Source organism: Emydura macquarii, unplaced genomic scaffold, assembly GCF_026122565.2.
Source record: "Emydura macquarii macquarii isolate MOO-44397 ecotype Brisbane River unplaced genomic scaffold, CSIRO-AGI_Emac_v2 contig_2897, whole genome shotgun sequence".
Lineage (NCBI taxonomy): Eukaryota > Metazoa > Chordata > Testudines > Chelidae > Emydura > Emydura macquarii.
The window spans coordinates 29,469,561-29,591,456 of NW_027133034.1; the positions used below are offsets into that span (position 1 = coordinate 29,469,561).

General features: G+C 39.9%; 1 protein-coding gene across 7 annotated transcripts; it reads left to right on the plus strand.

Moving 5' to 3' along the window:
* The first annotated feature begins 36,986 nt into the window (after positions 1–36,986).
* Positions 36,987–121,575, plus strand: PJA2 (praja ring finger ubiquitin ligase 2). Of its 7 annotated transcripts, XM_067569274.1 has the most exons (10): positions 50,834–51,229; positions 55,413–55,615; positions 69,890–70,090; positions 73,800–74,871; positions 85,471–85,656; positions 95,651–95,836; positions 98,346–98,457; positions 117,835–117,949; positions 118,259–118,380; positions 120,914–121,575. In XM_067569274.1, the coding sequence occupies exons 2-10, from the start codon at positions 55,600–55,602 to the stop codon at positions 121,040–121,042; spliced, it is 2,139 nt and encodes a 712-aa protein (XP_067425375.1). In that variant the 5' UTR covers positions 50,834–51,229; positions 55,413–55,599; the 3' UTR covers positions 121,043–121,575. The 7 variants fall into 7 exon arrangements, with proteins under 7 accessions (XP_067425377.1, XP_067425378.1, XP_067425379.1 ...); XM_067569276.1 differs by lacking the exons at positions 50,834–51,229; positions 55,413–55,615 and adding an exon at positions 36,987–37,042; XM_067569277.1 differs by lacking the exons at positions 50,834–51,229; positions 55,413–55,615 and adding an exon at positions 37,027–37,062.
* Positions 121,576–121,896: the final 321 nt, after the last annotated feature.

Below are 121,896 nucleotides of genomic sequence, written 5' to 3' on the forward strand. Positions count from 1 at the left end.
CAGAACAAAATTCAGAGTATTCAAGCCCTGATCCTGCAAAGCCCTTTCAATTCAACAAAGCACTTGAGCACAGACTTAAATTTAAGCATATATTTAAATCCCATTTACTTCAATGAGACTTATGCATGTGCTCAAGTGCTTTGCTTTTCTGTACCTGGCAGAATCATGGTCTTAAATAGAATTATTGAAAAATTTTAAGAAACCAAAATATAGGATCCTGATAACAGTCAAGGTGCTTCATATATTCAAAAAAGGAATCATCATGAAATAAGATATTCTGTTGAAGCTAAACAATGAGCTTGAAAGGTCCCTAAGAAACTGTGAAAATTTCCTAACAGTTTCTTGTATTACCACTATAGAAGTCTACTGGTAGAAAAAAATAATTACTAGTCTTTTGAAGAGTATATCACCAGATGTCCTTTATCAGCTGTATAGCATTCATATGGCAGGATGCCTTGAGTGTAAATGTGTTTCTTCATGTACAAACAGCAAACACAATGGGTTTCATCGGCTGTTGAAACATGAAAGAAAAATGAATGTACTCTTTTAAATGTTTCCTTCCCTTTAAGTCTTGTGCCTCAAAATCAGCAAGGGCACTTTCAGATATGTACTCACAGACTGCCTCTGTAAACTTTAATTGTCAGAATTCTGGAGTCATTGTAAACAAAACCTAAAGGCCAGTATAACCTATTGAGTTGCAAAGGGGTAATTTATGATGTAGTGTATACCATATCTAAATAAAGACTTATTCCCTGATCAGCATAATTATGGAGAGTTTTCTAATGTCTTAGTTTCAATCGGCTCTGGATTTGATCAAAAGTATATAATACAATGGCTAAATTACATTAAATGAATGTATATAATTTATTAGGCATCCTAAACAGATGGAATATTTTGCCCTCAGCTAGATATGACTGAGTATAACAAAGTCCAGTATAACTATTTATGTTAATACATCCATGAACATCAGAAATAGGAGAGGATACTATATTAATACTAAGTTACTGTGCAGGTACATATCTCACTGATTATTTGACAGACAAGGTGCGTGAGGGAATATCTTTTATTGGGCCAACCTCTCTTGGTGAAAGAGACATGCTTTTGAGCTATACAGAGCTCTTCTTCATGTCAGGGAGTAGTACTCACAGTGTCACTGCTAAATACAAGATGGAACAGATTGTTTAGCATAAGTAGTTAACACATATTGTAAGAGACCATTCAAAGTGAAGTGGACAGTTAAACACAAAATGCAAATATTGTTGAACTCTTCTACACAGATGGCTGTCAATTTTATCTAAAACTTTTTAATGTATGTGACCTAGCCCAAGCTTTTGCCTGGTTGTGTGTAACGGTCCATATTCTGTCTTCAGATATTTGTGTGCAACTCTCTTTTTAGTCATCTTGAGTGGCGTGCAAATATCTGAGAACAGAACTTGATTTAATGATTTTTAATAAACAGTGTGATGTTAGTTCAGAAATGTATATAAAGCTAGCAATGTCATAGTGACATCTTTAAAATGCTGCATGACTGTTTGGGTGACTTATGGAAAATTCTTTGTGCCCAATTCATATAGTTAGGACAGTAATCACTCAGTATACTAATATGTTTTAAAACTGTATTTTCATCATAAATCAACAAATAGTACAAAATGGAGCAAACAAAGTGGCATCCATAAAGCAGAATCCATAGGTGATCATGCAGACCCAACTCTCACACCCATTTAATATGTCTGCTCTCCACAGTATTGGTACTATAGTACTATTTACATAGAGAACACAAATTTGATAGCCATTCTTCAGTAACTTACAGAGACTGAAGGCACCATGGACAGCACTGCACAAAAAGTTAAGCAAATGAGACAAGGACCAAAGGCCAACTTAGGTGAGGGTCCCAAAAGTATGTTTTCTGCTATAATATTTCTCACAGATGTTCAGGAAACAAAGATATTCCAGATATGATGAATGTCAGCTGAGCCAGTGACCACTGGCTTGGATCAGACATTTACAATGTGCAGCTGCACAGAGTATTAGTTACATTTATTTGAAGTTCACCCATGCAGCACCAAGCCCCATGTGGAAAATTTGTGCATATAACTCCAGATCATCTGTGCGCACCACTGGTCAGTCTCCAAACACTCCATTTTGGGAGGAGCATTAACAACTGTCTATATAAAGACAACCCCAACCTCCAATAATGCATAATGGCATCTCACACAGGAAAAGGACTACACAGATATTCTGTACTGAATGAGGTGGAGAGATTGGCGGCAATGTCAATAGAACAGTAGAGCCCAATAAGGGTGACAGCACAATTCAAAAATGAATGTGATCCTCTGGTAGAGGTTCCCAACTTTTCTGAGTGAAAGCCCCACTAGTTAACATTAGGTAAAACACGCACACCCCCCACTCCCTGCCCCACCTCCTCACCAGCCATACACACATATAACCCCTATAAACACGTATAATTATAATAATAATAACAACAACAAATTACATAATAATAATAATAAATTACTTTTATCTGAGTAAGAAGCTAAGCCTTCCCAGGCGCAGCTGCCACCACACACCCTGTGTGGCCCCGCTTCTTCCCATCCCTCAAGGACTGAGGGTAATGGAGGTGGGCTCTGGCAGGTTGGCCAGGGCTGCTCCAGGCCCCCACTAGTGCAGTGCTGCTCCTCTCTGGCTGGGCACCTGGCCGGTGTGGGGCTGAGGAGGGTTGCTCCTCCACTCCAGCTAGCATGGAACTCGAGACTGCTGCACCTAACATGGAGCTCGGGGGGCTAAATGATTTCAATATTACTGTAGCCTCATGGACCCCCTGGAATATTTAGTGCCCACCCACCAGGTTGGGAACCGTTGCAACAGATGATCTACAATAGAGATAAAATTGAAATGAAAGTATCGTATGTTAACAATATAGATTTAGTTATTTGGAAAGTGCTGTAATTATTCTGAATGGCAATTCATGTGTTGATGTTTCTAGGGTGTTTAAATTAATAATTGTTTAATATTGATTATCTGGAGACATATTGTAGATTTGTCATGAAATATTGTTGATGATAAAATTGGAGAGAGAGAAATCCAGAGAGGGCAAGCTAGAAAACTTTATTACAGTGTAGCAGTGTGCTGGTTGGAAATCAGACACCAGCACACTTTGATCAAGATATCTACACACTGATTTTGCAATTATTATTATAAAACTAATAATAATAAAAGATCAAGACATACATTTTGATCAAAGTGAATAGTTGTTTGTTTTCCCATCAACATACTACCAGCATAATGGCAAGCCACCCAGAAGGAATGAAAAGTAGCCAATGGATTTCATCACAGTCTGTACTCCTAATATTTATGTTAAATTATTATGTCTAGCCGTTAAATGCACTTAGTAAGAGAAAATTATTTTTTTAAATTTTGACTCTTCTAAGAATCTGTAGATAAGAAGACAGGGCAAGAGACTGACGCACAAAGAATAAACCATTGATGTACATTGTGGTGCAGAAAACTACTTCATGAATAGAAACTTATCTAAAACCTGTGTTGTATATTTGAGCAAAACTGATGTATTTTTAAAAATTAGATTACTTTCCACACAAACAATGAAATCATAAATAAAACTCTCTCTTAGTGCTATTCCTGCTGCAAGTAGATTCTGCAAGATGAGGAAATGAAAATCACAGCAGATGTTTAAATAAAATATTTTTAAGTTATAGTTTAATTAAGACATTAAAACAAAATACTTTTTAATCATTTATGTATATTAAAAAGTTCATTAGAACACAGTATGAGAATGAGTCATGAGAATTAAGACATTATAATAAATGTCTAATACATGTGCAATGTCTGCACTGAGAAACTAATTTTTCACAGATACTTGCACTGTAAATTATTGTACATAATTTTGGGGAAATATTTTCATTAGAAAGATAAGCTAATGTTTCTAAAGATTGAATTTTGTCAATATAATCTCTAAAAGAAACGGCTTCTGTTTACAGTCTAATGGAAACCAAGGACTTCTGATGTCATACCACCAGCATTCCTTGGAAAGAGCTTTTACTAGGATTTGTTTTTAAGGCCCTGATCCTGCAAACATTTATGTAGGTGCTCAAGTTGCTTACATTTAATCACAAGTTAAGCATGTACAATGGTATCTGCAGGACTGTGGTCTAAGATTGTGCCTGTATATCACCTGGGCAGTAGAACTGAAGTATGCCTGCTTTTGAGCTCACGGAAATTCTAATTTTGTGAATGGATTTTTCCCCCCTATTAAATGATGATTGGGGAAAATACAAATTATATATATATAAAAATATTTGTCACACAATTTTTGCAAATAAATTGAACTGGACTACTTTTATTGGTCACATAAGTCATGTGGTATTGGTTTTGGCTCTTTGATTGGTAAAACCTACTCTATATAGGCTGGAAAGTTAGCAGAAGCTATTCTGACTCATTTTCTAAGAGGTATTTGCTCTTTGAGCCAATCAGGATATAGATGGTTGGCATTGGAGAGAAATGTGTAGGGAAAGGGTTGTTTGTCACAGTCTGGTTATGTCAAGTGCTAGGATTTGAATGGTTATTTCATTCATCTTGTAGGCATCATGCACAAGTTATAGAAATCAGTAACTTTGGGTGCATTGTGTGTTCTCTCTGGGAAAGAAGCTAGCATAGGAGTTGACACATGACAATGACTAATATTCCTGCAGCCTCAGACTCACTTCCTTTGTTCCAACCGGCCAAAGCTCTACTTTAAAAGTATGTCTCCTTGTCATCATCAGACCTCTCTTGGGCCATCACATGAACTGAAGAAAACAGAAGGGAGGAGACGCTTTCAGTGGTAGAACAAAAGGAAGAACCCACTGCTGGTAAATCAGTAACTTTCTCAGGGTGGCAAGAACTGTGAGTCACCTTGTTACTGCCCCTGCCTCAGGGAGAAAAAGACTTGCTTGTGCTTAATTGGATATCAGGTCCCTGACTCCTCCAGTCTGTTAGTCACCCAAAAAATCTCCTCATGCCTCTGCCTGCACTTATTTTGCTTTGAAACTTAACAATAGGTGCACCAAAGCCCCAAGTCCCCTTCAAGAGCATTCCCCTTTCCCTGTCCAGCCCTCAACCACAGGACACTCACAGAAATTACTAGATAAACTGTCCCCAAAGGAACACCAGCTTGCTTAGTTTAGCTGAGGATCAGCTCCAATACAACATCAAAGCAGAGATACATTTATAGTGAAAAGAATCTTAAGTATATTATTAAAAGCTAAGATTTAACAGATAGTAAATAAGGATAATGGAAACAGAAATGATTACATATAAAACGCAAACCTGAGTCTGCACTTATCAATGGTTACCTTTGCTATTTAATAAAGTAGATTTTTCCCCAAAGATTCAAACTTTTATACAGATGCTGGTTTTCAGTCAAAACAAGGATCCAAGCATTCATGAATACCCCTACTCTTTCCTCAGTGAATGGATAACAACATACCTTTTGCTTCTTTATATTTCCCAAAACCCACTGTTCTTGTCCCCAGAATCAGGATGACCTCTGTGATTCCCTTTCTGATGTGCTGGCTCCAAGTTGCCTTCACATCCTCGTGTTGACTCTCTATGCAATTTGGGGCTTCCGTTGTGTTGGCTTGCAATGCTTAATCTACATACGAACCAAGGCAGACAGGTGAATCTACATCCTTTTGTTAGGCAAAATCTGTTTGTCCACAGATTTTAAAAATCTTTTCTGTACATATACACAGCTCTTTAAATATTATCTGTACATACATCTCACAGAGGCTGTTCATGGTCCTTTAGTATGGAAGCCTCCATGAAAAGCTACTGCTTCACCTTTGAGCCCCATCACGCAGGGTTTTGTTGGCCTAGTCTACTTTCTACTAGTCTACTTTCTCTGTGTTGGAGAGAATTTCAGGACTAGAAAAACTAATAGGTCAGTTGGGAAAGCATGAGGGAAAAATAAAGAAAATCACTTCTCTCCAGGCTCAAACAAATGTTAATTAGAGATAATACACAACAAAGAAGAAAGATGGAGCATTTGTTGAAGTGCAGATGTTAATAATTTACAGTTAATGAATTTCCCAAGAGTTTTAGGGAGCAACTTTACAGAGGCTTTCAAGCTGTTTACATAATATTTATTAGATCTCTTTGAAATCTCTGAAAATGGCTGTTTGGAAACCTTCATGATTTAATGCATTTGATAATGAAGGTGGGACAATTGCAAGTGATTTTTCTCCAGCTAAGGTTACAAAAGGTTGCAATTGTCCCATCTTCATTATCGAATGCATTAAATCACAAAGGTTAAGCATTTGTCTACAGTAAATGACAATTTGATAAAAGACAAAAGGGAATTAAGAGCTGGATGTATCCTATTTGTGACATTTCTGTTTCAAACCCATTGGGACTAGATTAAGTGCCTTGCTAGTCTTTGAAAAATTATACTTTTTAATAGATAGAATTTAGTTTTCTGAACTTTACAACAGCACCTTGTAAAAGAAAATTGAAAACTTATGTGAATAAATAAGGCTAACCTGCAAAGTTGAAACTACTGATTCATGAAAAGCAGAAATGGCTAGTGTTGTCTATAAACCAGATTTTGATGGAAGTTACAATAAATCAGTGTCTGGGTAAGATAAGAGACAGAAGCCATGTTACTACACAGGCACTAAAGGCATTAAAAATCCTTTCCCACTGTTTGCAATTTTATGACAACATCATGCACATATATAAATAAAACAATAAGGACAAACAGAATGTGCTTTTGCGACAGTTAGTTTGAGGACCTGCAGAAATATGGAGAAACAGATTAAATCAACATTTTCAGTAGATGTTCAGGTGCTTTTCTAAATTTACCTTTATATATAAACACAAATCAGTGTTTAAATGCCAGATGGTTAATGAGGGCCAGCCAGGCAACTTCTATAATTCACAATAATGAGTATGGTAATGAGCCTGCATTATAAACTGAAGTGCCGAATGATACATAGTACCTACTTCAAGCAACAAATCATTTGTAGTGTTTGGTATAAAAAAGAGAAACACTGCATCACCATAAAGAAATATTGGAAGTAAAATTAATAGATTCAGTTAAAAACTAATTTTAATGCTCAAAGTTTGTTATAAATAAATGTTTTCAACTTTATATCTTTATAAATGTAGTCAACATAGCAAATCAGACTAGAATCAAACCAAAAGGTTTAAAACACAAAGGAAGTGCAGTTAATATGTTTCAAACAAAGAATTTTTCTATATCAGCATTTTCTGTTACCATTTGCTTACAAAAAGACAACATAACAGGGACTGTTGTTAGTTACATTGATTTATTTTCATAAAAATTAGATGTGCAAATACCAGAGTTGGGCTAGTACTTCTGCGTGCTGATAACATGGGTCTAATAAGTCGTTTGGGTGTGCAGTTTTGGTATATATACATGCAAATTAGGCATACCGTTTTTAAAAAAAATCAGTCCCCCTGTGTCTCATTCACAGTCATGCTTTCCAAAGAGAATAGAGCAAAATTCCTGTTCGATGAAGCAAGCAGGGGTCAGGTTGGCAACCTCACGGTGCCTCAGCAAACCACCACACAGCATGGTGGTGTACAGGAGGGATAGGAATGGGAAGAGACTACCCAGAGGCATTACACCCAAGAATTATGACAAAAACATTTCCTGCATATCCATCTGATAGTTGGTAGCTCATCAAGGTGGTGGCCACCTGTCCAAAGCCATGAATGGCTTCAGGCATCCTGGACTGCAAGCACCATGTTCTCCTGCTGAGCATGAGAAAGCCTGAGCAAGGAATCCCATCTCCACCCACTGTCTGATCAGCTACCTTCACCTTTGTACCCTCATGAAGTGCTTCACTTTTCTTGATTTTCTCCTAGATGTCTTCTTTGACCTCCCACAGCATTCATGTTATCCAGCATACCTGTTCAATCTGTCCTCCCCATCATTGTTGCTTCCAAAAAGGAAAACCTCAAAGAGAACCTTCCTCTTCTTGATAGTTTCTGATAGGCTGGCCAGTTGAGATCCACCTGTAGGAGCAAATGAAGTCACAATAGAAGCAGCTGACACCCCATCAGCTTAATGTCACCTAATAATTTTTACTTATTTTTTTATTAATGGCTCATTACAATATGCTAATGACCCTGGATCCAGACAGCTGTTCTGGACAGCTACCCACTCTCTCCCCACTTCCCTGGATCGTATCTGTTTATTGGCTTTATTGGTTTATTTATGCACTGCTGTAAAGAAGCGTGCAATTTGGAAAAAAAGATCTCTTTGAAAATAAAACTTCCCATTGACTTTAATGCAAGACTGAGCCCCGTATGTGGGCCATAAAGTGGCATTGCTGCACAAAACTCCCACTGATTTTGGTTTAGAGTTTCCTTCATCTGCACACACATTCCAGCACAGTTTGAGGTTCTTAATTTCCCCCAAAAAATTCTTGGTCCTTCATCTGCTAGATTTCAGCCAAAGCTTTCTAAGCTAATCACTTTATCATTTTGATGCAACTGCCTTGTAAATTCTAAGGGCTTGATTGGTCACCACCGTATGCTTTATGCAGTCACCTTAATCCTGGGCAACCTGCTGATTTTTCTGTGGTCCTGGCTGATGGAAATGTGCCAGCTTAGCACTGGCTGACTGGAGGAAAGTTGGTTTGTTTTTTTTAAAGGAAACTGCTAGCACTTTGCTTCCCACTGTAGGTGATTCTCTTTGCATGTTCCCCTCTCACGGTTTTATTATTTCTCCTGATGATCAGAAAATGTACCAGTGTAACTGACATTACTAAGACTTCACTATACAGATGGAGGGATGCTATGTGTCCAGCAGAAAGCAGTTAAGAGGTGCATGCATATTAATTCACACACGTGCAAAGAGGGTGTATAATGCAACCAAATCAGAATGATAGTGTTTGATGTTCCCTTTTCATCTCTTTGCAGAAGTGTAGATTACTATAGTCTCCTAGTATAGTTTCCTCCTCATGGTCATCTAGTCTGACATCCTGCACATTGCAAGTCACAGAACCTCGCCCACCCACTCCAGTAATAGACCTGTAACCTGTGGCTGAGTTACTGAAGTTCTGAAATCATGATTTAAAGACTTCAAGTTACAGAGAATCCACCATTTACACTATTTTAAACCTGCAATTGACCTGTACCCATGCTGCAGAGGAAGGAAAAAATAAAAACTCCAGGGTCTCTGCCAGTCTGACCCTGGGGAAAATTTCTTCGTAACCCCAAGTATGGTGGTCAGTTGGACCCTGAGCATGTGGGCATGACCCACCAGCCAGACCCCTGGGAAAGAATTCTCTGTAGTAACTCAGAGCTCTCCCCATCTAGTGTCTCATCACCAGCTTTTGGAGCTATTTTCTGCTAGAAGTTGCAGATCAACTACATGCCATAGTAGTCTCATCATATCATCCCCTCCATAAACTTATCTAGCTCAGTCTTGAAGCCAGTTAGGTATTCCTCCCCCCCTCCCCCCACTGCTCCCCTTGGAAAGCTGTTCACTCCTCTGATAGTGAGAAACCTTCATCTAATTTCAAGTCTAAACTTGTTGATGGCCAGTTTATATCTATTTGGTCTTGTGTTCACATTAGCGCATAACATAAATAACTCCTCTTCCTCCCTGGTATTTATACCTCTGATGTACAGTCATCTCTCCCCTCAGCCTTTTTTTGATTGGGCTAAAGAAGCCAAGTTCTTTAAGTCTCATCTCATCAGGAAAGTTTTCTATTCCTGTGATCATCCTAGAAGCTCTTCTCTGCACCTGTTCCAGTTTGAATTCATTTTTCTTAAACATGGGAAACTAGAACTGCACACAGCATTCCAGATGAGGTTTCACCAATGCCCCGTATAACAGTACTAACACTTCCCTGTCTCTACTGGAAATACCTTTCCTGATGCATCCTAGGACTGCATTAGCCTTTTTCATGGCTGCATCACGTTGGCAGCTCATAGTTATCCTGTGATAAACCAATACACCCGGGTCTTTCTCCTCATCGGTCACTTCCAACTGGTAAATCCGTAGCTTATAGCAAAAATTACTGTTATTAGTCCCTAAGTGCATGACTTTGCACAAGTAAGATGCATGACAGTTTCCTTTCTTAGCTTTAGTCCATCAGGTCTCCCTTAGGCAAAATTTCCATTATCTTCAGTGAGAGTTTTGCCCAAGTAAAGATGATAAGTTTAGGGGATTGCTGTAACATTTTTGTTTTGGCCTTACTATGCTTTCATTTTCTTCTCCCCTTTTATTATCCTTAATAAGCACTTCAGGATCCCATTCTAACTGCCTCGTTAATGCCTTTCTTTTGTTCCATTCCCTAACTCAGTCATTTTTTATACATAATCCTGTGCTGTTTGTATTTGCTTGTCCTGCACAGCATGCCTTCCATTATCCACTTTGTTTATCTTTTTGTGTCAAGCCATGTGGATTCCCTCCCTTCCTTTCTGGCTATTAGTTGCTTTGTTTCTCAGCACTTTGATATGACTCACTTCATTCCTGCTTTTGATTTGTTGCTCTGATTTGGTACATATTTTAGACATGCACTATATGTGAAATGTTCAGAATTTTATTCTAAAAAGAATCACTGGCCTTTATAGGTGTTAATTATTTAAAACACTTCAATTTGCCAGATCAATTTGGAACATTAGCAACATAAAGTCTGATGGATGATTTTTGATTCTGCCATCGCATTACCAGACTTCGGAATTGTTTTCAATGTCCCCCAAATGTGAACAATTTAAATAGGATGAAGCAAGCTTGATGAAGATAAGACTTTTATGAATTTTTTATGAAAAAATAATACTAATTTTCTATGGGAGGAAAAAACAACTAGGTACCAGTCACTTACCCACACAGACAATCCAAAAAGGTCTACAAAAAACTAGATGTAACAATCTGTAAGATTTCAATAGATCTCTGAGAAAGGTCATACAGGAAGGAAAATGCACTATAACTCACTCAGAAACAATTATCCTAACTATTGATTTTGGCATCACTCTGTACCTTTACCACAGTCACACATGCTGCTTTTTTCTCCCTGTCATTATCAACTTCTCTTTTACTTTAAATTTTCTTCTGTTCTCTTCTCCTGTTTTTACATCCTTCTTCCTTCCTTCCTCTGTATTCACTATTCTTATTTTATCCACAATTACTTATTTTATTTCCTTTTTTAGCACAAGAAAAAATTGAAAATAAATAAATCTTACCAGGATGGACTGATGATTTCCATTTAAATCATCTGAGATAGCAACACGACTCATGTTCTAGGAATATGAGCACCAAGGCTAAACCGGGATAGGGATTTAGGTACCTATCCAAAATGTAGATCCTCAAAACCCCTGCTCATGTGCCACCTAACTCTCTAAGTGCTTAAGTTCACATGGCACCTAAATTTCTACTGGTGAAATCCCTATGGTACCTAAATTTCTGCTGGTAGGCATGTGCATAGCTGCCTAAATTCCAATACCGCTGAGCTACTCAGTGTTCATATCCCAGCAAACTAAGCACTTACTTGACTATCTTGCCTGCAGGACCTGATCCAACGGGTATGCTCAGAGGTTGCCTACCAAATTGGGCTCTGCATAAAATACAGGAGATGGTGGTGCTACCTCTTAATTTATAACCCATAGCCCAGTGGTTAAAGCATTTATCCACAATGTGGGAGGACCCATGTACAAATCCCCACTCTGCCTTATGTAGAGCAGGGACTTAAACCAAGGTCTCCCATCTCCTGATGAATGTATTCATCACTGGGCTATAGGATATTCTGGGGTGGATTTATCTAATCTCTCCTGTTGCAGCTGTTCCACTTTGTATGAAATACTTAAATAGTCATTGGGCCAGAGAGAGTGACTGAGAATGACTCTACAGCCCAGTAATTAGGGCACTCACCTAGGGGACCCAGGTTCCAAGTCCAGCTTCAAGGACTATTTAAGTATTTCATATACAGTGAAACAGCATCAACAAGAGATACTTAGAGAGCTAGAGGTTAGCTACTCTCTGGGAAGGTAGCAGACCTATGCTCAAGTCCCTGCTCCACATCAGGCAGAGTGGAGATCTGTATCTACATCTCCCACATCCTAGATAAGGGGGCTAGCTCCTTTGTGATAAAGTACTGCCCTGGCTTAGGTACCTAACTCCAAGTGAGGCTTCACAGTTTTGAACCCTAAGTGGAGACAGGTGTCTTCCTCTGCTGTGGACTTAGGTACCTAACTCCCTTGAGGGGGACCCCACCCCTTCACCCTTCTCCTCAGTATTTCCACTGGCTAATTTAGGCAGCTTCCTGCTCAGTACGCTGACATTTGTGAATCCCATTCTTAGGCATCTAGCTCTTCTCATTGCACTGTACAGGGAGCCTGGGTACCTAACTCCGGGCTGTGGATTTCAAGAGGTGGCAGGACATCCAGAATCTGCCTTTGAATGCTGAGCATAAGTCCTCTTTGTGACTCTAGCCCCCAAATTCTAAGTACTCTGAATGATTCTCAGCCTCCTAATTCCTGTCAATAATATTTCTAAACCTTCAGAATATCTGAAAAATTTGCTAGCACGCCAGTTGGCTATGCAAAATCTGAGATTTCTCCAAACAAATGAAAAAAATTATTAATTATTATTGGTTCATTTGTGAAACAGTAGTGCCTATAAGTCAGGACCCCTTTGTACTAGGTACTGCACACTCATATAGCAAAGAGCCAGTTCCTGCTTTGAAAAGTTTACTGTATAAGTAATGTAATGCATAAATCATATTGGGGCACACAGTTACCCATGATCCACATGCAAATGAGTTTTTGTAAATATGGGAGGCTAAGTTTTAGAATCTTACCAGAAATTTAAGCTAGGATTTTCAAAGGGAATTAGGCAGTCAGGTCCATTGAAATTCAATGGGATTTGGGACCCTAACTCTTAGACTCCTTTGAGAATCTTAGTGTTGGCCCGTTGTTCTGTATAATCATATCATATTTTATTTTTAAAGACATCTAAATGTTGAGCCTATAGTTGTCAGTATCCCTTTAAATGCTATCTGTGTATGGCTCTCCCCTTCAGAGAGAAATGGAGGATCAGCTGCCTATGTGGCAGTGTTTTCCTGGCCCCTTTGGAGGCCTCTGTTCCAGTCAACAGGAGATAGAGGATAGGCCAGAGCTAGGGGTATACACACAATCCCTTCATTACCCCTGCAGAGATTCCCAAGAAACATAATACAGCCTGAAGCTGTCTTAAATTTCCTTAATCCCTCCTCACAGAAGAGAACCTGTTTAAGGTTAGTCCTGGGTGTACCCACAGACTGTGGAAGACCTGGTAGAGCAACTACCTCTGCAACACAGCAAGTGAGAAGAACCCTGTAAAGAGATTTCATTACATGTGGCACCCACCTGGGGTTTTCTCATAGAAAGGGACAGTTGGGCCCAGAGTTATCTGAAACTAAGGTTCTTATGCCCTTTATAATGTGTAAGGCATATTACAGTATAGATCACATGCCATGCAATACTCAATTTTTATAGAAGGATTTTTTGTAAATGTTTTTTAAAAATCTATTCTTTATACTAACTGCAACAAAATGATAGGCTCCAAGACCCTATGGGAAATGCTGGAAACTTCTGTTTAATTACCCTATGTTCAGGTGCTGAAATCCTGCTTTAAGGTTCAGGATAATTACTACATTTTAGCAACCAGCCAGCATATAAAGGGAGTGGGCTTTGAGCAAAGAGTGAGGCTTAGGCGCATCTGAATTTGGGGAGACATGATCAGTTGAGTTTATGTTGGGAGTGTTGTTTCTGTTGAATCCCAGAATCTGAGTGAGTTTGGCCCTTAAAAGGGCTGATCAAAATGCACTGATGTCCAAAGTAATTTCTCTATTGCCTTCAGTGGACTTTGGCACAGACCCTAACACTAAGAGAATAGGATAAGGACTCAATCCATTTATATAATCTAAAAAGCATTGTTTATTTCCAGTAGCAGCATTTATTTAATGCTTGGAAGAGTATTAAAACCACTTCGTAAGCTAAAAACAATTATTCAGTATAAGCGAGTATCATGTTTTCTATGCATTATATGGATTGTGAGGCTCTTGTTACTTTAAATGTTCCATCAGCAAGTTAAAGAAGTATGGGTTGGATGAATGAACTATAAAATGGATAGAGAACTGGCTAGAGCATAGGGCTCAATGAGTAGTGATCAATGGCTCCATGTCTAGCTGGCAGCCGGTCACAAGCGGAGTGCCCCAGGGGTCGGTCCTGGGGCCGGTTTTGTTCAATGTCTTCATTAATGATCTGGAAGATGGGGTAGATTGCACCCTCAGCAAGTTTGCGGATGACACTAAGCTGGGGGGAGTGGTAGATACCCTGGAAGGTAGGGATAGGATACAGAAGAACCTAAACAAACTGGAGGAATGGGCCAAAAGAAAGCTAATGAGGTTCAACAAAGAAAAGTGCAGAGTCCTCCACTTAGGAAGGAAGAATCCCATGCACAACTATAGACTGGGGACCGATGAGCTAGGCAGCAGTTCTGCAGAAAAGGACCTGGGGGTAACAGTGGATAAAAAGCTGGATATGAGTCAGCAGTGTGCCCTGGTTGTCAAGAAGGATAATAGCATATTGGGCTGCATTAGGAAGAGCATTGCCAGCAGGTCGCGGGAAGTGATTATTCCCCTCTATTCGGCATTGGTGAGGCCGCATTTGGAGTATTGTGTCCAGTTTTGGTCCCCCCACTACAAAAAGGATGTAGACAAGTTGGAGAGAGTACAGCGGAGGGCAACCAAAATGATTAGGGGGCTGGAGCACAGGACTTATGAGGAGAGGCTGAGGGAACTGGGCTTGTTTAGTCTGCAAAAGAGAAGAATGAGGGGGGATTTGATAGCAGCCTTTAATTACCTGAAAGGGGGTTCCAAGGAGGATGTGGCTAGACTGTTTTCGGTGGTGGCAGATGACAGAACAGGGAGCAATGGTCTCAAGTTGCAGTCAGGGAGATCTAGGTTGGACATTAGGAAAAAGTTTTTCACTAGGAGGGTGGTGAAGCACTGGAATGGGTTACCTAGGGAGGTGGTGGAATCTCCATCTTTAGAGGTTTTTAAGCTGAGGCTTGACAAAGCCCTGTCTGGGATGATATAGCTGAGGTTAGTCCTGCTTTGAGCAGGGGGTTGGACTAGATGACCTCTGAGGTCCCTTCCAACTCTAATATTCTATGATTCTATGATTCTATCAGAATCAAGTTCGTAGTGGAAACCAAAGTTCTTGATAGCCACCAAGAAGTTAACTATTAATTTATAATATAGGGCTTGTTTGGTGCAAAGTTCATTGTAGAGATTAGCACAGAAAAGTAATAATTTAGATTTACAATTATGATTTATAGAAATTCTCTAATAGTAATTTTTTTGTTTTCTGTGGGGGGAGCAGAGCAGGAAAGACTGTTTTCTATTGACATAAAAGTTGTCCCATAATGGTCAGATAAAAAGCAAATATAATTACCAGCTCAGTGGATAGGCTGCTACAGAGAAAAAAATAAACTCATCAAACAGTTGTTTTTTCAGTTTTGGCAGATTGCACATACACACCTGTTGGTGAGTTCTGCTACCATGTAAAACATCTAATAAATTCTATTCAGGGCACATTGTGATGCATATCCTTCCCTATGATGGATTTATGTTGTTTTAGTTTTTAAAGTCTGAGCCTTAACTAATAGTTGCAATTCAAATTAACAGTAACAACGTATGTATGGAAGTTATGAATGCATTTTCCCAGTTCATTCCAAAATAAACTTATCTGCATGAAATATAACTGTGACTCCATGAATAATTCTTAATTAACTTGAATGTAAGCTGAAAGCTTGATAAATACCAGTGAAATAATGCTGCTGTTTCCACATCTCCTATTCAGGAGTTTGTTCATATGAGATTACTACTTTTATCAACTATTTATTCAAGAAAATTTCAGCATAAAACCTACTCTATAAATGTGATAAAGAGTAAACGCATAGTATTCTCCAGCTGTTTTATGAAAAATTCCTTGATTTGCATTACATTCTTTGTCAACATATTCTAGCTGACATATATATTTTAACAGAAATGCTTTTTTTTTTTTTTTTTTAAATCAGATTCAACTGCTTATTGGGTTGATGTCAGGATATAAATGGCCAGCCCAGCATAGACTAACACAAAGGATAAAATTCTGATTTTAGTTACACTAGTGTAAGTTGGAAGAAAATCCCCTGATTTAGGCTTTTAAAGTCAAATAGATTACATGAATACAAACTAGGTCTGATGTTTGTTTATCCAGAGCCCTATCCTTCCCTGTATGGGAGAAACCTATGTAGGGGCCAAGGAACTCTGAGAGTTTGAACTGATGAAGATTCCTTTAGCTTCTGTTACAGGATCAGGATTTGTCTATATATGGAACTGGGAAGGGTTGAAAACCCATCAATTCGGCAATTAAGATCCATAGAAAGTTCCTATGACTCCTCAAGATACCCCCAAAGAGAGAGGCACTTATGTAGAGGCCTGGTGCCTGTTTGCTGTTTCCCAGGCTCCTTCTCTTCCATAGCACCATGGCTTCCACTGCAGCGATACTCCCATGGGCTTGTCAATGGCCCCAAATCCCCAACTGTGGGGTAAGGAGGTTGTTTTAATATGTGGAGGGGGAACTTACACATGTCAGCATTGTTTTCCATAGGGAAATCCTCACAGATTGGAGAGGAGAATGATACTCATGAAGGCATCCATTGTTAGGCCCACCCTGCCTTCTACTCTATTCCAGGTACCTGCCTATATTTAATTTTTTTGCTATGCCATAAAATCACTCAAGCATTTTTAACTAGTGCAATCAATGAGGGGACAAAAACACTTTCTTACTAACCTGTACAGTATAACACAGATTTTATGAGATGTCATGTAATGCTCATTTCAATGGACAAAAACTAGGGGGGGCCTGATTTTTTCCCTCTCATTTGCACCAGTTTTAAACCAGGCATGAACATGCCATTTGGTATTTTTCTGCTATTTTAGTTTGTTTTTACTGTGATGAAGGCAATACTGTTCCCACATGGTCAGGCTGAAACAAATCTTAAAACTTTATAGACACCAGAGCCAATACTAGTGATCTGTAAACTATCTTCATCTGAATGGCTGGGAGAGAATGTGTTTGTGTGGGATTAAGGGCTCTCTCTCTCCTGCAACAAGATCACAATGCTACAGGCAAAAGAGATGGGGGGAAAGGGTGGGGGCAAAACCTCTTGAGCAGATCATCCCCTATTGAGCAAAAGTGACCAATGTAAAAAGATACCAAAAAATAAATAAAGTTTAATCTGTCTCCTATCAACTCACCAAATCCATGCAAATATGCAATGTTTTCAACCAGTGAATGTGGCTGTATTGAAGGAGGATGTTCCATATAAGATAAAGGCCACACCTACCTAAATGCTGCAAAAGTAACTTTATGTGTGGCTCCTTCAGACCAAGAACAAAGTAGATTGCCTGCAACCACAGCTACTAGCTGTGTTTAAGAGCTGAGGAATATTGTTGCTGCAGCTTTGTTACTGTTCTTGGAGCTCCGATGGCAGCTGCACTAGCAGACAGTGTGCTTCGTCAGGTTTATTGTTGAGGAAGCATGGTCCTAGAGCCCCATTAGAGCTACATGTACACGAACACATGTAAGCCTGCAACAATGGACCAGCTCTGTCAGCAGCAGCAATCTCTGCTGTCCTCTATGCTGAACAAAAGTGCCCCTCCTATGACTTCCCTTTTATACTTTGATATAAAACAGTTAGTATTACATTCCTGGCATGGTTAGTTACCACCCTTATCCTTGTACTTGCTAGTTTGAACAAAACACCCCCATCCATTATCCTATCACCCATCCTTCTCTTATTCAGCGTCAGTGTGTCCCTGTACCTTTTAGGAATGTGTTTACACCATTACTTGAGAACTCTAGGTGTTCCTGTACCATCCTCTCAGGTTAGAAATTTGCTCACTTGGTGTTAGCTAATACCTAGTGTGTTGTTATTTTGCCAAGGCCAAGCCCACTCTGGTTCACAGCCTTTGGTTCACCCTGTTAGTTATGCCTAAAGCTCCAGCAAGGCCTACACTAGGTCCCAGGTGATAAAGGTCTCTCAAATGTTGCAGGGGTAGTGGCAGCTGACAGGCAGTACAAGCCTGGAAGATAAGTGGATAATGAGAATGCAGTCCAAATTCAAAGAGAGAACCTACAACAACTGAGGTATTGAGGCACAGGAGCGAAAGAGCAAATGCTTAGGTGACCCTGGTATGAAAGTTTGTGCTGCTACATAATAGTGCTGGAGTAACAGTGCTAAGTATAACAGTGCTGCAAATACAGTATTGTTTGTGTTGTATTTATGTAACACTGTCAGCTCTGGAATACATCATTCTTCTCATTTCATACCTATATTGTTGAAAATGCAGTGTATGTTTATATTCAGTCAAAACTCTTCAGCAGCACAGTCAAGTGAAAAGGTTTACTATCAATAACAGATATTTTATTATCTGATGTGTTCAGAGACAAATCCTTAATAGAGAGAGTGATTCCACACCCAGTTACATAAAGTGAGCATCACATGCCTTTCGTGGAAACTTCATAAAGATTCCATTGTCCGCATAATCAATATGCTAAGCAATATGACTTTGTAACAAATGAGTCTGATCAATATGGTAGATGCTGCAGGTGTCCAGTCTCCCGCTGACTAGAGATAACACATAGGCACCAGTATCTGCTATGGCCTTAGGGGCAGAGTGGCAAAGATGCAAGACACGCATGCTTTGAGCAGTTTTAACTTGTTTCCTTTTTTATGTTGCTTTTTGGATGGAATTATAAGCGTTCCTGCAGAGCGAGATAGGAAGTTGAGAGAGAGAGAGAGAGATTTCAAACAGCTTGATTATAACAGTTAGTTTATTGCCAGGTATATAAAGCTATGATACTAATAGTAATACCATACAAGGAGAGAAAAACCATCAAACGCTTACAATACTACACAATTACAGTTGGGGTATTGGAGAAAGCTAACCCAGGTTTGATTACAAAAGTGGAAAGTTATACCTGGACTGAGAGAGAGAGAGAGTGTGTTGGAGGAAGATGGGGGGAGGGTCTCACCACTCCATGCAGCTCAAAGGTTCCCAGGAGACAGGCTGTTCAGCTTAGGATCCCGAGCGCTTGAGACAGGCAGAGCCCCCAACACAATCAGTCAGGAAAAAGGGGAAGTTCCAGTAGAGCTGATGCAGCATTTGGATCCAGGCATCAGAACCCAGGTTTGAACTTGGGTAGGGGTTTTTGTAGGGAAGAAACAATGGTTCAAGGGAGAACACTAGGTTTGTTTATAGGTAAACAATGACTCAAGGGAGTATACCAGAGTGGACACGAACATGCTGGACAATAGGAGCTGATCATTCCGGGCTATGGGCAGTGTTCCTTGAGGAAGTTCACAATGCAATCAGGCAGATTCAGTGTTTTGGATATCAATAACTGGAATGGTCTGATAACTGCGGAGCTGAGTGTGTGCAGATGTGGGTTCATTTACATCAGAAGCAGAGATTTCCCATCATGCAGTGTGTCCCTGCTTTGCCAATCCCAGAGTTCAGTGTGGTTCCTGCTTTGGAGCTTGGTTCTCCATTCAGTATGCTAATTCTTATTCTTGCTCCATCTTTGATGTAGATAAGGCTTCTGTTTTCCATTCAATGTGCTAACTGAGATGCCTCCTTTTTACATCTTTGATGTAGATGAGGCTAGGGGAGTTGCCTTAATCCTATCACCCTTGTTTGGAGTGGTTTAGCTGTGTCTTCCACTGCCTTTTCATTGCTTTTGGTTTCTGGTTCAATCAGAGGCTGGGAGTGGATTCAGGTGAGTGAGAGAATAGGGGTTTGCACCTTGGTTCCCCAAGAACACAGAGCTGACAGGCAACATAACCCTTGCCCCTTTTGTCCAGACAGCACATTTTGCAGAGGGGGATTACTACTGTTCCAAGTAGCAGTAATTTATACTATGTAATATATACCTATTGGAGAGGAGTCCATGCAGGACTCCAGCAGCCAGATCAAATATCCTTTTGAGATGCCTAAGTGGCATGTAGGGGCTACTAATGATTAATACAGTGGAATAAGAACATACTGCATAGCCAACTTACAGCTACTTCTGCAAAACTCATTAGTCACTCCACCTAATTTTCCTGTGTTTAACATGATTTTGTTTCTCTCAACCCTAGGCTTTGGGTGGAAAAGAGGTTTCTTACAGAATAAAATAATACAAGACAGTGAACATAATATGGTATATATTTCAGAAACAAGGATATAAAGACATTGTGTGATGAATAAATCAAAGCATTCCATCACAAAGCCAATAGCGGAGGAAGAGAGCAATTAGGAGGCATAGGCAAGAGAGAAAAGATAAATTGTAAAATGAGATTTGAAAGGAGATGGGGAGTTAAAAAGTCAGGGAAATACAGAAGACAGGAAATGCAAAGAAAAAATATCCAGTATCAACAGTGGAGATTATAGGAATAGAATACAAGAGGAAGAAGCTAAGAAAGTAGAGGGAGGCTGGAGGGGAAGAATGGGGAACACAATCCAAGAGATAGGATGCAGAAAATCCACACAGATTTTTTTAAAAAAGGAGACAGTTTTGAATTGGATCCTGAGATAAATATGGAATGCAGTGGAGAAATCTCAGTATAGGGATGATATGTTTCCACTTCTTTGTCTAAGTAATAAGATGGGTAGCAATATTCTGCACATACTAGAGAGCAAGGAGAAGGGAAGATGATAGAGATATGATTAAGGGGTGAAGAAAGGAATGAAGAGATGAGGATTGCAGCAGAGCAAGACTCAAGGCACTTGAACAGCTGAAGAGGTGACAGGGAGATTTGCAGACATGGGAGATGGCAGGGGAAGGAGAAGGAGAGTTCAGGATTGAGAATGATGGCAAGGTTATGAATAGTGGAATCACAAGGAGGTCAGAGGTGAGTAAGGCTATGGCATTATATTCCCAGATGCTTCTCTTATTGTTGTGTGATGGAATATCTATTGGTATTAGTTCCAAAATGAAGCCAGGAAAACAAAGAGTGAACAAAAGCCAAGTAAATTTTGAAGTTATGCACAATGCCTGCTGACTATGGATGGATTCTGTAATAACTAGAAATGCCTACATTAAGTTGATATTATTGTTTAGCAGCCTATCACGTCTCTAACTTAAAGACATGTTGATAAATGACACAGTGAATGAAAAGTTAGAGACTCTTTTTTAAATTATCATTTAACATTATACTCTTCCTTACTTTATTAGAGTAACCACAATATTTCTGGGCTGAGATGTTTTTTATCACATGCTTGAGTCCCATGAAGCCAAAAGTCCATTAAGTCCCTGTAGGGGTCCATGGCCACTCCTCCCAGTCAATCTCGGAAGGAGGTCATGCCCCCTCACTACAGTGTATCTGTAACGGCAAACCTAAAGGGGAATTAGCAATCTGCGATGCCCTGATCCTCTAGGCAGAGCAGGGCTACAAACAGTCTAGGGAGGCTCTGGTCCTCAGTCAGGGCACAGCAGTGAGCAGTCTGGGGGGCTCTGGCCCTCAGGCAGGGCGGAGCAGTAGACAAACGCAGGCCCCCCTGGCCTAAAGTGGGTAGGCAGCCACCCCAGGGGTGGGGTGGGGTGGGCTGCAGGGGGTTGGGGGATCTGGGCCCATCCAATTCTACTGGGTCCTAGTCCAGGGCCCTAACAGTAGTAGATGGTTCCATCACTGGATCAGTGGGGGTCCTGCTGAAACACACTGACCAATATTCTAGCCACACAACTGGACTATTGTCTGGTGTCCCTGGTCTACTTCCTACCACCCGGTTGGGGTGTACCTCTATTCCACGGGTTTCCTCTGTCTCCCTGGCATACATAGCCAGCAATAGACTGAGCAGTTCCTCCATGCCCATTTCAGCTGCCAATCTGGCAGCTTGTCCAGGACTTCGGTGCTGCAGAGTCTGTCCTCCAGTGCAGGGCTCAGCTGTGGATGGGAAGTGTCTCTCTCCTTCACTGGCTCTTCCCCAGCTGAGCTGCAGGTCTTTCCTTTTATGCTTCCTGTCTTGCCCCTCTACTTCCAGTGGGCTGGGCATGGCTTTTCTGACCCCTCCCACCAGGGGGTGGATGCTGTTCCTCCCTGTCAATCTCAGGGGAAGCCACACCCCCTTGCTACATCCCCAAAAGTCAATTAGCCAGAAAGCTAACAAGAGGATAAGTATTCAGTGGTTTAGAGAAGAGAGAGTTAATGTCCTGTTGCTAGGCAATAGGTTTCTAGGCCCTTTTCTCCCATCTTAAAAGCCCAAACAAGAGTGGTGTTTTATTTATATGATGAAGAGTACTTTACTAATAAGAACAACTGCACAGAGAAATTGCTCTGATTTTTAAAAGAAAAGATTGAAATTTCAAAATAAACCCCTGCAAATTGGTCCTTTAAGAAGAGCCATTAAGTCCCCTTTCCAGTACCAGAGGATACTTACTCTTCTTACAGCTTTCTGGCTTAGTGACTTCTCAGCATGTTGACTTCTTGGCCTTTCAACTGTATGTCTGTTGACCTTATGCACTGTTGCCTTTATGAAATTCAACCATATGTCCGGGCCCCATGCTCAGAGCAGCAGTTACCAGTAGTGGATTAGTACAGCAGCCTTAGAGAGAAGAACTCACATTGCTCTCTGTTGTTGCAGTAGCCTTTGCAAGCTCAGCAATACAACTAAACTCTCACACTTCATAGATTTCCTCTCCCTACTGTGTTCCCATTGTTTTAGAAGTGACCTATTTGGAAGTCATATATTATCCAAATATTTACTCCTCCAATAGCAGTTTTAATTCTAATATAAATTGCTAGTGTTAGATATGTCTGTGGTATACGGATAGCAGTAATCTCTATATGTAATCCTCTTTATGTAGTGATATAGTATGTGAGTTAATACCTTATTCCCCACTCTCAAAAAAATGTCAGTGAAATCATTGTTATGTCATGAAATTCAGATTATGTATGTTATTAATTTATATATGGTCTTTCAGTACTGGTTTATGGTAACCAAAATAAAGTGGGCTTTGCAGATCTTTCACTGGAGGAATATAATTTAAAGTGATGTATTTAAATATATCAGAAAATAAATTATCTACACATTTCTAGTGTACTAATCACCAAAGCCTCCCTGCATCATGTTTAGAGAAACATATTATGTAAATAAATACCTGTTTAATATTTACTTTGGCTTCCCCATACCTTTTACTGCTCTTCCATCCAAATGCAATATTCTTCTTAATTGAGTTACCCTTGAAATGTGATACCCAGGAACTAACGTCTTATCATCAGTACAACATTGTTTCTGACACTGTACCAGAATCCAGTACTTCCTAAAATTGTTATCAAACAGTGAGGGGTAATTTCACCACCACAAGTAGGAAATGACACAGCTAACAAATTATCCTCTTTCCCCTTAACAAAAAGGCAAAATCTTCCAGTTACCTAAATATTTACTATGATTCCTGCAACATCCCTTAACTAGCTAAGCACTTTTATCACCTCCACTTACCGTTAGGATAGGATTTTACTCTTTTTTAAAAAACTGTTCTAGTCAATATTAGTGGTTGTGAAAAGTGCTGCATGGACAGCCCCAGAGACGGAAGTTCTCTGTTTACTCACATAACAAGTACAGTACCGCAAACTTCAGCAAAAATGCAAGTTGTTATAATTCACACTCTTGGGTCTTCAGCTTCAAGAACATAAATTGGCACTCCCAAAACTAAAAATTTTGAGTTTTGTGCTCCCATCCTCACCCACACAGCAGATGGTATACACACCCTGCTCTCTGAGCTCACAGTCCTATAGTGTTTCAACTGTCAGTTCCTCTTCAAAAGCTGCTGGCAGAACAGCTCCCAGTGATGGCTGCTCCTTCTGTAGTTTACTGTTGGTTAAAATAAATTATTTGGGTATTTTCTGGAGTTTTACCCTCCTTTTCAGTCAGGTAAAAGTAAATAGAGAGCAAAGTGATATTGTGCCACATGTGACTCTAGGTTATGTTTCTTATTTGTGCTTTCATAAGTTGATAGATACTAGTTTCTCTTCCTCTTTTTCTATCATGGACATCAACATAACTGAGTGACTTGGGGCTGGATTCATAAAGAAGTCTTTGACACCTAGCTGCCACTGCAGGCATCTAAATCCAACTATTAGGTACCATTGGTATTCACCAAAAATCCACTCAGCTGCTGTCTAATCCTGTAGGTGCCTTTAATCCCCTAAATTTCTGCTGGTGGGTATGCACAAAGGTGCTTAAGTCCTGACACCACTGTTCATGCCTAGCTCATGCTTAAGCCCCAGGGGGATTCACAAGCTCAGCATTCACTTATGGGGTCCAATCTGGTAGGGCAGCTTGAACATTGCCTAACCTGCACAAAACATAGCCGGGGTAAGCGCCCAATGGTTAGAGCACTCACCCACATGCAGGAGACCCAGATTCAAATCACCACTCTGTGTGATTCAGAGCAGAGACTTGAACCTGGCTGTCCCACCTGATGTGTCAGGGCCCTAACTACTGGGTTACAGGAGGGTATTTCGGGTGGGAATCCCTCCTGTTGAAAATTTTCCACTTTGTGTGAAATACTTACAGTCACTCAGCCAGCAAGACTGAATATAGTCAAGTGGTTAGGGCATTCAAATGGGAAGTGGGAGACAGATTCAAATCCCTGCTCTGAATCAGGCAGGGTGGGAATTTGAACCCAGGTTCCCCACAGCCTGGGTGAGTACTCTAATCACTGTGTTATTGAGTTTAAGGGGCAATAGCACCCTTCACCTTCTTTACCTCTGTTTTTCCTTGAGAAAGGGCTGACTTGATTTAGGCACCTAACTTCAGTTGTGGGTTCATGGCTGTGAGTTAGGCCCCTCCCTCAAGCCCGGAGTTAATACCTAACTCCCTTTGAGGGGCCGGGCTTCAGCCACACCCATATCCTTGGCATTTTGTATTGGCTAACTTTAGGGTGACTGTCCTGTTTTGTGTCCTGTTTTGGCTGGGACAATCCCTTTTTGAAGCCCTATCCTGGCTGTTCTGAAATTTTTGGCAAAAGTGAGCATTTGAGGAGTTCATGAGTTGGCAAGAGCAAACATTGGCAAGAGCAAATGGGACAAATGCCCACTTTTGTCAAAAAATTGGGGTGCAGAAGAACATGGGAGGGAAGCAGTGATGCCAGCCCCCCATGGGGGGACAGGGCTCAGGTGGGGGGAGGCAGGGTTCCAGCAAGCAGCGACACCAGCCCCAGCCTCATGCAGGGAGCAGGCAGTGCTTGGTCAAGCAGTGATGCCAGCCCTGCACAAGGGGGGCAGGGAGCAGGGGACAGGGCACAGCTGAGCGGATCAGGCCAGCCTTACGTAAGCATGGGGTAGGCGTCAAGGTAGTCCCACGTGTTGTCCCATTTTCCCTTTGGGAAATATGGTCACCTAGCTTACTTAGATGTGCTGGCTTCTCTAAATCTGTTTTTTGAGGCATGTACCTCTCCCTATGTATTGTACAGGAAGCCTGGGCACCTAACTCAGGCTTGTGAATTCCACAAAGATGGCAAGGCTTCAAAAACACCTAAATCTCCCTTGTGAATCTAGCCCTTGGAAGCTTCTTCATTTCCACTGCCCCATTTGGTATCTGATTCTCTTGTCTGACCTATCCCTGAACAGAGACTAGTAGATTATACTCAATTACTACTTTATTGTGTCACTCAGGATCTGAGCAACGGGCAAAAGCCTTACCTCATTCAGAGGTGTCAAGCAGTTATAAAGTATTTCCCTCCAGGTATTAAGACAGTAGTAAAGAGTCACTTAGTGAAAGGTATTGGTGAAAGTTTAATGCTTTGAGTGGAGCTTCAAGACATTGGCACAGCACCTCCTATAAGAAGCACTAGCACAGAATCACCTTGATTCGCTATTGCTTAATAAGTAGTAGCCGGTCATGTATTGTGACTTGTGTTCTAGAACTTCCAGAGAATTGAAACTCTCAGCCCTCTGTACATCTAATTCTGCTGCCTCCTGAGTGTGAGACATTGACAGATGTGGACCTTTGAGTCCATACTTGGGACGTTACTTGGGACAGATATCAAAGTAGGCTCTGAGGCTTCAACACAGCATCATCTTCTAAGGCAGACTTGTCATTTTCACACACTTTTGTTTCTAAGTATAGAGACCTTGATGCAGTTGCTTCCTGAGACAAACGTGTTGGCAAGGCTTTGGGGTATTGATCAGCATTACCCAACACATTGTTGTACTTTTGCCCCCAAGTATTTAGGCTTCCATGCAGTGATGAACCCCTGATGCAGTATTAATTCTTGAGTGAGTTAAAAATGGATCTTTATTTATAAGTTCAAAAGCTCCAGCCCACCTTCCCTTCTAGGTATAGATCTTCACACACATCATTGCTTCCTGTCTGAGGCAGCAATGCACTTTGGTTTGTGGTCCTTAAAGCTCCAGAGAATTGTCGCTTCTTGACTCCAGTGCACTGCCCTTAATTTGCTGTCTGATAATGAAATCTAATACAGGTTCTACAGTCTAGAATCAAGACACAGGCATCATTCATGCACTGAAGCTCCAGTATAGCAATACTCCCGAAACTACAGCACTGATGCTCTGGTCCCCAATGAGAGAAGGATGCTGGTTACAGAAACAGAAGCACTGATGTGTTTTGTCCCAGAAACTGTGGTTCAGTCATAGTGTAACCTCTGACTAAGGTGCAACCGATGTTGTCTTCTAGCATTGTAGTTATGTGCTGACATAGGCTCAGGAGGTCAAGGCATTCTGCACAGCTTGATCTCCAATAGGGGATGCATTGTTACCTCCCAAATATCATGCCCATGTAACTTGCTTGGCTCAAGACTGCAGTATTTATCCCATCATATTATACTTGTAATGCATACATCATGTCTAGATGGGTTTCAGTTTGGGGGGACATACACTTACACTGTTTTGGTTCATATGCAGCTAATGGCTCAGCACTTATGGATAAAGGATTGAGGTCTTAGCTCCTTGTTAGACCCTAAGTTTGTGACGTCCAGTTGGATTTGGATTTTTGCAGTGATTATTTTACTATTTGACTTCATTTGGAAATGAAAACTTTTATTCTTATTCACAAACCCTTTAACAACAGATTGAAGTGGTTCCTATGGGATATCCTGCAGTATTTTCTGCAGTGGAACGATGAACAATGCAGGTAAAATACCTAAAATTCATTGCCCAGGGCAGGATCAGTCTATCTTATATGAATTAGTATTTGACATGTACAGTATGCTTGTTCTTATGGTGGCTAACAAAGAGCATCTTGGAAGGATCTCACTTTATTGTACAGTAAGTCCCCCTGGAATAATATTTTTGCAGTGAATAGGCAGTTCATCAGCATGTGCTTACATAGCTTCTAATTTAAGTGAGCATGAAAAAGTTGCCAAGTCAGTTCAAGTTACAGACCTAGAATCTTTCCTATCTTGGCCTTCCAAGTTGTCTGTTCTTTTAATTTCCCAAATGTAGTATGTAGTCACTGACTGAATTTAGCTGAGTAGACATTTTCACAGGTCTTGCCACCCTGGCACACTTCTGGTATGGGCCTTACTATTTGAGTTGTTTGAATTTTGTCCTTTTTCTTAGAATAACAGAATAATAGAAGATTAGGGTTGGAAGGGATCTCAGGAGGTCATCTACTCCAACCCCCTGGTCAAATCAGAACCAACCCTGACTAAATCATCCCAGCCAGGGCTTTTTCAAGCCGGGCCTTAAAAAACCTCTAAGGATGGAGATTCCACCACCTCCTCAGGTAACTCATTCCAGTGCTTCATCAGTCTCCTAGTGAAAAAGTTTTTCCTAATATCCAACCTAGACTTCCCCCACTGCAACTTGAGATCATTGCTCCTTTTTCTTCCCCAAGCTTGGCTGACATGGTGTGACGAAGTGGAGGTATTTTGGGGGTTTTCTCTGAGTGCTGTGTGTGCCTCAGTTTCCCCCATATGTTACTCATGTGTTTCGGTGATGGGACCTGTGTGTGTGATCATTGCAGAGGCCATTGGAGGGTGGAAGGGCTTTCCCCAGCCACATGTCCGCTGACCAGATCCTTTTGTCCTCCTGAGTCAGCCAGCTGCAACAGGTTGTGGCAGATGGAGACCAGGAGAAGTGGCCACCTTGCCCAGGAAGGAGACAAAGGACTGGGGAGGGACAAGGGGACAGGACAAGGGGGACAGGACAAGGGGAGGCTGGCTGGAAGAGGCCAGTCCCGCATGAGGGGTCGGGGGAGTAGGGCCCAAGAATCGGGGCTCCCCAGATGGTCGCTGCTGTAATTTCTAAGTAAGCTGATAACAAAGTCTTTCTATGCTGTGATCCTGAGAACTATTAAACCCTTCTGACTTCCACACTGGCTGTGAATCGCTTCTGACTGCAAGGGAGAGTGCATGGCCCCTTTGGGGCATGTAGGGATCCCCAAAGTTCTGGCCAGGAGGTCTCGTTGGGGGAGCTCAGGTGGAGCAAGGGTGCTGAACACTGCGAGACCAGAGTCAGGAGGCGGCTGCACTGGTGTGTGGAGACATGAGGGGGACAGACTCCAAAGCACTAGAGTCCTGACTGGCTGTGTCCCGAGTGGTTCCAGAGCATTGCTTCTGAGGACTCGGTCACACATGGCTTTTCAGGTTGTGTTAAACAGTCTGAAGCCCAGGTTGTGGGATTTGTCAACCTAGCACAGACCAGGTCTGATCTCTTCTGTGCTGAGGGAGTGGAGTTATTTTCTTCTTGCCCTGAAGACCTCTGAAGCTCTTTGTTGATTAAGGATGTCTCTTTAGGGAACAGAGTCAGTGAGCAGTCAGTGGATGTTGCCTCTTCCCACTCAGCACCTCTAAAATTTAAAGTCCTGAAAATGGTATTTGCTACTGAGAGTCTTCATCTTTGATATGTCCATCTGATTTTGTCACTTTTTAAAAGATGGATGTTTTGGAGCACTGATAATCTCAATGGTTTAATGTAAAGCGGTTAACTTTGTGTTTTAGCATTATCATCTCTCCTTCAAAATGGGAGAGCTAAAGTACATGTGGAGGCATTACTGAAGGCCTCCAGGATTTCCTCCAGACATAGTTGACTACTGGGCCCATTAGGGATTAGTGCAACCTTTTAGGTTCTTGATTCTACACAGATTTGTAGTATGAAGGAATTGAGGGAAATAGTATTTTCTGCATTCTGATTGGATACAACTTGACTCAAAGCCTATAGGAAACTAACTGACTATTCATGACCAGTTTGAGGAGTAATTGAGATTAGAGTGTCGGTTCTATTTCTTTAAAAATATGTTTGTGTTTACATAACTTTATATTAAGCATGATGTTATCAATCACCATCTCTCTCTTCACTTGTCTGCCTGTCAGCTCTTCAGAACAGGGACCATCTTTTCTTTCTGTTTGAAATAAACACTAAGCATGCTATGGGTGCTATTGGATGCTTGCCATGGGATTAACATACTGGGTTAGAACTCCTACAGGTTATCTGAATCTCTGATGCATGCCGGACTGGCTATTGTCACTTTGAATCTGCTTAGAGGTGCAGATGCTTGTACAGTTCCAACTGTCTAACTCTCCCATATACTTGGTAAATGGCAAGAATTTCAGTATTGATGCTGATGGGAGACTGCTGCTGGCAGATTTTTCTCCTATTCAGAAATAGTTGAAATGTTGCTGCTATGGAGACATCCCTAAACTATTTAGTTTCCAGCAGTGGGACTACTAAACTTGTATTATCGAAAAGATACAAACCACCATTTTAAAAATGGAGGGAAACAGTAAAAAGAGAGCTAAAGAATGGTGACCAGAATTTTATGTGTAGGAATAATTGTTTTAAATGAGATAATAGGGTTTTATTTCCTTTTAAAATGGTTTGGACTGAAGGGACAATCTAACTGGCCACAGAAATTATAAAATGAGAAGATATGAGAGTCAGACTGTGAATGAGTTCCTATCTCTCTCTGCCAGGAAAAATTAGCAACCATTTTCTTTTAATCTCATGATTAATTGCAATTATTTTTTTAAATCATTTGACAGCCCTACAAATAGTAATTACATAATTCATGAAGGGGAAACATTTTGCAAGATACTGTAACTGATTCACTAATTTTATTTTTTCTTTTGGCAAGATATTTAATTCATTGTAAAAATAACATGTCAAATGATTAAATGTAAGGAAAAGAGAAAGAATTATCAGTGTTTAAGATTGGCATAGAACTCCTTTGCCTACAGGAATTTTCACATCCTCTTCTTTCTCCCAAATTAAGTCTGTTAAAGGTTCTCCGTTCAATGCCATTAAAAATAATAATTTTAAAGACCAGGAGAAAAAATGCTAAAGTGTTGAGTTGAAAGAAAGAATGCAAAGAACTGTAAGGTGCTGTCACTGCACTGGATTTCAGATTCTTTGGGCTAGTATACACCAGAAGCGGTACATTGGTGCAACTGCACTGATGCAGCTGCACTGCTGTAGCGCATCTGGTGAAGACACTCTATGCCAACAGGAGAGCTCTTTCCTTTTGACATAATTATTCTATCTCCACGAGAGGTGGAAGCTATGTCGGTGGGAGAGCATCTCCCACCAACATAGCACCAGTGTGGGCAGCCCTTAGGTTGCTGTAACTTGCATCACTCAGGGAGGTGACACCCCCCTGAGTGACATAAATTATATTGACTTAAGCAGTAGCGTAGACCTGCCATTCGACTTCAATAAATGAATGGTAGAAGTTGAGAGAAGTTCAACTGGAGGCCAAAAACTATCCTCATGTTGACATAAATAAACCCTCCCTTTCCCCTCCTCCCTCTGCCTGCAAAATAGGCATTTTGAAAATAGTCATATGAGTCTTTGTATTCATATGTGAACCATTAGTATACCTAAGAGCTTGAAAGACCAGATTACAATTTTTTTATACCTTATATATACTTTTAGTCATTTTAGAAGCTAGTCTTTCCTCCATGGCATATGGTAATTGAAATAATTCCTCAGGCACTAGAACCTCTGCCTTCTCTAAAGGCAGATTTTTCATCATTTCAAGTAGGGAAGGAAAAAGTGTCTTCAGGGCTTCATCTGCTGCATATTCAAGAATGTCAGTTTAAAACCAGCAAGAATAATTTTGGAACTCTTAAGTACCATGGTCCAAAATTTGCTCTATTACCTACCAGTGCAATTTCTATTTACTTAAAACAGAGGAAAACACTTCACGTTCACAAATAAATAAACCTCACCATTGGCTCTACTGGGGCCTACACATGTGCAACTGAGCAGAATTTAGCTCAGTATCTACAAACACACCTGACTAACCAGATACAGCATATAGCCATTATTCTGTATCCAGCGCACCAACTAATATACATTGACACAATTTATATATATATATATATATATAGTCCTACGCGAATACAAAAATTTGGATCTGCATTTGATCTGCATCCATGAGAATGAACTTATATCCCACCCATGATCTGCACTCCATCTTTTATATGTATCTGCATGTACATCCACACCAGCACCCTATCTTACTGTTAGAGCCCTGCATGGATACAAAAATTTGGATCCACATCTGATGTGCAATCCACAAAGATGGTAAACAATACCACTGCAGGGGAGGGCTCTACTTGTATAGTCACTATCCTGTTTCTAGCATGACAATGAAATGCCCTGATATACCAGATACATACTACAGCTACTGTGACAGATTCTCTCCACTGGTGCAAACTCTAATAGAGGCCTCCAGAAGGTCAAATTTTCACTTAGGGAGGAGTGCATCAATTCAAGGTTCTTCAGTGCATTCAAATAGTGGTCTGCTCCTCAGGTACTAAGTCTTCAGGGAACAGCTGGTTGGCACACACCTTTATCAGAAATCCATGGTGGAGTTAGCAGGGTAGATCTAATTCCATGCAACCCAAATTTTCTAGGGAGAAGAAAAAAAGTCCTTAAATCTATGCACTTTGGGGCTTCAGCTCTCCAGTCCAGAGAGAATGTCTTATTTGGGAGACTATTTCCTGTCCTGCTGCAGTCCAGAAGATATTTTACTAGAGAATTTGGGGAAATAGGGTTGTGGAAGGACTGGACTTTACAGTATGGGGCTCAAATTCTTGTGTCTTCTGGCTGGGATAGCTCTTCTCTGCTGGACAGGATGCTTCCAAACTTTACTCTTTAATTAAGTCACTAAAGTGGATGCATAAAAGCACAAATGTAGCTAAGAATAACGTTAATATTAGTCATGACCCAGCTTTTGCATTACCTCAAACTTTAACACTGCAATTAATTGACAGTTAATTGAAAATTATCACCTACTTCAGCCTTTTAAAAGATCTTTCTAAGGAAAGAAAAATTGCCAGGCTCAAACTTGAAAATGGCTTCTTGTTACCAAAACAATGATCTCTTGACTCCCCCAACCCACCCACTTTTTTAAGACTTCCTTAACCTGTTCTAAAGAGCACTGACTCAGTTACCACAGTGAAAAGTACTATAACAGCCCTCAGAAGTCATTTTCCCCAGTCATACTCAGTAAAAGAGTACAGATGTGCAGTAAGAGAACCTTTTCACATCTCTACTTAGCTCACCTTCTAATCTCCTCTAACCTCCTGTTCCTCCCAATTATATATCCTCCCCATTACTAAAACAATTATTTCATTAGCCCAACAACTCTCACCAAGTATCACTAATCCCAATCAGTAACAGGCTGATTGACTCCAATTAAGCCTACAGCATTCTCTGTGCTGCAGCAACTTCTGTGACCAGGGTGCTACAAGCCTACAAACTGCTGTGTACAGATTTGTAATTGTAACTCATGTAACTAATCAGTATTTAGAATTTTTTAAAATTAGGCCACTCATTTAGGTACCTAAATATGGACTTAGGAGACAAATTTATCCATGTTAAAAAAACCTTTGCCTTATTCTAAATTTTATGAAGGTCTGCCTACTTTTTATGTATTTCACAGAGGAAGGAGAGTTTGCAGGAGAGAAATGTCTATGCAGGGATCTGTAACAATCTAAGATAACTGTATCTGTATTCTCTCTCTGTGGTCCCTCAAAAGCACCCACTTAAGGTTTCAGGCTCCAAGCTGTCCTTTCTTTTAGGCAGAGGCCCATGTCTCTCTCCCTCCTTAAGACTGCAGAATCCCTTGTCTTACACTGTGATATCCCCAGCAAGCAAGTCTATCTAAGGCCAGCTCCTGTGCATTGTGTTCTCTCTAAGGACATTTATTCTTAGGGCAAAAACATTACAGAGAAAACATATAATAAAACAAAAAACATATTTAAACCTCCATTAAACATACCAGAAATCATTCATCAGCCTCTTGTGGCATTTGTAGGACAAAATCTTTCCAACCTTTTACCAGCGGTTCCCCTAGGATTCAATGTCCTGCTTGTTTGTTGAATCTAAAGGAAGATCCCAAGTCTCCCAAACTCAGCCTTTACATCCTAAGTTCTTTCTTTGTCCCTTGCCTCTTCTCTAGGACTTTCCTAAACCAGTATACACAAAACCTTAAGGAGTAGTGTTTCTTTGGAGCAGTTTACAATCTCCAGGACTGTAATAATTACCTCCTTCTGTTTTCGGTTCCTGGGAGGAGCTCTGGTAACCCTTTGCCCATGGAGTTCTATACAGTCTCTGACCCACAATAATACATGAAACATAAATAAACCTAATACAATATGGTCCCCAGAGATATGGCATGTGGTTCAATATTTGTCACATCTGCCTCACAGAGAAGCGGGTGTACGTAGATTAACCTCATCCTGCAGCTGGGAATGTACTCCAACATTTTTTAGGCCCCTGATTGTAACCCGTCTTAAAATGGATCTGATCCACTGGAATTTGGAAAGGGGATCCTATTATTCCCTGAATGGTCAGGAATTTATTGGGGATAATTCTCAAAGGATCTACTCGGTCTAGGCTCACCAGAGGTAGTTAAGGCCCAGTTGTCTTTTCATTTCTGGGCCTGTTCCCATCCACCTCCACTGGGAAATAATGTTTTGTTGCTCTTTTGGGTCTGAAATTGTCAAGTTTACTGAGTGGATTGTCAGGGAAAGGTCTGTTTCAGCCATGGGTGGGACTGCTACCACTTGGACCCATTGTGGTTTACCACTTGCCTCTTGTCCCCCCAGTGCTGAGAAGTATGTTACTTTCTTTGGATAGAAATGGGAAGCCAACCTGGAGTATCATGCCCCTAATATCCTCTTGCCATATGGAACAGAATTGTCACTACCAACAGACCCTTTCAAAGACAACCCATAGAAGGCCCCAAATCTCTCAAGAGGCAAGACATTCTGCAGAATGACAATATGAACAGACCTTCACACTCGACTGACATCCACAGAATTAATCTAAGAAATTATTCATTTGTAAAAGAAAGGGGATTGGGCAGAGAGAACAGACAGAGTTGACAACTAAAGAGGACATAGGTTAACCCTCACAATGATAATGGATGTGGAAAGATAAAAAGAAGTAATAGGTAAGGTTTAATTTAAAAAAGGGGGAAAATTGAAAGTTAAATAATAGATGAAAGATGAATATAAGAAATGGTGCTATGGGGGAGTGCTAGTAAAAAAATAAAATAAATTAATAAAAATATAAAACAATGATAAAACATGGATATGAAAAAGAGCATGTGTTGAAAACTAAATAAAAATGAGAACATAGGCTAGCGTTAGTCATAAAAAACAGAGGTTAACAGAGAAGAGTTTTGAATCATGCCCTTATTGCATAGTAAATCATGCTGTTACGCTTTCATGCTTAGAAGTTAATCTACCTGAGGAGTTCTCTCTTGTTCCACAATTAAGATACAAACTAAGCCTTTTACACATATACAGCAGTTTCTTTCTGTTAAGACTGACATTTCTGTAAAAGCTATTCTTATGTTTCCATAAGTGTTGTGATGAGAAACATTATTCAAAATATATGATTTTTTTCCTTCTGTAGAGATGAAGTCCAATTCTCTGTCTGTAGGTTTATGTCTCCACAAACAATAGTAATTTAGAGCTGAACTTCTTAAGATTGTTTCTATATGTATAATACAGCATGTTTGGCTCTCTCTGACCATATGTCTTTCTCAACATATACTTTCTTTTCCTTTCTATCTATCTATCTAAAATGCAGTGCATTTCTCTGCCTTTCTCTGTACACATAGTTCAGTGCATGGAACACTCTTTCTTTCCTCTTTCTTATACCAGGCCCAACATAAGTCTCTCTGTATGCACTATACAGAGTACATCTTTTGGCCTATCTCTCTCTACAGAACAATGTGTATTTCCCCGTGCATGTGCAATTCTGTCTCTCTGCCCTACTGTGTATCACTTTGCCTATGTGTCTCTACAGTGCAGTGTAAAAGCTCTTTCTGTCTGTTTCTCTGTGTAGTGCAACTGCCTTCAAATGCAAAATTACCAGCTCAGGCATACAATCTTCTCTATTTGCCCTTTACCATGATCATTATAATGATGGAAAAACTAACAATAATTTATTCAACAAACCAATAACAAAAACAAAATAAAATTGCTCTAGGTGAGATGGCAAGTCAGTTCGATTCAATTCAATAATATTTTATGGCTATACAAGTGTTGGCATAATGTAAAAGTGACAGAAACCTTAGGTGTCTGTCAGAGGTAAGTGCAAACTCCCCAGTTACAGCTGTAGGGACTAGGGAGTCTCTGTCTCTCCCTATAGAGCAGTGTCTGTGTATATGTCTCAACCCTGCTTGTGTGCCTTCACCGAGTGCATATACCTTGTAGCTTGGTTGTGAGATTGGGTTTATGTATGGTGCCTTGCATGTGATGCCTGGTATAGTTTGCCAACCCCAAGTATTTAAAAACACAAGACTGGCTTAAAAATCATGAGATTTTCAAAATAATAATTTTGTGGGTTTTTTCTTTGCTTTCTTGTTTCTGAATCTTTATGGTGCTCTAAGGCCACATTTTCAGGCTTTTTTCCTCATTCAAGAGGGCTAGAAACTTTCCTTTAAAAATTAAAGTTAGATTCCATGAACTGGGGCTTAAGTCAACACAATAAATATTGCAAAACTCATCAACTTTGGGTATACCACTGTATGTGTCTGTGTGCTAGTTCTGGGGGGAGATGGAAGCGTGCAGCTGTGTGTGCGTCTCTGTCGAGGGCTATAGCTGTGTGTGTAGCATGAGGAGAGAAGTGTAGCTCTGTAGGACTGTGTCTCTCTTTATGGAAGGGTGTAGCTGGGCATACTTGGGAGGGTTGTAGCTATGTGTGTAGTTTTGAAGGAGTTAACTGTGGGGTGACTCTGGAGAAGGGGTATAGCTCTATGAAGAGGGGACTCTAGTATAGCTTTGTGCATATCTCTTGATGAGAAGTGTAGCTCTGTTCATGTGTGTCTAAGGGAAGTAGCTCTGTATCTGTGTGGTTCTAGGCAAGGGCTGTATCTCTGGGTGCATAGCTCGGGGAGGAGTGTAGCTCTGTGTGCTTCTGTAGAGGGGGTGTAGGTCTTTGCATAATACAACTATGGGGAAAACTAGCTCTCTCTGTGTGTGTTGCTCTTGAGAGAGCAGTGTAGCTCTGTGCGTGTGGTTCTAGGCACTGTTGTAGCTCCATGTGTGTTATTCTGGGGGGGGGGGGGGGATAGCTTGTGTGTGTGTGGCTCTAAATAAGGGTGTAGTTCTGTGTGTGGGGCTCTAGGCCAGAGCGTTGCTCCCTGCACGTGGCTCGAGGAGTGTAGCGCTGTGTGTATGTGGCTCTAGCGAGGGGTGTAGCTCTGAGTGCGCGCGCCCGGCTGTAGGGAGCTGTGAGGGGGAGGAGCTAGGAGGCTGTAGGAGTAGCTGTCGCGGCCTACGTTGCTTAGCTCATTTCCTTCCCCTGAGCCCTACCGCCGTCAGTAGTGGGGCGGGCCCATCCGTTCCAATGCTCTCCTCCTCTCTGCAGGGATTGGTTGGTGTCTCCGCAGTGCGGGCCGAGGATTGGCCGGCTCTGGTGGTGTAGCGAGACCGGATTGGCCTGGCCCGGCTGTCGCTGAGGTTGTGTGGTCGCCCGCCCGCTGTGGTGCCGGCGGGGCCCGGCCGGAGGAGGCGGGTGAGTCGGGACCGGGAGGGGTGAGTGCAGGGCCCGCTTCGGGGCAGCAGCCCCCTGCTGCGCGGCTGGCTCGGGAGGATCCTGGGGCGGTTGGGCCCAGCGGCTGCGTGCCGCGGCCTGTCATGGGGGGGAGCCCCGGGCTGTCGCAAGCGCGACCCGCCGCTTGCTGTCTTCCCCACCGACCCCTGTGCCCGGTGCGGGGCAGGAGCGGCCCAGACAGACTCTGAGGGGAGCGAGCGCTTGGGCCGTCCCCGTCCCCTCGGGTCGGGCCCCCCCCCCATCCTCGGGCTTGACGGCGGGTCTCGGCTCCACCACCAGCCGGGCTTGTGCAGGCCCAGGCGGGGGACCGGCCAGCGCTGCTGGCAGCAGGGAATGGGAGACGCCGGGGGGGGGGGCATAAGGGGACTGGCGGAGGGGCTCGTGTATAGTTCAGGTGGTAGGTGTGCGGTGCGAGGAGGAGGAGGCAGTTAGCGGGGCACGGAGTGGGAAACAGGCGTGAGGGGCGCGCCTGGGGTGGTGTGATGGCTGGTGGTGGGAGCAGGGGACATGTGGGTGGGCGCTGGGTCGTGAAGTCCCTGCCACAGACAGGTATACAAACAGGACCTCCATGCCGCAGAACCTTACGCGTGAGTTTAACTTCACGTGTGCGAGGAGTTGTTTTACTCAAACGGGGCTGCTTAAGCAAGTAACGTTAAAGAGAGACGCGTAGGACTAGAAGGGGCCTTGAGGTTGTCGAGTTCATCCCGCACGTTGAGTCATAATTTGAGTATACCTGGGCATCTGCAGAATTGGGGCTGTAAGCAGAAGCACATTCATAAATGTGAAGGATAGTAATGGTCTGGACATACTTAGGCTATGTCTACACAATCAGCACTACAGTGGGACACTTGCTACAGCAATGGAAGGGTTTTTCTCATAGCTCTAATACAGTGGTTTTCCACCTTTTTTCATTTGAGAACTCCTAAAAAATTTCAAGTGGAGGTGTGGACCCCTTTGGAAATCTTAGATGTAGTCTGTAGTCGCCCAGTTGAAAACCACTGCTCTAGTAGATCCACCTGCTTGTTCAAGAGGTGGTAACTAGGTTGATGGAAGAATTCTTTCATTGATCTAGTGGTGTCTGTATAGGGGCTTACATTAATTTAACTACACCTCTCAGACCCCTGAATGATGTAGCTGGGTTGATCTAAGTTTTAGGTGTACACCAGACCGCAGTAGGCTACTTTTGAATGTTTATCAGTTGATTAATTAAGAAAACAGTCTTCAAATGTGTCATAGCTAGTCCTCAGTAAGGACTAGTAGCATGTCTATTTTGAGCTTCTTAAATCCAGCTGTTTAAAAAAACTTGAGAAATGGAAATACAAATTTTAATTAAATTGTCTTTGGGCTGAGGTCCTCATCTATGTATTTATTTAGTTATGACACTAACCCAAACATAGAAAACATGTAAGTACAAGAAAGAAATGAATTCTTATTAAACGAAAAGCATCAGGATTGGTGATTAAGAGCATTGGACTAACTGCCTGATCCTGCACCCATTGAAGTCAACAGCAAATTTTCCATTGATTTCATAGGTGCAAAATCAAGGACCTAAGGGTACGTCTGCACAGCAAAGAAAAGCCCATGGCTGGTCTGTGCCAGCTGGCTCAGACAGTGGGGATGTTTCATGGCTGTGTAGACTTCTGGGCTTGGGCTGGAGCCTGGGCTCTAGGACCCTGCAAGGTGGGTCCAGCCTGAGCCCTGGGACCCTTCTCCCTCACAAGGCCTTAGAACCGTGAGCCTGGAAGTGTATATAGCCATGAAACAGCCCAACAGCCTGAGAGCCCTGGAAGCCTGAGTTGGCTGGCAGGGGCCAGCCACTGTTTTTTCTTTGCTGTGTGGGCATACGCTAAGTAACCTAACTACAGCAGAATTAAAGTTATTTTAAAATACAGAACATTTGCATTGTATTAGACCGAATACCAGTGACAGTGTTTTAACAGACATGAGTTATACATTCATGTGAATACACATGCATTGCACAATCTGTGTATATTCAAAGGATGAAAACAGTGTTTAAAAAAAAAAATCAAAATTGTAAACTGAACAGGGTCATCCATGTGATGCTTTATAGTTCATAGAGGAGACAGGTCTCACAGGCTTACTGACTCGCATGGGTTTAAGGTGCTGTTTTGTGTTTTTAATGTGTCTGCAGAGATACCAGTTTTCTGGTATGAATCTTGAACTCTGTTTGCAGTTTATATACACTTATCCCCTGAACTGTACTACCCTTGGGACTGAAATTGTGCTTGATGTGAATTTCTTTTGTTACACTTGATAAAATTCCATTTGACCATTTCCTGAGGGAAAAATGGTACCTCCCAGCAACAGAGAGAATTTTCAGATTTTATTCTTGTGCTCTGATGGGTTTTTAAAACTTCTGTACTTCATGGACTTAATGTTCATTTAAGACTAGTGACATGATTGAAAAAATGGTTTTAAAATAAGCTGTGTAAATATTTCTATCTGGTATACTGCATCAGATACATATACTGTTTTGTTTACTTGATTGTATATGTATGTATTTGAATCAGAGAATGTATAGAAATTATTTTTACAGTAAATTGTTTACTGTAGCCACACTGCAGAGGCAGTAAGGCAAATGAAAATGTTGTACAGTGATACAGATGACATCCTATGTGTTGTGTGGTCAAGTTGTTGTTGCTGTAGGAAACGTAACTTCTGAATTTCTTGACTTAAAATGTCAGGCTTAACATTGTATAAATATAGTGCTCTTTCATAGGTAACTTGATTTTTGTCTATCTTGCTAATTGAGTGTGTAAGTGATGCAGTGGAGACAGTATTTGTCAGATTTCTACAAATCAAATCAACATCAAAACAAGGCACATTTGACCCAGTTTTATCTTGCTATGTCAGTTGTGGAGTTTTCCCATTAAAAGGATCTATTTTTTTATTTTCCTGTAAAAAAAACCAAACAAACCCCCAAAACAGTTTATTAACTGAAAAGTGTTTGAGCTAGTGTACTGGGTTAACTCAGAGAACGCTGTGATGGGTATTAGTAGCAACAGTTCAGGCTGGTACCATCATCACTTTTTATAAATGCACTATTTACATGTAATCAGAAGTACTTGTTGGCTTGTGGATGGCTTTTTTTGTTTTTGTGTTTTTTCTTCATTTGGTGATTCTTTGTCCCTTTTTCTTTGACCTGCGTAGTCTTGCAAGAAATAAATATTATTATTACTTTTTGTACTGTGGTAGTGTCTAGAGGCCAGGCCTCCATTGTGCTAAGCACTGTATAAACACATAACAAAGACAGTCTGTGATGCTTCCTAGCAGTACCCAAGGTTGTGAGGCACCTCGCTACCATCTGCCCTTAGCATGAGGAAGCCTTGTCTGTGCCTGCAGAGCATCAGCTCCCTGATTCCACTGGCAACACAAGCACTCCTCTCTTAGTTTACGCAGGCTCTTCTGTCCCTCTGCAGGTTAGTGATAGCACATTCCAACACCTGAGCCTTCTGAGCGTCCCCTTGGATTGTCCAGCCCCTGGTTCACTGGACATTGAGTTCAGAGATTCACTGCTCCCAAAAGAACGGTTCCCCCCAGCTTACCAGTTACACCTGAGATCACTAATCTGTTTATCATACAATATTTAGAGATGTCTATAGTGAAAAACAGTAAAAATGTATTTGGGATTTGAGAAGTAACAAATAAAAGTACTGGAAACAAATGATCACTTGCAAAATACAGTAGAATCTCAGAGTTATGAACACCAGAGTTACAAACTGACCAGTCAACCACACACCTCATTTAGAAGTACACAATCAGGTAGCAGCAGACAAAAAATAAAAAAAACCAAATAGAGCACAGTACTCTGTTAAACGTAAACTACTAAAAAAATTAAGGGAAAGCAGCATTTTTGTTCTGCATAGTAATGTTTCAAAGCTGTATTAAGTCAATGTAAACTTTTGAAAGAGCAAGCATAATATTTTGTTCTGCGTTATGAACATTTCAGAGTTATGAACAATCTCCATTCCCAAGGTGTTTGTAACTCTGAGGTTTTACTGTAAAAAACAAAACAAAACACGCATCCTAGAACCTAAACTTCATTAAGATACTCCTGTCTAACGAAGTTTAGTTCACCCAAAGTCTTTGTAGCATTTTCTAGCTAAGGATATGTCTTCACTCAGGGCAGCACAGTCAGCACCGCCGGCTTGACTCTTCCGGATCGATTGAGTGCATCTCCACTTCCACTCAATTGATCCTGAAGTTGACCGTGTAATCCACCCCTGCAAAAAGATTAACACTGCTTTGATGGGATGGCATTTCCCGTCGGCGGAGCATAGTGGGGAACAAATTTAGGAAGTCGACGTGAGATACACAAGCTACTCTACGTAGCTTGCGTATCTCCTGTCGACTGCCGCAGAATTTCACCACGAGTATAGACCAGGCTCAAGTTGGCTGTGACCCTCCTTTCTTAAGACAGAGCACGCTGACACTGTGCTCGGTGAACAGAGTCTATCTCCATACCCCCCGTTATACCCAAAAATCAATAGTCTTTACTTGTAAACAGGATACCCCTCTGCTGTGTGTGTGTTTCCTGCATTTTTTTTCTCTTGAAGATTTCACAAACTCTTGATTATCATTTGGCTTTGTCTGTAGAGGAGCCTCCATTGTGAAGCAGACAATACGCAACACATACATGACCAGCCAGAGAGAGAGAAAGAGAGAAGCGTGTCACCTTCTGGTGACTAGCCTTAACTCATATACCTCAAAAACATAATTTCCAGTGTAGATATTTAACTTCTTAAACATTATCCAGCCATACATTTTGAAATGATGATGATAACCAATGGGCTACTGGCTTTCAGTAGAGCCGTCACATGCCACCCTCTAGGTGAATTTTTGTGTGTAGTCTTGACACGGGGAATGCCTATAAAACTCTGTACTCTCCCCACTCAAGTCCTTTACCAGTTGGTACAAAGAGATTCCTGTGTCACAGGGTCCCTTTCCTGAAGAGCTTATAATATAGGTAGATTGTTATTTACAATGTGAGATAATTGGAGGGGTGAACATATGAGATACATTTTAATAAAGTTTTGTTGCAATACTTTTGAAGAACGGTAATGTTTACTACAAAATAGAAGCATAGGGAATGTATATGTACTACTTTATTTATTAGAATGCTAATAAAAACTCTCCTGTTTTTCTCTGAACAGGTTAAGGGCTGAAAATATCTATAATACAGTCCATATATCAGTGTTGGCACAAACTTCAAACCTACTTTATTACTTGCTGTGTTCCAGCATTATAGTCAAACAGATCCTGGAGTTCTGTTTAGGATCTACTTTTTATTAGTAGGTGAGCAAAATGTATTTGAAAGAAACAAATCTAAGTTGTCTTGAAGAAACTTTTAAGTTATTACATATACAACTTTGTATAAGGCAACTCAAAGATGGAGAAAGCAACGGGAACTCCACAACTTCTGCATTCCATTCTAGGCTCACAATTTGCCATGGTATCTCTCATCTTTTCAAAAGGTGCAGCAGCATGACTTATGGAACTTTTTGGTTGTTTGAATCTTCTTCATTTTGGTTGTTCCAGTAACCTTAACTTTATTGAAACATATGGTATGTTGTCCGTCAAAGAAATTACCTGAAATGTTGCGGTAAAGCCCTGCTCAGCTGATACAAAGGTCAGTTTTTAGAACTGTCAGTCATATGCTGACCCTTTACCAGTGAAGTTGAGCAGCTCCTACCAGAAGCTTTGTCTTGGCAAAGAGAAGACCAGGCAGTCAGGGTGGTGGTTTTATCTGATTCTTCTAGTCAGTTTCTTTTCATTAATAGCAATAATTTCTAAAAAACATTGTTACTTGATATTCACGGTTTCAGTTTTTTGTTTAGGCTCTAAGAAAGCACTGAAAATTGTAGCTGCTGACACAGCATACAAATTGTATTCTAGCATAACTAAGTAAAAGAAAACTCTGTGATAGCACTAGAAGACTGGGTCTAGAACTCTAGATCTATACCACAGGTACAGAATGGGAACAAACAATTAGTGTAGGTAACTCTCAGCTTGTAAATATCAGCAACAAAGGCATAGTAAGTGCTAAAATATCATCCACATCTTTTACTAATTAACATACATCAAAGGTATGGCAGAACCAGAGTGTCATGTGAAGTATTAAGACGAGTGTTCATGACGATGGGGAGAAATGTCTCAAACCTCTTCTGCTGATATTAACTATCATGAGTCAGTGTTAGCATTTAAGAGGGTTGTTCAAATGTGAGAAACTTAAGATGGATATCTTAGTATTAGACACTTTTCTGAGGCCTCAGATGTCTAACTTAATCAAATGATATGAGTTCATAGCGGAGAAAGAGTAGCAAATTATTTTAAGAAAAGCACTGTGAAGCAGCCTCTTACCACCTCCATCTACCATTACCCCAGAAGAAAAAAATGTAGCGATAGTCTAAGAAATGCACAAAAAAATCTAAGAATTCTGTTAAGATGTGTTTATACAATCATGTGGTTGTGTCTTTTTAACTCAATCAAAAATATATTCTGCGTTATTGGACTCTGCAGTCTTATCCTCTTAATGGCTGGGTTTATTTTTATTTTGAGCTCTGACTTTTGAAAACTAAATAGATATTTTCAAGCACAAAGATTTTTATACCCATTGGATGTTGATTTTGGAGGCCTTTCCCTTCAAATTTTAACTTTTTATAGGGAAAGTCCAACAATTTTAATGAAAATTCTTCTACATAGTACCCTGATCCACACCGAATGTGCATGAAATGGCAAATGATATATGCAAGGTTGTTTCAGTTTTTAGATTTGTTCTTTTCTGTATGTGTCTGCAGATTTGAAAGACTGTTATAAGTGCTTGGATACGACTGGTTATGTATGTATACCCATAGATGTTTGTACTTGTTTGTTTTCAATTTTTTGTCATCCTGTTTACAGCTTTTGTGACCCAACATCAATTTTTTTATAAAGAAATAAGATTTTTTTAAAAAGCAAAAATATAGATTGATTATTTTATATTAGTAGTTCATTCAGAAAAATGGAAGAACTGTTTCAGTAAGAATTGGAACAGTCAGACTAGGTTATGCAGTAGTAAAAACTTTTCCCTCCAGAAAGTTTTGGCTTAGTGGAGGGAAGTAAGAACTTCAGAGTTACCAAATGAAATATTGGATCATGCCAAATAAAGGAAAATGCTTCTTAGCCAAAAAGTCTCTTACCCATTAAATGAAACAAATAGCAGGAGCCATAAAAGGAGAGTAAAAGCTACCCCAACAAGGATCATGCTGTAGGTTAATCAGACTATAAAGCTGTATGAACAATGGACAGACTTCACAGTGGAAATCTGAGAGGTAATCTCAATTCTAATTAAACTGTCATCCAGTGTTCTCTTGGGGGAGATGAGGGAAAGGAGATGCCCCAGATAGTTTTCTCAAAGGCTGTTGTTGCATGCTGTAACCATGTCACTGTCAACAAGACAAATAGATATCTGCAACCTATTTATAATCTCAGTCTCAAGATTTCAGTATACTTTTCAGCTTTTGTATATTTTCCTACGATTAAGGGACAATTTAGCAAACAGATTCAGGCATCACCATGATGTTGCTTTTTGGCAAGCTTTTTGGAATTGTATGGTTTTATGCTGTCACACATCACTGAAGTATCTGATCACCTTCTACATGAAATCGATAACAATGGTACTGTCTTTAATGGACTTCTTGTTTGAAGTCAAATTCTGCTTGGGATGGAGGCTGTTGTAGATCTTTTTCTGAGTGGATAGAAGAGAGTTGGTTGGGTAGAAGGGTGTTGGTGTTGTGGGCATCATAATGGAAAACATTTGAAAAGTTGATAAATGAGCATGCAGAAAAGATTGTCCGACCTCTGTCAAAGACATGTAAAGGCACAAGGCTTCTGAAGACCATTTTTCTTTCTGTTCCTGTGGATGTAGAAAGAACTCTGGTTATATCAGAAAGAGGTCTTGTAACAGAAGTAACAGTAGAGAAACACATATTTCAGGATTTGGGGATATACAGTTGAATCCATAGAGAACAAGATAAGATGCCTTATGTCAAAAACAGCTTCAGGTATAGGGCAGGATATCATTTTTAGACTCTGTAGATAAAACTTATAGCAGACTGATGGGTCACAGAAGAAGTTTCGTATGGATATTTCACAGAACTCCTGAAGAGTACATAGAATGTATTTTACCTCCTAAACTCTTGAGATTAAAAAAAACAAAGAGAAATATAAGAATACGTTGACCCGTGTACTACTACCTTGATGGGATACAACAAGAACATATCAGTGTCATTTTCTCTTATCTTGTGACTCATTAAAAAAAAGATATTAGACATATATGCTGTGTTGAATCACAAGAACTTAAACAAGATGAAGTTGTTGTTACTTATTTGTATTGCAGTGGCACCTAGGGATCCTGTTGTGCTAGCTACCGTACAAACAAAAAGTCAGTTCCTGCCTTAAAGAGCTTACTATCTAAGACTAAAGGTTCTTACAATAGATAGGTAGAGAACAAGAAAACACTGATAATACAGGTAAGCATGACAGGCAATGGTCTCATGTTGTCTTCAGAAGATTAGATGATCATCTGTTTTAGCAACGTGTATTTTTCTAATTTCAGTCAACTGTCTCATGGATTTATGAAATGCTGTTGCCAGATGGTGTTCAAATTCTCAAATCTCTAGAATTCTTTCGAAGGTTATGGTAGCATCTTCATTGAGAACAGGGATATCACCTTTTTATCCTTCCTTGAAAATATTTTATGATAACTAGTGATGTGGCACTCAGCAAGGATAGCAGCTCAGAAAACGATATCCAAAACTCAAGTTCAGGTGATCTGTAATCAATATATCTTCTCAAATAGATGAAAGGCTATTATTATAACTCCTTACAATAGTAACCTCTCATCCATTTGAAGATAGTGCAGCTAGCAAAAACAATTACTTTTCTAGGAAAAGAAGTTTTATCAAGTGACAAATTCTGGAAGATGAGATATTGCAAGAACTAACTAAGCATGTAGAAAAGTATGGACAAACACCTTCCTATGTCTGCTTGTGATAAGTGTCACATAAACATTTTGCAGTAGGCCATATGTAACAAGTAAAGAAAATGTGTGTTCAGCTAATTGGGGAACACCAGCCTTTACTGGGTGCACTGTTAGAATGATATTGGAGGGAAAGTATTCCAGACAGCTATCATCTTGAAAGGATAGGTAAACTTAGTGAATGCCCAAATCCAAAGTTCCTTGGCCTTGGAAACACTACAAAGTAATATGGATTTTCTGGAACAGAGAGTGGCAAGATTATCTACGACTTTTTTAAAAGGGGCTATAGTTGGAATAAGCAGGTAGGTATGAGAAGCTGTGTTTTTCATTTGGAAGTGATCAAGGCTCATGTGTTTGCATGATGCCCAGTGCAATAAGACTCTAATTTGACAGGGACCTCTGGGTGCAAATAATCATTAAGCTATACAAATACAAAAGCAGATCAGTTCAGAAGGAATATTGGAACTGAACCTTCTATTGAAAGACACTTGGAAACAAGCAAGTGTGTTCCCAAGAATAGTTGCAATGTACTCATCTCATGACTTGTAGTGGGGAAGGCATACTGTAGGTTGTAGGTCAATTCTACCCTACATAGCTCTTGATTTTTACAATTCCAGATGCTCCCAGCCGTACTAGATGTGAGACTGAATTAAAAGTTTAATCTTTAGATATTAATTTAGCAAACAGCTTAGGGGAACTTGCTGGCTATATCATCAGGGATAGATGAATAGTTACTTAAAGCAACATTTTTAAAGGCATCTTAAATAAATAGCACATTAAGAACTAACCTGTGATTCTCTGTGATGCACGTGTGCATATGCATCTTCTCAAGGATGTTTTATTTATTAAAATAGCATTTCTTAGTAAATACATTTTCAAGGAGAAAATCAGAGGAGGCAGTCTTGTTCTTTCTATAAAGTTGAAATAATTATGATGCTTTATATTGCATTCGTACCAAAAATTATTTATTTATTTCAAAGGTCACAGGAATTAGAGTAGTCATCCTATAATAGAGAGAGGGTGGCATACTCATCATGGTATAACTATGCTTAAAATGTGGACGAGGACTAAAGAATTAAGGTTAAACTACATCCCTATTTTCCACTTAAACACCAGAGCAATAGAGGTTCAAAGTTGATATCAAAATGCATAGAAAGATAAGTTTACAGTGAATATCTAATTCAAGTAGAAGTATTATCATCATTTGGGAAAAGAACTCTTATTTTGGCAAATGAATCTGAAGAGCAGAGACATTCTAACTTTCATAATGTTTTTTTAATAACTACAAAATTAGAACTTTTGTTTTCTGATATTGCTTTTGAAAGAAGAATTCCACACAGAGTGGAAATGGAGGAGTTACCATGTCAGCAGGAATGACTGACCATATGAACTAAAGTATGAACCTGTCTGATGTCAGAATATAAACTCTCTCTCACCTACATAATTTCTTCTTGACATTTATCAAAAAAATGAAATTCATCTCAGAGTTTCTTATGCATAGGCTCATCTAAATATATCTGATTAAAGACCTTTGTGCAAGAGGAAGAGGGTTCTTAGACAATGGGTGTGATGTCTGTGTATATTTGGTGTAAGGGCAAAACTGGTCTTCCAAAAGATACTGTTTTGTATGTAGGTGGGAAGGAAGGCGTTACACCCTTGGCGTGCAATTCAGACCAGTAAGGTATTGTATCATCACTTGCTCTGCAACCTTGGGTGCCTTACGATGTTTTGCTCCCAGGTCTGGGTCTAAAATTTGCCTACTTGGTTATGAAATACTAATTTATTGACTACAATCTGTTACTCAGACTATTTTAATAGAAGAAATATGACTTAATTATTTAATAATACTAATGTGGTAGTACCTAGAGGCTTCAACTGTGATCAGGATCCCATTGTGCTAGGTACTGTACAAACATGTAGTATGAGACAGTTCCTACCACAAAGAACTTAAAGTCTAAATAGGTAAGAGACAGGGCTGGAGTGGAAACGGGTACAGGAAGGGGAAGTGACTTGTCCAAGGTCACAAATAGGTCAATGGCAGAGCCAGAAATAGAGCCCAGGTCTCCTGAGTCCTAGTACAGTACATTAATAAACATTATATATTATTATAACACTGTGAATGTACCAGATGAAGTGCTAGGAAAAGGAGAGAGGACAGTTAAAAACGTCATCTTATGTACAGAAGTCTGATTTTTTTTCTTTTTTTTTTTTTTTTTTTTTTTTTTTTTGGAGACCAAAAGCACATCCAGCAATTCAGTCCCTAGTTAGGTAAAAATGTACTTTTTTAGTTGAAAAGCAATACATAGGGAATTACTAGTTTAGTACACTTCGTTAGTTTAGTTTTAATCTTTTGTCTATAAAAGAATTCTTCTACCAGAATTGCATTAGGAGCAAATCACCAAAGACTTAATCATTGGTTGAGAACTCTCATGGATGCCCCATATTAGTAAAATACACAACTCATTTATGGCGACTGCTGTGAAACCTAAGCTACATTTTTTTTTTTTCCATTTTAGATTTTTTTTAAAACCGTAAGATGTAGATTGGTTTTTTTGATGAAGAAAACTTGTCTATATTTAGACATCATAATTATTGTATATGCACAGAAGTTATTTCTGAAAGCTTTTAGTATTTCAATTATTTAATCTCCTTTCTTTTCCTGAATAATAAAACAGGTTTAGTCTAAATTGTTTCACTTTCTAATGTGAGTAATTTTGCTTTATTAGTGTAAAAATCCTACAGAATGTTTTTGCACTTACTCTAAAATCATTGACTATAGCAGCTTTTAAAAAGCAACGCAAATTAAAAAAAATACTCTGAAGTTGAAAATTGTATCTGCAGTCCTCTTCCCAGAGCCATTAAGGATGTGTTGTAAGTCTCCGTATAGGCGCTTTTTGTAGGACAATCTTACAGTGGTGCAAATGTTCAATTCTTTTGTAGTTCACTTGGATAAAGGTGCATTACTATCAAATGAATCAATCATATGGGGAGAAACTGAAATTAGCAATGAATGTGAAATTGTACTTTGGGGTTAAGATGTGTGGTAAGAAAAGAGAGAGATGAATGTCATCTTGATGTCATTAATAATATTGAGGATAAATGCTCAGCTCATATAACTTGATTTTATCACTTTTCTAGAATATTTATCTTGGATTATGTTATACATTGTAGAGATGTAATGCTAGTGTGTTTATAAGTGTATCGAAAATCTGATATTGGAGCATTTTTATGACATTTTTTTAAGTTCTTTTTGTCACTTGGCACTAATAATTTTTTTGGCCAAAATGGAGTTTCACCTCTTAAGAAGTGTTAGTGTAGTCCAGTAGGAAATTTGATTGCAGGAATATTTTTTTCTGAAAGTATAAACAAGGGAAACTTTTGTATTACAATTGTGAATTTCCTTTGACTTAAAGGGAAAAAAATCTCAAGGAAAACATGAAGTTCATTGCCCACTAGCAAGCGAGGAAGCGAGTCTCCTCTGCTTTCACACATCAGCTCCTTGTGTGAATAAACGTATAATAGTGGACTTCTTTTGGGAGATATACTTCTACAAGGAAATGTTCTTTCCCATCCTACTGGAAAGCATTTAATGGCAAAAACCCTGTATTGTATGTGTTAGGGCATTATGAGTGTTATCCAGAGCCCAGTGAAGTCTATGAGAATCTTTCCATTCAATTCAGTGGCGTCTGGATTGGGCCTTCCATGCTTCTGGATGGAAGATGCAGAAGGAATCTTGCAACTCGTTAGTGAATTAATTAAAACAAAAATTATATAGTCTTGGTTAGACCACAGAAAATAGAGCATTACAAAATTACGTAATAATTGGCAGTGGCAAACAGTGAATGCAGCTTCTTTATTTTGGAAATAAAACACTTAACCCCAAATTATATGAAGCATTTAGATCATCTTTTGAATGCTATTATTATTTGTATTACTGTAGTGTGTATGAGCCTTAGTCGTGGACCAGAGCCCAATTAAGGTAGGTGCTGTATAAACATAGAACAAAAAGCCTCCAGAGAGTTTACAATCTAAGTAATAAAACAAGAGGCAACAGATGGATACAGACAGATGGGAGAGCACAAAGAAACAATGAGACAACTGTTGCTTAACCATTGTTGATTTTTTTTGTAGGCATCACAGAAAAGGAGAGATTTGAAAGAGGATAATGAGGTAGTTTTGCAGATCTTTATGGAGAGAACCTCCCAAGAATGAGGGGCAGCATGGGAAAAAGTTAAAAGGTGCTTGTTTGAAAATTTAACAAGTGGGCTAAGAAGGCTGGCATCATGAGCCATCACCTTGATAGTGAATGAGGCTAGGCTGTGAAGGGCCTTCTATGTGAAGACAAGCAGCATATGTTTGATGTGATAGAGAAAGGGGAGCTAGGATTGGGATGCAAAAAGAGGGGTGACATGGCCAAAGCAATGGGCTATGAAAATGATTTTTGTAACAGCAGGCTAATTAATGTGAGTGGGGCAAGATTGCACTTGCCAGGGCCAGAGAAACGGCAATCAAGATTTTTACTTGTGTGGAGGGACAGGAAAGGTTGTATCTTGGAGATGTTATACAGTAAGAATCTGCAAGATTTAGACATGGCCTGGATGTGAGGACTAGAAAAGTCCGAGCTGAGGATGATGCTCATATTGTAGGATTGAATGATAGGCAGGTTGGTGGTATTAGTCGCAGTGATGGCGAATGGAGGTAGTGGGGGGAGGTTTTGGGGGAAGGGAAAGACTAAGAGCTCTGTTTTAACCATGTTGCGTTTGGTCTGACAGCTAAACATCCATGAAGAGATGTCAAAGAATAAGGATGATATTTTAGTTGGGACAGGAGACAGGGCTGGAGCAGAGTGGTAGATCGGTGAGTCATCAGAGTAGAAATGGTTGTTGAATTTGTGTTTGCAGATGCGATTACCTAGAGATAAGGTGCAGAGGGAGAAGAAGACCAGCTCCAATGCCCAGAGAAACTCCCACAGAAAGTTGAAGGGAGAATGAGGAAAGTACTCCTGAGGACACTTTGAGCAGGTGATAAGAGAAATAGGAGAAGAAACAGGAGAGGACAGAGCCACAGAAGCCAAGGGAGAAGGGCAAGATTTCAAGAAGAGGAGCATGGTCAGTGGTGTCAAAGGAGGCTGATGAGAATGAGGAGGGTAGTACTGATTCTGAATTTTGACTAGGAAGAGGTCACTAGAGACTAGCAAGAGTGCAGTAGAGTGCAAAGGCTGGAAGCTGGTTTAGAGAGTACCTAGAATGGAACTGGAGGACAGAAGTTCCAAGTAGTTGTAGACAGTGAGTTAATGAGCTTGGAGAAGGGGCAGTTGGAGAGGCAAGTTGGTTAAAGGGTGTGTTTTTTGTTTTGTTTTTTGCAATAGGAGACATGCTTGTATTGTGCTGGGGAAAAGCCAGAGGAGTGTGAGACGTTAAAAGAAAAGTAAGGGATGGGATGAGAATCAGTGTGAGGGAAATGGAGTGGGATGGAGTCACTGGGGGAAGTGGAGAGGTTACAGGAGAGAAGCTGAGATACTGCATCTCTGACGAGAGAAGAAGAGAATTGTAGGAGGGGAGGAAGGAAAGTCACATATTTTGCCAATTTTCTCTTGAAAGAAATCAGGAAGATCCTGTACAGAGTGAGGAGGGGAGATTTCAGGAGTGATCACGGTGAAAAGATGCTGGGATTGCAGGTGTGGGGTTCAATTAAGTTGGAGAAGTTGGGTTATTTAGGTAGGAAGATGCAGAACTGAATAGGAGAGAATGAATTTACAATGGAGGAATTCAGTCTAGTCACAGGATTTGCTCCAGAGGGAGACTGCAGCATGAGAGCAGGAATGGAGGAAATGCGTTATGCAGGTGAACAAGGGCTTGAGGGTTGGCAGTGTGGATCTTGCAGTAGGAAAGAGGGACAGAAGAGTCAAGGGTGGAGGAGAGTGAAACCTGAAGAGAATCAACCACCATATCATGAAAGAAAGGGAAGAGGGAATAAGGAGGAGAGGGCTGAGAGCAGATGAGAAATAAGCGCTGATAGACTGGGAGTAATGGAAAGAATGAGTAACAGGGCTTGGGTGTGGAGGGGCTGATGGCCTATGCTGAAAGAGACCAGGTAATGCTTGGAGAGGGGAATTCAGCAAAAGAGAGATCAGAGAGATGAGTGTTTGATGAAGACCAAGTCAAGTGAACATCCCTTTTGGTGAGTGGGAGAAATGATCCAGAGCTGCAGGTTGAATGGAGATGTGAGGAGTTGGGTGGATGGTAGATGACAGCCATGTTGACGGGGAGAGGAGAGGAGAGAAGAGTCAGATGCAGTGCTGTTCAGAGGAGAAGAGAGGGGGGGAAGAAGGAGGAGGGAGGTATTGGAAGCAGCAGGAATGGGAGAGAAGGCCAACACCCCCACATCTGATGTAGGGTAGTGAATTTAAAAGAAGAGACCTCTGCAGGAGGTGGCAGAGACAGTGGCAGATGAAGGGATTCACGTCTCTGTGAAAGCCAGGAGTTGGAGCTAGTGAGATATGAAGAGGTCATGGATAACTGTCATCTTTTTAGAGAGTGGATGTTCCAGAGACAGCAAGAGAAAGGGAGAGGGGAACATAGGACACAGTATTGGGAAGGATTTCTTGTATTATTGATTCCAGTCTCCTTCTACCACAGACAACTCCATCATCTAATCCCATTCATAAATTTATCAGAGGAGGTAGCAAAGATTTCACAGTTGAAGTCTATGAATTCACCTGGAGCAAAGCCAATAGAGAGTTTTAAAAACCATTCAGGATACTTGTGAACTAGATCCTGAAATGAAGGAGAAGAACCTGGACCCATCCCTCTGGTAGCTTTTTATGGAAGCTTAGAAATTCCAGAACAGAAATCCATAGAACAATAGAAGAGAGTTCCCTTCCCTTGAGACTGAGCATACTGATTGTTTCTGGTGCTTCTAGCTGGGCAGTGAAGGATCAAGTAGTCTCAAACTCAGCTATCCATACCCACAGAAGCATACTGCACTGCAAAGTTCATACTGAATACACTCGGGAAATGGGAGTGATAGCCACAAGCAGGAAATTAATTTGAGCTAACACAGCACTCACCTCCTCTCTCCTCTTTCCTGTGCCATCACTCTGGAAGGCTGGAACTGGAATCTCCACTTCTTCCAGTTCTGCCTACATAATCTTGGAACATAATGTAGTAAAATCTCATTGTGTGGACAAGTAAGAGATAGAAAAGGTAAGGGAAGTATCATTTGATAATAAAAATCTACAGAATCAGAATTTCAGTGTTATTGCTCTCTGTTGCGTGGCAAAGGGGACGTGCTGCTCCCAGCTCCAAGTCCTCTGGTTGGTGAAAATTTTGATAATACTGTGCCATTGGAAATGGGTCAAGTTGGGTATTGTTCAAAAGCCCTTTCTCCCATGAACACATTTTTTTGAGTCAGTGCAGTGAGTTACTTTCCATGCAATGTTTCTGCTAAGAGTGACCTTTTCATACAGTTTCTCACCTGTCTCGTATTGAAACTGTGCTTAGTGGAGGTCTTTGGACTTACCACAGAAGAAGCAGTTTTTGTTCTCGAAACACATGCCATGGGACCTATTATAAGGTGAATTTCACTCATTGCTGTATATGGCATGTAAGGTGCCACTGAGTGTTTGTGTTTAATCAAATCCTCTGTGGTGGTATTTTCCAAATATTCAGCTACGGTTGGTACTTTTCATCTCCCCATTGAGGCCTAAAAATGATCAAGACCAAAGAACAGACACGGATTTTTTTTTTTTAGTAAATTGCTTTTGGGATTGTAATTAATTATGTTGCGTTATGTAACTGTATGTATATTTGTGGATGGATTCCCATAATTCCTGGCTGAATGTTGACATCTTAATTGGTGCCTCGTTACAACTTTCTTGGTATAATAAACAAGATTAATATTAGTACCATTGAACCACTTCTTTTTTTTTGGTGATGATAGTAAATCAACTTGAAGCACTCTTTCCATTTGCAGTAAACTAACATAAAAAAAAATCAATCAAGTATCATGTTCTGAGCAGTAACTAAGAACACATTACTGTTGATTGAGGGCCACAATTTAACTTTGTGAGGGCTGCATGTTTGGTGTGCCTCAGTTAAAGTACAACTTTTTAAAAAATGATTTTTAAGCATTTTCTCAAATATATAGCTACATAATTGTTCTAGGTTAGTCATACTTGGTTCCATTGTGTTTGTGGGAGAAAGGGCTTTTGAGTGATACCCAACTTGATGCATTTCTGGTGATGTATTATCAAAATTTCTGCCAACTGGAGAATCTGCAGCTGGGTGCTGCTGGGGCATCAAGTCCCCACTGCCACACCACAGTGTGTTGATGATATTTTGTAGATTTTTATTAATCAAATAATACCTCCATTACCTTTCTGCCATTGACTTGACCACAGAATTACACTTGCTTTCAGACTCTGCAGGCGAATAGTGATGTGGTTTATCAGATGAGAAAAATGGGCCAAAGTGAAAGCAATGGCTTTGTTGTACTGCATTGAATCTGCCCTCTTGGAGTGGGATGGATGTGAGATTATAAATGATAGCGTGAGAGGATGGCTGTAGGAGGGGGTGGAGATGAAGGGAGGACCACAATTGGGGCAAATGCAGATTTTGACTCCCCAAGTTAACTGATGGGCAGGATCCCCTGGGGGGGAAAGGAGTCCAAGAGAGCTGGCTGTATTTTAAAGGGTGCAGGAGCAAACCATCGTGATGTGCAGAAAGAATAGCAAATATGGCAGGAGACCAGCTTGTCTTAACAGAGAAATCTTTGGTGAACTTAAACACAAAAAGGAAACTTAGAAGAAATTAAAGCTTGGACAGGTGACTAGGGAGGCATATAAAAACACTGCTCGAGCATGCTGGAGTGAAATCAGGAAGGCAAAAACACAACTGGAGGTGCTGCTAGCAAGGAAAGTGAAAGGTAACAAGAAGGATTTCTACAGGAATGTTAGCAACAAGAAGAATGTCAGGAAAAGTGTGGGCCATTACTGAATGGGGGAGGCAACCTAGTCACAGACAATGGGGGAAAAAGCTGAAGTACTCAATGCTTTTTTTGCCCCTCTCTTCACAGAGGAGGTCAGCTACCAGACTACTGCATTGGGCAGCACAGTATGGGGAGGAGGTGAGCAGCCCTCTGTGGTGAAAGAACAGGTTCAGGACTATTTAGAAAGGCTGGACATGCACAAGTCCATGGGGCGGGATGCAATGCATCCGAGGGTGCTGAGGGAGTTGGCTGATGTGATTGCAGAGTCACTGACGATTATCTTTGAAAACTCATGGTGATTAGGGGAGGTCCTGGATGATTGGAAAAAGGCAAATATTAGTGCTCATCTTCAAAAAAGGGAAGGAGGAGGATCTGGGGAACTGCAGACCACTTAGCCTCACCTCAGTCCCTGGAAAAATCATGGAGCAGGTCCTCAAGGAATCCATTTTGAAGCACTTGGAGGAGAAGAAGGTGATCAAGAACAGTCAGCATGGATTCACCAAGGGGTACGTCATGCCTGAACAACCTGATTGCCTTCTGTGATGAAATGACTGTCTTTGTTGATGTGGGGAAAGTGGTGGATGTGATATACCTTGGCTTTAGCAAAGCTTTTGATAGTCTCCCACAGTATTCTTTTTAGCAAGTTGAAGTATGGGTTGGATGAATGGACTATAAGGTGGATAGAAAGCTGGCTAGATCATCCGGCTCAATGGACAGTGATCAACGGCTCAATATCTAGTTGGCAGCCGGTATCAAACGGAGTGTCCCAGGGATTGATGCTGGGGCCAGTTTTGTTCAACATCTTCATTTGATCTGGAGGATGAGGTGGACTGCACCCTCAGCAAGTTTGTGGATGACACTAAGCTGGCGGGACTGGTAAATATGCTGGAGGGTAGAGGTAGGATACAGAGTGACCTAGACAAATTGGAAGATTGGCCAAAAGAAATGTGATGAGGTTCATCAAGGACAAGTGCAGAGTCCTGCACTTAGGATGGAAGAATCCCATGCTCTGCTACAGACTGGAGACTATCTGGCTAAGCAGCAGTTCTGGGGGTTACAGTGGATAAGAAGCAGGATATGAGTCAACAGTGTGCCCTTGTTGCCAAGAAGGCTTACAATATGTTGGGTTGCATTAGTAGGAGCATTGCCAGAGTGATTATTCCCCTCTATTCAGCACTGATGAAGCCACATTTGGAGTATTGTGTCCAGTTTTGGGCCCCACACTACAGGAAAGAAGTGGACAAATTGGAAAGAGTCCAGCAGAGGGCAACGGAAACTATTAAGGGGCTGGGGTACATGACTTACGAGGAACGACTGAGGAAACAGAGTTTGTTTGTTTTGCAGATGAGAAGAGTAAGGGGGGATTTGATAGCAGCCTTCAACTACCTGAAGGGGGGTTCCAGGAAGATGAAGCTAGGCTGTTGTCAGTGGTGACAGATGACAGAACAAGTTGGGGGGGGTCTAGGTTGGATATTAAGAAAAACTTTATCGCTAGGAGAGTAGTGAAGCACTGGAATTGGTTACATAGGGAGATGGTGGAATCTCCATTCTTACAGGTTTTTAAGGCCTGGATTGAGAGAGTCTTGGCTGGGAAGATTTAGTCGGGGTTGGTCCTGCTTTGAGCAGGAGGTTGGATTAGATGACCTCCTGATGTACCTTCCAGCCCTTATCTTCTATGATTCTATGAAATGTCACTAGTGGAGGAGGAGACAGAAGGGTATAACTGTGGGATCTGGATTTGTGCTTGTGGGGGGGAGAGAGGTTACTGGGATGGAGAGGGGAAGAGAAGCAGGTAGAACTGGTAGGAGCTGTAGAGTGGTGATTGTAACAAGGATGCAGAAATGGACGTAATGGGGGGAATAAGAAGGAAGAGGGATGGATTCTATGATGCAGAATAGTGGTGTGATGTGGTGAGAGCCTTGCTGAGTGGCTGATGGACTTGTGTACAATTAAAATGGTTTAAAAACACTGTGAAGGGTATGCTTATACAACTTCACCCTGGTAGGCAGTTAGATTGTGTGTTGCCCCAGGGAATGGTAGGAAGGCAGCTGGGTTCCACCATTGGGAGGATTGGGGCAGGGTGGTAGTGCAGTGGCTCCACTTATTTCTCTCTCCCCCCACCTCCATTTTAATTTTTTTCAGTACTTTCAAAAAAATTGGTAGTGCTATGTTTATTTTTAATAACTTCAGTACAAGTTTCTTTCACAACAAGTGTGTATATGGAAAAGCTCCAGTTATAAACACCTTGATTATTTCACAGAATTCTCTACAGCACCACCACCTGCTCCCTTTGTAGTCCATGGCAAAACTTCCAATGCTTTATGATTATAGTATAGTATTAATTGAAAGCAAATGTATATAAATGCTGATTAAAATATTAATGTTCCTTCTTACTTTTCAGCTGTTTATTGACTAACATCTTTCAATAACCTTGGATTAATTTCTTCTTTAAAGGTTAGCCCTCTGTGTGTTTCTATGTATCCATGGTTATAGATATGTATATCTTTTTCATCATTTTTAGAATAGAGTAGAATTATTTTTATGGGACAAAATCCACATAAAACATGAACTGTAAGAGAAGTCACAACTTCTTCAATCCACAGATCAGTGCTAAAATTTAGCTCTAATTTAAGTAAAAGAAGGTTGATTATCATTTATAACGTTTCATTACTTGTATTATTTTCCCCTCCTTGGAATTCAGGAAAAGACGGGTGTAAATCCCTGCAGATATTTAGGTGCATTCAGATATTCTATTGAAGGGAAATCAATTTGCACAATGCTCTGGGTTTTTTTAAAGTAGCTTTACTCTTCTAGTTCTTTTTTTTTTTTTTTTTTAACTTTTTGCTTATTTAGGGTGGCTTGATGGGACAAGTATCTTTTTGATGAGGATCTAAAGGGATAGCTGCCAAATTACAACAGTCTATTTCGGTTATATTACCATATAAACAGGATTCTACTGGATTTTATTTAAAATAGTAGTCTGCATTCACAGGTATGCAGTGATACTTTACACGAGCAATGAAAAAAAAACCCAAACGTTTTTAATAGAGTAGGTAAATTATTCCAGTTGTCTGAAGCTTTAGCCTTATATACTCATCTCCTAAAGTAATTGCTGACTCTGGGTATTTAAGAGTTGATAGACTGGGTGGTGCCAGTAGCCACTTGCTGTCGACATCTGATAAGTAAGTATAAACATGCTAGTACCAAGTTACAAATACACATATATCATATGGTATGCTATTTAATTTGGAGTGAGTTAGCTAACTAAATTGATTGTAGAGGACCCAGTCATGTATCTTCTGAAAACTTACAAAGTTTGTGGTTGATACCAAGCTGGGAGGAGTTGCAGGTGCTTTGTGGGACAGGATTACAATTCAAAATGGTTTTGACAAACTGGAGATGTAGTCTGAAATAAATAGGAGAACATTCATTAAGGACAAATTCAAAGTACTTCACTTAAAAAGGAATAATCAGTTGCACAAATAGCAAATGCGAAATGACTTTCTAGGAAGGAGTACTACAGAAAAGGATCTGGATCACAAACTAAAAGAAGTAATTCTTTCACTCTGCACAACACTGATAAGACCTCAACTGGTGTACTGTGCCCAGTTCTGGCCATCACACTTTGAGAAAGATGTGGACAAATTGGTGGAAGTCCAGACGAGAGCAACAAACATGATTAAAGGACTAGAAAACATGACCTATCAGGAAAGATTTTAAAAATTGGGTTTGTTTAGTCTGGAAAAAAGAAGTCTGAGGGGGTACATAAGTCTTCAAGTACGTAAAAGGTTGTGATAAAGAGGAGGGTGATAAATGGTTCTCCTTGACCACTGAGGACAGGACAAAAAGTAATGGTCTTAAATTGTAGCAAGGGAGATTTGGGTTAGACATTAGGAGAAACTTCCTAACTGTAAGGGTAGGTTAGCACTGGAACAAATGACCTAGTGTGGCAGTGGAATCTCTGTCATTGTAGGCTTTTAAGAATAGGTTAAACAAACAGTTGTCAGGGATGGTCTAGCTAATATTTAGCCCTGCCTTGAGTACAGGGACTTGATTAGAGGCCCATTGAGGTCCTTTGAGTCCTACATTGCTATGATTTTTGTGATTCCGTGTGCTCAAAGTTCACAAAATCTAAACTTGCTGTGTTAAATATTTTCAAAGTATGCATTAGCATGCCAAAAAACTTTAAATATAAATTAACCACCATAGTGCAGAATGGGCCAAGTTGTGCTGAACCCACAACCTGTTTATTCACAAAGTATTTCACCCTTACTAAATTCTCTGTACAATGCTTCCAAACTTTGATTTACTATGGAGTATATACTCGCTTGTTGAAAGGAGAATGATCCAGTCAGATTGCTCATGCTTAAATGTGTCATTTGCTACAAGACATCACCAGCTGCTGTTTCAGTCATTAATGAAACAGACACTTTCTGTAATCTGGGAGGTGAACCAAAGATCATGGTTTTCTTTTCATTTAAAATCAGCTCAGTGAAGAGCCAGCCTGCCAGCTTATTAAAATCAGACCACAGGCTGCTTTCAACCTGGGGCAAAGATAGTGAGCTGTAATAAAACTATTGAATTAATGGACTACATACACTCAGAGGAGAGAATGTATTGACCTGGAAAGTTGACAAAAAGAAAAAAAATAATTAAAGCCAAGAAGAAATCCCTGATGCATCTCCATTTGTTAACATCTTTGTATCTGAACTAACACTGCTTATGGTAACAACCAATGTACATTTCTCAAGTAATCTACAGAACAGCTTAGAGTTGCCACTAAGCCTAATACCCTTGGAACTTTGAAAAGTAATTTGCAGTTAGTAAATCAAATGCCGTAAGTACATTTAAAATATTTTCCTACAGCATGGTTCTCCATTGCTTTAGATACATCTCAGGTGACTAATGATGGTAGAACATCTTAACTCTGAAGCTTAACTGTCCTAGAGTAAAAGGGTCTACCAATGCATGTAGTTTGAAATCTGTGAATTTAGAAACCAACAACCAACCACAACTAACTTCAAGAACTTTTGTCACAACAAGTATTTGAGCTGGGAATGGCCACATTGGAGTGCAATGGTATGTCTTTTCACCATTGTAAAGTATTTATTTGCTTCTTTTTCTCAATATTTTTCCTTTTGTCAACTGGCAGTAGTTGAGGTGTGGAATAACCTCTTCCACCAATTTGAGCACTGGACAGCAAAACTGAAAAAATGCTATACTGATTAAAATCTATTTTATTTCATGCATGCTTGCAAATACACCTTTTGGAAAGAAATAATAAAATTAAGTATCAGTTAATAGCTTAATTATTGATGGCACAGCCAGTTTAAGGAACTTGAGGACTAAATTGTGTCCTAGAACTTTTATTTGGAGTTACGAGGGAGTGTTTTAATAACTTCTCAAAAATAATTGGCCAAAATAGAGAGCATGAAAGTACACAATTTACCAAAAACTTTTGAACTTAGTAGAGGTGGCTAAATTGTTATAATCTAAGATGGTTAAAAGGCCACAAAAGTACTCATTTTGGCATTTCTCTTCAATTATATTGATTGTGCCATATAATTTTTGGGAAAGAGAGAAACTTGGGGGAAGTAATTTTGAGACCACCACTGTTGTTTTTGTTCACCTCCATTCTTTTTTCTCCTTCTTTGCATCTGTTATAGTTCTTCTGTGTGTTCTTTCTCCTCTCCTTTCTTCTTTGTCTGCTTTCTGTTTTCTCCCCCATTTTTGCTTTTCTCTGAAATTGATTGATTCATTTTGAGTTATTTTCTGAGTCACCAGCAGCAATACAATTTACATAAAAGCTCCCATAGGAGAACTGATTAGCATTGTATAATCCTAAATTGCAGTCCTGCAGACGCTTTTGTGTGTTTGTAACATTAAGCACATTAGTATTTTCGTTAACTTCTCTGTTGCTTAAAGTTATGTATTTGTGTAAGTGTTTGCAGGATCAGGTCCCAAGTCTTTTTGCAAAGGGCTCTGTGTGTAGAGCGCAGCTGTGAATGACTGCTTGTATGACCAGTACCTAAGGTGCATGCAGGTTTATGGTGGGCAAACAACTGAGAAACAGGGTGAATTGTCAACAGAGAGGCAGACCAGCAGAACATAAATGATTCAGAGGAAACATTTGTGCTTTATAATTGACAGTTTAATCTTTACTAGCTTCCATACTTTGAGTCTGTCTTCAAATGACAAATGGAGCTCAATCCAGCACATTATTTCTGATGGCTTCTAAGCCACATGGACCTCAGAAGGCTGTGAACTCTGTGATAAGTTCTTAGTCTGCTGAAAGAGTCTACCTAAAGATGCAAAAATCCCATGTTTTTATGTAATGGTTTTAGGGAACATAGGGCTTTTCAACAAACCAGTTTTCATTCTTTGAGATTACAAACTTGATTGATAAAGGTAACTGCATAGATGTAATATACTTCAATTCTTCTTCAAGTGCTTGCTCATCTTGATTCCAAGTAGGTGTGTGTGCACTGCGTACACCGTCGCTGGAAGGTTTTTCCCCTAGTGGTATCTGTGGGGTCAGCTGTGGAGCCCCCTGGGTTGTGCCTTCATGGCGCCCTATATAGTGCCCCGCTGACCTCCCGCCTCCTGTGATGGTCGCTGGAACATAGGTTTACTCTTGCTCTGCAAGGGACTCCTCTTCCCGGGACCGAGGCATGCCTTGTTTCCCCGGGTTTGAACTGTGTGGGGCTTGCAAAGAAGCCCATGCCCAGGAGCAATCCCCACACCACCTGTCTCAAGTGCTCGGAGAGACCCATAAGAGGGATCGCTGCAAAATCTGCAGGGACTTCCGCCTGAGGACAAAAAGAAGAGAAGCCAAAGACTAAAGTTTGTCCTCATGGAGGCAGCTCTCTGTCCATCTTGGACCCATCAGATCTGGCCTTGATATGGAGTACACAGGCATCCATAAGAGACACTGCTGAGGGATAATTCTGGTACTAGAGACCCTCAGCACCGCCACAGATCACTGGTACCAAGGAACACCTCACAGGCATGGCACCGTTCACATTCCCCTGTTCTGTGAAAGAAGCAAAAGGAAACAGACGGGACACTTGCGAGTGCCCAAATCAGAAGGCTGTAGGAGCTTAAGTACAGTGCGATTCAGGTTGGGCCACTCAGGTGCTGCTACCGCGGTGCGGCACCATCGACTCTGGTCCCAGGAAGGGATCCATCAAGTCCGGTGTCTTTGGACTCTCCATCCAGGATGTTCTGTGAGGAGGACCTGCAGCTCTCCTTCATGTTGGAGACTTTCAAGGTGCCCAGGGAGTTCATTGAGAGCACAGCACCGATGCCCCTGGCTTTTACATGCGGGGTCATCAGTGCCGAGAAAGTGCCTGGTAGAATCGAAGGGGAAACCATCTATGATGCCCCAACCGCCATCTTCCTGGCACCGATCCTGGCAAGAAGGAAATTGAGGGGGTGGGAGATCAGTAGGACCCTATATAGGGCGCCATGAAGGCGTGACTCCAGGGGGCTCCAGAGCCAACCCTTCAGATATCAGTAGGGAGAAAAATCTTCTAGTGACTGTGCACACCACAGGCACACACTTATTTGGAATGGCCATGAGCAATACATCTCGAAGAACAACAGTTGGAGGTTAGTAACAGTCTTTTTTTATAAGGTGTTTGACTTAGTACCATGTGATATTCTGATTTAAAAAATTAGCACTATAAAATATCAATAAGATAAACCTTAAATGGATTAAGAACTGGCTAACTGACAGATGTCAAAAAATAGTTGTCAGTGGGGGGAGTCATAGAACAGGAGTGTAACCACAGGGATTGGTAACAAGCCTCATATTCAACATTTTCATCAATGATCTGGAAGCAAATATAAAATACTCCTGGTATAATTTGCAGATGACACAAAGATTGGTGGAATAGTAAATAATGATTTGGTGATGGCATTCATACACAGTTTGCATGTTAATCTGTTCTATTCAAATAAAATGTGTTTTAATACAGTCAAATGCAAAGTTAATACCTGAAGGAATTAGGAAAGCAGGTCACACCTGCAGAATGGGAGATTATCTTGGAAAGCAGAAACTTTGAGAAGAGTTTTGGGGTGATAGTGGACAAGCAACAGAACGTGAGCTTCCAGTGTGATGCTATGGAAAGGGGCTAATGACATCCTCGGATGTATAAATAGGAGAGTAGTGAAGGAGACATAAACTAGAATATTGTGTACAGTTCTGGTGTCAATATATTTAAAAGCATGGTGAAAAATAGAAGAAGGTATAGAAAAGAGCCATACACACACATGATTTTAGGGTTGGTTCAGCCAATATTTACAATTGAAGAAAGATTTACAATTTATGACATGCATGAGATAACAAGATTGTTTGAGACACAGATTAAAATTAGTCGATTAGTATAACACAATAAGGATCACGGAAGAAATCAATGTATGGGGAAGGAAATTATCTGTTCTGCATGTGTATATGCAGGGGGTTGGACTAGATGACCTTCTGAGGTCCCTTCCAACTCTAATATTCTATGATTCTATGGGGTGATTGTATTCAGGGTACCTAGCTCATGGTGCTGCCTCAGCTAGGCTTCTATTTTTAGCGTGCTAGCTCAATTAAAGCTAGTGCATGTAAGCCTACCTGAGCTGTAAATTACACAGCCAACTTGAATGTAGGCGTATCCACAATCTAAGGACCACAAATAAAAGAAAGATTCTCTCTGCACCTGTAAAAGATGTGCTGCAATCAAGTCTCCTTCAAAAACACTCCAGTTAGGTTACTGACAGGGATATTCCATTGTTGCAAGTGGTTAATTGTCTGTGAAATAAATTTGCATCATGATTTACTCCCTCTCTGCCCCAAAGAACAACTTTTCCTTTTTGCTTTCATTTCATGCTTCTGGTGTGTAGAGCTGAGATAATTGGTGGGGGAGGGTAGATGTAAGAGAATGAAGGATAAGGAAAGAAAGAGTAAGTGCAGGTGGCATAATTAAGATGAGCAAGATAGTAGTGGGGGCTGGCGTCCTTTCATTTGAGATGAGCTAGTAGCGTCAAGTAAAGAGACCCAGATGTTGGGCAGGAATGCTCCTGCAGTTGTTCTGTAATTGGAAGAAGGACTCTTCCACGGGAGCTGAAGTTTTAAAGAGCTGTCCGTAAATGAGTCTTTGCTGGTCATTGCTGGAATAGTTGTATGTCCAGCTCTGACACAGTTCACAATGTCATGGTTAATGAATATTTTTTAGATGCCCATTGCATATCATTTGTGTTGTATATGTATACTGCAATTACTGAATAACTTTGGTGTGTGTGGTGTGCGGTTTTTTAAACTGCGGTAGTTTCTTTAGGAAATATTAATTGTTTGCTAGTGGAGAGTAAAAAATTGCTATAATTTAAATTTAGGGATATTCCTATACGGATAGAAAGAACCCTCAACCATGCTATTAGTTATGTGTTTGAGTTAAAGGTGTATATACTTAATAGTCTAATGTCCTACTAAATCTTTAAGGCATACTCAGTACAGAGAAATTTGAGTTGTTCAGAATCACAACTGTATAAGATATTTAAAATAATTGTATGCAAGACATAACATAGAGCAATTCTTACATTGAAGAAAAAATTTTGGAACCAAAAACTAGTGGTATCTGATTGGGGTTTATCCAGCCCACTCTATTTTAAAATTATTAATAAGTGCAGTAACATTTGTATTTACATAGTAAGGGATTTGACTCTTGTGAGTAGACATACGCATTTTTTAAAGTGAATAGGCCTCACAGTATAAACTGAATGGAGGTTGCTTTTTCTGTTAGGATTGGAACAACTATTTTTCATTTTAAAAATATTTTTAACTATAATTGACTCAAAATCTTTGTTTGAGGGCCAGAACTCTCCCTTTCCACTGCTAGATTAAAATATCTGAAGTGTTAGATGGATGATGCAAGGAGAGTGGTCTTAATGTGAAGGCTTAGTTGGCAATTCCTGTTGCGTGGTCTGTTGTCCTGTTTATTTATAACTGGCCAAGACTTGATAATTGCTTAAAGATTGAATGGATAAATGATGATTTATTGACTGATTGACTTTTTCAACCCCCAAATTGTTCTTTTCTTTGCTAGTGGAGCTGGATGTTGGTAAAGAAAAAGGGGATGCATGAGATGCTTTTGATGACAGTGTTTGAATAACTGTACAGGCCATGGACAAATAAAACAATTCCTCAGATGGACCGAGAAGGCAGGAGGGAGGAGCACATGATTCCTCTACTTAGAGACTTTTCTGGCAGGGCTCTGCTGAATTGCACTGACTCAAGTAGGCAACTTTTCAGTTACAATAGAAGTGAGTGAATGAAAAGGAGGTGTGTCAACATAAATGGAAACTTCAAAAATTAATTTCTGGATACTAACCTCCCTTTTCCCTAAATTAATTTTACTCTGCATGCTAGTGCCCCATGTGTATAATCATTACATTGTAGTCCATGTATAGATTGAGGAAAAGCAAAGTAATTATTTAAATATTGCCCCAAAAGCAATCTCAATCAAAATCTTTAGCAGTAAAACATTTCTGCTATTGCAGAAACTTGGGCCAGACCCTTTGTTATTAGCTGTGGCTCTGCATTGACACCAATGAAGATAAGATGCTATTTGTAACTTTAAAATGTCTTAGCTACTCAGAGAACAGCAGCACAGTTGTAAATAGCTGAAAGGCTTTTGTAATTTTAAACACAATAAATGATGATTTATCTTCTTTGCTGTTGCTCTAGAGCTACACTATGGCTAGTGACTCACTGGCAGACTTAGGCAGTGCTTGGTGAATTGAGTTGCTTTCCCCAGAAAGTATGTGTGTGGGAAGAACTGTGAAAACAAAAGAGGGCCCAAAGTTAGATGCTTTGGTGAGGAATTTGAAGTGCATATAACTTGGCCTGAAGCTTTAAAAGTCCAGTGAATCTGGTACCTACAGGAGAAAATTTTCTTTCTTTTAGCCTGTAATCTTCTGTGTTAATGTTGCTGCTTTCAACTATTAAATTGTTTTTCTGTAGTGATAGCTTCCATAGTCAGATGTGTGGTGCTATACTTTGTTCTTGTTCAGCACTTCCATATATTGGCAGCATGAACAGGAGGGATAGTTTTATGTTTAAATGGTTCATGTAGTGGTGATAGTGGGAAAGTCTACTGATCCTAAAAAAAAATATTCAGAAACACAGATTCAGTGAGTAAGAGGTAGTTGAAAAGCTGAAATGGATCTAGGTAATGTAGTGGACAATAAACTAGATAGGAGCCTACAATATGATACTGTGCCAAAAAGAGCCAATATGATATAGAGAACCAACTATGAAAATTTTGTTGTATGTATAAATTATATAAAATCTTAAATCTGAGGTCAATAATGGCTTGAGGGCTCTTATCTTTTAAAGCCAATTGATGTGAATGAGTTCATTAGCTAAAGTACAGTTCCTAGTGACAAAAGTGCCAACAATATCTTTGTTAGCAAGAGAAGCCAAGTATTGAGTGAGTAAAGAAACTACGCTAATCTCTAATCCTTAGATGAGGCCCATCACAGAGCAGAATCGAGGCATATAAGTAGAGTAATACAGGGAAGTTTGCTCTCCTCCTGTCCCTGCTGTACGTCATGGGATAAATAGAGGACCTCAGCTTCCATGATTATTGATTTAGTACCTTTCTTGAGTGCTAAAGTCACTCCAACTCTAAAAAATAAATAAAAAGTGATATTTTTCTAAGCCTTCAGGAATTCCCAAAAAATTCATGAATCTTGATGTGAGTTTGATATATAGATTAAAGTACATGTAAGTTAAAATACTGCTCCAAAATGAGAACAAGTCACCTGTAATGGCTCTCGATATCGTCAGCACAAATAATAAAATGATTCCTTGTTCAAATACTTTATTTAAGATGCTGTTTGCTTTAAATAACTTCTCAGACAAAAACATACATAACAAGATTCAGAATCACCTGGTAATGAAGTTCAAGCACAAGAGAAGTCCATAAATTGAGAGAGACTCTCCTAGTGTCTTCTGTTTTTGTATCTTTCCCAATCTGATATGAATAACATCCTATATTTATCAGAATTGAGGCTCAACCTAGATCTCCTTTAAAGTGCTTTTATAGATGCTTTGTAACCGAGTTCCTAAAACTTACATGAAATTATTCCATTAATATTTAGTTTGCATGCATCTTTCTTTGTGTTCATCAGACAAATTCTGCAGATTCTCCTTTAATACTGAAAACAATATAACCATTGTCTTCCATGGAAAAACTTCTGTTACCCAGATTACACTTTAAAATCACCACAGTTACAGTTCTTTAAACTTTCCTTTGAGAATATGCCCAAATGGCTTCTGCTGGAAGCTGTCACTTTGAGTTTATAAGAAGTAGTCCTCCATCCATCCATTTCTTCAGTTGAAGTTTTTAAAGGGTCATATAAGTCTTAGTTGAGAGAAGCTCCAGAAAAAACTTAATTTTCCTTTTTTCTCTCCAGATTTTTTTTTCCCCTAAGGGCAGCCTCTGGCTTCATTCTGCTTGGAACAAAAAATTGTCTCCCTTGGTATGTCTGCATTGGCATAATTAGTACACGTTTCAGTAGTGGTGTAGGTTTTTATGAGAGAGGTAAAAACACCAGCACCCAATCTACTCTAAATATTTATGCTGTTACTACCTGTGCAGCTGCACTATTCCTGACAGTTGATGTAATATAGGTGCTAACTTTGCTAGTGGAAAAAGTGCTTGAGTGCACATGAGGAAACCCCTGATCATTGACATCATATGTATAAATAAACAACTTTATCCTGAATTTAGCATGGTTCTTAACAAAAGAATACTTGTAACATCTGGGAAAAATAGAACTTTCATTTTAAACTACAAAAGAATTTGCCGTCTGCTAATGTAGACAAACTAGCCTCCCTCTTGTCCTTGCCCCATCCACATTTTGGTGGCTTTCAAGTTATTTGCATAACCAGCAAAGTTAAAGATGACCTATTAATTAAATTAAATAAAGTCTCTTTAGCTTATTAAAAAGAAGATTGAGGGGGGACTTGTTTACAATGTAATCAAGGGGAGAAAACACTGGGTATTAAAGGGTTTGTAAATCTAGCAGAGTAAGGCATAATAACAAGTGGCTAGAAGTTGAAGCCAGACAAATGCCACGCACTTGCCTAAACTGATGGGAAATTTAATTGGGGGCAGTGATGATGGGGTAGCTCCAATTGAATGGAAAGGAGAATGCACACTAGGGGGAGATTGGTGGGTCTCCTGCCCTTGCAGAGTCTTTAGGCACTCAGTGGCCAAACAGGGAAGAAAGGGAACTTGGCTGGTCTCTCGCCCTGTGAAGTTCTGGACTTCTAATTACATTAATTGTTTGAGGAAATCTATATCAGGCAGGCTGCAACTTGAATTAATATTGCACCAGAAACTTGTGTTATCTAGTATATCAGCATTTTTTCCTATTATTTCAAGTTTTCTTATACCTTTATCTTGGTAAAATCAGTAGGATCCATTTAGCATGGCTCTTATTACCATACTAGGATCCCACATGGGTTATTACCTTGATGGCTACGCTTAATGAAGTTACCTAATGTATAGAATCCATCACTACCCCTTATGATGACCTAGAATGTTTATTCTAGAAGATGTGGTTTAACTAACAATATTTTTCCCACCCCAAAAATAGACTAACTGGAGCCAGATAACTTTTGTGTTGTTACTGTTGGGCTTATTTTCAACAGTACTTCAGTTTGTGATAAAACTTACTATGTTTGTGTCAAATGTCACGCTCATTAGCAGCAGTGAATGTCATTTAAAGAAGAGCAATCAAATGTTCTGCATTCTTTATTTGTGAATTTTGCATATGTAAGGAAAAAGTCCTAATTACACATACCAGGAGGTATTTGTAGTGAAGATCTGAAATTTAGATATTATCTTTTGACTTTACCGGATGGACTGTGCAATGTTCAGTTCTTCCCTTTTACATTACCTGGGACATTCTCTTTGAGGCAGCAATTCTTAAATCAGCACTTTTTAAGAAATACTGGACATGAGCTGCAATTGTTCTTAACGCTTTTCTTAGTCATATTTCTGTAGCATATATTATATGCCTTTATGACAAACTATTAAGTTGATATAAAGTGTCAGTAAACTTTTCTTTTGCATGCTGAACTACTATAACTTCTAAACACTTTGTTTTTATAGTCTGCATTAAATGAAGATACCATAGGCTGTTCTTTCAGAAAAGAAAGATTGTTCTGAAAAATAAGTAGTTCATAGCAGTGCTTCGGTTGGTTTACCAAATAACTAAACCCTAATTTTACAGTGCTGAGTGTTCCAGATGGAGGTATTCATCTCACTCAGCGATATAAAAGGAATGAAGAATGATAGAAATCAGGAATAGAGTAAAATTTACTGTCAAACTAATTCCTGACTTCAGTTGAGCTACAAGTAGGGATGAATTTGGCCCGGTGTTTTTTTTTATTTACTGCAGAGTCTGTCTTTTTATCCTGACAGGCTCTTTTCAGTAAATATTATTTAAAATAAGGAAAAAAAGTCTGATTAATGTATACTTTTATATGCTGTTAGCATCAAAAGTACTAAAATTAATGCTGTTAGTGTTTACTGGTTACAGATTTTTTTTTTAAATGTGCGCTCCAATGCACCTCAATATTTTAAAAAGGAAAAATGGGAAATATATAGTGGGAAAATGATTCTCTGGTCAAACAAATCTACCTTGCATGAAACTGTAGGGGGAAAATGGATTTTGTTTTGTTTAGTTAACGTACTCAGTTTTTCTTGTTTTATCTCTTGCAGCAATGGGTCAAGAAGCTGGCAAACCTGCCTGGCCCAAACCAGCAGGAGGATATCAGACCATCACAGGGAGAAGATATGGAAGAAGACATGCGTATGTCAGTTTTAGACCATCTTTGATGAATCAAGACAGAAATTCAAGCCAACAGAATGGAGAATGTGAAGGATTAGAATTAGACGATGTTCAAAAAGAGAAGTCTTTATGTGCGTGCTATGTAATTCCAAACCGAGACACATTTTCTTTGGGAGGAGAGGGAGATGGAAATGTATAGAATGTTTTAAGTCATATGAACAAGCAACAGTTCCATGTCCTGCAGCAAAAAACTCAATGTGAAGTTTAATGAAAATTAGTATTTATCTTGAAATGTTTAAATTTACTTCATGAAATAAAGTAGAGCAATACTGAAAGATTTAAATTCAATAAAATCTCACAAAACATATAATTGTAACCATGAATATATTAAGGAAATCTTATTGTCTTACCCCAGCATCAGATTCTTGGATAATTCCCGCCTAAGAGGGAAATACCTCATATTTATATGCTCCCTCAAATAGAACTAGAAAAAAAAAAAATTTACATTTCATGGGCCAAATTCTTCCATCATGTAAGTCCATTGATTTCAGCAGAGCTACACCAGAAATTAATTTGACCATATATGCATATTTAAAAGAAAAATATGAGAGACAAAAAGAAATATTATAATTGCAAATGAACATTATTTTCTCCTCTTTTCATGAATATTCCATTTTCCTTGGTTTGCTAATTTATAACTTCATCAGTAGTTCATGAGGTTAAAGTAACATTGTTAGAATAATTTAATATAGAAATTTAAAATGACCTATTAGATCATATATATCATCCCTCTCTTCTGAGTCTATTGTACATTAGTAAATATTTTAGTCTAGTCTTAAATGTGCCAAGTAGTGTAGTTACCACTCTTTCACTGAAGAGACTATTCTGCAAACCAAAAGATTTCACCTTTTTATCATGCTAAGCAATTCCTATTCTCTTTTTGTGTTTACATTTTTCAAATGTTCACCGTTAGTTATATGCAAATATTTACTTATTGCATCTTAATTCTCTGACAAATCAATGCTAACCCCTATTTTTGTTGCTTTTTTGTCTGAACTCACTCTAGTTTGTCAGTATCTTTTTAAATAATGAAGTGCCCAAATTGAACATATTGTTTCAGGTGTTCAGGGGAGGTATATGGTAAAAGGAATATTACTTCCCTGTTCTGTGATGTGACTCCTCTACACATGTAGCCCAAAATTTCATTGACTTTTTGCTGCTATATATCCTTGTAAACTCATGTCTAATAGTAATACACTGTGCTCTATCACCCTTAAGTCTCTTCTTGGCATTACTACTTTCCATATTTCTCCCTGTCATTGAATATTTGTGTTTTGGATTATTTTATTCCTAGATGTATGAGCTTGCATGTTTTTAAGCTGATTCTCATTTTACCCTGAAAGTACTAACCAAAACACAGGAGTTATCCCCAGCTAAATGCCATGGCATCTTCAATATCTACTTAAACAACCAAGAGCTGGACAGGACTTTAGTTTATTGTTTCATCAAAGGCAGCACCTCTAATAATGCAATATCCTTTTAGTACTGAAAGTGACAGCATGCAGTATAAACCCAAATTCTAGTGTGGAAAACCACAACCCACAGCCTTCTGTTCCAGAAATGAAGGCACCAACAACTCACCCATTATGACATGCAGTATCTGTTTTCAGATAAGACTAATGAGAGAAATAAAAATGTTGGGCTACCATCGTTAGAGGGGATACTGTCTATGCCACCTATAATTAAAAGTACTGCAGAAATCTGAGTCTGTGAGTGTCTTAAGCATCCGTATTGATGCTAATCATAGAAATGTAAGGCTGGAGGGGACCTTGAGAAGTCATCAAGTTCAGCCCCTTGTGTTATGGGAGGACCAAATAAATCTAGATCATCCATGACAGGTGTTTGTTTTTAAAAGCTTCCAATGATAGAGACTCCATGACCTCTCTTGAAAGCCTATTCCAGAGCTTAACTACTGCTATGGTTAGAAAGTTTTCCTAATATCTAACCTAAATCTCAAGACTAAACATGCCCACTTTTTTTCAACCTTTCCTCATAGGTGAGGTTTTCTAAACTTTTTATCATTTTTGTTGCTCTCCTCTGGATTTTTTCAAATTAGTCTCCATCTTTCCTAAATTGTGGTGCTTAGAACTGGGCACAGTACTCCAGCTTGGGGCCTCATCAGTGCCAAGTAGAACAGGAGAATTGCCTCCTTTGTTGTTATACAACAATCCTATTAATACACCCAGGATCATATTCATTTTTGCAGCTGCATCACATTGATGATTCATATTCAATTTGTGGTCCACTATAACCTTGAGATCCTTTTCAGCAGTACTACCATCTGGATGGTTATTCTCCCTTTTGTACTTGTGCATTCAATTTTTCCTTCCTCAAGTGAAGTAGTTTGTACTTGTCTTTATTGAATTTCATCCTGTTGAATTCAGACCAATTCTTCCATTTGTCAAGGCAATTTGAATTTTAAACCTGTCCATTAAAGTGCTTGCAACCCTTCCCATCTTGGTGTCATCTGCAGCTTTTATCAGCATACTCTCTACTCCATTATCAAAGTTATTAATGAAAATATTGAATAGTACTGGATCCATGACTAACCCCTGTAGTACCCCACTAGATAGGCCCTCCCCATTTGACAGCAAACTATTGATAATTACTGTTTGAGTACAATCTTTCAATCAGTTGTGCATCTGCCTTATAGTATTTTCATCTAGACCACATTTCCCTAGTTTGCTTATGTATTTGAACAACGTATAACATTTTTAATTAGAGAGATCTTTCCTTTTTCTTCTAATTTACACCTTATGTTTATGTAGTACTATATATTTTTTAAAAGAATATGCTCGGGTACATCTGTTTGACCAAGCATGTTTCATTCTTCTTTACTCAAAACTCCTCTCTCAGATTTATACTAGCTTTCTATGCCTCTAACAATGGTTTAAATTTCATAAGTGCATACATCAAGTTGTGCATGCAATTTGAGGTTTCCATGCAAACTTGAATATAAAAGTTCAAACCCTGATTTGCATGTGCATCAGTCAGAGGCATGCAAAAATGTACACACTTTTGAAGATTTGGGTCACTGTTTACTTCAAAGCTGATCAGGTGCTATACTTTCTTTTTACCCATTCAATCTTTTTCTAGCTTTTTTCCCCTCAGTTTTCAAAGTTTGCCATTCTTGATGTTCATGATCATGTTACCATCAGCTGAGTCTACCCTCAATTTTACCATCAAACTTAACTGTGTGGTGAAATCATTGTTGCAAATTAGAGCTTTTACATTTACTTCCCTGGTTAATTTCTACTTATAAATCAAGAATGGCATTCTTGCTTGTAGATACAATATATGCCTATATAAAAATCCCATTTATGGTATCAATAAATGGCTTTTTCAAATTCTTGCAATTCTGTGCATTTTAGCCAGTTAGTATATGGATAGTCTAATTATTAGCAGTATTATTGATAGCAGCAAATTTTTCAGCTTCCTTAATCTTTTGGCAGTATAAGAAGTTTAGTATGTTTCATTGTCTGAAAGCAATTTATAGAGGCTGCCTGAGAATGTGTTTTTGTTTATAGGACTCTTAGTCTTTCTGCTGTCATGAGTGAAGCTGAAATTGTGCCATTTAGGTCCTTTGGGCTTAGTTTAAGAAATGGAACCAAAGATATATTAGATGCACATAAACACACCTGTGGTAAACATACCAGATCATTCAATTGCACTGTCATTCCAATCAACTGCCAGCTTTTTCACAAGCAAGCATTGTTAATTAGAAACTTTATGTTCAGTTTGATCATTCCAATGTATTCTTTCTTGCAATTTTCTATGAAGGTCCCAGTCCATTGGTTCAAGTTTGTTCTGCTTTATCAGATGAACCTTCGCTACAAAATGTTGGATCTGAAGTTCCTGTTTGTCGAACTGTGTTGAGGCAAACTATCAAGACAAACTTACCACCATTTTCTCCAGGATGCTACAATCTGGAAGGCAACCAAACCTCAGGGAGAAGTATGAATCTTGATAAAAATCCTGAGGACTGTGCGTCATGTACTTCTGGCGAGTGTAGTGATCTGAATAGTCAGAATGGAATTGCTTTTGTAAACATTGACTCCTATGAGCCAGATAGCAGTGATGGAGAGGATGATGGTGGGCAAGTTGATCTTTCCTTAGCAAAAGAGGAAGCAGGCATATTTCAGGAAACACTGGATCATATGCTTTCCGAGTTGGAGAAAGAGGTAGAGTCATTCAGTGGCATACAGTCACGATTGTCTGCTTTTAATCATAATGCTTCCAGAGAAGTTTTTGAAGAACTAGGACCAGTGCCTTCAATGAGATATTCTAGCATAGACTCAGATCTTGGCCATCGAAATAATAGGATATTTCAAAAAGCATCTGCTGAAGATGAAGCTATATTAAAAAATAACTTAAGTGGTAGTGCCAGTTGTGAAACACAACAGAGAAAAATTATAGCAGATGTTGCAAATAGGACCCCTGTAGGGATTTGTAATGAACTGAATACCAGTGATGGCAGGACCAACCAAGGAAATTCACCTGAACTGGTAGTGAGACCTAAAGTTAGAAAACAAAATGCTACAAACCCTTTGGATAGAAAAAAACTTCTTACTAGTGATGACGAGGAGAAAAGCAGTACTAGAAGGTGGAGTGAAATTGTTGAAGTCCAGCAAGGCAGTGCAGAATGTACTTTGAGAAATAGCAAAGAAAAAATGAATTCCAATATGTTCTTTGACCCAAGAGACTATGAAAGTGCTCAAAAGAAAACAAAAAGTGATCTAAGAAAAAATGTAACCATTCAAGAAAGAACAACTGTAGTAGATGATAGTGCTTTCTGGGATGAATTTGAAGATTGCAGCAGGCATTTACCTGGCTCCAGCAAAGACGAAGACAGGTAAGATTTAATATATACATTAATGTAGCATCTTAACTTGTAAAAACAATGTACTGACCTGAATAATTTTAGGAGTTAAGATGTAGTGGTTTAAAAAAAAAATGGAAAAACAAAAAAATAGCTCTATAAATTGTATGTGACCTAGTCATGACTAACCATCTTTCCCCTCCTCATATTGCTGTAGAATATTAGTATCTGCTGCTGTACTGAAAGCCAGAAATGTCTCGTTGCATGTAGGATTTTTTAATTTAAAAATATTAACCAACCCATTTTTCATTCCACTCATATGTAAGGTATTTGTGCTTCAGTCAGAATTGATCATTTAAAACCACATTGAGTTATAATTTTCTGCATGCTGCTATTTGTACAGAAAGATTGACTAGCAAATATTATCTGTAATTTCTTGCAGTAGAAGCATTTCTTTTAAAAGATGTGCAGGGTGATGTAGAGAGAGACTTTGCTGGCTACAAATTGTGTTTTTGAACTAGGAGGTTTTAGGTTTGTGAAAAAGTGACATTCCTGCTATGCTTCAGTGTCTCCATTCTGTATTCAGCCCAAAGAGTACTGTAAGCTGAAGCCTTGCCCGTACCATAGGATTCCTCAAAAACATAGGTTATCCTGGATCCCAAAACAAAATATTTTGAAGATTGGTTTGTGGAAATGCAGTTGAGTGAAGTATGATGCATTGTGTTTTTAAAAGCCCATTTTAACCAATATAAAGAGAAATTTCTGAAGTCCTCTGTAGTAGCCTATATAACTATTAGGAGACTTCTTCCTCCCATAGCTTCTGAGTAGCATCACTGCCAACCAGTGTAGCCAGCTGTAGAGTGAAACTGATGAGTATCTTGCAGGTGGTTACACTTTTCTTTTTCACTCTTCCGTTTGCCTTGTGTACCCTATGACAGCAGCAAACTAGTGGTTTGTATAGCAATGGCAAATCCTCCAGCAAATCCATCATGCATAAGCACCTTATGTCATGAGTAAATCTTAAATGTTACAAAAGGCTTACAGTGCAATTTCTGTATTTGAGAATAACATATAGTGTTAACTCTTTAATTTGCTCTTATAAGTAAGACCAAGTGCTGATATAATCTTCATTGACATTTTAATGATCATACTGATTTGCAAGAACTATAATAGAAGAAATATCTATAGCTAAATAAAAGCATAGGTGTAACATCCAAAAGAAGAATTATTCTAAAATTATTACTTGCTTGTTGAGATCATAAAATTTTTAAAATAGTCCTTCAACTTTTACTTGTTGCTGTATTTTTTTTTGTTATAAAGATACTGACTACCAAAATGACATTAAAGGAACATTGGGCTTGCCTGTTTCTGATTAAATTTTAGACAGAGTTAAGGCTCACAGGCCGTTCATAATTGTGTTTCATGTAGACTTTCCAACCTAAAGGATCCCAAAGCAACTTTTTAAAACTGCTACCAAAACTTACAAACATGGGTTCCTAACTTAGGTCCCCAAATAAATGGCAAAGGGGAGTGGAACTGTGTGTGTGGGTTTGTGAGGTGTAGAGCACCCATAGCTGCAACAAGGACTATCACTTTTACTGGTAGGAATAGAGAAAAAGGGGCAAGTGGCTAGTTATTCATCTGTGTAACTTGGTAATTTCTTTTAGACACTTCGGACTGGTTGGTAAGGGAGTTAAAGATCCTTTGCTGTAAGGGAATTCTTGAACTCCCTTCAGGTGTTGTCATGCTTGAGACTTGTATGCTGTTCTCCATCGGAATCTCATTTTCACATCTTCCAAGATAACATGTATTCTTTCTTTATCCTGTGCCAAAGTTCTTTGTCTTTTACAAGCAGTTATAGCTCATTTTTCTCTATAGCAGTTGTGCCTTAAGTAATAATGAACAAAGGTTCTAGGTGGTTCTAGCTCTAGGTGGTTGATGATCAAGGCATCTATGGTAGCATTCATGCTCCCATAAACATTTTGTGGCTGCCTTTTGGGCAAAGAAAATACTTTTTTTAGGGCCTAGTTGTACTACTCGTGTTGATGAGCGCTTGTTCACACAGGGAGTCCCATTGAAATCAATAGGACACTAAGCACATAGTCTGAGTGATTTTTGCACAGCTGAGCCCTTAGTGAGAGCTTTAAATTGAAAGCATCTATTAATTAATTCTCTAAGCATCCATGGTCAATGCAGCACTGTTCCCTTGTGATGCTATTATTTATTATTATTATTTAGTTATTGCAATATCACTGAGGAGTCCCACTCATGGATCAGGACACCCTTATGCTAGCCACTGTAAAAAGACATATCAAAAAGACTGTCCCTGCCCCAAGAAGTTACAATCTAAGTAGTCCTAGTATCCTGAAAGCCGTCTTCAATATGTTCTGTTGTTCTTTTAAAATACTGTTTTTAACATATTGCAAAAGAACTAACTTTACTTCTCCCTGATAATCTGCTACTGCTTGATGCGCCCTGCTAGTTGACTACATTTGACTTTATTGAGAATAGGACAGCATTGTCTTATCTATCAAGTAGCCTCAAATTATATACCTACCAATGTGGAACGTCTCTCCTTTAGTTTTGCTTGTGTTTTTCCTCTTGTGTATGATAATTCCTCACTCTAAACTTTGGGAGATGATGGCATTCGTCCAGCATGTATATATAGCCCCTGGTTGTCACAAAAGATACAGTTATTTTAGAAATAGAATGATTTATTATCACAATGTTGTTTCTACTAGAGATTTCTTAACCAGATATGAAGTAATAACTGACAAAGTGAGGAAGAGAGGGAACATAAAAAAATGATCATGCTAACCATCATCTTCCTTCTTACATTGGAGATATCTTAAAGCCTATACATTTAAAAAAAATGGTATTCATTGCTTTTAATAGCTGAGCATCTCATAAACATTACAGTATACTTCTGATTAGCAGAATAGCATGGATGACACAGATTTTCTTGGGATAAACAGGAGTTCTGATAATCGAGAGGTCAGGAGCCATTCAGCAGTGAGGTGGATTGGGCGCTTGTCGTTGACATTGTCATTCTCCTAGCAGTCCTGACCAGGGGTCTCTGCTCTGCCCTACTCTCTCTCTCCCATGACAGTGGGGTGCAGAAGGGTCCTTGCAGGCAGCAGCTCCTCCTCCTCCTCCTCACAGTTCTGGTGAGATGGAGGGCAAGGGCAAATGAGCTCCATGCCAAAGAATAAAGAGGCAAAAAAGATGGACTTATTTGGACTTAAAATTTATTCAACAGCAAGCTTGCAAGTAAGGGTAGCTAATCAGCAGGCATTGCTGGGGTGATACTACCTTAACTTACGGCAGTTCTTTGAGAAGTTCACCAGTTCCCTCTCCCAGCCCTCAAAGCAGGAATTCGAGGCCATCCTGGAGGAGGGTAGGACTGTGGTCAGGGCCTTGCTACAAGCTGCTTCAGACGTGGCAGAGTTGGCAGCACGGGCGATGGCCTCCACGGCGTCTATGAGGAGAGCCTCATAGCTCCAGTCATCTGGTCTCGCCGGAGGTGCAGCACTCCATCCAGGACCCCCCGTTCGATGGCTCCACTCTGTTTGTAGACCAAACTGACTCAAGTCTGTGTGGTCTAAAGGACTTTAGGGTCACGTTGCGATCTTTGGGCCTTTATACCCCATCCTCATCAAGAAGGCACTTCAGACCTTCACAGTAGCAGTGCTCCAGAGGACAATCCAGGGGAGAGCCCTACAGGAAACGAAATAGAGGTTACAAGCTCTGCCGGGGCAATTCACCGGCATTATCCTTGAAGCCAGGCCCAAACTGCAATTCCTCAGGCGGAAAGAAAGGCTTATGAAGGTGCGTCTGAGGATGACTGACCAGTTCATGCCCGAGATCCAGTCTCCCACATTTTTGCCTCCCACCTTGCCCCTTTCCTTCCAGCCTGGAGGGCGATTACGTCGGACTGCTGGATTTTGAACATGGTGGCTGCTGGTCACACCCTTCAGTTCACTTCAAGCCTGCCTTCCCACCCTTCTTCCCTATCCCTCTTAGGGGAACCCTCTCACGAGCAACTCCTCATCCAGGAGGTTCAAGTCCTTATACAGTTAGGAGTGGTGAAGGAGGTTCCTCCTCCTGAGGGGAAAAGGGTTCTACTCAAGGTACTTTCTGATCCCCAAAGCGAAAGGGGGCCGCAGGCCCATATTAGACCTAAGGGCCCTGAACAAGTTCCTCAAAAGGTCAAAGTTTCATATGGTCTCTTTAGCGGCCATCATTCCCTTGCTGGATCCGGGCGACTGGTTCGCCGCCCTTGATTTAAAGGACGCTTACTTCCATATCGCTATCTTCCCGGGCCACAGGAGGTTCCTGCAGTTTACAGTAGGTGCGCAACATTTTGAATTTGTGGTTCTACCATTTGGCCTTTCCATTGCCCCGCTCCCCTGCATTTTTACCAAGTGTATGGCAGTGGTAGCAGCCCACCTCAGGCACAGAGGGGTGCAGGTCTTTCCCTACCTGGACGATTAGCTTATCAGAGGCTGCTCGAGGGAGCAGGTCCATCGAGACATGTAGATCATGAGAGACACGTGCCAGTTGCTAGGCCTGTTAATAAATGAACAGAAGTCATTACTCACTCTGATTCAGAGAATAGAGTTTGTGGGGACAGTCCTAGACTCTGTACAAGACAGGGCGCTGCTGCCCGCTGCCAGATTCCAGACAATGACAAAGCTTATTCCAGACAATGACAAAGCCAGCCTAAGGGGCCACGCAGTTATGGCGAGGGTATGACTCAGCCTGCTAGGACATATGGCGGCTTCTACCTACATGGTCCACCACGCAAGGCTATGCTTACAGCCGTTCCAACTGTGGCTGGCTATAGTATACTACCCGTCAAGACATCCCCTGGATATGGTGGTCACAATCCCCTCCCACATACTTACCTCTCTAGAGTGGTGGTTAAACCCCGGTCAAGTACTGGCAGGAATTCCCTTTGTTGCCCTGAGGCCAACGCAGTCCCTGGTCTCGGATGCCTCCAACCTGGGGAGCGGGGCCTACTTTGGAATCCTCAGGACTCAAGGTCATTGGCCCAGGGAGGAGCTAAGTGTGCATATAAATGTCAAGGAGCTCAGAGCCATCAGGCTGTCCTGCAAGGTGTTTCAGCCTCATCTGTCCAACAGAGTTGTGAGAGTACTCATGGACAACACGGCGGCAATGTATTATATCAACAGGCAAGGAGGAGCCAGATCCCCAGCCCTGTGCCAAGAAGCCATATGTCTCTAGGATTTTTGTGTGGACCACAAAAACAACCTAGAAGCTGTCTATCTGCTGGGGCTGAAGAATACCCCAGCACATTGTTTGAGCAGGTCCTTTTGCTCCCACCACGAGTGGCCTCTCTACCAAGAGGTAGCTGATCTCATCTTCCAAAGATGGGGAGTTCCCTGGGTCGACCTGTTTGCCACCAGGGAGAACAGGAAATGTGCTTGCTTCTGCTCTCTGTTGGGGTTGGAGATGGCTTCCTGTCAGATGCGTGTCTACTCTCGTGGTCAGGGGGTCTCATGTATGCATTTCCCTCAATACCATTGGTGCACGGGGTCCTGGTGAAAGTCAAGACAGACAAAGCTCGAGTCATTCTGGTAGCCCCAGAGTGGCCTCGCCAGCACTGGTTTGGGATGCTGCGAGACCTCTCTGTGGCTCAGCCATGGCCTCATTCACTGTGCCTGGATCTCATCTCCCAGGACAACGGCCAGCTGTTTCACTTGGACCTAGCCTCTTTACATCTGATGGCTTGGCTGCTGCGTGGCTGAGCGGAGAAGAGTGACACTGTTTGGCCCAGGTCCAGAGAGTGCTGCCTGAAAGCAGAAAACCGTCCAGTAGAACGTCCTACCTAGTGAAGTGGAAGCGCTTCACCTGCTGGGCAGCCAATCACAGAGTGTCACCGACAGAGTGTCCTTTCTGTTTATAAGAAAACATCTAGATATGTTTATTCACAGAACTTGTAAACAAAATCTTTGAACAATTTATATAATTAAAATAATACTCGGAATAATGTTTTCATATTAATCATCTTTTATAAATGAAGGTAAATTGCAAATTTCTTCCACAATTTGTTGTCAAAAAATGAAATACAGAAAAGTGAGAAATGTTTAGCATTAAGTATTTCTAGAGTCTTAATACAATCTGATAGTACAAAAATCTTCACAAACATGCAAAAGATTAGAAGTTCAGGATTTGTTCATAGAATATAGGACGTCATGAGTTGCATACCTGCTCCGTGCCATTTTCTGGCCTGTCTGGTAAGACACCAGAATTTCTTTCTTAATAAACATAGTCCTTTTACAGGAAAAAAAATCTACGAAAGTCATTCTCATCTCAAATAAAAATGGTAAACATAGCCAGATTTCAAGTACAAAAATCCTTTAAGAGAAACTCCATAGTATCTTCAATTTATATTTAGTTTTTGTATTTATCTAGACTCTGGGCATTTCAGTTTGACCTCTTCTTGTAGTCTGAAACATTTCTTGAACTAATTTTAAAAAATGCAGGTAAATTTTCCATAATGGTTAACCACTTAAATCTCATTTCTTCACTATCAAAGACCTATTGACATTAGCAACTCAGCATAATGATTTTTTCCTATGGAAAAGTAAAATGCTTTAGAAAACTATTAAAGGATTGTGGTATTACTGACCCCAAGCATTCAGAAATCTTGAGATTGTCTTAAAAATTATGAGACTTAAACTCCCAAATCCAATCCCAGGACAAAACAGTTCAGGTCCTTTTTATTTGCCTTCTGTGTTTTGAACCTTTAGGGTGCACTTGGGTCACATTTTTAAGCTTTTTCTCAGCAGCCATGAAGGATAGAAACCGCTTATGTTTTTTGAATAAAAGCTGAGATTCTCACATTCACATGACTCCAGGAGGTGTGACTTTAAGAAAACAATCTAGTATTGTAAATCAGATGATAAAATCACTAAGGTGGGCAACACTGGGATTTCTGTTCCCTTTTCAACCTGTGGTTTTTTTGGCTAAAGGGCGACACTACCAAGCTTATTCAGGCCTATCTTCTTCCTTCTGATCTTCTTTCTCAGTGTGCACACTTGCTTGCTATCTCTTCACTTTGTTTCAGCTCCGCTGCTGTTGATGATGAGCACCTTGTCATAGGGCTTGAGAAAGGCCACATATCACCAACAAAATAGCGTAACTGACTACATGCACTGTGTTATCAAACGTATAAAGCAGACAACATGAAAAAGTTTTGTTTTGCTATAGTAACTTGCACTTGTGAGACTAGTGGATACAAACTTTTCAGATGGGAATGCAATTTTGTTTCAAGTTGATATTTTCCCATTAAAACAGTGGGCTTCTCGCACCTTAAGTTAGTTTTTGCCCCATGTGGAGTTCTCCTTATAGGAAGATACTACTATGAAGAATTTTTATTTTTAATGGTGCGATCTTTTTCTTAATGCCCTAACTCAGTAGTTCTTAACCTGTTCAGACTACTATACTCCTTTCAGGAGTCTGATTTGTCTTGAGTATCCCAAGTCTCACCTCACTTAAAGACTTACAAAATCAGACATCATAATACAAAAGTGTCACAGTACATCATTACTGAAAAAATGCTTACTTTCTCATTTTTACCCTATAATTATAAAATAAATCAAGCGGAATATAAATATTGTACGTATATTTTAGTGTATAGTATATAGAGCCATATAAACAAGTCATTGTCTGTATGAAATTTTAGTTTGTACTGACTACTAGTACTTTTTATGTAGCCTGTTATAAATCTAGGCAAATATCTAGATGAGTTGATATACCCCTGAAAGACCTCTGCATACCTCCACTGGTACAAATACACCAGTTGAGAACCACTGCCCTAACTTAACTAGATCTCAACTGTTTGCCCTTAAGCTTTGTTTCAGTAATAGTCATAGTAATGGATGCAATAATAATAGAGAGGATTTGGATTCTGGATATTCTTATTAAAGATCATGCTAGAATCTTCCACATGGCTGGAAGACCAACAGAGTCATCCTACAAAACCCAGTAAAGTTCACAGTTTAAAAATAATTCAAAATCCTTAGTGATGTAGGGCTCATACATACTAGAAGTAAAGATGTGTGTCAGCCAATGGGAATAAAGATGGTCTAGCCTAGGGGTTGGAGCAGGCATCAGGCCTAGTGGTCAGAGTGGTCAGTGAGAATAAAGGAATAAGATCAGAGCTGGAGTCAGTAGTGAGAAGCTGGAGCCAAAAACCAGAGGTCAGGAGCTAGATATCAGAGCCAAGGGTCAAGTCAAAGTCAGTGGTAGAAGTCAAAGCTAAGGATCAAACCAGAGGGCAGGAATTGGACACAAGAGCCGAGGGTCAAGCTGGAGACAGTAGTCAGAAGTCAAAGCCGTGATCAAACTGGAGGTCAGGAGTTAGAGTGAGCAGGGTAAGAGGCAAGGAAGGGCTCCAGGCAGGGGCAAGAAAAAGGCAAAGCTGGATGCCACAGGAGTGGGCACCATGGTGTGCATTAAGCAGCCAACCTGCAGCTGCTGCTGCTGACTTAAGAGGGCTAAAGCTGTACTGATGAGGCTGCTTAGAGATGAGCTCTGCCACAGGCCTGATTCCTGAGTGTGTGTCAGGATCAGGTTGTCCCTAAATATGGTGAAAGCACTGTTCCATTATGTTCTGTAGATGGGAACTTACCCTTGTTGCTGAACTGTTAAGGATTGGAAGACCAATGCAGTTGGTTTGGCTATATGCTACTAACAAACAAAGGGTAAATAATTTATGTAATGCAGTGAAAAGTTGGATATAGATGACTGACTGTGGAAGCCTAGGAATATAGATTAGTTGATTTCACTTATGATAATTTGATCTATTCATTTTTAATATGTTATTTTTACATTAGCATCCTCTCATGGACTTCTCAAATTATTTTTCAAATGGGAGATTGTTGAACTTCTAGCTTCTACTTTATTAGTGACTCTTGAAGATATCCTGAATTGACGTTCCCACTTTATGGAGCTATTACTTCTGGGGAGTAACTATTCATAGATCAGATGGACAGTTAGATGTATTTATGGACTACTACTGAGGGGCATCTAACTTTACTGGACAGCTTTTATTTACCATTGTAGTTTCAGGAGGCATGACCAGAGCCAGTATAAACTGGTGGATGTCTGTTTGGGGAAGGACAGGGAGATAAATAAATGTACAGATCCTGAAACATCTTGCCCTCAGCTTTCATTTATCATGTGTAACTTCCAATGTACTGCTATTTGGTTAAATGTGTTCTTCTGCAAATTCTCTCAGCATGTGTATGTACTATTAGAAGAAAAATTAATTCTCCATTTCCCCAAATGAATTTGAGGGTGGAAAGAAGGTAAAATTGCATATGAAAATCTCACAACTACCAGATTAAAGCCTTATCTGCAGCTGTCCCAGGACTGTCTGTGTCTTAAATAAGAGATTTCCTCCATCAGGCCACAGACTCCCTCTTGCCTACTACCCATTTTAGTTTTCTGTAATTTTTTTATTGAATACCATACTCCATTAACTCTGCTTTGATCTAGGCAGGTGACCTCTGTCCTGGGGATGGCAAAAGATCCAAGAGCTAGGCAAATTGCTTTACAGAAGGTGCTGTTTGACAAGTTATGTAACCTACTTCTGGAGATTCAGCTATTGCCTCTACAGTGTTAATGCCATTATAAGCCATGATAGTGACATCCAGTAAGATATCTACTGTGCTCCTTTACTGTACTATGTTGTGGGTGAAAGTTAAACTTCCTCAATCTTTACCTTTTTCTTTTGAAAAACTTCTCTGCCATTTGTCCTTCTAGACCCATGCACCTAATAACCTTCATTAATCAGTAAAAAACTGTTCCTCCAATTTAGCTGTCAAATGCACGTATACAGATTTGTTTTTAAAAGTACCAAATAATGTTTAGAGGTAGAGTAGGGGTGTCCAACTTTTTTGCGTGAAGGGCCACATTGCAATTTTTTTTCTCACTCGGGGCAGGTAAACTGGAGGGGGCTAGAAGGGAGGGGCTGCTTCTCAGTTCAGGAGGGGGGGCTGCCGCTGTGCCCGGCTAGCATGGGACTGGAGGGGAGGGGCTGCTTCTCCCCTCCGGTGAACTGGATAGCAGCCTTTGGTTGGTCATTGGTTGGACAACTCAGAGGTAGAGGATCCATGTCCTGGTGCGAAGTCTTGCATGCCATGGGAATGAGGCCATTGCCCCTCACTTGTATCTTTCTGGCTACTGTCAAGGGTCTTGGCATCCTTTTCTTTCACAGGGCAGCAAGAGAAAGGATTGTTATATAATATCTGGAGTGAATATTTTGAAGGTATTTTATGGACTCTACAAACATGGAGGGAGGAGGGAAAAATAAAAAATTGTGCCAAATAATATGGGCATGGGTTTTTAAAAATCATTTTGTTAGAAGAAGATAAATAAACCTTCCTTTATATAAAAAAGCAACAGCTTTTATTCATAATGGTAAGATATATGAATGGTACACAATGAATGTGTTTCAGAAGTACTATTTATATTTAGAAACAGTTCTCTACCCTTTTAGTGAAATAGCAAATAATGGATTTTAACTTTGGCATTTATTTATTTATTTATTTAGATGCTGTCAATATTTTAAACACAATATTGGCTTGTCTCAAATTGCAGTTCTGAATGCAGTGATGGGGAATGGTCTGCATCTTTGCCCTCCGGTTTTGCTGCTGCAGAAAAAGACCAGTCGTCTAGCGATGAGAGCTGGGAGACTCTACCAGGCAAGGAGGAACGTGAACCTGAAGTGCAGAGCAGCAGCAGTGGCCTAGAAGAGGAAAATACAGACTTCTGTTTTCAAGGCGGGTATGTTTTTTCTAATTTCAGAAAGCAATTTCTACTGCTAAGTGGGAATTAACAATATGATATGTATCCAACAGTATATTTAATGGTTGCCATTTTTAATAAATCTTAATTTCCTAGCAATTGTCACGGTTGTATCAGAAAGAATGCAGTATTGCCTATATTTAAATTAGGAAATAAATCTGGTGTTTCATACAGACCCCTGATTGGTAATTGTTGACTTCTGAATGGTAGCTATAGTAATTCTATAATTTTATTGAGAAATACTGATAATTGCAAAAGCAACAAAAGAGACTTAATAGACTAAAATAGTGAGATTTGGATTCTCTATTAGCTTTATCCAAATTCATTGTAATGAACACTCTTCTTCCTTACCATATATTTACTACTGCTTTTCAGTTACCTTCTCGTACAAATTACTTCCACATTTTTCTGTCTGATTCTTCTTTTTACCTGGATGCTCTTTGTCCTCTGGTCACAGAATTTGCCATTATCAGTTCTTTGTTTATTCAGTCATATGTGTTGATGACCATAGCAACTTTGTTTTTCAAAGCAAACTGTGAAGAAGGTTTCCAGCTGAGAACTAGATAAAACTTCACTCTGAGCCAGTCACTATTGTTTCTTAATTGACTAGAACAGTGGTTCTTAACCTTTCCAAACTACTGTACCCCTGAAGCCTGAGTCCCACCCCCACGGGGCTGAGGCATGTAACTTAGTTTCATGGCGCCCCTGTGGCTCCAGGCAATTGCCTTTCTTGCCACCCCCAATATCAGCTCTGCACTTGCGACCCCTCTAAACCCCCAGGTTAAGAAACACTGGACTAGAAGGTTCTTCACAGAGCGGTAGTCACTCCCAGCTTTTCTGCTCTTCCACACACTCAGGTCCTGCTTGCCTAGGGAGTGATTTCTGGAAATAGAAATCACTACCACTAGGCTATCTCTATTCTGGCCTTCAGAAATTTCGGGTGTAATGAATTAGCACAGCCTTGCAAAAATACTATTACAAACTTATGAGCCCTGACATAAGATCTTTTCTACCTTTACAACATTGATGGTGTGAGAACCTGGCATTCTTCTTCAAGTGCTTGCTCATGTCCATTCAATACTAGGTGCGTGTACGCGCCATACGCACAGATGCTGGAGATTTTTCCCTCAGTGGTATCCATAGGGCCGGCTCTAGAGCCCTCTGCCAGTCTCCCCTCATGCTCAGTTCCTTCTTACTGCCAGTGATGGTGCTGGACCATCCTTGCCTTAGCAGTCTTTATCAGTGGTTTCTGTGTGTAGTTTAGTATAAATAGTTGTTGGTTAAATTTAAATAGTTAGAATTTAGATTATATGTATTTAGTTCGTGGGAACTTAGCCACAGGGACGGGGCATGCCCCAGTCTTCGGGCTTCAAACCATGTGTTTCCAGTGAAAAGCCCATGCCCGTGAACAACCCTCACCAAAGCTGCTTGAAGTGGCTGCTGAGACCCATGTTTGGGACAAGTGCAAGACCTGCAGGAACTTTAGACCCTGCACAAAAAAGGACCAGAACATCAGGCTAAGAATGCTTCTGAGGAGTTGGCCCTTTGACTGCCAACTCAGTAGCCAGCATCAGCAGTTTTTATGTGGAGAACCTCCTTTGATGGTGCAGCATTGTTTTCCAACGAAACGGACACCAGGCTGCATGGCCCTAAGGACTCTAGAGCCACTCTTGGCTACTTGGGGCTGTGCACCCTGCCGGCTTCCAGGAAACATTTCGGCCCCCAATAAGACAGCGGTTCGCAGGCAGGGCCAGGCCAGGAACAAGCTGTATAACAGAAAAAACAAGGGTGATAAGCCCCGTCAGGGTCTACCCACCACTGGCGCTCTCTAGTCAAGCTCAGACCACTACCCACTAGGCGCCAGACAGACCTTTTGAGGGTGCGCCCAGGGACAACCTAACAGTCTTGATCCAGGATCTAACCCCTTCTTTCTTTTTAAACTCCCTTCCTCCCTTCCTTCCTACATGGACGACTATAACATTAGACAAGTGGGTATTAAACACCATCGCAGTGGGGTACCTCCTCCAATTCATTTTAACTCCTCCTTCCCACCCCCCATCCCTGTCCCTCTTCAGGGACCCCTCTCATGAGCAACTCCTCATTCAGGTGGTTCACGCCTTCTTACGGGTGGGTGCCATAGAAGAAGTTTCCCTTCATCTAAGAAAAAAATGGTTTTTACTCTTGTTACTTTCTAATCCCAAAGGCCAAGGGAGGCCTGCAGCCAATATTGGATATGCGTCACCTCAACAAATATCTCAAGAAACTGAGGTTTCATATGGTCTCCCTAGTCTCCATTCCTTCCTTGGATCCAGGAGACTGATGCGCTGCCCTTGACTTGAAGGATGCATACTTCCACATCTCCATATTCTATGGCCACAGGCACTTTTTACGATTCATAATGGGGGACAACCAGTACCAATTACAGCCCTTCCATTTGGCCTATTAACTGCGCCAAGGGTGTTCACAAAATGCGTGGTGTTGGTTGCAGCCTACCTCAGATATCGAGGAATTCAGATTTACCATTTCCTCGATGACTGGCTCATCAAGGATTGCTCAGTAGCTCAGGTCTGGCACAATATCATGGTACTGCAAGTAACCTGCCAAAATTTGGACCTGTTGGTAAACGAGCAGAAATCTACATTAGTTCCTGTGCAAAGGGCACTAGAGCTGGCCCTACAGATACCACTGAGGGAAATATTTCCGGCACTGGTGCATGTGGTGCGCCCATACACTTAGCATGGAATGGACATGAGCAACACATCTCGAAGAACAACAGTTACAGAAAGTTAGGAATTGTCTTATTTTTATTCACCTGTTAAAATACATTACTCACCCTGGGAGATTACAAATTTGAAAGGTCTGTATTTTTTGGATGAAAGTGTGTGGCTTTCCATGACTCTTTTTAGCCTGTTAAATAATATGTCAGAATTTTGAACATGTGTCTGAATTTATATCTATATTTAGACATCTAAAGCAGAATGGCCTGATTTTACCGACTTTAAGGGTTGCAAGTGTTCAGCACTTCAAAAAATAATAAAAAATCATGCCACTCTGATTTAGGTGCCTAAATATGGATATAGGTGACCAAATATAGTCACTGAGGTTTGATGATCTTTATATTTTTTTATAATAATTGGTACAGCTTATATAGTGCTGCTATATTAGTTACGATAATAGTGTAGGGGTTAATATTCTAAATCAACAGTTCCCAATCTGCAGAGCTGCTTCTGTCACAATGGTTAAACATGTGAAACTGAAGTAAGAGGTAAATCTGTGTCCTAGAAAGTTTCAGGCATAGGTGTCTGTGGGAGATTGCTTGTATGACTCTGTGTCCAGGAATTTGTCTATTAACTAGTCTTTTGTTGAGTGTTTTTTCTTGGGTAAATTCAACTCTGATCAAATTTGTTGACAAAAAATAAATTAGAAGACTTGAAAAGACAGAAGAGGACAGTTACTGGAAGGTAACATGGAGAGATTAACACAGTGGGATGCAGGCAATAAAGGGATGTTTGGTACTAATAAATATTGGCTTTAAATCCAGGAAGAGGAAGTAAATAGCAGAGATATTGTACCATATTAGGAACATAAATCCACTTTAATACTGCTTAGTTATTTTATTTTAACCCCTTCATGTGTTATAAGATTTTTTTCTATTAACCAAGAACTAAAGGTGTTGAAAGTCTGTGAGATTTGAAAGTTGCAGAAGTGTACCCTAATGTGGATATTTAGCTTAAGAAGGGGTCTATAATATCCAATCTCTTAAATAAAGCTGTGATTTTTCTCTTAGGGGTTATTGGTGGCCCAGGCGGGGGGTGAAGTAGTGTTTTTGATAAAAACACAAATAGCTCATGAATGACAGTGAAACTAGCCTTTGTGATCTATGCAGGGCAAGGCATTTCCTGTGTATTTGTCTAAAATATGTTAAATCTGAATCCAAAACTCCAACAAAATTCAAACATTTACTGTTTTTTATTTTAACTTAACATTCTATATTTTTGGCCAGACTTTGTGCCTTCCCAGTGTGCCATGGCCTTTCTTTGGGTTGCATTGTCTGTCATAGTTAGAAGATGGGTAAGCATTCAACATAGTGTTAGAAAGATCATTGACTATGTAATGCAGAAGGAAATGGATTAAACAAAACTAGGTAATTTTACCCAGGACATTTGCTGTAGAGTGTATTAATTACCTTATTGAATACAAGGCTGTACAAGTTTTTCTCTGGAGTTTTTTCTGTCATTCAAGCCACTCAAATTACACTTTTGAGGTCTGTGGCATCAACAAACTCTGATTGGATTATAATCTTTTATTCCCTAGTGTATTATATTTTTCTGTGTTTGCTATATGAAATAGAAGAATGAATCATCTGAATATATCCAATGTTTTTGGAATAGCTTTCCTTTCTGATAAGCAAGGTTTGTGGCCAGCACAGTGCAAGCACTCTGGCATGGTAAATTTACCATCTGAATTTTTGCTTTTCATCAAAGTAGTGTCTGAGGTTTGTCAAGTTGTTCAGTAGTGCGTGTTGTGTATAACAGCCACACAATACACATAGTTCTATTAGTGGTGGTCTGTTTGGGGCCTCTGCCTTCACACTTGGTGAGTGAATAAAAGTGTTGCTTAACTAGCATCAAAGCATGTAGTAACCTGTTGCAAACAACTGCTGAGATTTAGTGTGATTCATCTCTTCATATGTTGGATTTTTTTCTAAATAGGAATAAAGATATAGGCATCCTTTCTGCCTAAACCATAAAAGAGATTTCTGCATTCTCTTCAGAAATCAAGCAATTCTACATTACATAGCCAAGAAGCTGGGACTCTTAGTATGTGTTGGAAATGAAGATCGTATTTTCGAAGGATAGTACACAGTACAGTCTTTAAAGGGCAGTTACCCTCAATAATTCCCTGATCTGCAGCACACAAAAGAAAGTGTGTCAAGGCCGGTATGGCTGCCACTTCAAAAAAAAAAAACAACAAAAAACACCAAAGCAAAACATGGTATTGAAGGGCCCCTATGATCCCCTAATGGTAGGAGAGAAATCCCACCTGCTGCCCCTGTGAAGCAGGGGAAGTCCATGAAGGTCTGTGAGCATGACTACATTTCCACATACTCCAAACCCTGTACTCTTGGGAGACAGCGTACACAAAATATACTGAGTAATGGAGGGAAGAGGGAGTTGATACCTGTATCAATAACCAAGGGGCCCATTTCTCTTCTGCCGTCTTGCCAGACATCTCCCTGAGCACTAACAGCTCTGTCAGCTCTGTGTTATAACAACTGCAAGGGATTAGGGAGAGTTGCAGCTCATCAGCTGCATGCACTCTAAATATTTGTCATAAAAGCTAGATTTAGAATCAATTATCTTAAGGTCACTATATAAAACATTTGTAAAAGCCATCAGTAAAAGATTAAAATCTAAAACTTGGCTCTCACTAAAATCCTCTTGTTCCTCCCGAACAACACTCTTCTCTCCAACTTGGAGATTAAAATCATCCATAAAACCAGCTATTCCATCTTTTACTCTATCTATAGCATAAGGAGATAGCATCGGTCCAGCTCTATGAATAATACCCCTAATCAATTTAACACTACTAACCGGGGCGTCGAAACTAGTAGCGGAGGCATTTTTAACCCGGTACAGCGCCAATCCGGTATGAAATAAAATTTTTGTTTTCTCCATAGATTTAAAAGATATTACCCTTCACATGGGGAGGCTACCCTTTCCAGGGGGAAACTAACCCGTTACCAGGGGGGGACTAACCCATGCCTGGGGGAGGCTAACCCTTACCAGGGGGGTAGTTAGGTGTTGGGGCTGCCCTCCCCACCCCCCCCCCACACAGCAGGGGGGGTTCTTCCTCCGCAATCAGCCTGGACTCCGCCAGTTACCGACTCTCACTACGAGGAGGTTGCAGTTGGACATGCCAATCAGAGGCTTTCCTCGAATGAGGGGTCCCTGCCAGCTTAATGCCGAGCCCTAACGGGAGCGTGGAAGAGAACTCGGACTCTACGGAGAGATACTTTCAGCACGGCTCTCGCCATCTCTCCGGCACCGATTATTCACCCCACCTCACCCTCAAGTTCTTCGGGAGGGGACTCAACTCCTCCGACCGTCCGGGCTCAACAACTGAACAGGGTTCAGAGACACATGAAAAGCCATTAAGAGAGTCTGCTCCCTCCCTTCTGCTACAAACATGGTTACCCCAGTTTTTCACTGCAGTAGGGCCACCTTTTTGAAATGTAGTGTATGGTGGGAAGAGCTGTGGGCTTTATTTCCCCAACATTTGTTGCCTATCCCTGTTTCTGTCAGAGATATTTTCAGCACCATCACCCTTTTGAGAGGGAGTGTATCTGAGGTGGGAGAAGCTGTTTTGTCTAACTCTGCCTTCTACAGTTCAAAGGAACCACTAGATTGCAATGAGAAGCCTGAACGCAACAGGAAGGAGGGAATGGGGAAAATTAGATCCAGGATGATTATCTTGGACAGAATTGACTTTTTCCTGATGACATAACCTGTTTTTCTTTATAAGTTCTTATGTTGTCATCACCACTATGGTATATGAGAAGGGTTAGTGCCTGGTGTGGGAAGGGGACCACAGGCAGGTGACATCTCAGTGGTTTTGTTGGTACCTGTTCTCTCCTATTCAGATGCCCATCACAATGATATTGGAGGGTCTTCCTGTCCCTACCCCAGTAATGTAGTATGTTGAGTCCTACTCATGCACCTCCGACTGCTGCTGAGATTCCAGGAGCGGCACAGCAATAGCAGCAGTTGAGTTGTTTCCTGCTATCTGTCCTCTGCTGCAATTGGAAGGGCTCCTTTTAATGTTCTTGCAAGGAATGAGGCCTATTTTGTATTTCTGGGGATAGAAGGTCCATAACCCCAATCTTTCATCACAGAAACACTTTTAAAATGCCCATCATTGGCAATTACAGACCTTGCCTCTCATTGTCTGGCAAAGTGAATGTTCAGTGTAGAGCCAATAGACTTTTGAATTACATTTCTTTAAACTCTATTAAAGACCATCTTACCTGAAAGAACAGTAACGTAGATGATGTCACTATATTTATTCAGCTTTATTCTCAGTTATGGTCCTAGGAATTTATCAAGTTTAATCTTGGTGTCCCTTTCAGTGGAAATTAATTGAAAATTTATAATTCTTTTTAAAAAGTGAGCAAGGGTTGTATCAACATTTAGTTCTGTCTAGACTAGGCAAAAAGGTGGTTCTTTCAATTGAGCTAGTTCAACTTTATTGAAAATGGGTATCTAACATTAGTGTAGACATAGTTTTACGTCTTTTAGTTCAACTTCACATATAATTCGACCTGCTAAAATCAAGCTGAAGGTGTGTGTGCATTGGTGATACATGGGGTTGTCAGTTGAGTTACCTTAATTGAATTAACTTGGTTGAAGAAAGCACCTCTTTCCCTACTCTAAGCATGGCCTTAGTGGCCAGTTGGGATAATGCTATGGTAACAGTTGGCAAATGTTAACACTTATTACCTTCTTCTGTAACTCCACCTGTCCACTGTATTTTCTGCCCTCCCCCTCAGTGCCACACTGTATCCAGCAGTACATGTACTAGTCATGTATTGTTCAGCCTATTTCCTGTTGTCCCAAGTTGCAAGGTTTCCACCACTTGTTTTGTGATAATATTGCACAGGTTAAATTTTCATGTAAAAAAGCTTTTCCTGAGATTTCTAAAATTTCCTTTTGATTTCATCTCATTACTCTTGGTTATATCCCTGTTGTACCATCCTAATTAAATCCTTCTCCTTGATTTTTATACCTTTAAAATATTTGTTCTTTACTTATAAGTGAATTCCTTATCACTCTTGTTGATTTTTCTCTGACCTTCCTCCAAATTGTCACTACCTTTCTAATAAAAAGGTGTTCAGGATGTTCAAGGTGATGTTCAAGGTGCAGTCACTCCAGAATTATAAAGCTGTGAAGGAGCGGAGATGATGAGCATATTCTTAAAACTCAATGTTTAGCCTTCTCCTAGCATATAAAATGGTATCAGGAGACCAGAAATTGGCACCTGTTAGCTCAAGCAACTGTATGCTGATGGCAAAAAATGAGGGGGAACAGACTTTAAATTTCACACTTTTCATTTTACTTTGTGCCAAACTACGATGAGTTATGTGCCAGCTGTTTAATTGGGCTTGCTCCTAGCAGTTGGAGCTGCTACTTTTCCTCAGGTGGCTCTGTCTTGATTTCCAGAATCTAAGCTTTCATTTAAAAAAAGGTAAGCTTCTCCACTCTAAAGGCTAGACTTAATCTTGAAAATGAGTGTAACCCATGCAGTTTTGCCTCCGTGGGTCTATAGGCAGATGGAAACAATAGCATTGAGAATTTTGAATATCCTTTCTTCATCTAAATGGCATGCTAACTCTGGGACTGCTTAATTTAAATGTTAGCTTAAGTATTTCATTGCTGATGAAAGCATGCAAGAAAGAAGGGTGGTCCTATTATGGTCATCTTCTCAATTTACTATGTGAAGCATCTCATTTTGGCAACAGGAGTTTGTAGTTCTTAGGTTGTTGGGGGTGGTGCTTGGGAGAGTATCACCTCCTTCCACTCCCTGTTTAATATTTGGATTCCAGAATCATTAAATGTATCCGCTGTTTTCACAAGTGATTTGCCAATGAAACAGCTATTGTATTCTAATATACTAGTATATTAATATCTGTAGCTGTAGATGTTCACCAATGTAGATTTCAGTTCACCAAGGATAAGCACCTTATTCAGTCAGAGTATAGGAAAACAAACACCATCAACAATTTTCAAAATAGGAATGAAAATATATTTAAAAGATAAGCCAAAAGTGAGCGTGACATGCAGAGACTGTATTCGATGCTGAAAAAAACAGAAATGTATATGTTCCTTAAATTGCTCACTATCCAACTCTCTCCGTGTGAAATAACACTTCTCTCTCCTATAGCAAATTTGATCTGAAAGCACTTTACAGATATCCCAAATTAATTCCATAATATGCCTGCTAGTAGTAGGCAGATATTAATCCCAGGTGAAGGTCATTTGAGGCACAGAGACAAAAAGAAGTTCGCTCATGATCATGCTACAAATCGAGTCACAAATCCAGGTAGCTCCAATCCAGTATACTAATGACTGGATATATGTACTTTCGATTGTGTAATTCAATTTTACGTTTTTGTTTAAAACCTCTATTATGTTGACTAGACTTCACACAATAAATCCAAAAGGGTTATGATCAGAGCACCTTTTTTCCCCCCATCATTTTCGATCCTGTACAAAAGTACAAAGTTTGGGACAATAATCAAAGTGTAAATTTAAAATATTAATTTTAGATTTTCCCTTAGATCCATAATATTTTTCCTATGATTTTGCTGATTTCTATTTTATAGAACAACATACACAAATCTGATAGTGAGAAAATGGAGTGTCTGTTTCTGCCTACCTTGTATTAACAGTAGCAAAAGAACTGGAACAGTTTAGTGCTATTCTTCAGACAGCCCCGTTGGCCAACCTACAACTGTGGCTCTCCAACTCAACTGTTGTAAGCTGGACTTCTGTTCTTGGTCACCTTGCTTCCCGGCTCCATGGAACAGTTCAAAGAGCATGCACTATAATCTCCTTTTGTAGGGAAAGATGTATAGCAAAATACAACAGGATAGTAGGTCCTGGCAGGACAGGGAGACAAATGCCTGATTCTGGCTGCAACAAAATGCTGATTTCTGTGGCATTGTGGGGAAAAGCCAAATTCCATGACCACAGAACCATGGCTGTCAGCGAGCTCTGATTTTTGGTGAATGGGTCAGGTGATACTTCTCTGAGCTATTGTCTTAGGATCCTGGCAGACATCATCAGATTCTAGTTCTTCTGAGTCTGAGAAAGGTGCATTTACAGCACTTGAGACTAAAGGAAATAGCATCCATTATTTACATGTACTTTGTTAATGATTTTGTTTAAGTTACAACTTTAATATTTGTATGCAGGGAACAGACCTCTTTGGAGGAGGGAGAGATTCCTTGGCTGCAGTACCATGAAGAAATTGAAAGTAGCAGTGATGAGGAAAATGATCCAGTTAGCCATTTTGTGCATCCAGGATTTTTTATGTTGGATGGGAACAACAACCTTGAGGATGATTCCAGTATGAGTGAAGATTTAGACATGGAGTGGAGGTATGCATCTGTGCATAAAGGTGATGGGTTCTCTGTGTGAGATCATATTAGTATTTAGTTGTTCTGTCACCTTATACTTCTTGCTATGTTTAGGAGGCCACAAATTGAGCATTGTCCAACTGCTTAAACAAGCTGACAATACTGCAGTTTCAGGCTTAACTTACAATAAGTGCTGTTTCCTCCAACACAAAGACTAAGATATTATGTTATATTGATCAGATTGAAATTTAAGATAGTTTTGATGTACCACATAGTTATTTCAAATTAGAGATCCTGTGGATGTAATTTTGGATTAATTTCCAGGTTGATATATGCCCTATATAAATGTTGTTATACAAGTTTTGATTACATAAGAATATGAATCTAATTGAACATTGAAGTATGTATGATCTTGGTAAAGGTTTATTTGTTGTAGTTACTGCTCTGCAATTATAGGGATTTAGATGTGCATTATAAACCTTGTCTTATTTATCTTTTCAGGGCTATGCACATAGAAATCATTTTTATGATGCTGTTTAACATGTTTCTTTACATTTCCTGCGTTAAGATTATTTAGAAATATTGCAAAATACGTAGATAATTAAAGTAGTAGAGAGAGAACTTTACCTCCATACACCATTGATTAGACCAATACTGGAACACTGTACTGTCTAGTCACATTTTAAAAAGAAAGTTGAAAAATTAGCGTGTCAGAAAAAGCCTAAACATTATTTGAGGGATGGAGAAAATGTCTTAGAATGAGAGACTTAAAGAGTTCAATCTGTTTAGCTTATCAGAAAGAAGATTGAGAGGTGACTTGATTACAGTGTATTAGTAACTTCATGGGGAGAAAATAGTGGGTGCCAAAGAGCTGTTTAATTTAGTGGGGAAAGGCAGTACAAGAACCAACAGCTAGAAATTGAAGCCAGATACAGTCAGATTAAAAATTAGTGTCCAGTTTCTCACAATGAAGGTGATTAACAAGTAGAACAAACTACCAAGGGAAGTGGTGAATTCTCCATCTGTTGCTGTCTAAATTGAGACTGGCTAAACTAGAAAGGCAGCCAAACAGAAGTTATGCTTTAGTGAAATATAATTTATTAGTCTCAATACAGGGCTAACTGGGTGAAATTCAATGGCGTGTGATATACAGGAAATAATACTAGATCTAATAATTTCTTCTGGCCTTATACTCTGTGAATTTATCTATCAGATAACTGAATCTGGTGACACAGAGTGTGTTTGTTTTCAATTTTTTTTAACCTTAAGAATATCAAGTCTGGTTTTCCAAGCTTTGGCTGAGGGACCGTTTTGCGGGGACGGTTCTAAATATGTATAGTGTTAACTTTCAGCCCTTAATTGAGAAGGTGAGATGTTGAATATTTAAAATAATTTTCATTCAGAAATTGTAGGTGTTGAAATTCAGAAGTATGAACAAAAACAGAGTTTTAAACAGCCTAATTACAAATCCTACCTTCTCAATAGTTGGCCTTTCACTTTCTGGGCTGTTGTGATGACATCACAGTGTCTTCCAGTCTAGACAGGACCTGAATTCCTAATGTTGAAAATAAGCAGGAAATAAACTTTTTTGTTGTTGGGAGTGGAGGGAGGGATGAGAATTTTCAGAGTGTGTATCAGCATCATGCAGACATAAAAGGCACAACCTCATATCTTGTCTCAATTTTTTGAAAAAAAAATTTGGTGATCTCTTTTAGAGGTGTTAAGAACATAGAAAGCATATCCTCCTGTACCTAGCAAATGCCCATACCTGCATCTCACAATATCTACTCATATCAAAGTGTTGTCACTAAATTATTCTGATGAAATTATAAAAAGCTCTAAAATGAATGGCTTTTATTTTTAATAAGCATAATATAGAAAAGCGTCAGATATAAATGCCATGGAGAAATTGTGGCAGAAACCTGATATGAGGTTGTTCCAGAGTGCACATACTTAAAATAGAAGTAAATGTTTTTGACCAAGTATAGACACATTGTGTTTAGTCTGTCTGAACATCTGTATGCAGAGACATGAAGAATAAAATCTTCAAATGGCCACGGGCCTCATTGATGCACAGACATCCTCCAATTGACATATACAAACCCAGTTTTTTATGCACTCATTAGGATTTGTACAAAGTGTTGTAGCTGTGTCAGTCCCAGGATATCAGAAAGACAAGGAGGGTAAGGTAATATCTTTTAATAAAAGATATTGGTTCAAGAAAAGATATTACCTCACACACCTTGTCTATCTCATTAGGATTTGTCTGTTCGGTGTGTGCAGATGTGCACATCTGCCTGCATGTGTCTATTTAAGAACTTGGGTCTTACAATGTACCTGATGAAACCAGAATTTAAGGCTACTGCTTAATTGTGAACTGCAGCACTTGTGTTTTAAGGTGTAAATGTTGAAGAAAAGGGATTTTACATGTTTTATCTGACAGATCAAGTAATTTTTCAATTGAATGTTGTTAAAGGTGCACTTAAAATGGAGGTTCTATTTCCTAATATTGCATTTTTGGTGTTTTCAGACTACTTGATGAATTTGGTGATGGCCTTGGAGTTGCCCAAGCCATTTCTTATGTGGATCCTCAGTTTCTCACGTATATGGCTCTGGAGGAGCGCTTGGCACAGGCCATGGAGGTACTGAAATATGGTTTCTTACCTATGTGTAAAAATAAAAACTGAACAGATTAAAAATTACTAAAACCATGTCACCATGAACTACAGACTAATTTAAAGAGGCCTAAAGACAGGTTTTTTTTTTCTTTTGAGTGATAATGACAGCAGTGTATTCAACAGATATGGTCCTTTTATGTGTTAAAAGTCATATCTGCTCACTTAATGACACACGTTTTTGCTACTTTTTATTCTTGTAAGCTCTGCTGATGTAAACAAGTATGAAGCAGTGAGCTAGATACGCTTGCTGTGTGATTCACTTAGGTGAAAGTGATCATGAAATGACAGATTTCATAATTCTATGAAAAGGAAGGACCAAGGGCAGCAGAATACAGCCAATGAACTTCAAAAAAGCATACATGAACAGAATCAGAGAATTGGTGGGTGAGGAAATAAATAAATAAAGGAAAAAGGAGTTCATGAGAGCTGACTGTTTCTCAGAGAAACAGTATTTAATACAATAGTAAACTATCCCAATGCAAAGGAAAGATAAGAATATTAAGAGACCAGTATGGCTCCATCATAAGCTCTTTAATGAGCAGAAAATCAAAAAGGAATCCTACAAAAGGTAGAAACATGGCCATATTGCTAAGGATGAATATAAACCGATAGCACAAGCATGTATGGACAAAATCAGAAAAGCTAAGGTACAAAATCAGTTACCCGTAGCAAGGGACATAAGACAGTAAGAAGAGCTTCTGTAAAGACACAGGAAAGTTATAGGTCTCCTACTTAGCAGGGAGGGAGAGCTAATATTGGATGACACCAAGAAGACTGAGGGCATGTCTACACTACAAAGTTAAGTCAACATCCAGTCAGTGTAGTTATTAAGTCATTTGGGCATGTCCTCACCATGCTCATTGTGTTGGTGGAGTTTGTCTTTGCTAGCACCGCTTGCATTGGTACAGAGAGCAGCGCACCATTGATAGCTATTCCCACAGTGCAACTAGCCACAGGAGGGGTTTGGGAAAGGCTTTCAATGCCTCATAGAACCAAAACGTTGCAGTGTGGAATGGGAACATGGCTTTAACCTCCCATGATATCAGTGACAAACAACCCATATTTTTTTGCACCTTTTTTGAAAGCCTGGCTTAAACGCACATACATCATAGCCCGAGAAGCATGGAGCACACTCAGCTGTGCACTTTTGTGAGCATCACAGACATCTCATACGTTATCCTGCATTATTTCCGGAGATGAGACAGGAGCCCCCCCACACAGAACATTGTGATGTCCTTCAAGCAGCCCTGCAGCAAGCCATAGAACAAAACAATTCCTAGTTTCTGCTAGCAGTCATGCAGCAGCTGAACACGGTAGAGCGCCATTTCTGGTCCTGGGAGACAAGCACTGACTTGTGGGATCACATCGTTCTGAGTTACAGTCTGACTTTCAAAAGCAGAAGGCCACTTTCCAGGAATTTTGTGCAGAGCTTTCCCCAACCCTGAAGCGCATCAATACTAAAATGAGACGTGCTTTGACAAAGAAGGAGCGAGTGGTGATCACTCTGTGGAAACTTACAATGACAGATTGCAACCAGTCAGTGGGGAGTCAATTTGGAGTCCATAAATCCACCGTGGCAGCTGTCGCGATCCAAGTGTGCAGGGCCATTAATCGACTTCTGCTAAGAAGGATAGTGAATGGGCAACGTCCAGGACATAGTGGAATGTTTTGCCGCAGTGGGGTTCCCCTAACTGCAGTGGGGCAATAGATGGCACACACATCCCTATCTTGGCACTAGACCACTTTTCTACAGTGTTGCAAATGCTGGTCAATCACGGGACATTTCATCGACATCAACATGGGATGGCCAGGAAAGGTGTATGACTTGTGCATCTTTAGGAACACAGGTCTGTTCAGAAAGCTGGCATCAGGAACTTTATTCTTGGATCACAAAATAACAATTGATGATGATGATGAAATGCCAATAGTGATCCCGGGAGACCCCAGCCTACCTCTTGATCCCATTGCTCATGAAGCCATACAGAGGCCACCTGGACAGGAGTAAAGAGCAGTTCAACAACAGGCTGAGCACATGCAGAATGGTGGTGAAATGTGTCTTTGGACATTTAAAGGGTTGCTGGCTCAGTTTGCTTATTAGGTTAGACCTCAGTGAAAGCAATATCCCCATTGCTATCGCTGCTTGCTGTGAGCTCCATAATATCTGTGAGGCAAAGGGAGAGAAGTTTCTGCAGGGTGGGGCGTGGAGGTGGAAAGGCTGGCACCTAATTTTGAGCAGCCAGTTCCGAGGGCAATAAGAAGAGCCCAGCAAGGAGCTCTGCATCTCTAGGAGGCTTTGAAAACCCATTTCAGTAATGAGCCATAATAATGTGTGCCACTTATGTATGTTGTGCCTTCCCAGACCATCCCCTCCGGTGCATCAATTTCCCTGAACCTCTCCTCATCCCCGACCCCCAAACCTCCATGCTTGGAAAAAATAGAGTATTTCATTCTCGAAAGGTTGACTTTTGTTGCACAAACCGAAAGAAACTGAAAGAGCAGAAAAATAATTTAACCTTGAGTAAATGGTTTCTTCCCTCCCAATTTTATCACACCAAGTCAGCTTGTCTGTGAAGAAAGCACAGAAGTCTTGTCTATCAAAGATCTTTGAATGGTCGCCTTTTGTTCTTATTACCCTCCCCTGGTGTTGAGTGGAAGGGATACTGCACCTTTCCCCCCATGTCTCCTGGAACATTTGGGGGAGGGGAATTGGGAATAGGGAGATGTTTGCAGGCTGTTCTACAGAGGTTGCAGAGGCAGTCTAGCCTGAAGCTGCTTTTCTTGAAGCTCAACCAGACACCTCGACATGCCGGATGGTCTTTCATAGTACACACCATCCTCTGTGACACGCTCATGCTCCTGGGATGCTCTCCAAGTCCAGTTTTTCATCACATGTTCTCTTCTCACATGTTCTCTTTTTCCTTCTTCTAATCTGTGAAAGCCTCTCCTCTGGTGTGAAGGATGTGCTGAAGACTGTGCTTTTTACTGCAAGGCAGGCAAAGCACAAGGCAGCCATTCTAACCACTTCCTTCTATCCCCTTTCCTCTATTCCCCTTATTGGTATGGCTGGATTTGCTCTTACTTTGGCTCTCTTGTTTATGAGGTTACCCTCCTTAAGGTTAAGTCTCAGCTTAATATTCTAGTTACAGTCAACATTCTAGTTACATTTAATGTCAGATAGTATAAAAACACTTCACTATACAGTGCATCCACTGTGACAAAGATGATAAACTTGGCTGCTCTCTATTTTTCACTTCCCTTACAACTTTACTTTTATGCTACCCCCCTACCCATGTAATGTGCTTTCTGAGCTGGTATACAAAACTACCATTATCGTGCATACCCTGGATCTAGTACAGAGTTTCTATTTAAAAATCACTCACCTTCTTATACTCAAGTGCAAGCAAGAACATAATCAATATCCCTAGCTATTCAATGAACTGGTTTGCTGTTCCAGCCATGGTGAGTATGGGCCGGGGCATGGGCGATTGGCCTTGAGCTGCAACCCGTGTGCAACCAACGTCGGGAGCGCAGGTGGGCAATGCCCTGTCCCCTTAGCAGCATGGATGCTGCTTGGAGACAGGATCAGCATTAAGCCTCCCAAAGTGCATTCTTTGTCTGAGGCAGGTCCAGGGAGTTGGGGTTTGCGATCATGAGAGAGCAGAGGAAACCCGTTCTCCCTTCTCTTAACACTGCTGGTAGTAGTTGCCCTGGGCTTGCAGATTCTGAGGTCAACGCCGATCCCTGCCACCAAACCACTGATATGTTAGGGAAACTGTAGTTGACGGACCAGGTTTCCGGATAGGGGATCACATGTTCTGTTGTTTGCGATATGAGCACTTGTAATGAAAACTTCTACCGTCTCCCCTAGGTGACCTTATGTGATATCAGTCTCCAGAGGACAACAGAGGCAGCAAGGGAGATTTCTGAGATTTGTAGTGAGAGGTCAGCATTATCGGTACACTATTTCCATTTGGCTTGTCCTCGGCTCCACAGGTATTTATCGAATGCATGACTATAGTAGCAGTAGCGTATCTTGGAAAAAGAGGAATTCATGTCTTTCTGTACCTGGACGATTGGTTAGTGAAGGGCAAGTCCAGAGACCAAATCCTCGGTCATGATCAGTGTTCATATTGCATCTTTTCAGTCATTGGGATCTGATTTTGGACAAAGGGATGGCAGCATTAACACCAACGAAAAAATCAAGTTTGAGGGCATATGAACAATTTCAAGCAATTAATCACCTGTGCCTCTCTTTCTGCTCACACCCTGCAACTACAATACCATGTATATCTGAGGTTGCTAAGCCAAATGATGTCATGCACTTACGTGGTCCAGCATGAAAGATTGCACCTTCATCCTTGTCAGGCTGGTTGAAGTTGGTTTATCACCCAGATTGTCAGTAACTGGCTGGCCTAGTGCTAGTGGCACTGCTTGTCCATGATTCCCTAGATTGGTGGACAGATCAGATCAGTGTGAGTGAGGGTGTTCCCTTTGCCCGTCCTCTTCTGGTCAGGACCACAGAAATCAATGCTTCTGTACTAGGTTAGGGAGCACGTTTGGGGACATTGAAGGTTCGAGCTTGGTGGATAGAACAAGACTCTTCCCTTCATATTAACATCCTGGAGCTTCAACCCATTTACAATATGTGCAGAGCTTTTTGGACACAGAATAAGGGGATAGTGGTTCACATAGTTCTGAACAGCACCACTGCAGTGTAGCAGGAAGGGACACTACTCCAACCAGGTTTGTCAGGAGATAATTCAATTTTGGCAGTTCTGCATCAAGGAGAAAATTATCCCAGCAGCCATTCACTTACTGGGGATCCAGAATCACTTGGCCAATCACTTTAGCAGGTATTTCTCCCAGGATGATGAGTGGGGTCTGAAGACGAGTGTGCTGAGGTCCGTTTTTGCAGAATGAGGCATTCTTGCTCTCAACCTCTTTACAATGAAAGATGACAAATAGTGCCCTCAGTTTTGCTCTTGAGCAGGTCTCGCTCTAGGCTCATTAACCAACGCCTTCCGTCTGAATTGAAGATCAGCACTCATGTATACCTTTCCCTCAATCCCACTTATTCTTCAGTTTCTTCTCAGTCTGAAGCTGGATCATGCCAAACTAATGCTCATTGCTCCAGCTTGGCTGGGAGAGTGTTAGACTGAAGAGGTCAGAGAACTGTCTGTTCAATCCCTGATCCAATATCTCTTCTTCTTTATACCGACCTACTGACTCAGCACCATGGTGTCAATTTTGGTATCCAGCACTGAACAGACTGCACCTCCTGGCACAGATGCTGCTTGGCTAGACAAAGTGGAGGAATGCAGTTTGGAAGTGGCTATACAAGCGCTACTCAACAATAGAAAACCCTCTGCTAGAGCTACCCATTTGGACAAGTGGAAGCGGTTTTCGATTTGGTCATTAACCAGGGGGATTCAACCAATGCTAGCCCCCATTTAGGACATTTTGGAGTACCTGTTTTACCTTCAGTCCACTGGTCTGTTTCCTCAGCTCCTTGAGGGTCCACTTGGTGTTCCATCCTCTTGTGATCCAATTTTCTCATGCTCCCTGTCAGCGAGATTTCTAAAAAGAATCATTCACCTTTTTCAGTGAAAGAAGTGCTTCATTTATGGGACCTGGCTGCCCTACTCTATCTGAACCCCTGGCAACCTTATATTCTGTCTCTACTGTGCCCAATGTGCTATCACATCTGCAAGAAGAGTAAATGAGCTGCAGGCTTTAATGAGAGAGCCCTCAGATACTCAGTTTTTCAAAGACAAAGTGGCCCTAAGGTGGCATATAGAGTAGCTCAGGCCACGCCTCCCCAAAGGTTACAGGCTTATTCAAGTAGGCTCAAGCAACATCAATCACAGTCCTCAATAATGTTTCTGTATTGGACATTTGCAGGGTTGCTATCTGGTTTTCAGTACATACTTTTACCGAACACTGTGCTATTGCATTTAGATCAGATGCAAACTTTGGGAAGGCAGTTCTGCAGTTCTTTAAGTAGACTGATTCCTACCTTCTACTGATTTGGCTTGTGAGTCACCTGATCTGCAAACACTCAAAGAAGAAAAGATAGTTAGTTGGTACTGCATGACATTTTGATTAAGAAACTGGAATGATATAAAATGAACATGGCACACATTGAATGGATTTATACCTACCTACTGACTCAGCACCATGGTCGATTTTGGTATCCAGCGCTGGACAGACTGCACTTCCTGGTATGGATGCTGCATGGCTAGACAAAGTGGAGAAATGCTTTTTGGAAGCGGCTAGACAAGCGCTACTTAACAGTAGAAAACCCTCTGTTAGATCTATTCATTTGGACAAATGGAAGCGGTTTATGGAATGGCTAACTGATAGGTTTCAAAATGTAACTGCAAATGAGGAATCATCATCAAAGAGGTCCAATGGGGTCCAGCATTAATCGGTTTCCAGTGGGGTCCTGCAGGAATTGGTTCTTGGTTCTATGCTATTTAACATTTTTATCAGTGACTTGGAAGAAAACGTAAAATCACCACTGGTAAAGTTTGCAGATGACAAATTTGAGGAGTGGTAAATAATGAAGAGGGCAGGTCACTGGTACAGAACAACTTGAATCACTTGGTAAAATGGGCACAAGCAAACAATATGTGTTTTAATAGGACTAAGTGTAAATATATACATCTAGGAACAAAGAGCAAAGAGCATACTTACAAGATGGGGAACCCTATCCAGGAACATAGTGACTCTGAAAAAGATTTGGGAATCGTAGTGGATAATCAACTGACCATGAGCTCCCACTGTGACGCTGTGGCCAAAAGAGCTAATGTGATCCTGGAATGCATAAACAGGGAAATCTTAACTAGGAGTAGAGAGGTATTATTTTACTTCTGTATTTGGCACTGGTGCGACTGCTGCTGGAATACTGTGACCTGTTCTACACTGCAACCACCCTTTTGTCGACAAAACTGCCCTGTTTTGTTGACAAAATAAAACCACCTTGACAAAAGGTGCAGGGCTTTTGTCGGCAGAGATAGGACGACTCAGTGTCAGTGTAGACACTGTGTCCCCTTACAGCGGTGAAGGGGCTGTTATACTTGTCAGTTTCACTGCTCTGCATCCCGGGGCAGCAGCCACCCACAGCTTCCAAGCATCCTGGGTGGTAGCGGGGCTGCAGCTGCCCGCAGCTTGGTGGCGTCCCAGGTGCCAGCGGGGCTGCAGCCACCCATACCCAGGCTCACAGCTGGGCTGCTGCTGCCCCAATTGCAGCCCAGTTGGGAAGCCATGAGTAGGTGCCACCCGGTTGTGACCTTTGGCGCAGGCGACTGCAGCTCCACTGGTAACCCGGGTGCCGGCAAGCCACAGGCAGCTGCAGTCACTTGGCAGCCCAGGTGAGGGCGGCTGCAGCTATGGCATGGGTGGCTACAGCCCCTCTGGTAGCCAGGGGCTGGGACCGGGCAAGCCTGGGGGGGCTGCAGCCGGCTCCCGCCTGGAAGCTAGGAACTCCCTGCGCGCCCCGGCTGGGATCGGTAGTGGTGGTGGGGCAGCCAGGAGCCTGTGGGTTCCCTGCAGCTCTCCCCATACTGCCCCTTAGGTCGATGGAAGTGGTTCTAATGGTTCCACCGACGCAAGGATAGCAGTGTGGACATCAGCCACCACTATAATGGTGGCTGAAAGTCAACATCTTATGTTGACAAATTTCTGTAATGTAGACACAGCCTGTGTCCAGTTCTGGTGTCCACAATTCCAGACAGAAGCTGATAAATTGGAGAGGGTTCAGAGAAGAGCCAGAAGAATGATTAAAGGAGATATTCAAGAAGTTCAATCTATTTATCTTAAGAAAGAGTGTGTTATGTGGTGACTTGATGCCAGTCTGTAAGTATCTACCTAGGGAACAAATAATGGGCTCTAAAAATTACTTTGCTGTTCCTCATTAAAAGAAGTTAATCTCCAGCCAATGAAATAATAATAATGAGAGCCATCATACGTTCATATATATACTGTTCAAACTGTTCCAGGACTATTGGAAATTTCTCTATATTTACAATCTTAGTATGAAACATTCAGTAATGCCAGGATTCATGCCCAGAAATTATTTCTGCTTAACCCTAATTCTAAATATATATTTCTCTCTTTTCACCTCTTGATCTCACAGTGGTACAGGATATATTTCTGCTTTTGATTGTGGCAATGTTTTCAATCTTAATTACTTTGTTGTGGAAGATAATAGATGAACTCTATAGCATCATACAGAGTACTGCTCTAAACTTTTGGCACTTTCCCTTCTTACATCAAAACTAAAATTCAACAATGTAGTCCAGCTTGGGATTCCTGTTGTAATAAGATTTTGAGATCCCATGTAGTTTAATTGAGGATCTGGAGAGGGGAGTGTATGGGAAGGTGTGTAGATGACATAAAGTGATTTAGGCTGGTCAAGATCAGAGAGGACTGTGAGGAATTTCAGAGAGACCTAAATAAACTAGGTGAAAAGGCAACACAATGGCCAAAAAAAATTCACTGTCAATAAGTGTAATGCGTATTGTAAAGAAAAAATTAAACAACTCATATACCTTACAGGTTTATAAGTCAATTATATCAACTCAAGAAAGCGACCTGGCCATCACTGTAGACAGTTGAGTGAAGAATTCTTGATATGCAGTTGCAGTTTAAAAAATAATGTTAGGATGCATTAAAAAAAAGTTTGAGAATAGTACAAAGAATATTATAATGGTTTTATATAAATCAGTGATCCAACCTCATCTGGAACTACGTGTGCAGTCCTGGTCTCCACATCTCAAAAAGGATATTGCAGAACTATGTGGTTCAAAGGAAAGCAAGAATGCTCAAAGGAAAGGGAGAAATTCTTATATGAAGAGAGACTGAAAAGTTTGAGATGAGTAAGGGGACATTATACAAATATGTAAAATAATGAATGGTCTAGAGAAGGTGGATTGGGAACTTCTGTTCCTTTGTTCTTGTGTTATGAGACAAGAGGACATTCGATTAAATTAAAAGATAAGAAATTCAAAATAGATAAAAATTTTACTCAATCTGTATTTAAACTGTGGAATTTGCTGCCATGGGATATTATTGAGGCCAAGAATTTAACAAAATGTCAAAAGGAATTGGATAATCTATATCTCAGTACAATTAATCAGAATTATAATGCATGATCATAAAAAGTTTGGAAGAGATAGAGATTGGCTAAAGCCTTGACGCACAAGATTTACTAAATGTTAGAGGTCAGGGTGAGACCTAATGTGAGGAGCAGATTATCCCACACATGCCTACTATCCAGTTCTTCACCTTCTTTTGAACAACTGATGCTGGTCACTGTCAGACAGTATACTGAGCTACATGGACTATGGGTGTGACCCAGTATGGCAAATCCTATGTTCCTAGACACCTAACTTTAGATTGCATTGTATAAAAGAAGAGCTAAATTGTGCTTTTAGATATTTAATGTATTGTTGTAAAGTAATTGTTGCAATGGGTACCTGGCATATGATGCTGTAAATGCAAGAGTAACACCATTTGACTACCAGTCATTAGTTCAAAGGTGTGAACTCAATAGACTTGTTTGTTATACTACACAAGGAATCATAATACCGAGGACAATTTTTTAAATCTATGTCTAGAGCCCACTCCCTTAATATATGGATCATGGGCCTCTTCAACCCTCTCCTGGTAGTAGCCGTGGGAGGAGATCTGAGAGATGAAAAAACCCAAGAGAATCCTTCACATTTTTCTTCAAATAATTTCGTCATGGGACAAGATTTGGCTCCATTGCATCAGCAGGGATTCTGTTCCCAGGCCATCTAGGTTCTCTAAGATCCACAAGAAGTCAGGACCATCCAAACAAAAGTTATACCTCTGCATCTGCTCCAGTCCCTCTACTGCTCAGATCTACAAAGATCCTTGACAACATGTCTGCTGTCATGACTGCTCTTTAAGGGGTGTACCCACGTGCACAGGGAGCTGCAGAATAGTTAATGGCTACAGTTTTTCTGTGGTATATGTGAGAAGTGCATGTCCCCCTTTTACCTGTTCCAGTCCTTTCCCTATTCACAGGTTTTCTTTCCCCTTGGGGGGACAGAGGTGACTGAGTGGCTTCTCTTCAAAGAAATAGGGGAGCCTGCATGAAGAAGGCGAATCCTTTTTTGGTTATATTTGCCAGATCTTGTCCTGTCTGTGTTCATACTCCTATGTTTATACCTGACCAGAAGACTGGGAGTCTTGAGCCTACAAGAAATTTCTTCTTATCACTAGTCTGCAACAAACTTAAGCTCTTCTATCGGAAGAAAAGCATGAGCTCCATCAAATTGCATATGTAAAGGCAATCCTCAGGGGCTGTAAGCCTGATTGAGAGAACTGCTGTAATTATGGTAGTATCATTGGGAGCTGTTGAGCATTCTGTCCATTTAATAAATCACAGATGACTGTAAACAAGTTCTTATTTAGTCTCTGAGAGTGATACAAGTCCTATCCAGTCAATTTGGGTATTGGACAAGGGGGGGAAGACCATTCTCTTAGACTATACTAGTGCTTAAAATTAGGTCTTGGTTTTCTGAAATATTATGCCAAGCAAAAAAGCCTGATATAATTGATTTTTGTCAGCAGTACATAAATGCCCAGTTGGATGTCTCAAATCATCATAGATGACTTTAATAACTGGTTGACACCTATGATACTTGGTACACACATCACTTCTCTACACTTCCTACAATTCTACACTACCCTATTGTGGGGTATTATCATTCTCATTTGTAAATAAAAGTCACTTTTTAAAGGTACGGACTGTATGCTTTTGGTTAAGCAAAGTGAGCAATTCTTTATTGCGTTGCAAATCTTGATACAATTTGGACCTAATATCATTAACTGAGCATTGATGAAGTCTGGATTTGGATCTCTCTCTTGCTAAAATCTCAACACCTTTTTCTGGTTTTGTGTCATTATCAAGGGCATCAGGATGGTTCTGCATCTATAAGCAGATGTGTAGAGCTAATGTAAATACAGCTACTTTAGGGAGGAAAAAAATGTGTAAACTACTAAATAGCTTATATGGAGCATATAGGGAGATAGGTTTGAAACTTGAATGCCATCTCCCATCTATTGCACCTTCTCCAGTCAGTGTCCTCTTTATTATTAACAGAATAGTTCTAGCTGTTGCTGTATGAATGACTCTTTACCTTAAATCAGTGAACAGTCATTCCACAATCGTGTCCTGATTTTATTAATGCCAAGAATCAACCCTGCATGTGTAATATTTGCTTTCCAGGTTGGAGGGAAAATGGCTTTCACAATATGAAAGGAAGCAAACTTTCACACATAATTAACATCCTTACAGAGAACCTGATTTATTATAATAGTGGCTATAATCTCTTGTTAAGGCAAGAAACCAACACAAAAATTTCAGCATTCTCATTAATAACTGAGCCTAATGAATATGATAAATTTGAGGATTTTGAGTCCTAATATACACTTACATCTTTGCATTAAACATTTTATGATGTAAAGAATAACAATCCATGCAAATCACTGGGAAACCTGTATTGACATATCCATCTAAGATGTGCATTTCCAGTAATTGAGGGGGAGACCGTAGGTGTCATGTTTTTATAGATCTCTTCCTTAAATTCTATAACTTGACGCAGATGCACTTCTGCCCATCTGTCTTTCTGACAGCTTCTTCCTTTTAGTATGCCTGATATCAATGGCCCTTCCTTTCCAAACTTAAACTCATGAAGCAATATGAAAAATGGATCTTTTCAGTTTCTGATTTGATTATGTCTATTGTATCTGTTTTTTTATTGAACTGAGAATCTGGCATATGTTAATGGTGGTTGTTTGCTACCCCATTGTCTTAAAGAACAGATTTACTGTGTTGGATCACTGTAAGAAATGTTTAAACTCTGGTCGTGTTATCTTACAGATATGTTAAGACCCTGACCCTCTACTGTCTAGCTATACTGGGAAGATTTCTCAGCAGTAGAGCATCCTATATATTTCTGCATAGTTACTACATGCAAAAGTACAGAATATTTTCTAGGCTGTTCTACTGCTTTCAGAAACTGTTGAAAGTGGTGAGGAGACTTCCCAAATAGCAAAAATACCTACACCTGTATTATTTGACTGCACCAGAAAAAACAGGAGTTTTAAGTAAGATCTCAAGATGTGCTCCCAGCTTCAAGATAGTTACAAAAATTGACCAGAAATCAGCAAGGATTATTGAACATATGGCTTTGTTTACTTAGAGAGAATTTTGTACATTCCTTCAGAAACTTTAAAGGGAAACTGACTGAAAACCTGTGACACCTAAAGGACTGTTCATTCAGATGTCGTCTGGATTTTGATCTACTAAGATCCCATGTTTGATGGAACCTAACCTGATCCAGAAACCGTTAAGAAACCATGTTTTAAATTCTCTTACAAAGGTTCTAGAAGATGGTTTCTAATGTTATTTAGCTGGCTAGTGTTACTTAAGTTAAGGCAAGCTATCTGGAGTAGGATACTGTGGAACACGTGTGGCCGCATCCCACACTGGCTAGAAATCAGTGTTCCTGATAATGTTTTCAAACCAAGTTTAAATCATTCCTTATCTTGCTTTCAGGCCACTGTAGACAGAGCCTTTAAATGATACATCATGCAACTGGAAAATCTAAAATGGATGTGAAGCAATTAAATTAAAAAAAAATAGAATGACTTACATTTCTCAAAATACTAGCATAATGTTACAAAGGTTTTCTCTCCTATTTGACCACTGTCATAATGCCTATGAACATTTCAACCTGGAATTACATTTTTCAGAAAATAATCTTTTAGGCTAGCATATTCTGGGGTACAAACAGTTAAGAATCCTGTACCCTTCACTAACCTGAGTCTTTTCAAATTCAGGTAACAAGCATGTTCATGGAAATGACTTATCACCGTCTACAGGTATCAGCAATTTCTTATTATCTACATATAGGGAATGTAGGAAATACGTTGAATATGGGCTAGTAATAATATCAATTTGTTCTGTAGCTTGAAAGGCAGACTGGCTGCTCCCTGTCAGAATACAATGATGTGTTCAGGAGTATCACAATATGGCACCATTTTGCATGTGGGGTTAACCACTGACTTGAAATATTATGTACCATTTTTTTATATTTGAGAAACTGGTAGGGTTGGTTTTATATCATAAATAAAATCCTGTTTGTCTTGTGATAGTGTGACTTATTCTTCCAGTGATGGTAATTTATTTAAACCCCCTTCCTCAATCTTCCCAAAATTTCTCATGTTCTTTATCTGAGCTAGGAAATTCATTAGCCAGATATCTTTCACCTGTGACAACATAACTTTTATCTAAGTCTATTATAGGTCAGAAGTTATTCAGAAAATCTCTCTACCCCACATAACCAATTTGCTGTAGCTAAGGAGCACTTGAAAGAGGTGAGAAACTGTAGTGCTGCAAAAATCCAAGTTTATCTTACTCTGGGAAAGGGAAAGACAGAGCTGTCACAATTAAGCATGTTTCTATCCATTTTTTTCTCCACTCTAACTGTTCGATTAGCCAGATTGTTTATTAATAGATTCCAGAATCTTACTGAATGTCAAAGAAAGCCCCACTTCTGTGTCCAGCAAATTTAATAATCTTATAAACCATTTCTAATAATTTTCCATCTTTTCTAATTAAACTGTAGAACAAGTGCCGGTATTTCCTCCTCCTACTCATTTCAGAGTACAAGGGGGGTTGCGTGCCCAGATAGGTGGATGAGAAGAGAAATTGCTGGGAAACCTGGCTGGAAGTCTATAGACAGGAGGTACAGAAAAACTGAAAATAAGCAATAATTAGGAAATGCGTAATTCAGGGGAGGAAGTAGTTGCCTGAGGTTGATTCCTAGGTGTTCTCATGAACTGTTTTTAATAACATACTCTACTAAATTTCCTATTTTCAGAATGGACATTTCTTTGGACTTCTTTAATATTTGGGCTTGGGGGGAAGCATCAAATGAACCATAATTCCTCCCAGCACCCTTTAGATGTTTATTTTTGTGGTTTCACCAGTGTCTAGTCCATTTTTTGCTTTTGATGTTTTCCAGCTTAAAACTGTTAAGTAATACTCCATTTAAAGATTTAAACACTTTTTAAGATTAACACTCAAAGATAATAACTTACACAGGAACATAAATTAGACCAATTCTAACCCTTTAGAATGTTGGACTAGGTTCTGTAAACTTTCTCCCTGTTTAAAGGTGGAGATGGACATTCTAAAGGCAAGTCTACTCTGGTGGCAGTTGACAGGAGATACACAAAGATACATAAAATAGCTTGCATATCTTCAGTCAATGTACTTACGTTGATGTACTGTGGCGTCTTCACAACGCTGCGTCAATGGGAGACACCCTCCTGTCAACGCTGCCTTCCACCTTTCAGGTAGGTGGACTAATTGAGTCGACAGGAGAGCGCTCTTCCATTGACTGAGCAGGTCTATACAGACCTGCTCAATTGATGCCCCTGCATTGATGTCTGCCACCACAGCATTGTAGAAATGCTCTAAATAAATCCAAATATAATCCAACATATTAGTCGCTTAATTTAATGTACTCAGTGCTTTCCTCTTTTGTATTTTACGTTAATTAGTTATTAGGCTGCTGTAGATCTCAGTAAATTTTTTTCTAAATGTTAGTATTCAAGATTATTTAAACCTCATTACAAATTTTGTGTCCATTAGAATAAATAAATTCGATGCTGATGTTTTCTGCAAAACAAAAATGCCTATAATATATGTGTATTAAAGTGGCATTTTTAGCTGTTCAGTTTCAATTGCTATTGTTATATAGTAAGACTATTGTTAGGTCCATCCAATCCATTTATTACAATTGAAATCTGTCAAATTTGGTTCAGAGAAAGTTGTGTGGGGGTTGTTTTTTCTTCTATGGCACTTCTTACCTTCTCTAGTGTACACCTTGGGGAATAATAGATGTTTGTTTGCTTCAATCCGCTGAAGTGTCTTAGAAATTTGAAGAATTTGCAACTTGATCTAAGTTCTTATGCAATTCTAAAGCAGTTCTTCTGGTTTTACTGGATTTTAAAACTTATTAAATTGATGCCTCATCTGAGCCTCAAACTTCTTATTTTAAACACTAGAGAGTCCTGAGTTACCAAGTATTCAGTCAGACTCCCCACTACACAAGCATATTCCAATATCTTTCTGACAAACCTCAACTTTGAAACTTAGAAACCTGTTCAAATATTTTAGTTTAGTGTGTTTTTCTTAAAAGTAAAGTGTATTTGTATCAGTAGTTTGTTCTGATTTCTCTGGTCACAAGATGGATGGCTTGTTAGTGATGAACTATGTGTCTCTGGGTGGAGGTGTCAAGGATATACACTGTAAGATGGCTTAGCTTATTCTGTTTCTTTGCATTTGAACATTCATCACGTGACCTGTACAGAAATATGCACAATGTATTGGTTTTGTGTGTTAATCAAGATTGATAAATATGTATTCGCTTCCCAATAAGAATCTCTTTTTAAAGAAAGAGTATCAAAAGAGCCATGTGGTCCCAGTTAAATAAAATATTTATGGCCAGATTCACCGTTCTACTCAGACAGCCATGTGCCACACCACCGATTTAAAAATAGATGTATGTGTGGTTTATGAGCGCCTGCACAAGCCTTTCCCTTGGTCCCAGATAAGGAAATGACAGGGGAGATTGCTATATCTATATGATCCTCAGCTGCCTGAATAGGTTTTTGGGGCCAATGGTAACTAGCAAGTGAGCATAGCCAAAAAATTGCTGTCACTTATGTGGGGTCTAGGATTGGGGACCCTCAAAGGTGGCTTTAATGCTATCCTTGCTTCTGCCCTCTCTGGACTTTGCTGTGTGGAGCTCAGCTGATCCAGTGAATATGGGCTTCTGATTTCAAAATCTGTTTTTCCAGACTTGCAAGGTCTGGTTTGTTCATGGTTTTCCCTTACAACCCATTATTCTTTGCTTTCTAGCTTGATTTAAGGTTGATTTTTTTTAAAGTCAGATAGAAAATGTTTACAATTGTATCTTTAAGATATAAAATAAGAAAAAATAATCTATTTAAGATGTCATCCATTCCATATAATAGTTCAGTATTATGTTTATGTTCATTTGCTTCACCTTTTCATGTTGTAAGTGCAAAAAATGTTGTTGAAGTTGGGAAACAGGAGAATAATAAATATACCAGTATATTTCTACAATGCCTTTATCCAAGAATTATAAATACTTTACAAACACTTGTGTCTCAACATTTCTGTAAGATAAGTAAAAGTTACATGGAGACTGCTTCTGAAATGCAACTACATTAGATGGAATATGTTTAACATTATGTTACATAAGTTCAGATCAGGAAATAAAGAATACTGTATCTAGTTGAATCTGAAAAGTGAATTTTAGCTAGACAAAATGTGACTATCCATGTGGTATTTGACCAGGGATGTTAACAACTCCTTACTCTTATGAAAAGTATTGCTGGATCTTTAATGACCTTGTATTGGTCAAGACCTTAGTTATAAGTCTCAACCGGAGATGGATCCTCCAAGAGTACAGTGCTTCTCCACTCACCACCATATACCAGCTGAGTAGCAAGCCCCAGGGAAGAGTACCATCTACTGAAATACCACTACTCCTTACATTACCTGAGTTTTCCTGAAATGTCAGTGTGACCCATCCTGTGCCTAGGGCAGCCACCTGAAAATGCCAAGGTCAGGACAGCCTGTAAAAAGGGAGCAGATTCTCCCAACACTGGTGGGTGATACTGAAGTCAGGCTTCTCAACCAGCCACAAACTGCTCTTCTGAATCCCCACAAAAGCCAGTACACAAATACACACAGCCCCCTTTACTGCATTTCAGTTTCTGGCTCCCAATTAGCCATTGGGTCCAGTAAAGAGACCAGTTATTTAAACTCTATGCTGTTTACTAAAAAGGCTCCCTCTAACCCCAAAGGGTCAGCCACAGTACCAGATCAATATAAGTTTGGATCTTACCCAAAATATCACGCTGCCAGCCATTCCTTTAGTAACTAAACTAAAGGTTTATTGCAAAAAGAAAGAAATAAACCGTGAGAGAAATGTTAAAGGATTAGAGCAATCAGATACATACAAATGATTAAAAGTCCATATACATCAAGTTTCTGGGAGAATTGTGGAGTTGCAGGCTTATACAGTTCTTCTGGCATATATCCAGTATCTGGATGGGTCTTAGTCCTTTGGTTCAGTTGCAAGTGAGTTGATCCGAAGGTAGGTACATGTCTGTAGCTGAACAGGAACAAAAGACAAAATGGTTTCTGGCCTTGGCCATGCTGTCTTGTGGAATGTTACAAGAACGAAAATGGAGTCCAGAGTCACATGGGCCAATCCTGGTAACTCTTCACGTATGCCTTTAGTTTCTTCCTTGGCCCCTTGTATCCATGAGTATCTTAATGGGCCATTAAGCAGGCTATTGTCCTGCTGCCATCCTATCTGGGGTGTTACCCAGGCTGCACAATTTGAAATACAGATATCTCAAATATATCTATAACTTCCATTTCACATATTACACATGAACATAAGTATTATCACCTGACTTAGCATATTATAATCTTTCTAACAGTACCTGACATGGCGTGTATCTCATGAATTATTATGATTTTGACATATTGATGTCAAACCATATTACAAATGCCCCCACCCCCCCAATCTAACCAGCATGACCGTCACTCTTCTGCTTAATGACCTAGATGGATTCTGCTTTCCTCCTGAAACTAGTATTGCTGCTGATACATAGTTAAACCCACTACTATTAGCCTTAATTTCTAGTTTATAGCTTTGAGCTACACTGTAGCTGAAACTGGGAAATCTGTTAATGTGAGGCCATAGGTAGCGCTTTCAAAAGGTGGCAACAGCAGTGTGTTACTAAGGAAACAGTCAATCCTGACCGTCTGCATCCTTTAAATCATTCCTGAAAAGACATTCTTTTATGCCATTTTGTTTAGCCACTTTGTGGCATGGGTAAGTATTCTACTCCTGGGGGAATTCTGTGCCAAAAAATTAAAAATTCTGCATATTTTATTTGGCAAAAAAATACATTTCACCAGTTTCAATTATTTTGGTATTTTATTTCAGAATACTTGTCAGCAAGTGTGTGTGTAACAATACAAACAACAAAAACGATTCAGGAAATGTTTTTTGGCTAATAGATTCCTTATTAGGCATATTAATACCCAACTTTGAGTAATAATTCATTTAAACTACAGTACAGAAACATATTTCCTGCACCCCTCAGAAACAGTGCTAAGTCTTAGGGGACTCAGGAGTAATGAAGGAACTAAGGGACAGGGAAGTAATTGCTGGGAAGGAGCCTGGGAGTGAACCTGGAAGGTTGTTGGGTGGAAGAAGAATGGAACAATTGTGGGGTGGGGGAATTGTTGGGGAACTCCCCCATGCAGATCCTGGCTGACCTCTAGCCTCTTATTCAGTCAGGCAAATATGCCCCTGACCCCATGTGACCCTACACCCCCACTCAGGCACGCCTCCTCCCACTAGGTCCATGTGGCCCTGAACCCTCCTCCCACATCCTTGTGTATTCCTGCACCCCGACTTAGCTACACCTCCCCCGTTTCCCATGTGTCCCTGCATCCTCACTCAGCTATTCCTCTTTTCCCCATCCCCATGTGTCCCTGCACCCTCACTCAGCCATTCCTCTTTTCCCTATGTGGCCCTGCGCCCCCGCTCCCATTCAACCGCTGCCCCAGTCCTACTCCCCACTAGCCCTTTTGAACCCTAGTTTGTGACCCTCCAGCAGTCCCATGTGCCCCTTGCTGTCCATGTCCCCCCATGCCCTCTCCATGTCCCATGCCGCCTGACCTGGCTCCATAGGCAGAGTGCTGTGTTCACTCGGGAGTGACTGCCGTCTGTTCTGGAACCACAGCAGTTCCTGGTGGGCGAAAAGTGTAACAACAATGCCTTTCCTGCAGAATATATTTTCTGTATACGCAAAAAATAATTCTGCATGGGGGGACATGAATTCTGCATTTGTGCAGTGGTACAGAATTCCCCCAGGACTAATCATTAGGGAGTAAGTTGAGACCATAACTCTTTTTGCGCATAACCTAATTGATATTTGAAACCTGGGTTCCAGAAATAAGTGGTTAATGCATTAACTTTCTGTTCCATCTGACCTGTAAAAATCTACCCATAATGCAGCTCTACATAACTTGCACAACCCTTTTGTTTAATAAAATAACACAATAGCTATATTAAGTTTTTTCATCTTTTGGGTTTTTTAGATGTGAAGTATATCTGTTGTGAGTAAGGAAACGTAACGTTTTTTGTGTTTTGTTTTTTTTTTAATAAATTTCCTTTTTAGACTGCTTTGGCACATCTAGAGTCACTTGCAGTTGATGTTGAGCAAGCTCATCCACCAGCCAGCAAAGAGCGCATAGACTGTCTGCCACAGATTATTATTACAGAAAATCACAATGGTATGGAAAAACTGGCTCACTAAATATTTTAATTTCTGCAAAATATAATGCTTAATCTTAAATTTGTTACCATATGGTAGTGTAAATACAGTATTTAAAGGAAACTGATACTATGGTATGCAGCACAATACTGAGTGGTAAATTCAGAAATTATCTGTTCACTCTAAGTAGATTTTAAGGGCACTTTGCTTACTCTGATTTGCTTACTCTGATAAACTGTATCATATTATGATTAGCCACTTACATCTAATTTAACATATTTCTTAAATTTTAAAATTTTTGTGTTTTTTTTTTTTCTTACCCCCCAAGCTGTCGGTCAGGAACAGTGTTGTGCTATCTGTTGCAGTGAGTATGTGAAAGATGAAATAATAACTGAACTACCCTGTCACCATTTCTTTCACAAACCCTGTGTAACACTTTGGTTACAGAAGGTGAGTTCTTCTTTGCTTACTTGCTTGCACATTTAGTGGAGAATTTGTGCTCTTCTAGTTAGAACAACGTGCAGCTTTTTCTGAAAACTTACAATGAGATTGTTTCACAAAATAGTTAATTGAATTACTTTAATATTTTAGGAAACAATTTTGGTGGTGGTGAGAAAAGATCTATAGGAGTATGTGCACACAAGAGACAGTAGTAATACAAGAAGCAAAGTTGATTAGTCTTGACCATTTGATATATTCAAAATCTACAACTAAACTAAACAAAACAATTTAGACCTTGTTTGCAATTTGCGTAGAGCCCTAATGTTGGACTGCATCAATGGTGGTATTGTTGTTTTTTTGAACGACCAACCCTTCGAACACCCAACTGTTTCTTATTGCTAGGGAGAAAAATAAAATTTAAATGGGTTAGATACATTTTTTTTCCTGGGTTGGAGGTATTGACTTAAATTTGTTTAATTTTAATTTTTTCCTCATAACTTGCCTAGCAAGAGAGAGTAGCAAACCTCAAGAGAAAAGAGTGCAACATCACTAAAGATGAGGAATTGTTTAAGGTGGTTCAGAGCAATTTAACTAAAAGTAGTAACATTAACTAGTACTGAAAAACTTTGCCTGAGATCTGTTTGGTTGCAGAATTATCTTCTCAGAGCAGGAATGAAATCATCACTGGTTGAGACACTTAAAAAATGGCTGAATAAAACAGTTGAGAATTGCTATTGGAAAGCACTCCTGCAGTGGTAAGGAGATGGACAAGACAGCATAATAGCTTTCAAATTGTAATTTCTGTGCTTCTTTTACCACACTGTAAACTTTTAGCGTTATTTAGACAAGTAATGAAGAAAGACAGAGCTAAATAAGAGACTCCTTCAAATTTTTTTTTTTTAATTCTGAACTGAATTACTTACAGATGAATATTATTCTGACATGGAGGTGCCTAGAATAGAGCATGCTAAGCATAATCTTTCCATAACCACATAAAGGGACTAATTATTTTCTTAGTCTGAAGTAATGCTTGTGTCTATGCAGCCCCAAAGTACCAAGAGGATCCAATCATGTTAGGCATTGTATAAACATATGAAGACATGGCCCTGCTCTTAAGATCTTAGAGTCAAAGAAGAAATAATTGCTAGAATTGATCACAGAAATCCTATTTGTTTTTTTAATACCAATTATTTTAAATATCAGAATTTTTAGGCAGTTGTTCACAAAATGGTCATCTTTAGGTGTGGACTTGTCTTTCTTGCTACTGGCTGTTTCTTTTGTTTTTGTTTCAGTTTATAACCTTGCCTTCAATTTGAGTTTCTGTATGAAAATACAACATAAACATAATATGAATGCTGAGCCATTCATCAAAATGTATACATATATGGATAGGCTCAGATTCAGCAAAGTGCTTATGTGCATGCTTAACTTTTAAACATGGATAATGCCATCCCATTTATTGAACAATAAATCATGTGAGTAGTTGCATTGAAGTTGAACAGGCTCATCTCTTGCTTAAGTGATTCACTGAATAGGAATGTGATTATTTAGAGACTTAATTTTAAGCTTATGCATTAGTGCACTGGTGAATCAAGGCCATAATAGGAAGTTTCTTGTAACTGATACACAACTTTGAAAATATACCTCGTGGTATCCCATCTGTGGAAAATATACTTTCTGTGTACATTATTGGAATAGTTATTCATAAAAAGTATATTTGAAACTAAACATTTTATAAAGGATTTTAAATAAATATAGTATTAAATGCCTTTCCTGATGTAAATGAAAATTTTGTCCAAGTTTAAGCTCTTCCATTTCTTGGGATAAATGTATTGATTTATTTTATCTTGGCAGCTGTTGTTTGTTTGGTAGTGGACTGTTTGCAAATTTTTGGTTTTAATTTGGTGATGATTTTAGTCTAATTACCTTATATTAGTGCTCTACACTGTCAAGTGTGAGTGGGATTTCACAGAATATCCAAAGTACTTGCTGTTTGGGCAAACAGTAATTTAATCTCTTTTGACCATTCCTTATCCCAACTCTATATGCTGTCTAAACAATTGAGAGAAGAGAAAAATTGGGATAAAAATGTGTAGAGTAAGCACAGAGTTTCTGATCTTCCTGACATGCTTGTAGAGGAAAAAGCAGTTCAAGGGCCTTCCCTGTGAATTCCTCAAACAGGGTTCCATGTAATCTATACTATTAACAGTGGGGGGTAAGCCAAATCTCAAACCTATTTTTCCATCAGTGGGAGAACTTTTTATTTAAAACACTCATCATCTTTTGAATAATGCACAGTTTGACTTATTGCATGGTTTAAGGATGATGGTGCTTCAAGGTAAAATACTCCTTTCACTTGAGATGACCTAATGTTAACTAACTTGTTGCTCTCCTTCAGACTGCTTCTTCACCCAAATTTGAAATTGAAATAGTGCTGTATCAGGATATAGGACACTTTTCATTTCAGAAACTTTATCTTTGGGCATGTAGAGTCTCACACACACATACTTTGCAATTAACCTGTTTCTTTTTTCTCTTCTAGTCTGGAACATGCCCTGTGTGTCGTCATGTGCTTGCACCTGTACTCCCTGAAGCAGCAGCTGCTGCTACTTCCTTTCTCTCTGATCATGATTCCCCTCCTTCAGTCCCCAGTGCTGCAGGAACCCAATAAAATTAGCGTCTGGAATGAGATGTTGGCCCATCAAACTAAACATGTAAATTTCTTCTGTTTTAATTACAATGTGAAAACAATTATATATAAAAAAATATATTATATATAAATGCTATATATAGTATATATTTTAGTTTAGAAAGAGAATGTAAGACTTTCTAAACTATGTTTAGATTTACAATAATAGCTAACATTTTCAAACTGAAATTTGCATCAGTTTTCTGCAGTAGAACATTTTGCTGTTAACCATAATATCTAAAGCTTGTATTATGTTAAATTTGTCAAAAACAATGATCATTAATGTGGCACTTTGTGTTCCTGTTCTTGCAACTGCAGTGCAGTTGGAGCTTATTAAAGTTATGCTTATAACCTGTTTAACATAATATAACTGAATATGTGTTTTTTGTTTTTGTCAAAGATAGTGGCACAAGTAACTGTAATTGATCTCTCATTTGCATCAAATGTGAAGATGTTCTGTGATCACAGCAGTAGTAAAATTTTGTTTCACTGGAAATAAACTGCACAATAGTACACTTTTTTATCACATTATTTTTTCCATAATACTCTTTTCCCATATATCTGAGCCACTGGTATTTGTTGTGGATACCACAATGTGGAGTTTTTAGAAATATTTGTAATATTCTTAAGCATATGGCCTGGCTTTTTTTAAATATGTGGAATAGGAAACTTAAAGCTAGGATTTTCAAAGCAGTCTAATGAGTTAAATAAATGGGAGTTAGATGCCTAATTCCTTTTAGTCTCTTTTGCAAATCCCATTCTAAATATTTCAGTCTTGAGTTTTAGGGGGCTGAGATGATGTTTTCTCACTTTGTGCAGGACTCTTCAGACAAAAT

What these genes read in the sequence shown, in the direction of transcription:
- PJA2 (XM_067569274.1), top strand. An exon ending in TCCAGCAAAGACGAAGACAG is followed by an intron (nt 74,872 to 85,470) that starts GTAAGATTTAAT and finishes CTCAAATTGCAG; the next exon opens with TTCTGAATGCAGTGATGGGG. An exon ending in GCTTGGCACAGGCCATGGAG is followed by an intron (nt 98,458 to 117,834) that starts GTACTGAAATAT and finishes TTTCCTTTTTAG; the next exon opens with ACTGCTTTGGCACATCTAGA.